At 39.1% G+C, this 105,830-nt stretch overlaps 2 protein-coding genes across 4 annotated transcripts; one reads left to right on the top strand and one right to left on the bottom strand.

Annotated features, from left to right (window-relative positions):
* Positions 1 to 28,000: 28,000 nt before the first annotated feature.
* Positions 28,001 to 46,010, top strand: KRR1 (KRR1 small subunit processome component homolog). Of its 2 annotated transcripts, XM_029205270.1 has the most exons (10): positions 28,001 to 28,112; positions 36,716 to 36,888; positions 38,227 to 38,361; positions 38,558 to 38,683; positions 38,771 to 38,854; positions 40,172 to 40,228; positions 41,901 to 42,071; positions 44,058 to 44,135; positions 44,245 to 44,338; positions 45,857 to 46,010. In XM_029205270.1, the coding sequence occupies exons 1-10, from the start codon at positions 28,028 to 28,030 to the stop codon at positions 45,997 to 45,999; spliced, it is 1,146 nt and encodes a 381-aa protein (XP_029061103.1). In that variant the 5' UTR covers positions 28,001 to 28,027; the 3' UTR covers positions 46,000 to 46,010. The 2 variants fall into 2 exon arrangements, with proteins under 2 accessions (XP_029061103.1, XP_029061104.1); XM_029205271.1 differs by lacking the exon at positions 40,172 to 40,228 and having other exon boundaries at positions 28,027 to 28,112.
* Positions 46,011 to 46,092: 82 nt separating this feature from the next.
* GLIPR1 (GLI pathogenesis related 1) lies at positions 46,093 to 83,656 on the bottom strand. Of its 2 annotated transcripts, none has more exons than XM_029205272.1 (7): positions 83,557 to 83,656; positions 64,637 to 64,910; positions 63,595 to 63,840; positions 54,331 to 54,443; positions 50,088 to 50,173; positions 47,217 to 47,243; positions 46,093 to 47,117 (listed from the first exon to the last, which is right to left on the bottom strand). In XM_029205272.1, exons 2-7 carry the CDS (start codon positions 64,808 to 64,810, stop codon positions 46,963 to 46,965), a joined length of 801 nt encoding a protein of 266 aa, XP_029061105.1. In that variant the 5' UTR covers positions 64,811 to 64,910; positions 83,557 to 83,656; the 3' UTR covers positions 46,093 to 46,962. The 2 variants fall into 2 exon arrangements, with proteins under 2 accessions (XP_029061105.1, XP_029061106.1); XM_029205273.1 differs by lacking the exon at positions 83,557 to 83,656 and adding an exon at positions 80,347 to 80,432.
* Between the last annotated feature and the right edge of the window lie 22,174 nt (positions 83,657 to 105,830).

The raw sequence follows: 105,830 nt of genomic DNA, 5'->3' as shown, positions 1-105,830 counted from the left end.
TATATATATATATATATATATATATATATATATACTTGCTTGTTTTGTATATTTTTCTTGAAGAAAAGAGTTTTTCCTTCCGTTATTAAATCATACTAATCAGATCTGTATAAATAACAGGGCAACGTTGCCTTCACCCAAAAAGCTCTGAACAGCAGGCTCTACCGTGGGTCCCCTTCAAGTGAATCACCAGTTTCCTCTCTTAATGCATGTCTTAAACTTGCTGAGTTCCTTTTCCTAATGTGTGTCATTGGTTTAAGCAATTTCTGTTCATTTCATTGAATTCTTGTCTGACTTTTCTGTTTTTCACTAACTAGAATAGAATGTCTTACAAGGCACAGAAACACTGGCAACTCTGTAAATAAAACAAAACAAGCAAACAAACAAAAAGCTGTGATTAGACCCTGACTCTGGTGTTTTGCATTCATGAATGAGGTTGCTAATATCTGTAGTAACATGGTCTTAAGAAACACCACAAATATTGCATCAGATTCATCCTTGTATACACTCTTCAGCTCCTCCCAACCCCCCTTCTTGTTATGTTTTTCTTAGTTTTGTTTAATGCGGTCTAAGATGTTCTTATAGTTGCTTTACAATGGTGTGTTAGTTTCGGCTTTATAACAAAGTGAATCAGTTATACATATACATATGTTCCCATATCTCTTCCCTCTTGCGTCTCCCTCCCTCCCACCCTCCCTATCCCACCCCTCTAGGTGGTCACAAAGCACTGAGCTGATCTCCCTGTGCTATGCGGCTACTTCCCACTAGCTATCTATTTTACGTTTGGTAGTGTATATATGTCCATGCCACTCTCTCACTTTGTCACAACTTACCCTTCCCCCTCCCCATATCATCAAGTCCATTCTCTAGTAGGTCTGTGTCTTTATTCCCGTCTTGCCCCTAGGTTCTTCATGACCATGCTTTTTTTCTTAGATTCCATATATATGTGTTAGCATATGGTATTTGTTTTTCTCTTTCTGACTTACTTCACTCTGTATGACAGTCTCTAGGTCCATCCACCTCACTACAAATAACTCAGTTTCATTTCCTTTCATGGCTGAGTAATATTCCATTGTATATATATGCCATATCTTCTTTATCCATTCATCTGTTTTTGGACACTTAGGTTGCTTCCATGTCCTGGCTATTGTAAATAGAGCTGCAATGAACATTGTGGTGCATGACTCTTTTTGAATTCTGGTTTTCTCAGGGTATATGCCCGGTAGTGGGATTGCTGGGTCATATGGTAGTTCTATTTTTTGTTTTTTAAGGAACCTCCATACTGTTCTCCATAATGGCTGTATCAATTTACATTCCCACCAACAGTGCAAGAGGGTTCCCTTTTCTCCACACCCTCTCCAGCATTTATTGTTTGTAGATTTGATGATGGCCATTCTGACCGGTGTGAGATGATATCTGCTTGTAGTTTTGATTTGCATTTCTCTAATGATTAATGACGTTGAGCATTCTTTCATGTGTTTGTTGGCAATCTGTATATCTTCTTTGGAAAAATGTCTATTTATGTCTTCTGCCCATTTTTGTATTGGGTTGTTTGTTTTTTTGATATTGAGCTGCATGACCTGCTTGTAAATTTTGGAGATTAATCCTTTGGCAGTTGCTTCATTTGCAAATATTTTCTCCCATTCTGAGGGTTGTCTTTTGGTCTTGTTTATGGTTTCCTTTGCTGTGCAAAAGCTTTTAAGTTTCATTAGGTCCCATTTGTTTATTTTTGTTTTTATTTCTATTTCTCTAGGAGGTGGGTCAAAAAGGATTTTGCTGTGATTTATGTCATAGAGTGTTCTGCCTATGTTTTCCTCTAAGAGTTTGATAGTGTCTGGCCTTACATTTAGGTCTTTAATCCATTTTGAGTTTATGTTTGTGTATGGTGTTAGGGAGTGTTCTAATTTCATACTTTTACATGTACCTGTCCAGTTTTCTCAGCACCAGTTATTGAAAAAACTGTCTTTTCTCCATTGTGTACCCTTGCCTCCTTAGTCATAGATTAGTTGACCATAGGTGCATGGGATTATCTCTGGGCTTTCAATCCTGTTCCATTGATCTATATTTCTGTTTTTGTGCCAGTACCATACTGTCTTGATTACTGTCGCTTTGTAGTATAGTCTGAAGTCAGGGAGCCTGATTCCTCTAGCTCTGTTTTTCTTTCTCAAGATTGCTTTGGCTATTCGGGGTCTTCTGCGTTTCCATACAAATTGTGAAATTTTTTGTTCTAGATCTGTGAAAAATGCCAGTGGTAGTTTGATAGCAATTGCATTGAATCTGTAGATTGCTTTGGTTAGTAGAGTCATTTTCACAATGTTGATTCTTCCAATCCAAGAACATGGTATATCTCTCCATCTATTTGTATCATCTTTAATTTCTTTCATCATTGTCTTATAATTTTCTGCATACAGGTCTTTTGTCTCCTTAGGCAGGTTTATTCTTAGGTATTTTATTCTTTTTGTTGCAATGATAAATGGGAGTGTTTTCTTAATTTCACTCTCAGATTTTTCATCATTAGCATTAGGAATGCTAGAGATTTCTGTGCATTAATTTTGTATCCTGCTACTTTACCAAATTCATTGATTAGCTCTAGTAGTTTTCTGGTAGCATCTTTAAGAGTCTCTATGTATAGTATGTCATCTGCAAACAGTGACAGCTTTACTTCTTCTTTTCTAATTTGGATCCCTTTTATTTCTTTTTCTTCTCTGATTGCTGTTGTTCTTATAGTTTTAAACGAATAGATTAGAAAATTTGTAGAAATGTTTGAGCCTTACGATGATGGAGATACTTTTGAGGTCAAAGGAACTTTCTACCTATTTAAGGAAACAATGATTCCTCAAATCAAAGTGTAGTTCTTTTAAAAACTTATTCAATTAAAGATGTCTTTACCAGTAACTACATATCACATGGGTGATAATAGAATGTCCCTTGCCTAATGAACAGTTGTTATTATTGGTTAAGCTGATTGAAATAAGAGAATTATGGCCAGCTGCAAAACACATTCACGAGGGGTGAGAGAAACTAGCAGCTGGTATTCCACTTGCTATAAATGTTTTTAATTAAAATTTACCTCCTGGTTTTCAATTTGTGTAATAGCTTGGATATTTAGTTGGCTACTATAGGAGTAAAGGGAATGTCTTTCCCTTCAAGAATGGCTTTTTAGCTCTTCTATTAACAATATCTATGAACAGTAATGGTAGTATCTTGCTGGATGATAAGAAAAAGAGCTGCATAATGAAACTCTCGTTCTTTTCTAATTCTGCACCCAAGAATTTCAAGGTTTTAGCTATTTGCTTTTAATACTTGCATTTCCAGATAAAGAGTCCCTGCTGTCCATCAGGAGTTCTTAGAAAGAGTGAGGATAGTGAATAGATATATCTTAGAAATACCTAAATGGGGCCTGCATTAGAAGTACGTGCACACACATGCACACACAGTCATTTTCTGAAATTCTGCCTTTTTGGCTTATAAGACTTTCCTCCCACTCTTGACAGTTCCCTTTCATCTCATCATCCATTCGCTCTCAAACAATGATACTTTCTAAGATCCAGTTCCCAGGTCATTTCTACTCTGCATGTTCCCCTCAGATATACTCAGCTTCTTTGTGGTATTAGCCATGGTCAATATATTAATGATGCAAAAATCTCATTGTCTAGCCCTGCCTTCTCTATTATGCACTAAGGATATATATCTTGAGTCTGCTAAGCACTTAATGGTCATTAGTTTCCCCACATCTGCTTCTCCTTCTGTTTTCTAATGTCGGTTAATGGTACCATTGCCCACTACATCACTATAGCCAAATGCCCTGAGGTTACTTGAGACTTGTCTTTTCCCCCCTCACATTCTTGATTATATCGGTCTCCAAGTTCTGATGATTTTGCTTCGTAAATATTTATCAGTTCTATTCCCTCCACCTTTATCTTCATTGCTACAAGTCTGACCACATCACTCCCCTGCCTAAAATTTTTCAATGGCTTTCCACCATCTCTAGGATAAAATGTGAAATTTTTCACATGGAATCCAAGGTTGTTCTCCATGACCCAGACTGTCTTTCCTACCATTCCCCACTTCATACTCCAGGCTGAATGGTACTGAATTCTTCTAGTCCCTCACTCATTAGCCTTCAAAAATATAGCTTAAGCATGATATTCTGATGAAGTCTTCCACAGAATCATCCTCTTCCTCTAAGAGCCCATGACTCTTGATCATGTACCTCTAGTGTTACATCTGTCAAAACATAATCATTTGTTTACATGTTTGTTTCTATGATTGGGCCATTCTTTGATCAAGAGAACTGTCATTTATTCTTGTGTTCCTGCAGTGAGTGGCACAAGGACAGTTACATATTTTATGATATAAAAAGAAAGGATTTTAAATAACAAAATTATATCAGTATTTTTAGGAGTCTTTACATTAAATAGACAATTGTGGAAATTAGAATTTTTTTAAAAACCTATTATTTTTAATGAGATAGACACTTTATCAGTGAAAGCAGGAGAAAATCTTGTCTGTCTCTTATTTACAAATGATATTCAACCAAAACCATTTATTCTCCCGGAAATAACGACGTGTTGGAAGCAATCCTTATTGGTTTACTTATTTTACTTCCAGTTACCTAAGACCTATGTTTCAAATATCTTCATAAGATGAACAGCTACTATAATGTATTATCAATACTTGTAGTATTACAATATAAATAGCCTTTCTAACACATTTATTTATGAAGAAACTTTGAGCCTTTTTTAGCTGAGAACCAGGATTTAGAGATGAACCTATAGGTCTGGACAGTTATTAATAAGCACGTGGTTGAGACTCTGCTTGTGTATACAAGTTATCTTAGTACTGTGGGAGAACTACAAAAAGTTTCACAAATGGAATGTTCTATGTAGTCTAAGTTTCCCTGTCTTTAAAAAGTTGTCAGCAATGCAGACCAACCTAGTATGGAACCCCTGTTGTTAAAAATAGATGGAAATGCGAGACAAAATATAACACAACCTACAGACAAGTCTGTGCACATACACTAATAAATACCTGATTTTTTTAAATTGAAACGGAAATTCTAAGTCATCAGACGAGAAAACTTACATCTAGTGTGACAGCCTTGGGATCGGATACCTCAGGGGATCCTAGCTGGCAGTTAGGATTGTTAGTGTCCACATTATGACATATAGTAAATTTGATCTTTTGTTGTGAACTGAGATACTGTAACTGAAAAAGCCTTGACACTTATATGGAACATTGGCAAGGCTGCTAGATGAGTGACAGGAAAGTTTGTACTAGCCTAAAGCTGAGTGGGAAAAAGGGTCTATTGGAAAAACTAAGAGCCTGTTTCAGACGCAAACATGGAAGCCAAATATATATTACTAGCTTTGTGTAGGATTCTTTAGGTTGAAGAATAATAATGATGTGATTCTGGACCAATGAACACCTTGAGGTAACCAGTAGAGATAAATATAAATCTTCTTGGAACCAACAGTTCAAAAACAGAATGCTCAAGACTCCCAGAGGAGAAAAAAATTCCTTAATTGAAAATGAGTCCACAATAGGAAAAAATTACTAACTATACAAGTAACATTTGTTATGAGGGAAAGTTAGTAGATAACCACCATTAAGAGGATTAACACCTTGTAAGAATTTGAACCACTAGAACAATCTAGAAAGGCAGTAAAATAAATATTTAATATATTTAAGAGATAAAAGAAGGACTAGAGACCAAAAGCAAAACATGAGATACTTAAAAGAGAGAGAAAAAAATAACTAAATAAAACTTATAAGAATGATACAGCTAAAAAGGGAAATAGTGAATTGGAAGACGTTTCTAAGGAACTGGTTTAGAATGAAGAATAGAGACACATAGAGATACCAAATATGAAAAAGTAGTTAAGAGAAATGGAGTACATAATGACAACCACAAAACTCTAATGGGAATTCCAGAAAGAGAAAAGAAGCAGTGGGGAAGAGATAATATTTAAGGAGAAAATAGAAGAAGAGGTTCAGTATTAATGAAAATATGAGTTTACAGACTGAAAACACACAGGTCTTAAGTTGAATAAAGAAAAATAATCCATATGTAGATACACTGTAGTGAAACTACAAAATTCTAATGATAAAGAGAAAAATTTAAAAGTAACCAGAGGAAAGAGCACAGATTAGCTACAGAGGAACAATTATTAGCCTGAGAGCCGTATTGCTATCAGCAACAATAAAGGCAGATCTTACATTTAGGTCTTTAATCCTATTTACAACAGGCAGGACATAGAAGCAACCTAAATGTCCATTGACAGATGAATGGATAAAGAAGATGTGGTACATATATACAGTGGAATATTACTCAACCATTAAAAGGAATAAAATTGGGTCATTTGTAGAGACGTGGATGGACCTAGAGAGTGTCATACAGAGTGAAGTAAGTCAGAAAGAGAAAAACAAATATCGTATATTAACGCATATATGTGGAATCTAGAAAAATGGTACAAATTAACTTACTTGCAAAGCAGAAATAGAGACACAGATGTAGAGAACAAATGTATGGACACCAAGGGAGGAAAGGGGAGTGGGATGAATTGGGAGATTGGGATTGACATATATATAAAATGGATAATTAATGAGAACCTGCTCTATAGCACAGGGAACTCTACTCAATGCTCTGTGGTAACCTAAATGGGAAGGAAATCCAAAAAAGAGGGGATATATGTATACATATAGCTGATTCACTTAGCTGTACAGCAGAAACTAACACAATGTTGTAAAGCAACTATATCCCAATTAAAAAAGAATAAAGGCAGAAAGGCAATTGAAAAATATCCATAAAATGCTGAAATATGTAAACCTAGAATTCTGTACCCAAGGGAGTTTCCTCAAGGGTGAGAATAAAATAAAGACACTATCTAAAAAGGCTAAGAGGTGGGGTTTAGCACTCACACACCCACACTGAAAGAATTACTCAGAGCTATACTTCAGTGAGAAAGGAATTGAATCTGTAATGTGAGTGTGGCAGTAGTGAGCAAAGAAATGGTAAACATGTAATTAAATCTAAATGGGTAATGACTTTAAAATAAACAAATATATATGTATGTTTGTGTGTGGTGTATTTGGATAATTGGAGGATATTATAAAACAATGTGTGATACCTCTATTCAACATTATATTGGATGTCCACTCCAGCATGGTGAGAAAAAGAAATAGAAGGTTAAGGATTGGAAAGAAAGAAACAAAACTACCATTATAAAGAGATTCCAATGCAGCCAAAAATAAATAAATAAATAAATTAACAAACAAATAAATTTAAATAAATAAAATAACACAATTGCTAGATACCTTGGAATACCTCTTTAAATATGCAGAAGTGTAGGAAATATTATGCAAAGACCTTAAAGAAGACTTAAGTGGGAAGATTATACCATGCTTATGGATAAAAAAATTCAATACATAAAGATGTCAGTCCCTTCCATTATTTTTAAATTCACTTCAATCACAATAACATCCCAATATGTGTGTGTGTGTGTGTGTGTGTGTGTGTGTCTGTAACTAGAGAACTGATTCTAAAACATTTAGTTTTTAGAATTAAAATGTGGCTAGCAGGAATAGCCCAGGCAAATTTTTTTTTAAGGATTAAGATGCAGAAAATCTCACTACTACATATTGTTATTTATATATTTTTAAAAAGTATAGTGTTAGTACAGAGATAGCCAAGTAAACCAGTGAAACAGACTTGAAAGCCCGTATGTGGAAATTTGATTTGTGACAGAGAAGGCATTGCAAAGCCACAGGAAAGGATAGTGGAATCAGTAGTCTTAGGACAAATGGTTTTCCATTTGGAAATAATACAATTTGATTCCCACTTTACATCACAGAGAAAAATCAATTCAAGGTGAATTAAGACCAAAATGTAAAAATAAAACCCTGAAAGCTATAGGAGAAAAAAATGAGAATATTTTATAATCATATTTTATAGAGAGAAAATTTTTAAACAAGACACAAAAATTGCAAATCATAAAGGAAGAGTGTTACAAATTAGATTGTATTAAAATTTAAATGTCTGTTCATCAAAGGATGCCACAAGAAAGTGAAAAGAAAAGCTGTATACTGGGAGAAGTTGTTTGCAATGCAATGTAATACTATTTTGTGACTGTCTGATTGGTAAAATGGTGATGAGGATGCATATTGAGAAAAAAAGCGTGCTGTAAAATATGTTCAGTACAATACTTACGTTCATTAAAATTGCAGTGAACAATACTGTATGATATTATGGGTGTATTTATATGTTATAAAAGTGTAAAGACATGCATGGAGAAGACACTTGCCAGCCTTAGGACAGTGATAATCATTGGGCGTGAAGGATTAGGAATTCCAAAAACCAATATGACAAAATGTTATTCTAGGTAGTGGCTAGTAGGTGACAATTTTATTTTTTCTGTACTTTTCTGTGTGTCTAAAACATTTCGTAATTAAACAAAATCTAAACAGACATTGACTTTTAAATGAAATATATTTATACACATGTGTGCATATATTTGATTAATCAGAGGATGTTTAAAAACTGTGTGATACTTCTATTCAACATTATACTGGATTTTTTAAAGAAAGAATGGAAAAAATTATTCTTATAAAAGAGTCTTATGCCTTATTCTGGACATATTACATACATTACCCAAGAGTTAAAGCTATATTTGGTAAAGAGCTTTGGTCGGTAGAAGAATAAGCAAACCGTGTTTTCAGCCTGGGTGCACGTCTGTGTCCCTGTGTAATGCTGTCTCTGAAGGTGATGAGGGTATGGAAAATGGTCAGAATGGAATTGAAAATTGGAGGTAGATATATCTAGTCTCCTAATAAATTGAATTACTGAAAATGTCAAAGGACACAGACAACTTATTGATATTAGCAAATTCAGCGTAAAGCAGAGAGTTATGAATGGCTGAGTTGAATTTATCTTTGGAGAGTTTTCAGTTTACTTTCTTCTTTTAAATGAGGATGCAGACGAGGGCGTGAGAACAGGGCTATTTCAGTATTTTTGTCTCTCTTGGTCACACCCTGCTGCCTCTCGTTTGGCAGTGAGGCTCCAGCCTTGCATGCTTGCTAAAGAGATGTTTGGCTGCTAAGCACTGATGGGCTTTTCCTATTCACTCCCCATAAGCCAGATTTAGGAATTCTTTCTTTGGGGGTGGCTGAACTGCCTCAAAGGTGCTGCTGGCAAAGCTGATTAAAGACGTGATCTGGCTGAATAAAAATTATGGCTGCAAGGTGCTCTGCCATTTGGCCCAAGACTCCCAAGCTCTGCCAGATCCCCTTCTCTGCAGCCCTTGTCTCTCTCCTATCACCTGGCAAAGAAAGCCACAAGCCCCTCTGGATTCCCCTACCAACCACCCCCCAATCCGTGTTTACTTCTGGGATAGCCCTTGCCACTTGGAACATAGCATGTGTCTTTGGAATTCTATGTTTATGATTTAGAGCTCCTTTAGGGCCAGTACTACATCTTAAAAAATATGCAGGTGGGGCTTCCCTGGTGGCGCAGTGGTTGGGAGTCCGCCTGCCGATGCAGGGGACACGGGTTTGTGCCCCGGTCCGGGAGGATCCCACGTGCCGCGGAGCGGCTGGGCCCGTGAGCCATGGCCGCTGGGCCTGCGCGTCAGGAGCCTGTGCTCCACAGCGGGAGAGGCCGCAGCAGTGAGAGGCCCGGGGGAAAAAAAAAAAAAAAAAAAAAAAAAAAAAAAAATGCAGGTGACTTGCTCATTGCAGACCTAGGATGTTTGAAGGCAAATATATCTGTTGAATGGATACAATAAAAAAGAAATTGTAGGATCATATATAAAAAAATGTCTTTGTCTATTCCAATTTGTGGTCCAGGAACACATACACACACACACACACACACACACGCGTGTGTGTGTATGTCTGAACATATTTTTGAAGCTGCTTTCTTTTTATATTAATGTCTCTGTTACATCTTCCCTAAATTGATATAGTATTCTATATTACTTTTTAAAAATATTCTAAATTGTGACAAAGTTTTGTTATTTCAGGGTGAATGTGAGTTTTGGAATTAGCTAAGAGCCACATAGAGTTCATTGGAATCAAAACATAGCAAAACCATCACATGGGATCACCCTGATCTGCCAAAATTCTATTTAAAATACACGAGTTTCTCCCTAGCCTTGGAGATAAATGTTTATCAAGAATATCTACTCCAATTGAGGAATGCTTCACTCTGGACCCCTTTACATGAAAGAGAAATTAACAATCTAGTTTAAGCTGTGCCTATTTGGGGTTAATTTAAACTTGTAACCAAACAAAATTAATGCAATTAAGAATGTATATAGAGTACCTAAGAATATGTCCTATGTCAACAAAGTGGCAGACATCAACTTTTTAACTAACCTGAAGTTCAGAAAATTGTAATTCAGTATCTTCAGGAATTTCTTTATTCTTCCTGTTCTGTAGTGACAGAATCTGAAATCATCATTTTATTGTCTCTTTGCAAGAGTTTCTGGCTAACCCCTGCGTGACTAGGGTAATCAGGGTCAACAGTTGAACTCACTCCTCTTAGTTTATATTTTCATCTACAATTTTAGATTGTGTTCATGAACAATGAATACCAACAAATATAGCCTAAAAACTTCATAGAAGGCCTGTGGCTAACCAAATAATTTTTCATGATTTTTGTTTAATTTTACCTTCAAGAGTTTCTGTTCAGGTTATTCTTATCTAAAGTATTAATCTGTTGTTAATTAGGTGCCTAGGTTCTGTGTGTGGTGTCAGCAGAAACCCAAAAATAGCTTACTGAGAGTTGATGCAATTTGTTTCTTGTTTTGTGTTTCTGTTCTTCCCTGCATGAGAACATTAGATTTTAATGAATAATTCAGTGGCTTAAAGTTAATTCCCACACCACTGCTATCCCACTTGAACAAACCAAACAATGCTAATAAATAAATAACAAAGAGAACCCAGGCAATTTGAGGTCTTTTCATAATGCTAATAATACTGTAGCTGAAAACAAGTTCTGGGAACTCAGAAATTAGTACACAGAGACATTGCGGGCTTGATGCTTTAATGATAGCTCTTGTATTTGGCCCTTCAAAAATGTAATGTGATAAAAAGTTGCCCATGGGAATTCCTCTTACCTTCTTTCCTAGCATTCATTCAGTTGATTATTTAACAAATGTTTGTTACACGCCTACTATGTGCCAGACACTATGTTTGACACTGGACAAAAATATTTTTTGCCTCCAAGGAGTTCCAATGACTTCAACAAGTGTAGTGGGCTTATATTTCATCTATTAAAAATATAACTGATGACCACATAAAGACTGATATACATTAAACACACACAAAGAAATTTTATATCAACTAAAATGAAATATAAACAAACCTTCAAAGTAAAGCTTCTATCCTGACAATTATAATAATAGATAATACTTGGAAATTTACCTGCATACAATATGGCTTTGCCAGTATGTCCTGCTATAACAAACTACCATAGACTGGGTGGCTCAGAAACAACAGGAATTTATTTATTGACGTTCTGGAAGCTGGAAGATCAAGAACAGGATGTCAACATGGGTGAGGTTCTGGTGAGGACCCTCTTCTAGGCTGCAGATGGCCATCTTCTTGTTGTATCCTCATTTGATGGAAAGAGGATTGAGAGAGCTCTCTGGGGTCCCTTTTACGAGGGCACTAATCCTACTCCTGAGGGCTTCACCCTAATGACCTAACTACCTCCCAAAGACCCACCTCCTAATACCATCACATTTAGGAGTGGGATTTCAACATATGAATTTTGGAGGGACACAAACATTCAGTTCACTGCACAATGTATACAATCTTAGGAGGTAATTGCTGTTATTACTCTTTTATACAAATGAGGAAACTGAGCATTGCTGAAGTTCCATTACTTGTCCAAAATCACACCACCAGTAAAAATTTAAGCAAGGATTTGAGCCAGGTAGTCTGAATCTAGAGCCTAGAGTGGAGATATTAATATTTTCAAAACACATTTTGTTTAATAAGACACAAGGAACTGCTCATATTCCTCAAATGTTTAAAGACCTGAGAAATGCCTTCTCCAGAGTGGAAACTTGTATTTAGTATGTCCCATAATATGCAACTTGTGGCAGCCTTGCATTTTTAAAAACACATATTTCAAGCTCAGACTCTTCCTCAAAACGGGGCACAACACCTCACCATTGAATTCAGAGTGGTCACAACTCTGAGCTTCTCAAAATTAAAAGTATTTTTATCTTCTTGTTGAGATAGGTTGGTGCTGGTAGCTTTGTTTCCATTCAGTTCAGATATTCCAATTTTTATTGACTAAAATCTCATACATAAAAGATAAAGTGCTATGAAAGAACCAAGATGATTTTACACCACCCAAACACATGCAAGCATGTTCTGATCAATTTCAGGCTCTTGCTAAGTACACCAGGCCACTCTGAAGTTTCTATATATGACCCTTCTGTATATAATCGGCATTATTAGTAGATGTTGGTAAGTTAGGATGATATTAATATGTGAGAAACAGAACCCAAAAGACATTTAAAATATCAGGTTTAGTGTAGACTGTCCAAGGCTGAGGCAGCATCTCTAAATGTCAGCAAAGAACTAACTTTGTTCTCTTTCTGCTCCATCAACCTTAGTGATGACTTTCATCTTCATGGTTTCATGATGGCTGCTATACTTCCAGCCATCACAGGCATGTTTCGAGCAGGAAAAATAGGGGAAAGTAAAGCAACAAGAAGCCGTCAGTCCCCAGGGACTTCCATCTACATCTCATAAGCCAGAATTGAGCTACATAGCTACTCTTAGGTGAGAGAAAGGTTGAGAGTTGAACATTTTTGTTTTCTAGCCTCAACAATGGAGAAAACAAGAGAGAAGGGTTGGAAAAGGTATTGGAAGAGCCATACGATGGCGTTGACTACAGAAGTCATTTGCATGTTTACCTCAGAAACAATGGAGAGCATAGGGATGTTTCTTTGTCTCTGTTTGTGTGTATGACTCATCACATATTTTGGTAAATGAAAGGTCTAAGAAGATAATTTGGGTTCTTGCTAATCCATTTGGTTACTTCAGGGAGAAAATGATAGGGTGCAACCTTTTGAGCTGGCACCTTTGGGGCATGTGACAGCTCACTATGAACCAGAAGAGAGTAGTGTCCCCACCCAGCTTGGTACATATACAGAAAAGGGGTCCTTTGGGAAACAGAAAGTAAAACCGTATGGGGTATCACAGGGACCTTATTCCCGGAACATTTCCACAAGAGGTTGTTGAGCATCTCAGGATTCTGAATTGGAGCTTCACAACTGCCACTCTAGGGATGACCAAAGACATAACTATTGTCTGTCCTTAGTCCCCAGGAAGTTCTCAAATTATCCTTTAAGAGAAAGACCTTGAGTATGCCATTGGGATTGAAGAGATTTGAATAGAATTCTAGCACCTTTTCACTGGAAGGAACCTTTAGAATTCATTTAGTCCAAGCCCTCTTACTTTCATCTGAGGAAATTGATTGAATCCCATGAAATTATTTGCACCAGGATACCCAGACGAGGGTAACTTTGGTGTCCTTTTCTACTCTACCAGTTGGAAGAAGTGGCAACACTTCCACAGTGTATATGCAACACTTAACTGCAAACATCTGTTTAGTACCCTTCACCTCTACACTGTAAACTCTCGTGCAGGCACAGACTATGTCCATCTTATTAAATGCAGTATTTTTCTAGGGGCTGGTACAACTTTGGGGATAAAGTAAATACTTGATGTATTTTTTATGGAGTCAGTAAATGGAAGACTAGATGGTCTGAAGGGGCTAAGCAACACCTGATAGAGGTTGAAATCTTTTTTTCCCAAACACCAGTATTTTCAAGGACATTGTGATTCAGATCATTAGCAGAAATGGGGTAAAGAGCCGATACAGTGTTAGACTAGGGAAGATTTTTCTACCTATTCCATTCCTGACCTTCCTCATCACCCACTTTCCCAGGACTGAGGAGCATTTAAGTACCTCCTGTTTGTGAATCTGTGAGTGAAGGGAAATAGAGAGATCTTCAGTAAAATGTTCCATTCTCTGAGAAGGTACTAGTTACCTGACAATGACACAGACCCAGGAATTCTGGGTAGAAATTGAGCCAAACATATACTTTTAAGTGCAGAGTTAAAGAGATTATAATAATGTCTGTCACGGTAAATCCTAAGGGATCGTCATTGATCTGTCTGGTGTGGTACAGAACGCATAACCAGTTCACGAACTCTTCTAGCTTATACCCTGTATCCAGCTGGAGCCCAGTGACAAAAACACCTCATTTTATTTTTGCCATATCCTTGGGGTCTGTTGTTTATCTTATGTTTTTAACGGCTTGCTTTTGGAAGATGGCAAAGTGTTTTTAAGGTTACAGAGGTAATCGTTCTAATTTCATCCCAAACAGAGATGCCATCTAGAATACTGAGAGCCAGAGAAAACTCAGAGTGCAGATTGCCTAGTCAGCAAGGCACGCGAGTCGTTGGAAATCTTTCAGTCATTTGTTACCCAAGTAAGAATGCGTTATAGGAAGACAAATCACTTGTTGCTATCTCACTTTTTTTTAGCTTACATTTATTTAAAATTTTTATTTTATATTGGAGTATAGTTGATTAACAGTGTGTTAGTTTCAGGTGTACAGCATAGTGATTCAGTTATACATATACATGTATCTATTCTTCTTCAAATTCTTTTTCCATTTAGATTATTACACAATACTGGGCAGAGTTCCTTTGCTATACAGTAGGTCCTTGTTGGTTATTTATTTATTGGCCACGCCACGTGGCTTGCAGGATCTTAGTTCCTTGACCAGGGATCGAACCCGCGCCCTCAGCAGTGGGCAGTGAAAGCATGGAGTCCTAACCACTGGACTGCCAGGGGATTCCCTGTTTATCTATTTTAAATATAGCAGTGTGTATATGTCAATCCCCAAATCCCAATCTATCCCTGCCCCCCACCCTTCCCCCCTGGTAACCGTAAGTTCATTCTCTAAGGCTGTGAGTCTATTTCTATTTTGTAAATAAGTTCATTTATATCATTTTCTTTTTAGATTCCACGTATAAGCAATATCATGGGATGTTTGTCTTTCTCTGTCTGACTTACTTCACTTAGTATGATAATCTCCAGGTCCATCCATGTTGCTGCAAATGGCATTATATCATTCTTTTTTAATGGCTGAGTAATATTCCATTATATATATATATATATATACCACATCTTCTTTATCCATTCATCTGTCGCTGGACATTTAGGTTGCTTCCATGTCTTGGCTATTGTAAATAGTGCTGCTATGAACATTGGGGTGCATGTATCCTTTTGAACCATGTTTTTCTCTGGATATACGCCCAGGAGTAGGATTGCTGAATCATATGGTAGCTCTGTTTTTAGTTTTTTTATCTCTAAATCTATTTACAAACCTTTATGTTCATGCAGGATGAAGCACTATGGAATTAGCAATCATACAGATTTTGAAAGATCAGAATGCTTATTTCAGTAATTCCTGAGAACAGATAAGTCTTTCCCTAGTAGTTAGAGAAGAAAAGGTTTGAATCTTCTTAAAGGCTATAGTTTCTGCCACTTAAAGAGATTATGCCATAAATTGAATATCATCATTTTGTTTCCTGTTAAGTTACAGTCTAAAACAAGTGGCTTTTAATGTTAAGCTGATTGTCCTAGTCATAATTTTTTCTCATTATCATTCATTTTAAAATACTGGTGGATCTCAGCTCTTGTATGTTCTCACCTTGCCAAATAAAGCTTATAATTTAAAAAATATAATAATCACCTCATTTGAATTTTTCAAATTTTGTATCAATAATTTCATTTTCACGTATTCCACAAATATGAGATAAACAAAAAAGTGACAAAAACTATTTATTTGTGTCATTTTTTCTCTTTAGGTAATAACCTTTAATCGAAGACACATTTTTCCAAAATATCTAGCCGGGTGTCTTTTTGGCAAGGATATATTGCTTATCCCATTAACATCATGGGACTTTACAGTGAGTTTCCTATGAACAGACATTTCAAGATTAGCTCTTCTGGTGTTAGACAGTAGTTTGTAAAAGGAGTCAAGTTTGCTGCTTTGTTTTTCTGTCCTTCCAACCCTTTTGCCTTAGCAAACTTTGATCACTACATGGTCGATTTAAAGCTTAATATTATTGTTTCCAAAATAGTGACTTGATAAGTTATAATAGTTACTCATATATTGCAAGTAATAGCGGCCAAATAAGAAATTTATCTTAGGTGAAAGCAGAGTTTGAAAAGTCACCATTTAAATAAAAAAAAACCTCAAATTGAATTCTAGCAATAGTGATCCTTCTAGTCCATTTGGGGTGCCATAACAATATACCATAGACCGAATGGTTCATAACAACAGTAATTGATTTCTCACAGTTGCGGACGTTGGGAGATTCAAGATCAAGGCGCTTGCAGATTCAGTGTCTGGTGAGAGCCGGCTTTTTTGGTTCAAAGACAGATGTCTTTTTGCTGTGTCCTCACATGGCAGAAGGGGACAGGGGAGCTTTCTCTGGCCTCTTTTAGAAGGGCACTAATCCCATCCACCTGGTTAGACCTAATCACGTCCCAAAGGCCTCACCTCTAATACCATCAACTTGGGGGTTAGTATTCAATGTATAAACTTGGGGGGTGGGGAACAGAAACATTCAGATCATAGCAGTGATCTTCACTTTTCCCAGATTTTATCTAAAGGCAAATACCCTCTTTGGGGAGGAACTACATTTAATTAGCTTCAACCACATGTAACCTCTGCATTAATTGCATTATGTATGTATTATATGTATGTGAGTAGTTAATTTTTATTACAAGCAATCATGTAAATATTATGTTCCCTACTTTACAATTGAGAAAATGGAAATATAGAAAACTTAAGTAACTTGACCAAGGTCACACTGCTAGTACGTTGCAGAGCTAGGATTCAAATGCAGGTACTGGTCTCTTTATCCAATATCTGCTCGTTCAACAAATATTTGTTAAGCACGTGCTTTGGGAGGGATATTGCGTGAAAGGCTGAAGAAGCAAAGAAAGTAAGTCAGAATCACTGCTTTCGAAGGAGTCACTGCTGATTTTAAAAGAATAAGGAAGTACCTGAGAGCAGACTCACAGGATGGCACAGAGAGCCATGTTATATATGAAAGAAGAGTGGTTTTTCCACTTGAATTCTCTCATGAAAAGTACCCTTCCTTTAGAAGAAAATCAGTAAGTTAAACCTTCCAGAAATTTAGGACTATCAAATATCTAGCTCCTTGTTTCTTTCCTAATTCAAACTTATTTTCCTTGAGCACAGAAGTGGCCATGGCTCAGATTGTGTTAATAGACCCGGCCTGGGCTTCACAGCACCTATTCCTTCAATGTTAGCACATCCCACCTTCACCTCCCCCAAAGTGATAAGGTAGCAGAAAAAACCCTTTCTTATCAGATCTGTTTCAGTGTGAGCCAAGCTACAGACGTGAAGTCTAAAATGGGAAGGCCCTAAATTGTGAGTGTGTCCCCACACCAAGAAACTGCTAATTAGGTTGCAGATAATTAAACTGTATTGCAAGCTTAGGGGGAACTCTTTCTTTATTTCTGTTTATTGCAGATACATGAGGAAGTGACTCTTGGAAAGATTATGATAATGCTATCACATTACCTCTCAGATGCATTACCATTGGCTGCAATAATCTTATTTTGTAGTTGTTGTTTGTCTTCTCCAATTAGGATGTCAGCACTATATGTGTCTCATTTAGCACTATGTACTCCATGCCCAGAACTGTACCAGATATACAACAGACAATAAATTTATTCAACACATATTTATTGAGTGAATGAATGCAGAAAGGAATAAATGCTCTATTATAACAGAACTTTTATGAGGCCAAAATCTATCCTCTAAAAAGGAATTACTCCCCTCCATTTTACCCAACTGAAACTTTTCTCATTTCATTTCTCTGAAAGAATATTCTATTTCCTTTAGCAAAGAGAGTATCAAGAGGTATATAACCCTATTTTAAATGGTGATAGGTGTTTCAAATATCTATCGCCAGGTAACAAACATCCTGAGAACAAAATGGCTTCCCAGTACCAAATATGTATTTTTTTGTTGTTGTTAGGTCCCTCTCAGCTTTATTTATTTATTTAAATTTATTTATTTATTTATTTAAGTTTTTGGCTGCGTTGGGTCTTTTTGCTGTGCGCGGGCTTTCTCTAGTTGCGGCGAGCGGGGACTACTCTTTGTTGCGGTGTGCAGGCTTCTCATTGCGGTGGCTTCTCTTGGTTGTGGGGCACAGGCTCTAGGCACGCGGGCTGCAGTAGTTGTGGCATGCGGGCTCAGTATTTGTGGCGTACTGGCTTAGTTGCTCCGCGGCATGTGGGATCTTCCCGGACCAGGGCTCGAACCCGTGTCCCCTGCATTGGCAGGCGGATTCTTAACCACTGCGCCACCAGGGAAGTCTCTATTTATTTATTTTGAAAATTTATTTATTTTTGGCTGCATTGGGTCTTGTTGTTGAGTGCGGGCTTTCTCTAGTTGTGGCGAGCGGGGGTCTACTCTTTGTTGTGGTGCACGGGCTTCTCATTACGGTGGCTTCTCTTGTTGCAGAGCACGGGCTCTAGGTGCATGGGCTTCGGTAGTTGTGGCACACAGGCTCAATAGCTGTGGCTCACGGGCTCTAGAGCGCAGGCTCAGTAGTTGTGGCACACAGGCTTCGTTGTTCCACGGCATGTGGGATCTTCCCAGACCAGGGATCGAACCCATGTTCCCTGCATTGGCAGGCGGATTCTTAACCACTGTGCCACCAGGGAAGTCCCCAAATATGTATTAATTCTCCTGTTTCTGCAGTCTGGGCTGGAGAGTTCTTTGGCTTCACATGGTGTCTACTGGAGCTGAAATGTTTAAGATTGCTTCTTCACTCCTCATGTCCACAATGTCAGATGTGATGTCTAGAACATCTGAGAGCTGGTTGGCATGTCTCTGTCTCTGTCTCTCCACTTGGCTAGCTTGAGCTTCCTCCTAGTGACTCCTTGCACTGCAGCTCTCTTCCAAGAGGGAGGAAGCAGAAGCTGCCATCCTCCTGAAGGCTTGACCTGGAATAAGCAGAATCATAGCCAGAGCAACCTACTGGTCTAAGTCAGTCCAGATTCAAGGGGAGGAGAAATAGGCTCAATCCCTTGGTGTGACGTGCATATACATGCATATACGAGGAATGGTGTGCATGTACAAGGAGAGAAGGCATCAATGGTGGCTATCCTTGGAGACTATATATCACAGTAATAAGGTGGTTCTTCCAGGGTTGTCTGCATGCCTGCCTGCCTTGGGACTGTTGTGACTGTGCACCAGTATGTACCAGGCAGGGATGGTGATCAAGCAGTGTGTGAGTTGGGCAGATATTGCACTCTTTTTGTTCCTAACTTGATACAGTTGACACGTTGACAGTGCTGTATTGCTTTGGTGTGGTGACAGCTCCGGCCAAGTCACTGCTGCCAGACATCTGCCCATCTGTCCTAAAATATGACTAATTACCATTATAATGATTCATCAGCTTTATTAAACACCTGTCTTCAGCAAAATCAAATGAGATTCGTAAAGACTTCCTCATTAGTCATCACAGCATCCCTGTTGAAAGTCTGAAGGAGGTAGGTGTATTCTCATTTTGGAAATGAAGGGGGTGCAACAAAATGAAGCTCCAGGAAGGTTAACCAAGATCATACAGCTGCTCAGATAGAAAGAAGGGAAGAGGCAAGGGGGGAGAGAGAGAGAGAGAGAGAAAGAATGTGTCCTCGGGGGAGAAAGGAAGGAGAGTCATCAAAATTATTCTTTTCTTTCCTCTTTAATGCTATATGGCAACCACCTAAGTATCTTAACGTACTAAAAGATTTCCAGAAGCAACAAACTTCTGGTATAATCAAAGATTGAGTTGTCCCCTCACCCCTGCCAAAATTATTGTAGTGAGATTTAACTTGTACCAGATTCAAATTTGTTTTCCTTCTTTCTCGCTATATGTCCTTGGAAAATACTGTCCCTCATGCATTGATAAGTATAAGTTTCAAAGCTTTGTTGTGCAGATTAAATGAGAAGACGTATAGTACATAAGGTCTGGTAAGTGGCTCGTAATCGGCACCCAATTATACATTTTTTGGTCTTAGGGATATTAATAGGTTAATTGAAATACAGAGGATTTTTAAAAGCCTTCTCTCTCTATTCTGTACCTAGCGATTTTAAAAAAAACAACAGAATTGATTAACAGTTACCTGGTCTACATGTTATTATATGCAACCGAGTTTGTACACTTAGACCTAAGTCTGTGTGACCTCGAACCAGTCAATTTATATCTCTGGGCATTAGAATCCTCGTCTGTGACCTCACAGACTGTACCAGATGATCTCTAAGGTTTTTTTCTGTGTCTCTGACATCTGTAGTTCCATGGAAAGAGAAAAAGCCTTTCAATTCTTTCCTCAAGCCATCATTTGTGACTATTTTGCCCTCTAGTGGTAAGAATCAAGGAAAATTATTCCTCCTGAGAAAAAGTTTCACGTCTGCACTCCATCAAAATGTGGTGTTTTGATGAATGCTTAGATTTGCTTCAATATCGTTCTAGTTATGTCATGTAAAAATCCCCCCCCCACCAAATTAGCAGCTGGAAACAATATTTATACAGTTTCTTTGAGGGTCAGGAATTCGTGAGCAGCTTAGTTGGGTGCTTCTGGCTCAGGGTCTCTCAGGAGGCTGCAGTCACTGGAGAGCTTGCCTACACTACAAGATGTGCTTCCAGTGCCTTTCAGGAGGCTGATGGCTGGAGGCATCAGCTCCTTACCATGTGGGTCTGTCCACGGGGCTGCTGAAGATACAGCAGCTGGCTTCCCCAGGGAGAGCACGAGAGAGAGAGAGAGAGAGAGAGAGAGAGAGAGAGAGAGAGAGAGAAAGAGAAAGCCAGAAGCTGCAATGTCTTTTACAGATTAATTTCAAATGTAACATACCATGGGTGAATGTACTAGAATTACATAGCTTCAACATAAGTAAATCTCAGAACAAACTATTCCACTAAAACAGCAAGTTGTACAAGTACATACAGCATTTATATGCGTAGAACTTTGTATATGTAGATACTTTATATACCTATAACTAATATAAAATACTTATATGATTATATAATTAAATATAAATTTATTAATGTATAATATATAAATGTCATATATAAAATATTTAAAGTCTACTTTATCTTGATTAAAAATTGTTTGTGTGTGTGTGTGTGTATATGTGTATGTGTAGTAGCAGTAGTAGCCATAGAAACAAAAATAGTCATGGAAGTGATAAACACCAAACTCAGTGTAGTGGTCACCTGTGGTGGAAAGGGGGAGGAATGAGATTAGGGAAGTGTATACACAGGGACCTTAACTGGCAATATTTTATGTCTTAAGTTTAATTATGACTACAAAGCATCTGTTATATTAGCCTATCTGCTTTTTTTAAGTCTGAAATAGTTTCTTAAAAAAATCAAATTATATAGTTATTGCTTCTAGAAAATAGAGAAATAGGACTGTGGAGAGAGTGACTTCATTTTGCATTTATGTAAGATTTTATTGTATAAACATTTATGTAAATCTGGAGCAAAAATGACAAAATAATAACATTTATTAATTATAGGTAGAGGGGTCTTGGACGACAACTGCATTGTTCCTTGCATTTTCCTTTTTTTTTCTTTTTTTTCAAAATTAAAAGAAAAAAATATAGTCATTTACCATAGGGAAATATGCTACATGGGAGAATAATCCTTTTATAGAAGTTTACACCAAGTCACCACAACTTCAGGAGATCAACCTTTCAGTATCACCACATGTACCTGGAGAAATATTAATCAACTTATTAGACCAATCAATGCATTTTTAAAACCTCACAGCAAATATAGAGAATTATTATCCTCCTCCCCCAATAAAATTTTAGCAAATAATTCCTCCACCTATATTGTGACTGAGTCTAAGTCATTCTTTAAGTGTGTGGCTTATTTTAATGAAATGGTGACAGGAGAATGAGGGAAGATGATGGCTAAAGCCTGACATTTTATTAATCCCTTGGTAACTTGCTCTCCGTATGGTAGTACACATTGTGTGTTTGCCCCTCTGGCCAGCATCCATTCCCCTTCCTTTAGCAGCAGCTCTCAATCTCCCCTTAGTGATCATTCCTTCCTGTTCCCAGCCCACATGGTTTATGATCCACCGCTGGCTGCAGCATGTGATCTGGGACTGGTAACTGAGAGTCTTCCTGGGACTTTTTATGGAACTCTTAGAAAGAAAGAAACTCCTCTTTGGTTGAGAATTTAATCCTGGAGCTGCTGGTAGACATTTTTTGCTTCAGAATAAAGACAACAGAGAAGAAGCAGAGCCAAAAGATAAGGGAGGGAAGGAGGGAGGGAGGGAGAGAGAGGTCTCAAGATCATGATTGAGAAAAAGCATGAATGTCTCCATGACATTGTTGAAGTCCTAGATCCAGTTCCCAGGTATGTAGGACAATAAATCCTCTTTTTCACTTGTTACTTTGAGTTTCTATGACCTGCAGTCAAAGGAAACTTGCACATACCTATATGCAAGTACTAAAGCATCCTAAAATTCTAACTGTAGAAGGTATGTGCCTATTTAAGGTAAAGGAGCCCCTCCAACCCCCTGCCTCTCCTGGGGAGCTCTAAGAGCAGGGAACTGGAGCGTGCATAAGATCTGATCCAGGCTTCTGAGACACTCCTCCCATGCTGCTTTAAGGCAAGGGTCCTTAACTCAATAACCTGATCCTCTGGGGGTTCTATGAAGAATGTGTGAACATCCCATCAAATTGTGGTGAAATGTTATGTGTACCCAAATATATGTGCTTTCTGGGGAAAGGGTTTATAGATTTCATCACATTAGTAAAGGGACTGGTAAACCAAAAGAGGTTATATCTCTGATAGATGATCAAAGGCAAAATATAGTGTTAAAGTCTGAGTTTCCATGACTCTAAGTGTGTCAGGTAGCTAGACTTTTTAATTAGAGAATTTGAAAGAATGAAGAAGCAATGTCACCATCTTATTAACACCATGAAATTACCTGTTTAAATAAAAACCCATTAAATGTTTAAAATACTTCATCTAAAAGTTCATTTCATTGTGGGCCATCTGTACTTTCCACTATCTGAAGGATGGAAGAGGCATATAGATTTAACAAATGACTAGAAATTGCATCCTAGAAAAGTTCAAATATCCCCCCAGTGTCATGTAAACAAATAAAAGATTGTAGTTTGCTTGTTCTATCTGCATAGAATAATAATTCTCAGCAGTATCAATTCATTCACATGCTACTGATTAGATCTTGAATATTCATGCATGCATTAAAAAGCCTTCTGTTGCTATGGTGGAACCTCATATCATGAAATGTGTTCCAGCTTTCCTTTAGGGAGAATATTATAACTGAACATTAAATCAAAAGCTGTCCTTATCAACAAGAACAATCTGGAAGAGAAAGAAGGAAGATTGCCCTGGAAACAGTTGGAGAGGCTAGATTGGATTCCCAGTGAAATATTGATGTTTTGTGGGGCTGGGGCCTGGAGAGACTAATACTCAAGCAGTAATGAGTGGTTTAGACCCCAAGCATCTACTGTATGTACAAGTCCCATTGTTCATTTGGGTAATAAGACAACAGAATCCCAGAAGGACAGGGGCAGAGTTGAGGGAAATGGAGCAGGATTGTCTATGGAGGATCCCAGCATAGTAATGAACAGCCATCTGGAGACTCTGGCTTTTGACACCAGGCAAGCTCTGCCCTAGGTAGGTAAAAAGAGTGGAAAATAACTTGGTTTTCATTGTGTGCCTGATTAGGAGCATAAAACCCTAACTGGCCCTTTGAGGTAGAATCATAGAAATTAAGAACACCTGTAGACCCGAGTGTTTCAACGTTTGCCTTATTGACATTTGGGGGTTGTGTAATTGTTGTCAGGGCTGCAAATTCTTGGACCTGGTGAACTATAAACTTGGAGTGGGGTCACCCCTCCATGTGATTCTGATGTTGGCTAAGGTTTGAGAAACAGTAATCTAACTCAACTCCTTCATTTCACAACGGAAGAAACAGAGGTTGAGTGAGTGCCTACTCAAGATGCAACAGCTGGTTAGCAGCCCAGGCAATACACCACAACTCCTTATGCAGAGAGTTTGCTAAACATGGCCTTGCAGGAAGAGGTGGAAATCCTGAAAATATTTCCCAGCACCCTGACACATGAAACATTCTGCTGCACAGCAGAAAACATTCCAAGACTGGATGAATATGTTTCTCTAATTTGGTCTCTCTCCTGGATTCCCAGGTTTCCTAGGTTTTCATGCAGAATACTTCACTTTTATTGACATTACTTTTTAAAAGATAGGGTAATAACATGATTAGTTTACAGCCGGGCTGCTTTACTGTGTTTTTTTCTTTTCAACTGTTATCATGAGGTCCCTTTTTAATATGCAATCACTTGGAGTTACAAGAGGCCTTATTTTACAGCCACAGTTATTAAACTATTGTTTTTCATGTTGATGGATAAATGTTGATTGAAGATTTTAAACCTGTCTGTGAGGTTGACTGGAATAGAAAGCAGCTTATCCATGTTAGAAAATAAAAATGTGTCAAAGCTTTGTATTTTAGAAACCCTTTCTTGATTGCTTATTTTTTAAAAATTAGCAAAAAAAACACCACCCCACAATAGATTACTGTGAAAAAATATTTTTGTCTCTGATAAGTGAGTATAGAAATGTTAAATGGAAAACAAATCACACTTATTTGCCTACTTTTTTTTGCTTTTTAAAGTAAGAAATAAATGCACACCCCTGACATTAAGCCACACATCCTGACTTCTCTGCCCATTACCCTCTGGGTTAATTTTGTGGGAATTAAGGTCTCTAATTCCAAAGGAGAGTTGTGAAGCCAATTTGCTTTTCATGGGAAAATGAATAAGCAGGGTAAGAACTGGTGAAAGGTATGATCTATAGGAAGATAGCTGTATGTGGGTCTAGGTTGCTTAACAGTCCAAGGAGGGGAGAAGTCAAAACCAAAATGGGTCTGCCTGCCGGAGAGACCTTCCTAGCCTGATTTGTGCCAAGAAACTCTAGAGGCAGCGATTTTGCTTTCCCCTTTTAGTGTTGTTTGTGCAATTTCTGGAAATAACCTTGCAGATCTGAGTACATATTTATATTCAGATTTCCAAGGAAGTTAAAATAAAATGATGTAAATTGTGACTGATTTACATTGTACTGCTATTTAAATTGCCATCCTTTGAAATGTCTCTATATGGAGAGGTAACATAGTCAACATTTTGGTGACCGTTTTTTCATAGACTTCCTTATGAGCACACAGGAGCACACACACATATGGACAGTTTTACATAAATAGATTCATATGCCTCCTGTTTTATCATGGACGTCTAGTTTTTTTAGTCTTTTTGCCTAGTTCCTTTTTCTTTTCTAATCACCTTCATCCTTAAGGTAGCCTTGAAAGCTTAATGTGTATCCTTCCAAATCTTTGTTCATTGTATAATCACATACACACACATAATTATTATTATGTCCAGAACATAGAACAGAACCAAGTATTTAAAACAGTGTCTGCGGCATTATAGATGCTCAATAAATATTTGTTAAATGAATGAATGGTTTGCTTCATAAAAGTGGGATAATTATATACATGTATATATAATTATTATAATTATTCTCTCTATATATAATTATCCCATCTTTCTGTATCTGGCTTTTATCCCTCAATGCCTCTAGGTAATCTCTCCATATAGATTTAATTAATTCTTATGAATGGCTACATAATATCTCACAGTTATGAAGGCAACACCAATTTATTTAACTATATCCCTAATTGATAGTCAAGATGATTTTACTTTTTTGCCACAGTAAAGAAATAATAGCTAACACCTACTGAGTGTGTACCACATGCAAAGCATTTTTTTGTAATCACTTTACGTGTATAAAGTCACTGAATTAAGGTTATTCTCTCCATTGCAGGAAACTGAACAGGAGTGGATAAGAAACTTTCCCAAGGCTGTATAGCTAGTAGATGGCAAACTAGTCAGTATGGCTCCAAAGTACCTTTCACAGAACTAGTTCTATACAAGGCAGTAATCAACACCATTGTACATACATCCTAATGGAATGGTGCTTTATTTCTAGTTGACAGTTTCCCAGGAGTGGAATTACTGTGGAACATTACCTGTATACTTTATATTGATAGTTGCTTTGCAAAAAGGCACTAACAGTTTACCTTTCTACCAACAGTATATGAGAGTCCTCTTTCCTTCAGCAGATTATCATTTAAAAAATATTTTATATATATAGGTATGTGTTTTTTACCAATGTAGTGGGTGAGAAGTGATATTTTATTGTTATGTCTCTGGGCTTTTCTGACAGTGAGGTAGAGTGTCATGTTCATCAGCCATTTGGATTTGCTCTACTATAAACTTCTATATTTGTCAGGGTTCTCCAGAGACACAGAATATAGAATTACTTAGGTGATTATGGAGGCATGGACAGTCCAAAATGTGGGCTTTTGGCAGGGTGGGCCAGCAGGCTGGAGACCCAGGGGAGTCAATACTGCAGCTCAAGTCCAAAAGCTATGAGGCAGAAAACCGAGCCCTCCTGCTAACATATTTGTGACAACTAATCCTTTTGGTATAGTAGCCTTTCTGGAGCTATTAAAGGTCAAACTGCTTGGACCTGAAGTCTAGCTCTCCACTTACTAGTGACTGAGTTCCTTAAAATAAGGATACCAAAAACCTGCCTCATAGGGTTTCTGGGAACACTGAAGCTGTTGCTTCTCACTTTATAACTTTCACCTGCTATTATTTGTTCTATTTTAGGTTTTAGGGATTTGTCCTTTTTAAAAAAATTTTTTTTTAATTTTAGCAAATTGCTAAGAATATAGGGATGAAATCACTGCCTGTCATTTAGAAGACACACAGGATAAAAGCAAAAACCTTTACATAATTATGTGTCTTGTGATTTTCTGTCCCTAAGTAATTGTTTATTTTATTCATGTATCTTATAAAAGAAAATCTTTTATAGAAGACACAAGAGGGTGATTTTCAGATAAACGTTCCCCATTTCACTAATGCAAGAAATTCAACCTATCAAACACTTTCCCTATTTGTGCTGCAGAAAAATTTTAAAACGGCAAGCAATAAGACCATTCATCAAAATAAGTCTTACCTTTATCGTGTGTAAGAACTTTTAGGTTCCGAGAAGTATAAAGATTTGTAGTAGAGATGAACCTCACATCTTGACGTCAGCTATATATGCAGTGTTGGGATACACAGGAGTTAGTCATTTGGGGAAATGTTAGGCTAGGTGAAAAACTTCAGAAGGGTCGCTTAGTTACTACACCTCTGGCTTAGAGAAATGCCACGATCCAAGAAAGTAACCATCAGAAGCAATGACTTTGAAAGCTTACTTTCCAAAAAAAAATCAACCTTAGAGAGGTTTTAACTTTGTTTTTGTTTTAAGGATTAGAAATAATGCAAATAAAGTGCCCGGCACAAAGCAGTCTCACAATAAATGGTAGTTATTACTGTCGCTTCTTGCCATCATGGACCGTATATTCTCATATCTGTACCACTTCCCAACGCCTAGCACATATTGGTCGATCATATAAATATTTATCGAATGAGTGAACGAGTGATATCAGTACGATTCAGGTTGCACTGAGGCTAAATGCGTTCCGCGTTAGACCCTGAGGCCAAGAGAAAATGATAGATAAAACCGTCTCCGACTCACCCCCAGTGCTAAACTACAATTCCCAGCATGCTTTGAAACTCCGTAGGTGCAGCGTCCGGGAAGAGAAGTCTCCGGCTCGCCATTGGCTCCGCGGGAGAAGCGTAGTAGTGTATGCAAATACGCGGGCTCTAGCTTAAGCACACACGGAGACTGCGCAGATCTCGTCTGAGTTTTGCGGAACTCACTTTGAGCACGGGGATTTTAGCCGGTAGGATTTAAGGAAGGGTTCACTTCCGGTAGCACCGGAAGCAGTTTGAAGATGGCGTCCTCCAAGCAGGACGGGCAAGCTACAGCGTCTAGGAAAAGTGAATTTCGTAGCCAGAAGCCGAAGCCGGAGAGCCGAGGTAAGGTTGTTTGAAAACCAAAGACTGGGGTTTGGGGGCTTTGAGTTGGAGTTTTTTCCTTTCGCTGGCTGGGAACGTGTAACGCCGCCTTGAAGTTAAGTACCTGTAATTGCTGAAGGTTGGGGTTGTTGGCCGGACTCGCAGGAACTACTGGCCTCTATGGCGCCGGCGCGTGTTCCTAACTAATTGCTTTTGCTGGAAGCCCCCAAAGTAGGGGTCTTGCTGGATGCGTCTTCTGTAAAAGAATGAGGAAGGCGCTTCGGGACCTTAAACTCGCGGCGGTGTCTGGAAATCGTTGGCAGAGTGAGGGGTGGGATGAGGTGGGAGTAGGAGGTCGTTATGCATATGAGTGAACGAGTGATTGATAATGAAGGACTGAGACAGACATAGTGATAGAAGGAGATACCAGGCGTGTTTTTAGTGCTAGTTTGTCAGCCAGTGAAGAAATTTTGGAACGTTTATTATTGTTCTTGTTTATCGGGTTGCTGAAGTATTGCCAACACAATTCCTGTTCTTTCAACTGCGTTAATTGCTCTCTTGCTTTGCAATCTTGTTTTCTCCATTAACTTCTGTATGACTGACAGAAAGAGAGGCCAGAGAAATAGCCCGGGGCCTGCTCAACCAGACTTACTGGAAGTGTTAAAAACCTTGAACTCTCATTCTATGGGCATAAGGGAGATATTAAACGTGATTCGTTGTTGTTTTAATTAAGTGTATGGCAGAGAGGACAGTATATATGCAGCTTAAGGAATAAAACCAACAGGTGAAAAGGAGCACACTCACATTAAGTAGAATAGAGCATTACCATTCCCCCAAAGCCCCCTACATGCCCTAAAGTAACCATTCTGAATCGTGTTGATTATTCTGTTTCCTTTCTTCATAATCTTGACCACCTATGCACAAAATGTTTTAATTTCGTCAGTTTTTGAATTTTATATGAATGAGAAAGGATTGTAGATATTCTTCTGTGTCTTGCTTCTTAGGCTAAACTTTGTTGTTATTATTCAATCAGGGCAATACTTGTAGCTGTGATTTATTCTTTTCCCTACTGTATGATGTTCCCTTGTATGAATACAGGCTAATTTATGTTTTCATTTTCTTTTTCTATCACACACCCACCCCCACCCCTCGCCACTTTCCCCCATTGGTGTCCATACGCTTGTCCTCTACATCTGTGTCTCTATTTTTGCTTTGCAAATAAGATCATCTATACCATATTTCTGGATTCCACATATATGCGTTAATATACGATATTTGTTTTTCTCTTTCTGACTTACTTCACTCTGTATGACAGTCTCTAGATCCATCCACGTCTCAACAAATGACCCAATTTCATTCCTTTTTATGGCTGAGTAATATTCCATTGTATATATGTACCACATCTTTATCCATTCATCTGTCGATGGGCATTTTGGTTGCTTCCATGACCTGGCTATTGTAAATGTTGCTGCAATGAACATTGGGGTGCATGTGTCTTTTTTTTTTTTAACATTCTATTTTTATACTAAATATAATATACAATTATAAACCCACTTTAAATCCACAAAAGCAATATAATTTAAACAACAACGTTTTACAGTCTCTTTTTTCTTCTTCAAACAAAGTCACAAAATTTATAATCATCCTCATCAGTTCACTCGGTCCCATGTAATTAATTTTTTTTCATCTTGGTCTTTGTTAGCACTTTTATGAATTCATCAGTTTTCTATTAGAGTTCTGAAAATGCTTATTCCTTCAGTTCAGCAGTATAGTCAGTTACCAGAAACCTGTACTTGTCAGAGTCTTTTCCATGAATTCCTTGAAGATGAAACCCTTTTACAGGAACATTTTTGCAAAAGCATCAGAGTACACCCAGAACTGTCTGTAAGTGACAAAAGACTTAAAAAATGACCACGGTTAAAGATTTGATGAAAGTTCATAATAATGCAATTGACAGGGAAATTTAGTTATTTCTGAGGTATACATTTTAAAATAATAACTAGAATTATGACCTATAACATTATACCAGAACATATAAGATTTTAGGAATTTCATGTAATGTCTGAAACATTTATATTAACACATTTCCATACAAATAACCCAAAGTAAGTTTAGTATTCGGTTTTTTTAAATTTAATTTTAATTTTTTATACAGCAGGTTCTTACTAGTAATCAGCTTTATACACATCAGTCCCAATTGCCCAGTTCATCACACCACCATCCCCACCCCCCGCGGCTTTCCCCCCTTGGTGTCCATACGTTTGTTCTCTACATCTGTGTCTCACCTTCTGCCCTGCAAACCAGTTCATCTGTACCATTTTTCTAGGTTCCACATACATGCGTTAATATACGATATTTGTTTTTCTCTTTCTGACTTACTCTGTATGATAGTCTCTAGATCCATCCACGTCTCAACAAATGACCCAATTTTGTTCCTTTTTATGGCTGAGTAATATCCCATTGAATATATGTACCACAACTTCTTTATCCATTTGTCTGTCGATGGGCATTTTGGTTGCTTCCATGACCTGGCTATTGTAAATAGTGCTGCAGTGAACATTGGGGTGCATGCATCTTTTTGAATTATGGTTTTCTCTGGGTATATGCCCGGTAGTGGAATTGCTGGATCATATGGTAATTCTATTTTTAGTTTTTTAAGGAACCTCCATACTGTTCTCCATAGTGACTCTATCAGTTTACATTCCCACCAACAGTGCAAGAGGGTTCTCTTTTCTCCACATCCTCTCCAGCATTTGTTGTTTGTAGATTTTCTGATGATGCCCATTCTAACTGGTGTGAGGTGATACCTCATTGTAGTTTTGATTTGCATTTCTCTAGTAATTAGTGATGTTGAGCAGCTTTTCATGTGCTTCTTGGCCATCTGTATGTCTTTGGAGAAAGGTCTATTTAGGTATTCTGCCCATTTTTGAATTGGGTTGTTTCTTTCTTTAATATTGAGCTGCATGAGCTCTTTATATATTTTGGAGATTAATCCTTTGTCCGTTGATTCATTTGTAAATATTTTCTCCCATTCTGGGGGTTGTCTTTTCATCTTGTTTATGGTTTCCTTTGCTGTGCAAAAGCTTTGAAGTTTCATTAGGTCCCATTTATTTTTGTTTTTATTTCCATTACTCTAGGAGGTGGATCAAAAAAGATCTTGCTGTGATTTATGTCAAGGAGTGTTCTTTCTTTGTTTTCCTCTAAGAGTTTTGTAGTGTCCAGTCTTACATTTAGGTCTCTAATCCATTTTGAGTTTACTTTTGTGTATGGTGTTAGGGAGTGTTCCAATTTCTTTTACATGTAGCTGTCCAGTTTTCCCAGCACCATTTATTAAAGAGACTGTCTTTTTTCCATTGTATATCCTTGCCTCCTTTGTCATAGATTAGTTGACCATAGGTGTGTGGGTTTAATTCTGAGCTTTCTATCTTGTTCCATTGATCTGTGTTTCTGTATTTGTGCCAGTACCATATTGTCTTGATTACTGTAGCTTTGTAGTATAGTCTGAAGTCAGGGAGTCTGATTCCTCCAGCTCTGTTTTTTTCCCTCAAGACTGCTTTGCCTATTCGGGGTCTTTTGTGTCTCCATACAAATTTTAAGATTTGTTGTTCTAGTTCCATAAAAAATGCCATTGGTAATTTGACAGGGATTGCATTGAATCTGTAGATTGCTTTGGGTAGTATAGTCATTTTCACAATATTGATTTTTCCAATCCAAGAACATGGTATATCTCTTCATCTGTTGGTATCATCTTTAATTTCTTTCATCAGTGTCTTATAGTTTTCTGCATAGAGGTCTTTTGTCTCCCTGGTACGTTTATTCCTAGGTATTTTATTCATTTTGTTGCAGTGATAAATGGGAGGGTTTCTTTAATTTCTCTTTCAGATTTTCCATCATTAGTGTATAAGAATGCAAGAGATTTCTGTGCATTAATTTTCTGTTTGAATAAAAAAAAATCCCACAAGAACTCAGAGGCAAAAAATATACAAATCAATTTTCACTGCAAAGTAAAGGACCTGTTTTGTTACAGTGGAGAATTACTGGACTGAATGTCAATATTATGACATAGTATGAGTGTGTTTCATGTTTGGTTATTGCAATCATTGTTGCTTTTGTTGTGGTCATCCATTTACAATGCTTGGTGTCAGTTTATTTTTCTCTTGTAAAAATAAAATACAGAGTGTGTGTGTGGAAAAAAAAAGAATATGTACAGGTGGCAAATAAACACATGAATAGATGTTTGACATCATTAGCTATTAGGGAAATGCACATGTAAGCTTCAAAGAGATATCACTGCATACCTATTGAAATGACTAAAATTAAAAAAAAATGACAACAGCAAATGCTGGAGAATATGTGGAGAAACTGGATCATTCATACATTGCTAATAGGACCTTAAAAATGATACAACCACTCTGGGAAAGCGTTTGGCAAATTCCTATAAAACTAAATGTGCAATTACCATATGACCCAGCAATTGCATTCTTGGACATTTATCCCAGACAGATGAAACTTATATTCACACAGCAACCTGTATGTGAATGTTCACAGAAGCTTTACTTGTAATAGCCTAGAACTAGAACAACCCAAATGTCCTTCAGTGGGTAAATTGTTAAACAAACTGGTTCATCCATACCATGGAATATTACTCAGCAATAAAAAGGAACAAGCCATTGGTACTTGCAACAACTTGGATGTATCTTCAGGTGTACTTGCAACAACTTGGATGTGTCTTCAGAACAAGCCATTGGTACTTGCAACAACTTGGATGTATTTTCTGAAGATACATCCAAGTTGTTTCAAGTACCAATGGCTTGTACTTGCAGTGAAAAAGCAGTGAAACTGCTTTTTGTCATAACTGTGGTGGTGATTACATGCATGAAACTAGTGATATCTGAATAATATCAAAGGATTGTGTCAACGTCAATATCCTGTACTATAGTTATGTGAGATTTTACCATTGGGGAGAACAGGGTGAACAATACAGGACTCCTCTGTATTTCTTAACTTCATGTGAATCTACAATGATCTTAAATGAAAATTTAATTTAAAAAGTAAATGGGGTCAAAATAAAAAATAAAACAAGGAAAAAAAATTTTGTATCCTGCAAATTTACCAAATTCATTGATTAGCTCTAGTAGTTTTCTGGTGGCATTTTTAGGATTCTCTATGTATAGTATCATGTCATCTGCAAACAGTGACAGTTTTACTTCTTCTTTTCCAATTTGTATTCCTTTTATTTCTTTTTCTTCTCTGATTGCTGTGGCTGGGACTTCCAAAACTATGTTGAATAATAGTGGTGAGAGTGGACATCCTTGTCTTTTTCCCGCTCTTAGAGGAAATGCTTTCAGTTTTTCACCATTGAGAATGATGTTTGCTGTGGGTTTGTCGTATATGGCCTTTATTATGTTGAGGTAGGTTCCCTCTATGCCCACTTTCTGGAGAGTTTTTATCATAAATGGGTTTTGAATTTTGTCAAAAGCTTTTTCTGCATCTATTGAGATGATCATATGGTTTTTAATTCTTCAGTTTGTTCATATGGTGTATCACATTGATTGAGTTGCATATATTGAAGAATCCTTGCATCCCTGGGATAAATCCCACTTGATCATGGTGTATGATCCTTTTAATGTGTTGTTGGATTCTGTTTGCTAGTATTTTGTTGAGGATTTTTGCATCTATATTCATGACTGATATTGGTCTGTAATTTTCTTTTTTTTTTTGTAGTATCTTTGTCTGGTTTTGGTATCAGGGTGATGATGGCCTCATAGAATGAGTTTGGGAGTGTTCCTTCCTCTGCAGTTTTTTGGAAGAGTTTGAGAAGGATAAGTGTTAGCTCTTCTCTAAATGTGTGATACAATTCACCTGTGATGAAGCCATTTGGTCCTGGACTTTTGTTTGTTGGAAGATTTTTAATCACAGTTTCAATTTCATTACTTGTGATTGGTCTGTTTATATTTTCTATTTCTTCGTGGTTCAGTCTTGGAAGGTTATACCTTTCTAAGAATTTGTCCATTTCTTCCAGGTTGTCCATTTTATTGGCATAGAGTTGCTTGTAGTAGTCTCTTAGGATGCCTTGCATTTCTGCGGTGTCTGTTGTAACTTCTCGTTTTTCCTTTCTAATTTTATTGATTTGAGTCCTCTCCCTCTTTTTCTTGTTGAGTCTGGCTAATGGTTTATCAATTTTGTTTATCTTCTCAAAGAACCAGTTTTTAGTTTTATTGATCTTTGCTATTGTTTTCTTTGTTTCTATTTCATTTATTTCTGCTCTGATCTTTATGATTTCTTTCCTTCTGCTAACTTTGGGTTTTGTTTGTTCTTCTTTCTCTAGTTCCTTTAGGTGTAACATTAGATTATTAGAGATTTTTCTTGTTTCTTGAGGTAAGCTTGTATAGCTATAAACTTCCCTCTTAGAACTGCTTTTGCTACATCCCGTAGGTTTTGGATCGTCGTGTTTTCATTGTCATTTTTCTGTAGATATTTTTTGATTTCCTCTTTGATTTCTTCAGTGATCTCTTGGTTATTTAGTAATGTATTGTTTAGCCTCCATGTGTTTGTGTTTTTTACGTTTTTTTCCCTGTAATTCATTTCTAATCTCATAGCGTTGTGGTCAGAAAAGATGCTTGATATGATTTCAGTTTCTTAAATTTACTAAGGCTTGATTTGTGACCCAAGATGTGATCTATCCTGGAGAATGTTCCGTGCTCACTTGAGAAGAAAGTGTAATCTGCTGTTTTTGGATGGAATGTCCTATAAATATCAATTAAATCTATCTGGTCTGCTGTGTTATTTAAAGCTTCTCTTTCCTTATTTATTTTGGATTATCTGTCTATTGGTGTGAGGTGTTAAAGTCCCCCACTAGTATTGTGTTACTGTCGATTTCCTATTTTAGAGTTGTTAGCAGTTGCCTTATGTATTGAGGTGCTCCTATGTTGGGTGCATATATATTTATAATTGTTATATCTTCTTCTTGGATTGATCCTCCAATCGTTATGTAGTGTCCTTCCTTGCCTCTTGTAACATTCTTTATTTTAAAGTCTATTTTATCTGATATGAGTATTGCTAATCCAGCTTTGTTTTGATTTCTATTTGCATGGAATATCTTTTTCCATCCCCTCACTTTAAGCCTGTATGTGTCCCTAGGTCTGAAGTGGGTCTCTTGTAGACAGCATATATATGGGTCTTGTTTTTGTATCCATTTAGCAAGCCTTTGTCTTTTGGTTGGAGCATTTAATCCATTCATGTTTGAGGTAATTATCGATATGTATGTTCCTATGACCATTTTTTAAATTGTTTTGGGTTCATTTTTGTAGGTCCTTTTCTTCTCTTGTGTTTCCCACTTGGAGAAGTTCCTTTAGCATTTGTTGTAGAGCTGGTTTGGTGGTGGTGAATTCTCTTAGCTTTTCCTTTTCTGTAAAGCTTTTGATTTCTCTGTTGAATCTGAATGAGATCCCTGCCGGGTAGAGTAATCTTGGTTGTAGGTTCTTCCCTTTCATCACTTTAAGTATATCATGCCACTCCCTTCTGGCTTGTAGAGTTTCTGCTGAGAAATCAGCTGTTAACCTTATGGGAGTTCCCTTGTATGTTATTTGTCGTTTTTCCCTTGCTGCTTTCAATAGTTTTTCTTTGTCTTTAATTTTTGCCAATCGGATTACTATGTGTCTTGCCATGTTTCTCCTTGGGTTTATCCTGTATGGGACTCGCTGCACTTCCTGGACTTCATCCCAGAGATTCACATTTAGTAGGTCTGGATAGAGCCCAAGAACTGCATTTCTAACAAACTCTCAGTTTATGCTGGTGCTTCAGGCCTATGGATCATATCTTTGAGTAGTACTGAATTAAAGTACAGCTGTTGGATTTAAGAGGTTCTTAAAATTCAGGACCAGGAGTTTTGATAAATGATATGGGAAATAATTTATAGCCCTTAGGAGGCATTTTGTTCTAGTGAGAGGAGACCTAGACTGAGCTTCATATTCCCTTACACAAGTCACTTAAAGTTTTTGAACTGAATATCTTTTATAAAATGGGAATAATAATACCAGTTCTTCCTACCTTTTGTAGTTGTGAGAGTATACAGAAATAACGCACGTGAAAGCTCTTTGGAAAACCTAAAACCCTGTACTAGTGAATATTAACTGAAAGCGTACACTGGGATCAAGCTTTTGATCCACACACATATATACACACATATATACACATATATACACACATGCACGTATATATATACACATAGGCTGCACTTCATTGAGTCTGAAAGGTTACTTATATTTAAAATAGTAATGTAAACAAAATGGTGTTTGGATCTTCAACTCTTAAGATAGTGTGGTGCAGTAGAAGTTTGTAAGTGTTGACTATGTACCAGGTGTATGCCAATAAGTGTGGATCGAAGAAGAGTCCCTGCCCTTAAGGAACTTTGTCTCCTGAGGTGACTGAAATATATACAATTTTAATACAGTATTTTGGTGATAATGACAGAGGCACGTTCTTGGACTGTTGAATAATATAAAAAGCAGGGGAAAAGGAAATGCGAGGAGAGTGTTGGGAAGCTTGTGAATGTATGCATACAAGTGTTCAAAAAGTGTCCAAAAGAAGTTAAATCTGATGTATAGATTTTTCCCCCTTTGTAGATGAATCAGAACTCCTCACTGTTCCTGATGGTTGGAAGGAGCCAGCTTTTTCCAAAGAGGACAATCCCAGAGGACTCTTGGAGGAGAGCAGTTTTGCAACTTTGTTTCCAAAATATAGAGAGGCTTACTTGAAAGAGTGCTGGCCGTTGGTACAGAAAGCCTTGAGTGAACATGTATGCATATCTTATGTATTTCTTTGAGATTTTGTTTTTGCTTATATCTTTTAAGTAACTGAATGTGTGCTGATGGATTTTTTTTTAAAGGTGCTACCATAGCTGGTTAATTTGATTCCTTTGATATTTTAAACAGACTAGATAATTATCCTTACAGTTCATTTGTTTTTAGTTTTGTGAATAATAGATTACTTGGAAAAATTCACATGCCTTTAAATATTTAGGGGATTCACAGATGGTCTGAAACTCACTTGTGAACTCCAAATTTCAGAATGTCTGCTACTATAATGGTTGCCACGAACCTGTACAGTTTGAGCCGAGGCATACTCCTGGCATTGTTTAACTTTCCTCTGCCGTGCCCCTAGAGCAGTGTATTTGATTTTATTTTTCAAACTGGATTGAGACCCCTTAGTGAATCAAGAAGTCAATTTAGTGGATATAATGAGCCTTTAGAAAAAAATACATCAATGTATCACATGTGGTAAGTATAAGTATCATTTAATGAAGCTTTTGGTTCACCTGTGTATGTACACTAGATTGATAGAAAATGTATTTCTCAGCTGTGGCACTGCTCTAGAGTCATTTGTGTGCATTAGGTATGAGGGTGGTTTAGCAAACTGCAGGCGTGTTTTACAGCTGTCTACATCGGAGATTAGACTCAATTTTGGGGGTTTTTTGGTAAACTTATAGACACCTAACCTTAGGTTTAATTGTTCGTCATTCACTATATTGAAATATTCTTCAGATTATGCTCACAAGTTAGAAAACAGCATTTTTATTTGCTTTGTTGAAATCTGATTCTTCCATTTGAAAGTTAATGCATAGTTTTAATCACTGTAGTAATCATAATCACTGCTTTTATTTTTAAACCTATGATAATTTGTTTTTACTTTGTATTTAGCTAATACAAACCAGCTAGAAAAAAGTTTGAAAGGGAAAGTCCATTCTCACTCTAGGGAGCAGATTAGAGATTAGAGCTGGATCCAGCCAAGGTAGGGAAATTATATAGCTTTACATTTTTACCTTAATTTTAGAATGTAGCCTCATTTTGATTGATATATATTTTTTAAACTAGAGATAATCTTTATTCCAATAAGTATAAATTATTCTAAAGCCAATTATAAATGTTTTCAATTGCCTGAGTTTTTTATATTCTTTGACGTCTAAAAGTAATCAATTATTTACATTAACTTTCTAGCTTCTTCAAGGAGAGAGTTAATGAATTTTGAGATAGCTTAATGGCAGACAAATTATTAATTTGGTTAGGATCGGCTCTGTAATTATCTAAAATTGAATTCATTTTCAGACAACTGCTTGTTTGCTCTTTTTGTATTGTAGCATGTTAATGCAACCCTGGACCTGATCGAGGGCAGCATGACTGTCTGTACAACAAAGAAGACATTTGATCCATATATCATCATTAGGGCCAGAGACCTAATAAAACTGTTAGCAAGGAGTGTTTCATTTGAACAGGTAAATTAAGAATTACAGAGACTTTGCTTTATTTGCCTCAACATTAGAGACAACATATAACACTGCGTCTCCTCCTGCACCATAAAGTTTTCATTCTTGTGCTTAACTGTCATTTTGTGCTTAAATTTCTTGGCTTGCAGAAGATATATACTTGTCAAGAATATTGATGGAGTTTTCTTTTTTATTTTCCCAAAAGGCAGTACGAATCCTTCAGGATGATGTTGCATGTGACATCATTAAAATAGGTTCTTTAGTAAGAAATAAAGAAAGATTTGTAAAAAGAAGACAACGGCTTATTGGTCCCAAAGGATCTACGTTGAAGGTACTTTTTATTAGTGAAAAAGTATGTCTTCCTCTTTTGTTAGTTTTTAAGTGTACTGAACTTCAACTTATTGCTCTTTTGATGTAGGCCTTGGAACTCTTAACAAACTGTTACATTATGGTACAGGGAAACACGGTTTCAGCCATTGGACCTTTTAGTGGCTTAAAAGAGGTGAGAACTATTTATTTTCTTCAGTTAATTTTCCACAGAGAATAAATGAAATAATAGTTCATTGCATAATATATTGTTTTATATATATATTTTTTAGAATATGCTTTGTTTGATTTTCCATTAGTAAATTCTTCATGTAATTTGAGGGAATTCATGTAATTTCCTGGACCCTAACATATTATGGCCAACCTTTGGTAACTGAAGAGAGATCCGTTTCTGAGTTAGGAGGTCTGCACATCATTACTCCCTCTACTCGAATTTTAAGTGGGCATTTAAGGTCTCAGTCTGTAGCAAACATAAGAAACACGAAGTAATTACATGCATTTTTTTTTTTTTTTTTTTGCGGTACGCGGGTCTCTCACTGTTGTGGCCTCTCCCGTTGCGGAGCACAGGCTCTGGACGCGCAGGCTCAGTGGCCATGGCTCACGGGCCCAGCCGCTCCGCGGCACGCGGGATCCTCCCGGACCGGGGCACGAACCTGTGGCCCCTGCATCGGCAGGCAGACTCTCAACCACTGCGCCACCAGGGAAGCCCCTACATGCATTTTAATGAGTGGAGAATTGAACAGATCTTGTTCTTTGCAGTAATGTATTCAGCCAGTAGAGGTCAGGCTCAGAAAACTTCCTTTAAGATATATTTTCTTTGAATGTTAATGTTTTTATGAACATCTTCTTTAGCTTGTCAGATGTTATGAGAAAATCTGTGGAGCAGATACTGTTTCTATTAACTCCTTTTGAGGCTTTTGTTATCTGTATCTGGCAGTGAGGTCTTACTTGCTTTCCAGGGCCTTTAACCTTAATTCTATTGGACCTCTTTCTCATAAGTTATCTGCTTTTTTCTCATGGGGCAATAATAACTTAAATATTTTGAATATTTCACAGTTTTGTAGAGTCTAAGTATATTATTTACTTCTTATGACAGATCCTTAAGGTAGTTTTATTTCCATATTACAAATGAAAAAGCTGGAATAGGAAAATTAAGTGCCTTTGTCATATGAAGTGGCAGTCCCACTGTTTGAGTGCATATATTCTAACTCTAAATCCAGCCCTCTTCCCCCTAAATTTTACAGCTCCAGAGTGTTGTGTTAATTCTGTGTATAGCTTTTTATCAGTAAAGTTGAGAGACTTCATTGTATCCAAGGGAGGTTGACTATTATGAAAGATCTAGAAGCCACTCAGAACAGTTGAAGGGACTACAGTATCCAATTTGGTAGCCATTGCCTGGTTCATAGGCTATTTTGTGATATATTAATCCTCGTCTACGTAGTTCACTAAAATCTTTATACATGACTGATTCATTTTTCTTTGCAAATTTCAGGTTCGAAAAGTAGTCCTAGACACTATGAAGAATATTCATCCAATTTATAACATTAAAGTGAGTGTTCACTGTATACTACTAAAAAGTTGTTTTTAGCTACAGAAACCTTTCCTGAAAGTAAATCTTTTATGAAAGCCTAATATACAAAACAGATAAAGCAGAGCTATTTTGGGTAAATTGGGGTAGAGTTCAGCCCACTCAACTCTATCCCAGTCCTATAGTTACTTCTTTGGAAGTTTAGATCTCTTTGGAGTACAGTTTGAAAGCTATTGAAGGGGACAGTGTAATGTAGTGATTCACTTCCAATACAAATAAAATAAGCTTCATAGGATTTGTAGTAGATGGTACCAATCCAGTTTTCTTAGGGTTTGAGCCCACATACTATATTTAAAGATGTGATCTTTTACAATTCTGCCTTTTTCTTTTTTTAATTAATTAATTTATTTAAAAAGATTTTTGTTTGGCTGTGTTGGGTCTTCGTTGCGGCACACAGGATCTTTCATTGTAGCACGCAGGATCCTTTGTTGCAGCGCACGGGCTTCTCTATGGTTGTGGCGTGCGGGTTTTCTATCTAGTGGCCGCCAGCTCCAGGGCGCATGGGCTCTCTAGTTGAGGCACCCGGTGGCATATGGGATGCCCAGTGGCATATGGGATCTTCCCTGACCAGGGATCGAACCCGTGTCCCCTGCATTGGAAGGTGGATTCTTTACCACTGGACCACTGGGGAAGTCCTGAATTCTGCCTTTTTCTATAAGTAAAGTCTGGAATATTTGAGATTGCATTAAAACCTATTTTGGAATTTAACACTCAAATTATAGGCTCTTCGAGAGAGGTCTGTTATATCCCTGTATGCATAAAGTTCTTGATTGTTCTTGGAAATGTAACCATGGTATAATGAGTTGTTTTATGATGGATATTTGTTAAACAATCCTTGAATTTAATGAAGTTGAAAAGTCACTCTTAGATTGGGGTGAAAAAACGATTTTGAGTTACATTGGGACATTAAAGATAAAGAGCTCATCTTGCATCTTATGCCTAGTTTGCATCCTCTGATGTTTCAGTGTCTATAAAATTCAGATGGAGTAGGGGAAGTGTGAAAACATTTCGTTTTGTTGATCATGAGAAACTTTTTTTCTTTCCGTCATATTTCAGGGTGCTACTGAAAGCTTCCTGCTTGTAGGAAACATCACTAATTAAGAACTCTCCCTGCTATTGTTAGGTTGAATTTTAAAGGTTTTAATGAAATAATGGTTGAAAAACTGAGTTAGTCTTATTTTTATCTCAGTTCATTTTAATAATTCTGTCTAAATTTCTAACGGTTTTCTGATGCTTGGTTAATTATGCATGTTTGAGATTATATATTTTTTGTTTCCAGAATTGGTTTAATCCTACTGAAGAGACTAAGAATTGTTCCTTTTAATTTTATTATTTATAGGAACAATGTTGATAATGTCTTAGGTTGTGAAACATATGACTGCTAAAATTAAAAATGTTTGGGACTTCCCTGGCAGTCCAGTGGTTAAGACTTTGCCTTCCAATGCAGGGGATGCAGGTTCGATCCCTGGTCGGGGAGCTAGGATCTCACATGCCTCGTGGCCAAAAAACCAAAAAGCATAAAACAGAAGCAATATTGTAACAAATTCAATAAAGACTTTAAAAATGGTCCACATCAAAAAAAAATTTTTTTAAATTAAAAGTTTACTTTGTTCATATATTGCCATGGTTGAAGACCTTAATGATTAAACGAGAGTTGGCGAAAGATTCTGAGTTAAGATCACAGAGTTGGGAAAGATTTTTGCCACAGTTCAAGCACAAAAATGTGAATAAACGCAAGGAACCAAAGAAGAAAACTGTTAAGAAGGAGTATACACCATTCCCACCACCACAGCCAGAAAGTCAGGTCAGTATTAAATGTTGAATTTCTTTACATGAGGGGGAAACCATTTTAATCTATTTTTGTCAGAAACTTTGAGGGTGGAATTTCTGTGTATGTACGTTTGGTTGTGTAGAGATATAAGAAACTGAAGGTAAGTGTGAATAGGCTTATTTTGAACTAATTGTATGGGGGTGGGGAGTGGAAGCTTCATACTGTGAGTGTAAACTCCGTCAAGGTAGGTGGTGTCAGTTGTGTATCTGTAGCCACTATAAATGTTCCATGGTTAAAAAAAATTCAACGATTTAGTCCACAGTGCTTTCTACTCTGCTTTAGCATCATTCATGTGACCATGTACTATAGGATTGCTCTGGATTTGAAATCTTAAGTCTAATATCTATCCTTTTTTTAAGACAGGAATGCCTCTAATTTTGTCAGCTGTCCTCTGGCATCACTCCCTTTCTAAAATTTCCTTTTCTCTCTTGCCCATCACTGTTTTCTTTCATAGTCCCTTTTCTTCTATCAATCACACCTGCCCAACAAAACTAAAACTTGGATCAATCCTAAAACTTGTTTCCCATAACATGGCTACTGAACATAGCTGAAGAAAGTCATATCTTTGGATTACATCCCTTAAAAATTCACGTTTCCAATCTCAGATAGGTCTTCAGTATTCTCTGGCAGCTCTGTGTCCTCTTAATTCTTTAGCCACCATCCTACTCCAGTAAAATAAAATGCAATGTCATCTTCTAGAAGTATTTGAGACTACAAGGCAAGAACTCTTTCAACTTCCTCTTATCTCACAATTTTTTTTTTCCATCTGCATCAATCCTTTCTTTTTCTGTTCTTTGAATTCTGTCGTCACCTGTCTTCTGAGGTGTCTTGCTTCATTATTCCCTTCCTTGGCTGTATGTTAAAGTCTTCCCTTTTACGAGTTCTTTGTGCTTAGCATGTAAACCCATCTCTTTCTGTGTACTATATCTTGTTTTCCCCATAGCCCTGTGTTTGTAGTTTTCCAGGAAGGTTTGATGAAAGGTCAAAGGTAAAAAAGGAATGATGATCATAGTAAAAATGGAAGTGTTGGATCTTGAGGTCTATTTTGGAAAACAAAGTGAAGCCAGAAGGAAAGTGTTAGTTGGGGGAAAGCGAATGATCCAGTTACTAAACCATGCTTCTGTAACACCTGATATATTTTGTATAGCCCTGTACTGTAAGTAGTTGTTTTATCGTTTTTTTTTATGACTGTAAGCTTCTTCAATCAGCGATGTCTCATTTGACTTACTCTGTCACTTACTTGCTATGTAATTATGGGCATAATTTATTTAACCCATCCATGCCTCAGTTTCTTTGTACAGAAAATAGGGATAATGATCATTCCTGTCTCAAAGAATTGTTAATGAGGATTAAGTGAGTTAGTAATTGTAGAGAGCTTAGTATTATAGAACATTGCCTTAGGTAGACCAATTAATTATATGTTGACTATCTACTTAATGAATTTGCTACTGCAAATTAGTACTTAATTAGTCTCCACATCCTGACAATTCTTGCTTTTCATTTTGTATGCTGCAACCTTTTTTTAAAAACAGCCTTTTCTCTCTTCTCCTTTCTTCTGTACCTTTCATAAAGCTACTTTGCTCTCTTCACTCTTCTCAGGAACCTTCAGTCATTTCTAAATCATATCCCGCTTCCCTTACCTGTCATTCGTGTTTCTTCATGCTTCCCCAAAACTGTCTTTCCAGTTTCCTCTCACACTTTTCTGAATCATTGATCTTCCACCCCACCTCAAGCAGTCTGTTGTGTATTCCATGAACACATCACCTACTTTCCTACCTACATGCTTTTGTGCATATATATTCCCCTCAGCTTAGAGGACATTTCCTTCTTTTTATGTTGCTATTTTTATAATCATAGTTTTGACCCCACTGTCTTTACCTCAAGGTCATTGTGAATTTCTTAGGAATTGACTTCTCATCTGCATTATTTATGATGTATTGTAAATACTGATTTCAACAGATTGATAAAGAATTGGCTACTGGTGAATACTTTCTGAAGGCAAGTCAAAAGAAGAGACAGAAAATGGAAGCAATAAAGGTAAGACCATGTCTAGCTTACAACACTAATTGCAAAGTTTATAGATACTTGAATTCTTATTTAACTACACAAGCATTTTTTAATGTAGTTTTTTTTATTAATGATGTAGGCTAAACAAGCAGAAGCTCTTAGTAGGAGACAAGAGGAAAGAAACAAAGCGTTTATTCCACCTAAAGAAAAACCAGTTGTGAAACCTAAGGAAGGTAAATGCTTGTTTTCCAACTCTTGGTATGCTGTAAGTCTGTTAGAGGAAAAGTAAACCCATAGTGGATTTGTCTGAAGCTCTTTGAGTGTTAAGAAATAACCATGCGTTTCATCAATTCTCTTAGCATTTCATTAATCACAAATCCTAGGGAAAAGCGGTGGTGACTGAGATAATTTATAATTTAGTAGCAGCTAACGCTTATTTAAGAGTATCCCAGATTGACAGTCCCTTCCTGACCTCTGTGCTGAGGAAGGACTCTGTTGTGAAAGATATAAACCAGAGCAGTGAATCTTCTGTAAAAATAAAACAGTAAGATCCCTGAGCGCTGCTATCATGCCCTTTAAAAAAAGCTTATCAAAAGTTGTACTTTCTTTACTTGTGTGATCTGTGGCTTAAAATTTGACTCCTGTACGGTTAACGTGGATTTCTCATCACTTGGGCTAAAAGACACCAACAAAATAGCAGGACGATCTTTCTTACTCAGGGGCTTTTAAAGACACTCAGAGAAAACACGCTGATGCCTTTTCTTCTCATTCCTAGCCTCATTTTGATCCGTCTTCTCCTCTTTCGCATTTTCTTTTCCACTATTTTCTTTTCCACTAGTAACACGTGTACTCCTCTGTAAGGTAACTCTCCAAAGTGGTCAGTGGCACAGTGAGGGGAGGGAGGTCACCCAGCAGCACTGCACATGACCTGTTGGTCAAAGCCAGATGTAACAGTACTAGTTAATTTATATCAGTGTTAACAGCTTTAAAAGTATTGTAGTCTACTATTCAGATCCTTGGTTATATAAAAGTTAAAAATATCATAAGCATTATACTTTCTAGTCTGTCCAATCTGTCAGTTATGTACTCTGAAGGTATTCAATAGCTAGTTTAATCTCAGTTTATTACTGATTAAAGTGTAGCTATTCCACTCTAGTGGAGGCTTTAAGTCTGCTCTCAAGTTGCTGGGTTGTTTGATGACATTTTATCTTGTGGTTCTTTATGTCCTGAGTGCTGTTCTTTAATAAGAAAAAAGTTGTGTTTTTTTTTCACTGCTTTTCTGTTTTGTTCACACTTTTTGTGTTCAATACATGGGGTTGGGTTCTGTTAGGAGGACCTCCAGATACTCTCAGATTATTGTCTTTATTACCAAAATCTTGTTAAATGAAATACTATTAGTCATTAATTGAATATTCGGAAAACTAAGTTTTTTAAGGAATACTCAAGTTCCAAAATATGGAAAAAAGAATCTTAAAACAATTTAAGGGAAAAAATGTAATTTTAATAGTTGAATCCAGTAATTGGTTCAAATAGTTAAGTTAAAGTATAATGCCATTTTCGTGTATATTTTCACTAAAGTACTTTGTTTTCCCCTCATTAGAAGAAATTTCTAACTTTCCTTTAAGCAAGTGTTTTATATCTTATAACATGATCTTTCAATTGTAACAGTACTCTGAAATTATTGTCTTATATATGTATTCTTTGTTTTATTTGGTATAATCTAAAGAATTACATGTATTGTTTTTATTTAGCTTCTCCTGAAACTAAAATTGATGTGGCCGCCATCAAGGAAAAGGTTAAGAAAGCGAAGAGTAAGAAACTGGGAGCCCTTACAGCTGAAGAAGTTAAGCTTAAAATGGAAGCAGATGAAAAGAAAAAGAAGAAAAAAAAGTAACATACATAAAACACAAACAAAAATCCCTGAGCTAGAATTTATTAAGCTATCTCCTTTTGTAAAGGATTTTGAGATACTAGGGCATTAGTTGCCTTATCCCTGAGAAGTAATACCCTGATCACTTTTTTCTGAGTTTGTTTTGTTCTTTACATAAACAGCAATTCTTTATATTGTATTCTCCATGTTTTGTGAAAATTTTTATACTAGAAGGTGGTATATATGTGTTTATATGCATTGCACCTAATCTATTCCAGGCACGTTTTATCTAGGCATGGTTTTAGGGGTAATTCTTAAGGTTATGTAAAGATTTTTGCAGTGTAGCTACTGTAATTATCCATCAAATCCAATGTCTGAGGCCATCGGTTAGTCTTTAAATATAATCATGTCCCAGCATTTGGTTTTGAGGAAAATAGATTTTTCAGTGCTCTAATGGCAACAAGTAAACATTTAGGTTTATCCCTTTTTATAATCTTATTTTACATTTTGTTCCAAGAGTAATCCATAATCCAAAAGTGCAAGGCCTTTTAAATTAATTCCCTTAATTACTATTCCAATATGAGTCTGAGGAAGTAGTAAACCAGAAAGACATCAAATTTGCAAGAGAACAGGGAAAACCAGATATTTGGAGTTGAAGCAGCAGGCAACAGGTTACATAGAAATGCTTTTACTGATGAGGACCAGGACTCGCCTAAATCTAGCTCACTGATTTTACATATTTAGAAGCTAAGGCACACAGGGGGTGGGTTACTCACTGAAAGTCACAGCTGTGGCAGCATGAAAACAATGCTTCTTCATAAAAAGTGGAAAGTAAAGATGAGTTTACCTTCTAATGTTAGGAAATTGAACCATTGAACCATTTCTTCTTTTTGAGTAAGGGTTTGCTGCAAATTAGAAATAACACCCAATTTTAATTTATTTTTTAAAGCCATGTACGAGTGAGGCTTTTTTCCCCCCTGGATTGTATTAGTTCAGAAGAACTAAATGAGGGTATTTGTGCTTGACCAAACTGATAATTATAACACTGAGTATTAGGATTGGTGGAGTAACAATGAGGAAAAGAGATGTGTATCTGTTACGTGGAAATATTGGCCAGTCTGGAAACACAACAGAGTAGTAACCTGTGAAACAAACATAAAATATCCTCTTAAATGTTATTCCTCATAATGCAGTAACATAGCTCAGCTAGATCTTATACAATTTAAGGTTTATATACATACGTGTCACTTTGTCTCGTTGTGGGTTAGCTATAAAATAAGAAAAAGAATTAAAAGAATAGATACGGTGAGGCTTTTGTTTTCTTTTTAAAAGCCAAGTCTCTTAATTATAACCATTGACTGTTGCAATCACTGTTGCAATCAACTTGTTTATATAACCTTTATATATAAACTTTTTATATACCACTACTATAAATGGAAAATCATTTTACATAATGTAACTGGCAGATAAAATAAATGCAATTAAAATAAAACAATTAAAAATAAGTATTAGTAATAATCAGTGTGAGCAATTTATTAAAATATTTTCCTGAAAGTTTCTCCTGAGAAGAATGATACTATCTATGGTCAGTAATGAAGAGACAGTGGCCTCTCTCATACATTCCAGTCTGTCATTAGTATATAAGTAGGGTATTTGGATATCAAAGTCATATTTACTCCTCTCCTTCCACTGAGCTTTATTAAGATTTTGACATTCAGAGCACTGGGAAGAGAATTCCACATCTGCCATGGCCTTCTTATACTTTTTAAATGGTCAGACACCTCTTTTACACTGGTTCTATGCCAGCTGCTGTTGCATTCCTATGGTGGAATCCATCAAGGAGCTGACCCTCTGGTACTCCTGAGCATCCCTGGTCATCATACCTGTGACCTGACTGGGCTTTGCTGTGGTGAATTGCGACGAAGCTTCCGCTTCTTTAACTTTTCCTGGCAGTTATATCCATGAAATCAAGGTATGATATGCTTGCTAGTTATATTTTTTCTTACATATATATTTTTAAAATGTTAAACATTCAACTTTTGAACATTGAAACAAATGTCATCCATGCACTAGCTAAAATCAGCTTGTGTACCATTGGTGTGCCCAGCACATTTTGCAAAACCGTCCTGATTTGGCCTCCATTGGTATTTATTGAACCTACCAGTATCTAGAAGACCACAAAGGGATTTTTTTTCCTCCAGTGTTTGCCACAATTTGTCAGAGACGAAATCTGATAAATAAAAGCTTTTATCCTCTAACTCTTACCCCCCTGCAAATTAGCGTGCGTTTTCCTTTGTCTCTCTCAAGAGCCCAGGGGCTTTTCCTTATTGGACTACAGCCTTAATTTTCTGAATTTTATCCCACAAGGTTAGAGACCATTTCAGGCTAGATCTCTAAGATTAAAAGCTAAAACTCTAGCAGTTTTCTTCTTGTTATCATTGTGCTGGTGGTGGTGTTACTGTCTAGATTTTTATAGAGAATGATTTTTTTAAGGAAATATGCAAATTAGCAATTATTTGCCTTCTAGACTAGGCACTTTGGTTACAAAGTTGAATTAGATAGGCATAATTCCTGCCTGTTTGGAATTCAGAGTCTAGTGGGAAAGACAGCTAACCAGTGGCAACAGTTAAATTACTTTTTACATAATTTAAAATTATTGTCTCAGTTTTCATCACAGATTCTAAAGAAGCATGAGTGAGTCTTGTTCATGAGCATAAAAACGTATCATCTAAAACTTGGGCACAAAGAAGACACCAAAATACCAAGAGTAAACTCAAGATCTGAGATTACAGGAAGGATGAATTTGGGGATAATAGATAATATTTACTGAGTGATACTGTATGCCAGGCACTTGGTCTAGATATAATTTTTTTCATTCGTTTCACGAAACCTGTGAAGAGGTGCCACCGTCTACATTTCATTAATGAGGAAACAGGTCCAGACACTTGCCCAGCGTCACAATGGTGGAACTGGAAATTGAACTCTAAAATCTGTGGTTTTAACTCTTATGTCATACTGCCTAACTTGGAAAAAAAAAAAGACATGCTTTCGTAGTGTTGGAGTAACATGAAAAATTCAGTTAACATTGGTGCTCTGAGAAGGGATTTGTTGCACTATGGCTACATGTTAGTGAGTTCTCTAAACAAAACAATTATGAGGGAAAGAATGGTTGAACTAGAGAGAAATGACTGGCTCAGAAAGCTGGTAGAAAAAGCGTCTCTGTAGCTGGAGTAAAAATGAGAACTCAGTGTTTACAAATCAGGAGGAAGGGAAAAGCAGTTGAAAAGAATTTTATAATTTTAAACCCAGAAAGGACCTTAGGAAACGTGTAAGCAATGCAACACTTTGGCCAAACAAAAATTTATGCAGTTAAACTCAGTCTACTCTACCCTCCTTCTGCTCCTAGCACCCCGCCCCAGCCCTGCAGCCCTGAGGGGTTCAGTTGGTTACAGATCTGGACACAAAAGTCCTAGAGGATTTGCACAACTGCAGTAGCTTGATTGAAGTTTTCCTTCACACCATGGCAAAAAGTAAAGAAAAAACATACTGAGATGGAAAGGAATGTGTCTGGGACAGGAACCAAAAATAGACTCTTGGCCAATTGTGTATTAATATTCCAAAGTTATGTAAAACATCCTTGGAAACGTAGCTTCATTGGCCTACACTGTTCCTCATTAAATGCTGTCTAACTAGTAAAAAGTGCCACGTTGCAGCTTTATTTCATTTATCTGATTCTAAAGATGAAAATGCAAGTCTTGAGTGCTTGGACAGGTAGTATCACACAATTCAGAATTCTTTTGGTTAACTTTGTTATACAAATTTTTGATCTTGCTGAAATTAGCAAATCTTGGGTCTACAGTTTCCCAGCATCAGAGTCGTTTGTTGTTTTTCTGATTAGCGCTAACTAAAGAATATTATTTGCTTCTTTAAATTTCTCTTGAACCATATATTCATTCCCAGGACAGTAAGCCACTGGTTTGATTGCTACCCTGATGCCACTTTCCCTGAAAATAGCTGTTAGGATAAAACAAATGTTTGCATTCTTAGCTCTGTAGAAAGTTACAAGAGTTTTGAACACATTGTATTATTGGTAGATTGCTCCTTTTACTCACCACAGAGATTGTCCAGACAGTTGTCGTTACTGGGGCAGGCACTGCATGTGGATCCTTTTTTATATGGCCGGGTTGGGTAATTGCCTCTGTGAAGTAGAGGAAAACTGTCCATTAGGAGAGTTTTTGGTTTCTTTTTTTTTTTTTTCCAATTGCAATTTATTATGGTCCTTGGCTAAATCCTAGGATGGAAGTCTGCAGATTCAGAGGGTTGGTAAGAGAAGAGGAAAGGGGGAAGCAGAAATGGAAGCCTGCTAATATTTGCAGAGTTCATACTAGGTGCCTGTGTTTAGGAACCTATGTCTTAATCATCTCAGTTAAGACAACTTGGGGAAGAAGTTATTTTTATTTCTATTTTACAGATAAGGAAACTAAACCTCTAAAAAACAAAGTAACTTGCCAAAAATCACAAGGTACACATGTCAGAGTCAGAACAAAACCTAGATTTGTCTGATTTCAGAGCAGTACTCCCTCTACTTGCCTATGTGATCACTGCCATCCAAAAAACTGTCCATCTTAGAAAAGCCATCATGACCCACATTTTTGTTCTCAGTCTAGCAAACCTCCATAGTTTTTATTGGATGGGAGCCATTTGGCTGGGGAAAGGGCTTTCCAAAAGAATATAACAAGAGGGCTTCCCTGGTGGCGCAGTGGTTGAGAGTCCGCCTGCCGATGCAGGGGACACGGGTTCGTGCCCCGGTCCGCGAAGATCCAACATGCTGCGGAGCGGCTGGGCCTGTGAGCCATGTCCGCTGAGCCTGTGCGTCCAGAGCCTGTGCTCCACAACGGGAGAGGCCACAACAGTGAGAAGCCCGTGTACCACCAAAAAAAAAAAAAAAAGAATATAACAAGAAATATGGGGGAGTTTCTAAAATGCAGTTTGTTTTCACATAAAAGATGTGATATGAATAATAGATATTACTGAATACTCTTCGTGTGCTAGGCACTGTTCTAAGCATCCTCGAATGAATCAATCTTCACAATAACCCCATGAGGAAGATACTGTAATTTTTTTAATGCCCATAGCTAGAGGCTGAGGCACAGAGTGTAAGTAATTGACCAAGATCACAGATGAGAAAATGAAATAATAGCCAAACATTTTATATCCCCATGAATATCTCTGGAGTAGTAATGACGCAAGGCTGTACATTTATTTCAGTGAGCCTGCCATTGCTCTAATCTTTTTTGGAAAGGAGTTCTTAACTTTTTCATGTCATGTACCCTCTGGCAGCCTGGTGGAGCGTATGGGCTCTTTCTCAAAATAGTTTAAAAATACCTAAAATAAAGTTCATAGGATTATAAAGGAAACAAGTTGAAATAGTTATTAACATGTTAAAAATATTTGTGATATACTAATATGTACTTCTCTATTAAGTATTAGGTAAGAGCTAGCAGGGAGTCTAATACAGTAATTTCAAGGTAGTGATAAAAACCATTTTGAGAGAGATGCAGCATCTAGAAAGTGATATGAACATATCTGTGATACAGATACAGGTAGTGCAGTACGGTCATAGCTGTTGCTGATAATGATTGGAGTGTTATCTTCATAAAGAAGCGTTACTTTCAATAGAAGTTACTGAAAAAGATGTAACTTTTTTCTAATCCAAGTTCATGGGCTCCTCTCCCTTAATACTATGCATTCATCTTCAGAGTTGAGACATTACTTTTTATTAAAACCTCATTTCCAACTAAAAAGATATGTTCAAATATCATTTGGCTCCAAATTAATTTAGGTTGTCTCAAATTTACCCTTATGCTTATGTTACCCTGTGGAAAATAGTCAAAGGAATATAGTAGAGATTCTGATAATTATAAAAGATATCCAAAATGGACATTAATCATTGGAGTATCTTTCATTGTTAAAAAGCACAGTACTCATTGAGTCGTTAAATTCTAGAATGTTTTTGATGCAGTCATTTATGCTGCTTCATACTTTAATTGTGCATTCCATACTTTAAAGAAGAGGGGAAAATTGCTACTTTAAAAACAAGCTAAAAACAAGGCAGTTGTGACTTCTAGGGAAATAGAATTCATCTTGGGAGAAACATGCTACTGGAAAGGCCTGACTTGTCTAGATAGGAATGATTAGGACAAAGATATCTACAGTCTCCCAAGGTAATAGAAATAAAGCAAAAATAAATGAGACCTAATCAAACTTACAAGCTTTTGCGCAGCAAAGGAGATCATAGACAAACGAAAAAACAAACTATGGACTGGGAGAAAATATTTGCAAATGATGCAACCGACGAAGGGAAGTTCATACAACTCAATAACAGCAACAACAAAAAAACCCCAAAAAATGGGCAGAAGATCTAAATTGACATTTCTCCAAAGAACACATGGAGATGGCCAACAGGCACATGAAAAGATGCTCAAGATCACTAATGATTAAAGAAATGCAAACCAGAACTGCAATGAGGTACCACCTCACACCAATCAGAATGGCCATCATTAAAAAGTCTACAAGTAATAAATGCTGGACAGGGTGTGGAGGAAGGGGAACCCTCCAACAGTGAGGGTTTACACTCCCTCACTGGGAATGTAAATTGGTGCAGCCACTATGGAAAACGGTATGGAGGGTACTCAAAAAACTAAAAATAGAGTTGCTATATTATCCAGCAATCCCACTCCTGGGCATATATCTGGACAGAACTATAATTCGAAAAGATACATGCACCCCAATGTTCACTGCAGCACTATATACAATAGCCAGGACATGGAAACAACCTAAATGTCCATCTATGATGAATGGATAAAGAAGATGGAAGATGTGGTGTGTGTATATATATATATATGGAATACTTCTCAGCCATAAAAGAATGAAATAATGCCATTTGCAGCAACATGGAGGGACCTAGAGATTATCAAAGTAAGTCAAGTAAGTCAGAAAGAGAAAGACAAATACCATATACTATCACTTGTATTTGGAATCTAAAACATGACACAAACTTACCTACAAAACAGAAACAGACTCAAAGAGAACAGACTTGTGGTTGCCAAGAGCCGGTGGGGATGTCAGGGAGGGATGGAGTGGGAGTTTGGGATTAGCAGATGCAAACTATTACATACGTGTATAGCTGAATCACTTTGCTGTACACCAGAAACTAATACAACACTGTAAATCAACTATACTTCAATAAAATAAAAACACAGAAAAACAAAGGGACCTAAAGTATTCTGCCCAATAAAGAAGTAGGAAGTTTTAGTTTCCTTGGTTGCCTGTCAGGGCCTCAGTTGTCTTATCTGCAAAACAGGGGTAATAGTAGAACTTAGACTTTTTATGAAGATTAAATAAGTTTAATATATGCGAAGCACTTAGAACTGTGCTTAGTACATAGTAAGCTTTATACAAATGTTATGGCATTGTTTTTAATTATTGTAATCTGTTTAAAACTTCAGTGCCATGGAAAATGCTCATATGTAATTTTAAGTAAAAAATAGAAAACGTGGGGCTTCCCTGGTGGCGCAGTGGTTGAGAGTCCGCCTGCCGATGCAGGGGACGCGGGTTCGTGCCCCGGTCCGGGAAGATCCCACATGCCGCGGAGCGGCTGGGCCCGTGAGCCATGGCCACTGAGCCTGCGCTCCGCAACGGGAGAGGTCACAACAGTGAGAGGCCCGCGTACCGCAAAAAAAAAAAAAAAAAAAAAAGAAAACGTGTATTTCCATCATCTCAGTTTTCTAAGTATGTGTACGACACATAAGCACACATATATAAGCTTAAAGGAAGTTGGAGGAGAATGTCGTGTGTCTTCCCATTTTCCAAAGGGAGAAAAATGATGTCTGTTTCAAAAACAAAACTGTCGAAAGTAAATGAAATAAGTTATATAAATTGAGAAATTCAATTCAGAGTGGGCTTTTGTTCTGCTTTGAAAAGTTTTTAGTAAGTTAATAAATATTAAATGGAATATTAATCTTCCCATCTTGTGGTGTTATTACAATATCCAATTAATCTACGTCCCTGAAAACATTTTAGTTTTCCTACTCTTAAAAATGTGTTTGTGTGTGTGTGTTTATGTAGTGTTTATAAAGGTGTACACACAGACACACACAAACACAAACGCACATACAAAGAAAAAGGTATCAGTGTAAATGGAGTAAATCTCTGGGCAGAGGAATTAAGGGTAACGTTAATTTTCTCTTTTACACTTTTTTTTATTACCCAGATTTATTTTCTATAATGAAGATAAATACTTTTAAAATAGTTTTTTTTTTCTTTTCCCAGAAAGAGGTTAATTTGGGCACTTACCCTGGTCCGTAGTTGCATATAAAATGTGCTCCATTGCGAAGACTTTCAAAGCCAGCAACTCGAGAACAAAACTGTACTGCACAGCCAACTTTGTGACTATCTGCCCAAACAACCTGAAAGAAAATACGGATTGTTAAGGAGAGAGACCCTAAAATGAACACGGGTATGATTAGGCCTTCCTAAACACAGGCATATTAACTCTACTTAGGTAAAGCAGCTACCGCCAGGGAAGTTTTAGGTAGTCAGAATTTGGTTGGAAATTGTGTGTGTGTGTGTGTATAATAAACATAAATAATAACTAAGCTAATTTTGACAGCTAGTGCAATGAAGAAATAAAACAGGCTAACAGGATAGAGAGTGGCTGCTGGGGAGAAAGAGGGCTGCTTTCACTTGGGTGTGCAGGGAAGGCGTCTCGAGTGTGAAGGCGGCATTTGAGGTGAGGCCTGAATGATGAAGAGGCAGTGCTCAAAACGTGCAGGAGACCAACTGATGGAGGAAGAGCATCCGTGCAGAGGGAGCCCTTGGGGCAAAGGCCCTGGCGTGGAGTCTGCTGGCGTGCAAGAGTGGCAGAAAGAAGGCAAGCAGAGGGCCTTCCCTGGTGGCGCAGTGGTTAAGGATCCGCCTGCCAATGTAGAGGACCTGGGTTCGAGCCCTGGTCCGGGAAGATCCCACATGCCGCGGAGCAACTGAGCCGGTGCACCGCAACTACTGAGCCTGCACGCTAGAGCCCGCAAGCCACAACTACGGAGCCCGTGTGCCACAACTACTGAAGCCCGTGCACCTAGAGCCTGTGAGCCACAACTACTGAGCCCACATGCCACGAGTACTGAAGCCCGCACGCCTAGAGCCTGTGAGCCACAACTACTGAAGCCCGCGCGCCTAGAGCCCGTGCTCCGCAACAAGAGAAGCCACCGCAAGGAGAAGCCCGCGCACCCCAACGAAGAGTAGCCCCTGCTCGCCACAACTAGAGAAAGCCCGCGTGCAGCAACGAAGACCCAACACAGCCAAAACTAAATAAACAAAGGCAAGCGGAGCTGGGATCCAGGAGTGGGGGAGAATCACAGGCAATGAGGTCAGAGAAAGAGGAGCAGCTCATGGGGAATCTTGTAGTGGAGGGAGGGAGAGTCCCTTTTTCAGGTCTTAGGAAGGTCACTTTGGCTGTTAAACTAGATGGACTGAGAAGAACAAGGGTGAAAAGAGCGAGGGAATTCGGGAGACTGCTTCACTGGTACTGGAAAGAGCAGATGGTGACTCTCACTTCGGTGATGGTAGTGGGGTTCCCAAGAATTGACCAGGTTCACGGTTCAGCTTAGGGGTAAAGGTGAAAGAATTTGCTTTTGGTTTAAGGGTGGGGTAAGAGGGAGAGAGAAAAATCAAGTTAATGTTTGGGTCTGAACAACATTTGCTGAGACGGGGAAAATGAGGGAAGGAGGAAGTGGGTGGGAACACAGACAAGGGGTTCTGTTCAGTTCCTGCTACTCTTGAGATGCCCATCAGACGACCATCTGCCGGTCAGAGGGCAGAGCATGGCTCGAGACACAAACCTGGAAGACGTGGGAATGGATTAGATCTTGTAAGCAAAGATAATAAACAACTAAATGAGAGCATGGGATAAAGAAAAAAAGAAAAACAGCCAGCAAAACATTGAAAGGGAGTGGCTAGTGGCATAGGAGGGAAAGCAAGAACAGGGCCAGCTTCCAGGAGAGGGATGTGCTGTCCCACTGGACCCCGTGATCAGAAGGGCCCCATACCTGGTTTAATTCAGTGCTGTCACGCATTTTAGCACTTTCAGTGGCACTTTTCCCATGATTTTTGAACAATGGGATCCACGTTTTCATTCTGCATTAGGCCACACAAATTACACAGCTCATCCTAACAGACTGTTTGCTGTAATAGAAGGCTGAAGAAAAAAGTATTTAAAGTATTTTAAAAATCTAGTATGTGGGGGCTTCCACTGGTGGTGCAGTTGTTGGGAGTCCGCCCGCCGATGCAGGAGACACGGGTTTGTGCCCCAGTCCGGGAGGATCCCACATGCCACGGAGCGGCTGGGCCCATGAGCCATGGCCGCTGAGTCTGCATGTCCGGAGCCTGTGCTCCGCAACGGGAGAGGCCACAACAGTGAGAGTCCTGCGTACCGCAAAAAAAAAAAAAACTAGTGTGGATTTAAGCCAGCAATTAAATGCACTGCTTTTTACAGTGATACAAAATAGAATTTTAAATTATTTTTACATATATATATATATATATATATATATATATATTTAGCAACTTTGTGACTAGTTGTACCAAATACAGGGAGATGAATGAGCTGGAGCCAGTGGGTGCCTTCACAAAATGTAGAGAAAAGCAGTCAAGAAACCATTAGGCTACGGTTTTGAGCTCTGTGAAGGGGAAGCAGAGGGAGCTCAGGGAGTTTACAGCAGGGATCCTGCTCTGAGTTAGTGAGGCCGAAGCTGAAAGTGAGCTGGTCTGGGAGGCCAGAGAAGATTCCCAGCAGAGGGCACACCTGTGTGAACCAACCCCGAGGTGGGAAAAGACTCACAGAACTGAGACAAGGCCGCTGTGTCTGCTGAAAAAGGTTAAATTTACTCAAAAAAAAAAAGAAAAAAAAATCAATTAAGAACAACTCTCTGGGGAGAGAGTGTAGAGTAGGGGAAGAGGGTTAGGATGGAGGCAGCTCCTCCAAGGCTCCTGGATGTTGTAGGAGGTGGGGGAGGAGCTAGGGAGGGCTGGGCAGTGTCGGTGTGGGGGGTGCTGGGACACTTTGCATTCTGTCCTCCTCCTTGTGTAACAGGGGAGGAGCTGGGGAGGCAGGTACCGGTCTCCCACAGAGGATCAGTGCTCTCCTTTGGTGAAAGACGGCCCTCCCTGGTTGACGTGGGGTGTCTCCCTTCCCATCTCACACCCTGGAATCCCCTGCAGGGAACTCCAGGTAACCAAGTAAATCAGGCCTCTATCTCCCTGAGAGCACCTGGTTTTATGGCCATTCATTCTCAGGTTTGATGCTTGTACTTTAATTTCCCAATCATTTTTGTATTTATTTTTAAATTTCTTCATTTCTATTCACTGCATCTCAAAGTGACTTCCTCTGGGGTGCTTTGTTTAAAATGCAGATTTCTGGGCCCATCTCAGTCCTACTGCACGAGTCACTGGAATTGTCCTTGAAATCTGTATTTTTTAAAAATTGAGATATAAGTGACATACAAAATTATATTAGTTGCAGGTGTACAATACTGAATCAGTGATTCAGTATTTGTATATATTGCAAAATGGCCACCACAATAGCTAGTTAACACCTATCACTACACATGGTTACAAGTTTTTTCTTGTGATGAGAACTTTAAGATATACTCTTAGCAATTTTCAAATACATAATACAGTATTGTTAACTCTAGTCACCATGCTGTACATTACATCCCCAGGACTTATTTATCTTATAACTGGAAGTTTGTACCTTTTGACCACGTTCACCCATTGCACTCATCCCCCACCTCTGGCAACCACCAATCTGTTTTCTAAGAGTTCGTTTTATTTTTTTAAGATTCCACACATACACGAGATCATATGGTATTTCTCTCTCTGTGTCTGACTTACTTCACTTAACATAATACCTGTAGATCTATCCACGCTAATGACAGGACTTCCTTAAGGAAAATGTAGTATATTTATATACACACACATACACACAGGCGCACACACACACATATTGGAACATTATTCAGCAAAAGTTTCTCTAGTTTAACAAGTTCCTCAGGGGATTCTTATGCATGCTAATGGGCCATGTTGGGAGTACGATCGCCTGAGTCAATCATTTTATATTCCGATCCTCTGGTCTCTGAGCAATTTCCTCCAGTGTTGTATCTCAAGTCTCAAGTACTCTTAATCTTTGGGTTCCTCCCACACACACTTAATGCTTTATGCTATTTCTTTTATTCTACTTTCTTTTACATTTCTGATCTCTTTTTTCCAAGACAGTGCAAACGTTAGCTACCATTCATCTTGTGTTTTACTTGGGCTCTCTTTAAATCAGGTTGTAATTAACATAGAGGCCATCCGTTTAAATCAGGTTATAATTAACATAGAGGCCATCCCTTTCAGGTTATGAATTTTGACAAAAGCATGTAGTTGCGCAGCCGCCACCATATTCAATATCTAGAACATTTCCCCAAAAGCTCCCTTGTGCCTCTTTGTGGTCAGCTCCCACCCCCAGCCCCTGGCAATCACTAATCTATTTTCTGTCCTTGTGGTTTCGCCTTTTCCAGAATGTTATATAAATGGAATCAGTTTAAATGTAGCTTTTTCAATCTGGCTGCTTTCACTAAGCATAAGCATTTGAGATTCACTCATGTTGTTGAATTCATTACTAGTCACTCTCCTTTTCATTGCCGAGTAATATTTATTGCATGGATGTATCAGTTTATCCATTCAAGTTGGCCTCTTTTTAATAGCTTCATGGGCATTCAGGTTCTGGGTTCAACTCTGTGGGCTCTGGGGTTACAAAGACCAAGTTTATATTTCAGCTCAGCCACCGTGTGACCTTGGCCTCAGCTTCCTCGTCTATTAAATGAGGGTAACACCACCTACTCCACAGGCTTATTTTGACATTCTAAATGGGCTAATAAGAAAGTGATTAGAACAGCTTATGGAACATAGCAAGCTCTCAGCAGATGTTCATGTTTTATTCTCTTATGACTAATTTTCTTCTGCTTTAAAACTTTTGAAACTTTTTTTTAATCAGGCAGATTCCTGTTGCATGTTTTCATTTTTTCATATGGTAAACAAAAATAATTTTAAAAAATTAAGAGCTACTCACTGAGAATTTTCCTAGTGGCCCGGTAGTGTTCAGCATGTTACATGCAATATGTTTAACCTCATAACAAATCAATAAATACATACTGCCCCAATTTTTCCTAGATGAGGGGTGGAACTTAATGCTACTTGACCACAAAGTGCTGTGAGGACAGTCCATGCCCTAAGCAAGATGCTTCCAGAGTGCTCTCCTTTTTAGCAGAATCAGGAAACTATACCTAACAAAAACATTGCATCTGGGGAACCCAACCCAGTGGGGTCAGGCATGTCTCTTCCTTCTAGCTAACAACCCCTATACACCATCTTCCCCTTTCAATTCTCAGTATGAGTCCATCTGACTCATTATCAGTAATATGCAACATGTACAAAATCAGCTAGACAAACTGAAACATCGCACACTTCCGTTCATTCTGGGAGGATGTAAAAATAAAAATTTCAACGGATGGGGATAAAAAGAAATGAGATCAATAGTGCCATCTAGTGGGCATTCTTAGCACTATCAAACCTGAGCTGCTGCCCACCCAGCTATTTTTTAAAAATATTTATTTAGTTATTTGGCTGCACTGGGTCTTAGTTGTGGCACGCGGGATCTTTTAGTCACGGCACATGGGATCTAGTTCCCTGGGCAGGTTAATTTCCAGCATGAATTTAAAATGGTCCCCTGCATTGGGAGCGTGGAGTCTTAGCCACTGGACCACCAGAGGAGTCCACCGCCCAGCTTTTTAAGTCAAACTATTCCCAAACTTTACAAAGATGAACTGTCGGCAACAAAATATCTAAGCTAAATAATCTTCCATATTAATACACCAGAATTCTTCCACAATTTAAATCTCTAGTGAAGACAGAACTAAAGCGTTGAGTTAACATGTCAGGAAATATCACACTTTAATGAAGTAATAATGCATCTGGGGGCTCCCCTGGTGGTGCAGTGGTTAAGAATACGTCTGCCAATGCAGGGGACATGGGTTCGATTTCTGGCCTGGGAAGATCCCACATGCCGCGGAGCAACTAAGCCCGTGCGCCACAGCTATAGCCTGCACGCCACAACTATTGAAGCCTGTGCGCCCCAACTACTGAGCCCACGCACCCCGACTACTGAAGCCCGTGCGCTCTAGGGCCCGCGTGCCGCAACTACTGAGCCCGGGTGCTGCAACTACTGAAGCTCACACACCTGGAGGCCGTGCTCTACAACAAGAGAAGCCACTGAAATGAGAAGCCTGTGCACCGCAGTGAAGAGTAGCCCCCGCTCGCCGCAACTAAAGAAAGCCCATGCACAGCAACGAAGACCCAATGCAGCCAAAAAGAAAATAAATAATGCATCTGAATCTACTGTCTTTACTCTGTAAAACCACTGCTCATTGGCCAAAATCTGAAAATAGCTTGCTTTTTATTAACAATTAAGATGAGGGTAAGTGGGAAGTTATAAATATCCACTTGAGGTAATTTCCAGCATGAATTTAAAATGGCAACTGAGTAATCCTGGACCTCCTAGCAAGATTTCTTGCAAGGATAAAAACAAGAAGTCTTCAAGCTGTCAGAGCCTTCTTCCAATTGATGGAAAAACAGCTCATGGAAGAAATCTAAACTTTGTTCAATGACTACTAAGTACTACTACTTTACTAGATAAGCAACATATCTTATATCTGAATCCCAACTCTTCCTCTTACTAGCTAAATGACACTGGGATAACAACTTCTTGACCCCTCTGGGCCTGTTTATTCATCTATGGATAATAGCATCTCTTAGAGGTGTGTGGTGAGAGCTGAATGAGATCTTAAATGTAGAGAACGAAGTACCACATTCACTTAAAAAGTAGTTGCTGGTGCTGTCTCTTCCCAGACCCAGAGGTCCCTGGACATCCTCTCCCTCATTTGAGTTGGGGGGTAGACTGTAGTGGTCTCTTAAAGAGAACAGGTTAGGATCACTCACTTTGGCTCTGCTACCTGTCTGAAAGGAACTGGATTTTAGGAAATGTTTTCTTATGTCCCAAATATTAGCCCTCTTTTTTTCCCCCTAGATGCAAGAGGAAGATTTACAAGTAAGCTCTGTTAATTTGGGGAGGGCCATCTCTGAGACCTCAGGCCTCTATGACATATAATGAAGTTTCCTCCTCTTGTTTTGACTTCCTGGAATGATGGACATGAAGTGTCTTTTAACTTGCAGGGTTTAGGAGACTGTTGTCAATTTAACAGTCTTTGGATCACTGTGTATTTGGTGGGTTAAGCTGCTTGCCATTCTTCTGAAATGCCAAGTTCATTTGTACACATTGTACATCTTCTACACCTTGTTAATTTTGCCTGGAGTTCTTTTTACATTCCTTTTCATTTGACAGACTCTCACTCAGTTTAAGAACCAACTTACATGTCTCTTGCTGTATGAACAAGTCCTGTGTCTCCATACCTCCCTTTGGCCAGGTCAGTTGCTCTGTCCCCATTGCTCCCATGGCACCTTGTCAGTTTCTCCGAGCTGCATAGCTATACGCTATAATACATCCACTTACACACGTCTCTTCCAAATAAAAGTCACCTCCTATGGGTCAGGGGCCATTCCCAGCTGTGTCCCTCATTCCCTGCCCCACAAGCCATTTCTCCTCCCTCTCACTTCTCTGCGATTATACTCCCAAGTAAAATCGTAGCACGTAAGCTATTATCTCAGGCTCTGTTTTTTCAGGAGTCTGGACTGAAACACATGACCTGTACCTTACAAAGTGCCTAGAATAGGGGAGAAGCTTAAACACTGAGAGTCAGCACCTTCAGACTGACAATTACTTCTGGAGATTAATACCATAGTGCATAATGGCACCAGATACCACTTGTAGGCACTCTGGATTTAGCTTCCTTGCCCTTTAGGATTTGTGGGAATCCAATGAAATTTACTTTCTGGTTTGTTAATATAAACCAAAATTGACGGCCTATTGGGCAAGTCTAGGGGAGACCTTATATTTCCAAGAAAGGGACCAAGACTACTGATGATTTCATAGCTCCTCCTTGATGACAATAACCTTAAGATGAAAATTTCACTGAAATCAACCCTTTCCCTCTCATCATAACAATTTCCTATAACTGTGCCAAACGTATTTCATCTATAACACCACCAGTGAGGTCAGTATCTTTATAAGGCTGAACTATATTGAGTTTTTCTACCAACATTTTGCTCTTTAAAAACACCTAATATTCCAAGTTAACTGGCTTGTTAGAAATGCTTTTGCCCTCAGACGTCATTTCAACAATTTTTTTCCACATTAAAACCAGTCAAACATAGGTTCACTACCTTTAGTTATGGGTTTGACAAGGACCGCCAGGAAATAAAATAAATAAAATGTGGCTAGTATAGGGAGGCAGTATATTAAGAAGATCACAGAAGACTTTTCCTAGGGATTTGTTTCCACCATGTTGCAAATGTGAGTTAGAGTTAGGAAGCCAAAAACAGCTTGAATTAAAAAAAAAAAAGAAAGAAAGAAAGAAAAAATCTCATCGAGAAGCTCTGAATGTGGCTACTGACACTAATACTGTAGATGTGGGTACAAGGTAGCTACAGGATTATTTGTACAAATTTATACGTTGACCTCTCCACCGGGTCTGGGACTTTTTTTTCCTCTTCATGTGGCACATCATAGATTCTTAGTCCGTGTCTGAAAGACTAAGAGGATATGGAAGCATCAGCTATTATTACCACAATGTTTTTCTTTTGGCCACACTGCGCAGCATGTGGATCTTCCCCGATCAGGGATCGAACCCATGCCCCCCTGCAGCGGAAGCACAGAGTCTTTACTACGGGACCACCAGGGAAGTCCCCTTCAATTCTTATTGATGCTTCTGTCTGAGAGGCTTATTTCTCCCAGTTTTATAGTCCCAGAACAATTGACTCAAATTTCCTAGAGAACTCGTACCTTGAATAAATCCATTTACTCATAAGGTCCTTTGATTGCTCACAAATGGCACAAAATACCATGGGAAACAGGTGTGATCAAAATTATTCAAAGGCTGTGCAGATTGGTGGGCCTCACATTTTACCTATGTCCATGTAACTACACTCTTCAAGTACTATCTCCTCTGGTATTGGAGTCTGTTCCATTTACTTATTTATTTATTATTATTATTATTATTTTTTGCGGTACGCGGGCCTCTCACTGTTGTGGCCTCTCCCGTTGCGGAGCACAGGCTCCGGACGCGCAGGCTCAGCGGCCATGGTTCACGGGCCCAGCCGCTCCGCGGCACGTGGAATCTTCCCGGACCGGAGCACGAACCCGTGTCCCCTGCATCAGCAGGTGGACTCGCAACCACTGCACCACCAGGGAAGCCCTCCATTTATTTATTTTTAAAGTAAGCCTGTAACCCCTACTCTCTCATATTTACAGGGACACTAGCTTACTCTATATTTTTCTTAACACCAGGTTCCAGCTTTCTTCTCACCCTTGAAATGACGGCTTCCAGAAAATATAAGGCAGATACTTACCTGAGTATAATGGCCACAGACCTTGTCACATTTCTGAGTCTTGAAGTCATAGTATTGAATTTCGTTGTACCAGTCTGTGATGGCTGAAGACACAGAAAAGAGGTACAGAGACCCAGTCCAGAGGTTTTCTCCCAGTGAAGTGAAATTTGGGTGCAGCTTGTGGGGTAGCTTCAGCTGTATGTTGTGTGCAAACTGACAGTTCCTTGCCCATGCTTTTGCAATTTGGGCTAGTACTGGGTCCCAAGTCTGCAGAAATAAATATGAAACACTAGGAGGGTCAAGAATGGAGCCTGTTACCCAACGCTGTAACCACAGTGAGCAAAGTGGGAATTTGCATGGGAGGTGAGGCACGATGTCCAGAATGGAGAAGGACCACGAACATGTAGGTCCTCCATATGTGGAGGATCATATTGTGGTCTTCAAGTTTTGACTAGCATTAGTGGGAGACATGATAATCTAGTTTCGAGGAATTTAGAATCAAAGTGAGTGACACAGAACAACATTTCACTGAAGGTCTATTATGTTGCAAAATAACATGCTGGTTTCACATATTTTCTGTAATTTCATACCTACAATAGCCCCTATCGTAAGAAGCTCAGAAAGGTTAAAAACCAGGCCAAAGCCACAGACCTAGGATTCAAACCCAAGCCTGACTGAATCAAAATCCTAGCCTTTCCCCCAGACGCCCTGCAGCCTCCCTGAGACAGTACTCTGCCGGCAACAAAAAAAAGTCAACTTAGAGACAAAAAACGAAACCAAAAAAACCTCACAAAAATTAACAGGCAAAAAAGAGACATAAATTGCACCTGAGGACGTGTGCAAAGGACGTGTCCAAAAAGAGAAGTAAAACATACTTGCTTTATAACAAGAATTGAGTAGGCAGAGAGAAACTGGGTTCGTTTTGATCGCAGGTGGTGAATTTAAAGCACACCTTCATCACCGCGAGAGCACTGGTCAGGATTACCAAGGATTCACCACCAAAATCAATCCACATTAGTTGTTTTTGACTGACTTTTGCCACAAGCACTCATGTTTTTCTTACCATGTATAGCATATCACTGGCTTTTGGAGTCACTTCTGATCGGAACTTGTTGTGCATTCGAACACAGTCTTTGATGAAATCTTCATTTTCGATATCTGGCAAAGTATTTGCTGGAGAGGAAGAACTGGAGACCACAGAGAGCATCCAGGCTGTCACAGCAAGTGTGACTCGCATGCTCAGACTGTCTGGCGTGGAGACCCGGAGGCTGGAATCCAGAGGCACTGCAGGTCCCGAGGGTTGGTGAGCCGGTTTTACAAAGCACAGTCGACTTCAGCTTTGAGAAAACGGAAAGCAGAACATGAGTTCATCACAAGTGTGAAGAAAAGTGTTTCTCCATATATGGTTTGCAGCTCGTTTTGTGCCCTTAACCCTGTCTTTTCGGTGGTTCTCAGTGACACAGCACCTATTGCAACATGGATTTTTACGAGGCTACATCAGACTTTCTTTTGAGTTAGGGGATGTTTCCAAAGGAAGTTCTGGAATCTCCAGAAATAATAGTCCCAATTTTTACTGAGGTTCTGGTGGTTAAACAAAAACATCTCTTATTTCAATAAAGGTCTTGCCAAATACTTTTTAAAAACATTTTTTTTGGAGTCACATCAGCACACCGTGGTTAGAATATCTGGTTAACATCATCGCTCGACCTAGAATTCATTCACAATGGTGAATGTGATGGGGTTAAGTCGATTTTGTCCATTCCCCTCCCCCAAATGAAAAAAACAGTTACGTGGACTTTTGGAGGCAGCTGGCTACTGCTGCCAATGGATTCCTAATTTTGCAGCCTTTGCTAAACCTCTGTCTGCTCTTCTCCTAGATCACAACACAGAGCCTATTTCCTGGCCCTTCAGAGGCATTATCAATCTCCTTTGAAGCTTTAATATTAGCTTTGTCCACATTCCAAATTCTTGGCTTACCTAATTTTGACAGACCTGTTCATCTATACTGCCATGAAAATAATGGGACTGCTGCAGGCACTCTAGGACAATCTTCTGCTTCTCAAGATACATCCCTGTAGCGTGTTTCTCATGCCAGTTAGCTCCTGCGGCATTAGGTGTGCCCCATGCTTCTGTGCAGTGGCTGCAGCTGCCGCCTTGATTGACAAAGCCAGTGTGCATGTTAGGCTCCCCTGTTCATCTCTATGTTCCCCAGGCGGTGTCAGCTATTCTACAAGTTCAAAGGATACAGCAACTCTCTACACGGTGACAGGCCACTTATGAGCTGACTTTCTCATCATCTTACATCGTTGTAACCGTTTGAATCCAGCCACTTTACTACCCCTCCCTGATAGACAGCCCCGCTGTATCACACATGATTGCCTTGCAGCCGTAGAAATGGTCTCAAAGCCACGAGAGGTTCTCTCAGACACCCCTTTAGGTAACCCAGCCTGACTTCTATTTTGTGATGGCTCCCGTCAATGAAGTTTCTTGGGAAACATAACTGGTTATGCTGCAGTTTCCCCTCGTGGGACGCCTGCTGCTCATTCTGATGCCACAGGAAAATCAGCCCTAGCTGCTGAGCTCATAGCTCTTACTAGAGCTTGTACCTTAGCAGAAGGGAAAACTGCCGATATTTACAGATTCCAGATGTGCTGTTGGAGTCTGCCTTGCTGTTGGCACAATTTGCAGATCCCGTGGCCTCTTAACTTCTGCAGGTAATCTTATTGCTAATGACCATATAGCAGCTGCCTTATTACAAGATATTCACCTCCCTTCTAAAACTGCTGTTGTTCATTGTTCAGCACATACCAAGGAAATGCTGTATCTTTAGGAAATGATCAGGCTGACAGAGTTGCTAAAATCCAGCTCAAAATGGACACCCTTGTTCCTTCTCTACCGAATTTTTAAACTTACTTTTATTCTTGACTGATTTTATCAACTGTTAAGCAAATGCCCCGCAGTCTGAAAGAGGCAAATGGGTGCAAAAGGGTGCTAAACAATTACCAGATGGATACATCAGGCCAAATGGACTTCCTATAGCACCCTTTCCTTTAACCTCTTGGCTTATATCCCATCAAGTGGGATATATGTGCAGATGGGGGAGAATTAAGGAAATACAAGACAATTGGTTTTGCCCTGGCATCCATAAAATTTCTGACCAAAGTATTTCCCTGTGTACTACTTGTAAATCTCCCCAAATTTCTGGGAAATACCTGGGATACCCCAAGAAATCCTCCAAGGCCCACATTCCCCTTTGTGGCACTCCAAATGAATTTTATAGATTTCCTCCCGCTTTAGGCTATTCTCACTGTTTGGCTGTTGTCTACATGTTTCGTGGATGGACTGAATCCTATTGGACTAGACGTGCCTCAACCACAACAGTGGTAAAGACATTAATAACTGAGGTTATTCCTCACTTTGGCATTCCTTTATGGATTGAATCAGATCAAGGAACTCATTTTACAACATAAAGCACTTGCTTGCAAAAACTCCGGCGTACTCATTACAATTTCAGACCCCATATCATCCTTAACCCTCAGGGAAAGTGGAACGTAAAAAATCTAGACATAAAAAAACTTTAGGAAAGGTCTGTCAAGAAACTGGACTTAAATGGCCAGAAGCTTTGCCCTTGGCCCTTATAAAGATCCAGAATACTCCAAATAGGAGACATGGACTGACCCCTTTCAAAATGGTCTTTGGATACCCAATGTCCATTGGCATTTCTAAACCTTCCATTCCTGGGTTAAGTGAAGATTATGGGAATTTAGGTGAACAACCTGATGATATGACTAGCCAGATACAACAACAAATGTCCATGAAGAAGGTAAAAGGGGCTTGGCTTCCATCAACTGATAAGCCTCGCCATCCTTTTGACCAGGAGACCAAGTGTACATCAAGGTCTTTAGAAGAAAACATGTGCTGTCACCTCCCTGGGAAGGGCCTAATGAGGTACTGCCAACCACCTACACTGTCGTCAAAAGGAAAATCCTCCTGGATCCATGCAAGCCATGCCAACATAGGCCCAGAACATCCCTCTCAAGACAAGTGGGAGACAGATCCCCCAGGTGACTTTTAAAGATTTCCAGGGCCAATTCCCAGGCCCCAGAAGCAGCCAGCATCATGAAGTAGACAGCTTTTCCCAAGATCACAGATCAAGAAGCCTCACTTTCACCTATCTCCCTTTCCCCACTTTTAAGACTCCCTATACACACACATTAAAAACCAAAACAAAACACTTTTTCTTATTAACAAATCCTTTCTCTGCATTTATTAATCATTTATTAGAAGGCTAGCTGGAGAGCACTTGTCTCTATCTTATTTCTCCTCTAAGTCTCCACTCTGGGCTCGTTTTCAACCTGTGTTTTGTTCTTACTAACCCTCCCTTACCCCCTTATGCTAATTTACCAAACCCTGGCCACGCTAACTCAGCCTGAGTGTTGATTATGTCAACATCTGGATAGTGCAAAAGAGCCTGAACGAGTCTGGGTTCCTGCTGATGTGGACGTGGTGGGCTAAGTGCGTAAGATGGATGAGCGGCAGGGTATGATATCCGTGACAAGAAAATCATCACTCTGCATTTTCTTTTTTTTGTGATACGCGGGCCTCTCACTGTTGTGGCCTCTCCCGTTGCGGAGCACAGGCTCCGGATGCACAGGCTCAGCGGCCATCGCTCACGGGCCCAGCCGCTCCGCGGCATGAGGGATCTTCCCAGACTGGGGCACGAACCCGTGTCCTCTGCATCGGCAGGCGGACTCTCAACCACTGCGCCACCAGGGAAGCCCTCTGCATCTTCTTTTAGTGAGTCATTTGGGCCCCAGAAAAAAATCTGTAGAAGCCCACAGACTGTCCCTTACCCAGATGAATAGGTGAAAATTTTTCCCTTTGCATTAAAAGCAAACATGACACTGGACCTTTCTTGGGTGACATACCAGGACAGTATGGCAAATCAAATTCTGTGGTTTGATTCCATAGGTGACATCTTTAAACCTCTCAAGGAAATTGCAAATGACTCTAGCACCACCATTTTGGGAACAAATGTCTGCCAAATCACCACATGTCCCGGATGTCTCAGAAGTCGCCCTTGTACAATTCAGGATATTGCAGCTGCCCCCATGATCAAGCTGCCCCAAACCACAAACTATACACGGGTGGATCAAAAATCTGGACTTACTTTGGTTAGGTGACAGAAATAAGCTTTACAGCTGCCAAAACCAGACAACAGACCTCCTATATCAGCTATTTTGCAATCTGTTTCACTCTCACATGTCGACAGGAGCGCATGGAGAATGGAGGCGTTTGGACACTACACCACTGGCAAAAGTCATGGAATACCCCTGGGAATTACAGCTTCCATTCTAACCTTGTCTGTAAACCACTCTAGTCTTTTTATTTTATGTGACAACCAAATGTATAAAGCGTTCCTGACTAAATGGTCAGGACCATGTGGATTTGGATACCAGTCTCCTTCTGTCACCAAATACTCCACCCTAAATGCCAGCCAAATTACAAACATGAGTTCCTTTGTTCATTAAGTTGTGCCACATAAACATGCTTGCCGAGAAATCACAGGCAATCTGCTGCGTATCCCAGTCCCAATGTCTTTTCAGCACTGAGGGTCTTATTGCCAAGCTTTAAAGATTATGAATTGGAAAAAGAAATCTCTCTGCAGTAATGGAAGAAGAGTTCAATATTGCTATGCAAACCCTGAAAATACTCCAATCAGAAGTTAATAGCTTAGGGCTTCCCTGGTGGCGCAGTGGTTGAGAGTCCGCCTGCCGGTGCAGGGGACACGGGTTCGGGCCCTGGTCTGGGAGGATCCCACATGCCGTGGAGCGGCTGGGCCCGTGAGCCACAGCTACTGAGCCTGCGCTTCTGGAGCCTGTGCTCCGCAGCAAGAGAGGCCACGACAGTGAGAGGCCCGCGCACGGCGATGAAGTGTGGACCCCGCTCGCCGCAACTAGAGAAAGCCCTCGCACAGAAACGAAGACCCAACACAGCCATAAATAAATAAATAGATAGACAGATAAAACACACACACACACAAACCAAACTGCTTGAAGACGGGAAATGAAATTTAAAAAAAGGGGGAGGTATTAATATCTAATGGCAACTCTTAAAAAGTAAAGAGAGAAAGATAAATACCGTATGCTAACACATATATATGGAATTTAAGAAAAAAAATGTCATGAAGAACCTAGGGGTAAGACAGAAATAAAGACACAGACCTACTAGAGAATGGACTTGAGGATATGGGGAGGGAGAAGGGTAAGCTGTGATAAAGTAAGAGAGTGGCATGGACATATATACACTACCAAATGTAAAATAGATAGGTAGTGGGAAGCAGCCGCATAGCACAGGGAGATCAGCTCGGTGCTTTGTGACCGCCTGGAGGGGTGGGATAGGGAGACGCAAGAGGGAAGACATATGGGGACATATGTATAACTGATTCACTTTGTTATAAAGCAGAAACTAACACACCATTGTAAAGCAATTATACTCCAATAAAGATGCAAAAAAAAAAGTAAAGAAACATTACAGAAACCTAAGGTGGAATTATTGTTGCCACTAAGATAAGATAGAAGGCCCGCTGCAAGAATGGGCTATCACCATAGCTAACTATAGTATAATATAAACTAGGTGTGGTAGACAGGAAAGAACCTGGCAAGGCCTGGTGGGTCAGTCTTCTTTGAGTCCCACTATCTCTAGATGTCCCAGCAAACACTTGTCTACCAAGCATTAACTCTTCTCATCTTCTTGTAGATTATCTTGCTTCCCCTAGAAGTCCCAAACCTCCACCTCCTTTCTCCTTGGTCCAGGACATATATACCTCATCTTGCCTTACTACCTTTGTAATTTCTCATGCTTATGTGAATTCCCCATGTGTACATGTTAAACTTGATTTTCTCCTCTTAATCTGCTTTTTGCCATTTTAGTTATATGACCAGCCAAAAAGAATCAAGAGGAGAAGGGGGTAACTTTCCCCTCCCCACAGATGCACGTGTGTAATATATGTGTGTGGAAGGGGGTGAGAAAGAGGGGGGCAAAGAGAGAACAGTACAAAGAATACTGGTCTCAATTTCAGATTTCAGGTTAAGCTCTGCTGCTAACTAGCTGTAAAGCCTCGGATGAATTATCCAACTCTCTAATCCTCAGCGGCCTGTTCACTGAATGAGACTAAGGACCTTTTCTGTTATACCTGCTTAATCAGAGAGGGTTTGGGAGGATCAAATGAGCCAGCTAACATATTAATTCAACACAACTAACTTCCTGCTCTGTGTACTCAAGTTAGTAATACAAGATAAAAACATAGTCACTGCCTTCAACAAGCCCACAGTGGTAAGAGCTGTGAGCTGGTGGTGACAAAGACAGGGAGAGTTGAAGACCAGGGTAGAGAACAAGGGCTAAGGACTCACAGGTGAGGATGCTTAACCCATTCTGGGAAAAGTAGAGAAGGCTTCCTACATATAGCAGTGAGGTCTTCACTGAGCTGGGTTGGTGTTGATCAAATGAAAAAGGGATGGAGAGATGAAGGAAATTGGGGGGATAGGAACTGGATTTCTAGTTGTGAAGTTGGAAACATGATGTCATGGCAAGAATAGAGAAGAGCCAGTTCACACTCTCTCTATAAAGATGACTTCAAGTATTGCTTATGTCTGGTAGGAAACATGGTACCTGGCCTCATGGAATTTAGAATCCAAATGCTGCTTTTATGCCAATCAGGAAGAGCTGTAAGACTCAGATTCTGCCAGTGATTTGGATTTTATCACAAAGCTGCTGGGAAGTTACAGGAGAGATTTTTAGCTATAGGGCTATAGGTGGAGTGTAATCTGGTTTTAGAAAACACCAGTGTTTTAGAAAATCAAGAGATATGGAGAATGGAATGGGGTGGGGGAGGTATTAATATCTAATGGCAACTCTTAAAAAATAAAGAAACATTACAGAAACCTAAGGTGGAATTATTGTTGCCACACACATGCACAAAAAATCACCTCACAAGGTACTCATATATTATAATTTCAATATGTCCAGGCTGCCTAATTTATATAAGCATTCCTTTCCATTATATTGACCTAGGGTAAGCATCTCCTTGTGTGGGGTTCAGAGGCAACCTTTTGATCAAGGGAGTGACAATCAACAGTTAGACCTTCCTCCAGCTTGAGTTGGTAACCAGGCCTGAAGCCTGCTTTCCATCTTGTTCTGGGTCTCTGAACTAGATTGCCTGGGTTTTGAACACAAGAACAAGAGAGGTGAGAACTTGCAAGCAAGGAAATTCAGTGATGTTTTGTGGTTGCTTGAGCAAAGCACATTGTACATGTACAACTCCCAAGAATGAGCAATATTATCTTGGTGATGAAATAAACTAATTACTTTTCTCTAATTTCCAAAAATAAGCAAAATGGAGTCTGCTATTACTGAGACCATTTTTTACATGATTATGCAGAGCAATTTAGCTCCTCAAAGGTACAACCCTCAAACTTCTTAATTCATACTACATTCCCACAACAAAAGCCCAAAGAAGTCATTTGCTCAGAACAACAGGAACTTTTGCTGTTTCAACAGGCTCACAACTTTGCCAAGTCTTTCCTTTTCTTATTTTGGGTCTTCACCATGATCTCCTTGAAAAGTATGTGTGTATTAAGAAAGATTTGTTTTCAGGGTTTATCTCTGAATAGTGGCACTTTTTTATTCCTTTCTGTGTTGTTTACATTTTTTGTTTTTTTACAATAAGCATATACTATCTTTTATAATTAGAAAATAAGCTGAAAATTTTATTTCAGAGAACCATGGGATCTGTGTAATTGTTAAAAAAAGAAACCACAGGCCCAAAATGGAGTCACTTATGTTGAGCTCACGAAGACTTAATACCTAACCTAATTGCAGTTAGAACCTCCCCCAGAAATGTACTCTTAATTGCTCAGTCTGGAATTTTCTGGTCAGTGCCAATGAGGTCATCTGCCACATAGCCCCTTTTCCATCAGCCAAAAGAAGATGAGCTTTCCATTTTATACAGCTCCTCTGAGCTTGTTAGATGGGTTGCTGCCCAATTCATGAATTCTTGGATTAATCCAGTTAGACCTTCACATTTACTCAGTTGAATTTTTGTTACTTAACAGATTTGGTGGCAGTGACAGTGGGATCCAAAGTTATCTTCTGATGGCATTTAGGGACAAAGAGAAACACAGGTGTGGTACCCCATACAACCTTTGAGTTCACTGTCTTTCCTGTTATTTTCGAGGGCCACTGGTTAAGTTCCTTTTGGTTTTAAAGCTCCACTCCCTTTGTATGGAGCTCCCCATCTAACTGGCTTTCTGCAATTCCCTATTTGGTTGGAAACTCTGACCTTGGTTTTGTCTCCCAATCCCCAGATTCCATGGTGGTTACTGGCCAGAGTTGACTGGGTCCAACTTAAAAACCAAACTGAGTCTGAGGTTGGACTGGGTCGCACTTGAACTGGACTAAGTCCAGCAAAGTCTAGTTGATAATGGGAGAAACTTGAGAGTCACAAAAAGCTGCAAAAATGCTTGGCATGCATTGAGCATTTAAGAACTGTTACAGCACTCACCACTTAACCTGAAAACTCCCATGTTAGGGTAAGTTGGTCACAGAATGGGTTAGATTGACACTAGGTCACCCGCCAACCTCTAAAAAATGTCTGTGCGAGAAGGTACACTGTGAAACATCACACAATTTCCAACTCAGCAGCACACTTTTTAGATGTTAGTTTGATGCTGAGAGACCCAAAAGTTTAACTAACTAAATCAAAAATGGGTTCCTTAAAATCCAAAGAGTTAAGTGCACTACCTTATGGCACACCTACCTATTGTATAGGTAAGAACTATTTGTCGTGGAAGCTCCAAGAATTTGGCTTGGTAACCATGAGGTTGGGGGTCAAACAGTTTGGCGGCTGGACAGAGATGTGGGTTAATCTCCATTTTCAGCCCAGGTCCTACCAAATTGCTGCCAGCTCTTGGGGAGTTACAACGGCCACGACAGACCATTCAGATTAGACAAGATCATTTAAAAAGTGCACTTGAAAGTAAGGGTTCCCAAATTAAGCAAGCAGAATGGGATACCTATTTTAATTAGTACACAGAGGAATCCAAAAGGCTTCAAAATTCCAAAATAGCTTCATGGGGGAAAAAAAAAAAAGATTGTTGCAGAAGACAAATGAAGATTCAAAGACAGGAGATCATAAGTAAAAGCTCACCAAACCATTAGCTTTACAGGTACAACAGCTTCAGGGCCAAGCACCTAAAATACCTGCCCCCCCCCACAGGGCACATTCCTAGGAGCCCTGTCATTAAAACACTGGCCTAGGGGCTGTTGTTTTAGTTGTAATCAACTGGGACACTAGAAAAGAGGTTGCCCTTCAAGGGTCTATGATGATTTGTCAACATCAATTCAAATGCCTTCATAATCCACCCCTAAAGGTATGCCCCCTTATAGGCCCCTTCCAGAACTGATGGGACTCCAAGACTCCAAAGGATTCCCTGGGAAAGTGCTATGCTATTTTCTTAAATAGCCAAGGGAAGTTAAAATTAAAATGAATAAGAAACCAGTCTGCAGAGGGGATTCCTGGAAAAACTGGCAGAAGCCAGTTGAAGGGTGAGAAATCTTACCACAATCTCCTGAATCTCTGTCATGCTCAGCTGAGAGAGAAAAGTAAAATTTCACGTTGTCCCTTTCTTTCCAAATCCAGACCTATTGGTTATTGACGCTTCCTCTCCCAGGGACAACTATTGCATTCTTACTTGTCTAGTTTTGTGTCCTAAGAGCCTGGCTTGGCGTTCCGCCTGCCTGGGACAAGCAGGCTATGGGTTCTCTAGCTATCTATGGGAGTGCCTCTAGATCTTGGGAAGGGGGTAACTTGCACACTAAGATGCCTTTTGGGTCTGTGGAGTTATTTAATACCTGCCAGAAATATTTATTGTCTGTTCCAGCTGAAACCTGGCAAGATATTTGAAAACATTTAATAACTTTATTTTTATTTTTGTTTAACATCTTCATTGGAGTATAATTGTTTTACATTGTTGTGTTAGTTTCTGTTGTATAACAAAGTGAATCAGCTGTATGCATATGTATATCCCATATCCCCTCCCTCTGCGCCTCCCTCCCACCCTCCTTATCCCACCCCTCTCGGTGGTGGAAAAGCACCGAGCTGATCTCCCTGTGCTATGCAGTTTCTTCCCACTGGCTATCTTACATTTGATAGAGTATATATGTCAATGTTACTCTCACTTCGTCCCAGCTTACCCTTCCCCCTCCCCGTGTCAAGTCCATTCTCTAGGGGTCTGCCTTTATTCCTCTCCTGCCCCTAAGTTCATCAGAACCTTTTTTTTTTTAGATTCCATATATATGTGTTAGCATACGGTATTTGTTTTTCTCTGAAAGGATTTAATAACTTTATGATCAGAAATTTGGCCAAATTGGAAACTGATATTCAGAGCCTAAAGGGATTTTTTTTAAGCCTCCTCCTGTAAGCTAAAGTGAAACCACGTCCCCAGAGAGAAAGAAGAACTATTTAAAACCCTCATAAAAGGATTTTGGGTGGATCAACCTCTGGTGTCATTTAAGTTACAACCCAATTGCTTAAAGACAGTTGCTCTTAATTCCTTATCTCTAAACTCCTTGTAAAACTAGAAATGCAGTTTTGGAGACAGTTCAAAGTTCACTTATTCCTTTACCAATCCCAAACCACCCCCATCCCTCAGAGGTCTGTAAATATTAGCCTTGGGAAACCAAAGTCCTTCTTGGAGGAACTTGCATTCCTTCCCTGTGCTTTGAGATATAAATATTCTATAAACTTAATGGAAGTAATTCTTGTTAGAAGGAAAACAAAAGGGGAAAAGGTAATTTGAAACTTGGGCAAATAGAAAAATCTTTTAAGTGCTTCTCCACAGATATATATTGAAAGGCTTTAACCAGGTAAACTTAACTTACTCCATCTACCAGAAAAACTTAGATTCAACTTTTATAACTAATGAGCTTTACATGATTGTACCTATCTCATGGCTGAAATTTCAGAACAAGTCCATAAGGTCTTTGCATCTGTATGTTCATGTGTGTTTATATAGATAGATGTGAGATATATATCTAACACTGGATGGTATTGCTAAGATTAATTTATAGACGAGCTCTAATTGGCTTAAAAAGCACTTATATAAATTAACAGAAACTAAGCTAACGTGATCTAGGATTACATTGTGTTTATATAGGTATATAAGTGTTTTGGAAATTATGTGAAATTCCTGAAAATCTGATATGTCCTGATATAATATTATCAGTCCTAATGCCAGTTATCATCTATTGGGCTGCATCCCTCAGGCCTGCAAGTCCTGTACTTGCCCAGCCTCAAGATCAAAGAAAGAGCTCAGAGATGTTACCCAGTCCAAGCTTGTACTGCTCACCCTCTGGCCAGCTAATAAATCAAGAGACTAGTTGTCTAAGAGCCCATCACCGGATGAATGGATAAAGAAGATGTGGCACATATATACAATGGAATATTACTCAGCCATAAAAAGAAACGAAATTGAGCTATTTGTAATGAGGTGGATAGACTTAAGAGTCTGTCATACAGAGTGAAGTAAGTCAGAAAGAGAAAGACAAATTCCGTATGCTAACACATATATATGGAATTTAAGAAAAAGAAAATGTCATGAAGAACCTAGGGGTAAGACAGGAATAAAGACACAGACCTACTAGAGAACAGACTTGAGGATATGGGGAGGGGGGAGGGTGAGCTGTGACAAAGCGAAGAGAGAGGCATGGACATATATACACTACCAAACGTAAGGTAGATAGCTAGTGGGAAGCAGCCGCATAGCACAGGGAGATCAGCTCGGTGCTTTGTGACCACCTAGAGGGGTGGGATAGGGAGGGTGGGAGGGAGGGAGACGCAAGAGGGAAGAGATATGGGAACATATGTATATGTATAACTGATTCACTTTGTTATAAAGCAGAAACTAACACACTATTGTAAAGCAATTATACCCCAATAAAGATGTTTAAAAAAAAAAAAGAAAAGTTGTTGGGCTTCACTGGTGGCGCAGTGGTTGAGAGTCCACCTGCTGATGCAAGGGACACGGGTTCGTGCCCCGGCCTGGGAAGATGCCGCGGAGCGGCTGGGCCCGTGAGCCATGGCCGAGCCTGCGCTTCCGGAGCCTGTGCTCCGCTGCGGGAGAGGCCACAACAGTGAGAGGCACGCGTACTGCAAAAAAAAAAAAAAAGAGAGACAAGTTGTTGGGACAAGCAATAGTGGCTTTATTTGGAAAGCCACCAGACCAAGATGTTGGGCTCGTGTCCCAAAGAACCATCTTGCCTGAGTTAAAATTCAGGCTTCTTTTATACTAAAAGTGGAGGGAGTGAAGACCAGCATTTCCTGGTTCCCATCAGCCTCTGGGGGAGTTGTGTTAATTTCTTCCCTCCGGCTGTCATTCACAGGTGGGCCTGGTCAGGATGTTTTCTGTGAGCTAAACAAAGGTATTTTAACTTAATGCTCATTACCTGGGAGGCAGAGTTCCCCCGGAGATGGACCCTTATGTATAACTTAAGCTGACGGACAACATCCCTTTAGCGATTAACTTGAAATACAAAAGGTTCTTCCCTATTACAGTACCCTACTGTCAATATCCCTTCCACAATCTTGTGGGGAAAGGGATGAAGACTTCCCTGGCTTTCTGCTGAATGGAGGTGATGAATATTCCTTAGAATCTTTAGTCAGGCCTCTTTTTTTTTTTTTTTTTTGCAATACGCGGGCCTCTCCCGTTGAGGAGCACAGGCTCCGGTCGCGCAGGCCCAGAGGCCATGGCTCACGGGCCCAGCCGCTTCGCAGCATGTGGGATCCTCCCGGACCGGGGCACGAACCCGTGTCCCCTGCATCGGCAGGTGGACTCTCAACCTCTGCGCCACCAGGGAAGCCCTAGTCAGGCCTCCTTCATCTGCAACTATTTGAACCTGATGAAACCCCTTAGCACTTTGTTGTCTAATTTGTAATTGAACTTGGAGTTTTTGTTCCAGTTCCCAATACATATAATAAATTCCCGTGCTATTTATTTGGACATAAGTAGGTAGGTTGACTCTTCTCCAGCTACAATGAAACTACCATCTACTTCAGCTGGATAGGCAGACCTGTTGGGGGCAAACTCATGAAGAGATTAGTATACTGCCCAAAGTTTTAATGTAATTGGCAACTGCTGGGTCTCTTAGAGTATTTATAGATTCTCTCGCCTGGGCAGACACCTGGAAATGGCCTACCATACAATATTTCAAAGGAGATTAATTTAAACCTGCTTCCGGGTGCCACCGATCTGTATCAGGGCGACTGGCAAGGCCTTATCCCAGGTTAAATTAGTCTTGACATATTTTAGAGATGTTCCTTTTTAAAAGTATGATTCACTTTCTTGGTTTTTCCTGTTGACTGTGGTCTGCAGGATGAAAGTAGTTTTAATGCCTCAACCCAAATCCGGGGATAATTTCCCTTAGGAGGGCTTTAACCACTTCAGAGACTTCTGTCCAGGTGGGATATGCTTCCATCCATCCTGAAAAAGTATCCATAAACACTAGCAGGTTATCAGGAATTTCCTGCAGTTCAGGGTATTTGAGTAAAGTCTATTTTCCTGTCCTCGGTGTGGCAGGTTCCTGTTTTGAGTCCCCATCTAGGGAGGTCTGAGGGCAGTCTTTTTATAATTGTTAGACTGTGATGTCAAGCTGTTCTGGTGGAACGCTTCAGGGTGAAGTCCATCAGAAAGTTAATCAGCTCATTCCCCGCTGTCAATTTTTAAATGGGGCTCCTGTGGGGAATTAGACGCCTCAAGTCCAAGGGAGCCCCTGGACTTCTTTGTTCATGTTCCTCTCTTTCTACTATCTGAGAGAGTCTTTTACTGTTTTTCTTATGTTTTGGCCTAGGGCAATCTGTTTTCCAATGTTCTTTCTGCTTACAGGAAGCACATGTTTCTTCTCCAATAGTGGCTTACCTCTCTTCAAGAAACTAGCCTTCTGGGAATCCAATACTGCTGCCAAAAAAGTGGCGTTTTGTTTGCATCTTCTTTTTTCTGTTCACCCTGCTGAACACTTTAAAAGCAACATCCACCAATTGAGAAGGATTTATTCCAAATGCACCATCTAATTCTTGCAATTTCTCCTGGTATCTGAAGCACTTTGCCCTCCCCGCGCCCCCCAAAAAGGGGCAAGTTTACCATTCTTTTATTTTCAGGGGCCTCACAATCTGCATTAAGATGATGTCAGTAGGTCTGATAAATCCTTTCCAAAAACTCAGAGGTCTTCATTTGTGTTTTTGCTGAGTTTCTTGAATTTTGTTCAAACTCTTTTGCTTTGGTTCCCTCTTTCAAAGCCCTGCCAAGATGCACTAATAAGTAGTGCTCTAATAAGGGCATTCTTCCCTCATTGGGGCTCCAAGTTGGCTCAGCTGTGGGTGCTGTCAGTTGGCCTTCAGGTGTAGAGGACCCTCCCTATAAATGAGTGTTGCAATCTTTCCAGTTAAACAAGTCTGAGAAACCCAGCTGGCTGGTCATTTGCGTTTAGCCCTCATGTAAGGTAACAGAATGGAAAGTGCCTTGCCCTGGGAGTGGCTCCTGGCCCAAACTGGGTGCCCTGTTGGGTCTTAGATGGCGATACCTGGCCAAGTCCCTGTGCCCCAGAAACTAAACACGGGATTTTTTTCTTTTTTTTAAGTTTACTGAAGTATAGTTGATTTACAATTTTGTGTTAATTTCTGCCGTACATCTAAGTGATTCAGTTATGTATAACTTTTTTTCATATTCTTTTCCATTATGGTTAATTGCAGGATATTGACTGTTGTTCCCTTTGCTGTACAGTAGGACCCTGTTTATCCTTTCTATATATGATAGTTTGCATCTGCTAATCTCAAACTCCAAATCTATCCCTCCTCCACACCCCCTCCCTTGGCAACTACAAGTCAGTTCTCTATGTCAACACAGGATTTTCTAATTGATCCTTAGAAGGGGGGAAGTCATGAGCTCAGTCAGTGGAGTTAGGTTTGAAGCAACATATTCTCACTCTCATTCCCTTCCTTTTATTTTCCCTGATGTAATAGCACAAATACTTGAACATAAAGGATTTCATCATTCTTCCCCGCTTCTGTACAAAATTGCTACAGTCATTCAAAAGCCACTGTAAAACCATAAATAGCAGTTGATCATCTCTAACCATTAAAGGGATGCCTTTTTGCTTTGGCATCAACCAGCTGGGATTACAATGCAATTGAAAAGAAAATTGGTTACTGCTGTGACACACAGTTTAAGATAATTACTAAAAGTATTAGTGATATCATTTACCAGGATATTCCAGGACTTTAGAAGTTCCATATAATTTCCAGAATGCGTATATTAAGTGTTTACCCATGATATAATCTAAGACGTTTTATCACCATTTATTTGACAGTGCTTCCCACGTAATTTAACATACCAAGTAAGCCTAGTTAGTTTAATATTCCTCTCTCTGAGATTGAAAGAATCCAAATAATTTGAGGTGTTCCAGGGACCCTTTGGAAAATCTCAAAAGTTAACTAGAGGTCAAGTGAGCTTCATTTAGAATTTGATCTTTGGGAAGCTTGTCAAAAATATCAAAAATTTTAACCAGTGATAATAAAAGATCTCAATGGCAAATACAGATCACTTAAAGAAACTCAGTTACCATAAGTTCAATATTTCAAGAAACCTTTGTCCTCTTAGAGAACCAAATTCAGGTTTTGTACCACTTTACCTCTAAAATTCTATTTCTTAAGTTCAGTATTACCTTAGCCAATCCTGACAATGCACAAAACTCTTTCAGCATTCCTCCTCCACAAGCGTTCCACAACTTTCTGTATCCTTATTCATCTGTTCCTTTCTTTTCCATTTAGAAACAACCAGCTCTAGGACAGAACCGCCTTTTTCCCTTTAACAAAATGTATTGTCATGCTGAAACCATGCACGTCAGACTGGAACTTGAACCCAGACTGGAACTTGAACCCAAGCGGCCAGGACTCGAATCCAGCCAAAACCCAGTCTTCCAACTGAGATCACACACCTGGTTTCAGGACTTAATGAAACATCAGGTTCTTGATGTCTCATCGCAAAAAGAATTCAGTGAGAAACAAAGTGATAGGTAAGAAGTGGATTTATTTAGAGAGAAACACACTCCACAGAGTGTGGGCCACCACAGAAGGGGAGAAAGGCACCAGGGTATGGAGTTGTCAGTTTTTATAAGGGTGGGTAATTTCATAGGCTAATGTGCGGGAGGAATATTCCAGCTATTTTGGGGAAGGGGTGGGGATTTCCAGAAATTGGGCCACCGCTCACTTTTTGACCTTTAGGGTCAGGCTTAGAACTGTCATGGTGCCTGTGGGTGTATCATTTAGCTCGCTGATGTGTTACAATGAGCCAAACTGAGGCTCAAGGTCTCGTGGAAGTCAACTTGTCTGCCATCCTGGACCCATTTGTTTCTAATCAGTTTATGTCATGTTCTCGGGCTATGTCATTCTTCCAAAGGTTGTGCTCTGTCCTCTTCCCTCCTGCTTCAATTCCTCATTCCTTCTTTGCTGAAGACAAACATCCTACATTTTTTCATACTGAAATGTTTCCCTTATAATTCTTAACCTTAAAACCTTAATCTCTAGTGAAAACCAAGATGCAAGTAATTGTAAACTGTCATACCAGCATTTCCTGATTGATAAACTTATGTTCTAATATTTTGTCCTATTTGAAATGACCCAGATAGTCAATGAATTCTCTTTTAACTTAAAGTTACAAAAATCTGGAGAGACTATTATACATAGACATTCCCAAAACATAATTATTCCTAGAGTTCACCTAAAACTTTTATCTCATTTACCTCTATTTACTTAAAAGCTTTGTCGTATTGTTATTTTTCTTGCTGACAAACTTTGTAACAGAAATAATAAGGTCTTATTTGATTTCTAGTAAACCTGGGTACAATAAAAGTATTATACTTAATGTTGATAACCCTAAAGATAAGTCTGTATTAATCAAACCAACAAGCTCAAGCTAACTTTAATACTAGATTATTAATTCAATACCGAATATTTCCTAGATCACATGAACCCAAAATTTATTCTGGCCAGTTTTATATTTTGAGCATTTATATAAGCACTTAATTTCCTTTAAGTCAATCAAGCAGAGCTCTTTTACAAATTAATATCGGTAATGCCACACATCTATAACACACCTACAAACACAGACCTCATAGCTCCCATTCCAAAATTTCAGCCATGAATCAGATACAACAACGTAAAACTCAGTTACAAAATAGATTGGATTCAAATTGGGTTTCTGGCAGATGAGAAATCAAGCTCACCTGTTTAGATGGCTCAGCCCTTTTTACTAATATTTATGAAAAAGACAAGTCTATTTCTATTTGTAGCTTTTGCTGATTTTAGGAACCAAGTGGAAACTTTTTCTTCCTGGAAATGTCCCACTCTTCAACAAGGAAAGGTGGTTTTTTTTTTTTCCTGTTCTTTTCCTCCATTTGACATCAGTAAAAGTTTTAAATATCACAAAGCTGATTTGGGTGTGAGACAGGAGACAGATGGGCCCTCAGGGCAAATAGATTTCGATACTCCCAGACTAGAATAACAGGACAATTGAGAGCAGAAGCTGGGCCCTGCCCAGATAGAAGATAAGACACCACATATTCTTCATTTTCAAAGTCAGGAAACCTCCCCGACTACACATGTGCAGAAAGGCTCCCTGGTGGTCAAAAGGGGAGTGATGCCAAGTTGCCAAACCTACCCTTAGGCCTCTTCGGTAGAATCCATCTTGGCTAAGAGCTGCGCGTGCACACATGGGAAAATCCTGAGCTATACCAAATACAGACTTTGAACCAGGCAAATCAAAATGACTGGCCAAAGGAAACCTGGAAGAAATGCCCCATAAAAGTGATTCAAATTGCCATGAGGGAGGGTGCGATTCTGAGCCCGCCCGTGTGTCTATCCACATGTACTGTACTTCTTTTTTCTCCTAATAAATACTTTATTTGTTTCACTACTTTCCGTCTTTGTGGGAATTCTTTTTCTTTAAAGCGATAGGGCCAGGGCTTTGTCACTGACCCCTGGTCTAGTGGCTAGGATTTGGTACTCTCATTGCTGTGTCCCAACCTCAATCACTGGCCGGGAACCGAAACCCTGCTTCAAGCCGCTGCAGGCCGAGGCCACCCAAGATCAGGTGTAAATGGAGAAACAGTACTAAACAAAATGAAAAACCCAAAGGGCAAACAGAAAATCCTAAATAAACCCTCAAGTTTAGTCGTGGGGTTTTAAACATACCAATGACACAGGAGACCATAAACAACATAATTAACACAGCAACATTAGCAGTACATGGTGCACAGGGTCCCAAGATAACCCTGCCTACACCCCTTTGTGGAGATCCTAACAGGTACTGTGGTCACACACTGTTACAATAAAATAGCATCTTCCTCTCACCCGTGAGTTCACAGCTATAATCAGATCACTTATCCAAAATGCGCCACAGAGGACTTTGTTTAGGGATAGTTGAAACATTCCCCCTTTTTTTTTTTTGCGGTGCGCGGGCCTCTCACTGTTGTGGCCTCTCCCGTTGCGGAGCACAGGCTCCGGACGCGCAGGCTCAGCTGCCATGGCTCACGGGCCCAGCCGCTCTGCGGCATGTGGGATCTTCCCGGACCGGAGCACGAACGCGTGTACCCTGCATCGGCAGGCGGACTCTCAACCACTGCGCCACCAGGGAAGCCCCATTCCCCATTTTTAAAAACAGAAATTCAAGACAAACAAAACACAAACTGCACACACAAATGCTAGTATCCAAATAAATGAACCAGTTCACAAATCCGGTAAAAGTCCAAAAACTCTTTCTCTCGCCCGCCAACAGGTACCCTACTCAAATACAAAACAGATTCGCTTATTCCGGAGAAAAAGCCCCAGATAGAGAGGAAATAAAGTTTCCAGCTGTACACACTGGACGGACTTACCCTGCTGCATGGAGCCTGTCAGCTGCCTCCAAGTGTTGATTCCTTGTTCCAAATGCCAAGCACTGGGGCAGCCGATGCTGCTTTGGGGAATTTTTTTTTTTAATATCTTTATTGGAGTATAATTGCTTTACAATGTTGTGTTAGTTTCTGGCTTTGAGGAATTTTGAAGGAAAGATCCTCAGGACAAGTGATCCCGCAGCTGCTAGGGCCTTACCCGAAAATTCCCCAATCAGGCCGGCTAGCCAAGAGTAGCAAGGATCCTGGCTGGCTGTGCCACAACTTGTTTCGTAGTCCAAACTTGTACTGCTCGCCACGTGACAGGCCAATAAATCAAGAGAGGAATTGTTAGGGCAAGGAATGCCGACTTTATCTGGGAAGTTGGCTGACCAAGCAGATGACGATCTCCTACCTCAAACAACCATCTTGCCTGAGTTAGAATTCAAGCTTCTTTTATACTAAAAGGGGAGGAAGTAAGTCCCGTATTTCCTGGTTCCCATCAGCCTCTGGGGGGGGGGGGGTTGTGTTAATTTCTTCCCTCCGGCTGTCATTCACAGGTGGGCCTGGTCAGGATGTTTTCTGTGAGCTAAACAAAGGTATTTTAGCTTAATGCTCATTACCTGGGAGGCAGAGTTCCCCGGGAGATGGACCCTTATGTATAATTTAAGCTTACAGGCAACATCCTTTTAGTGATTAACTTGAAATAGAATACAAAGTTTTTTCCCTCTTACAGAGTCAGCGACAGAGACGTCAATGGTTTAGTGGGTAGGGGGGGATTCTTCCGTGTCTGAAGCAAGGTCCTGGAGCAACACCCCACTGTGTGTGGCAGACAGCAGGCAGGACATGGCAGTAGTCCTTGCTACGGGGCGGTGGATAAGGGGCGGGGGCACTGGGGCAAAGGGGAGAAGTTAACCAGTTATAGAGGGAATTGACCTCAGGTTAGCTCTTTGGTTACCAGGGAAAACAGCAGAGGAGCGTGCCCTTAACTGTCTTTCCCTTTGTGTTGTTTTGTTTTTTTTTGCGGTACGCGGGCCTCTCACTGTTGTGGCCTCTCCCGTTGCGGAGCACAGGCTCTGGACGCGCAGGCTCAGCGGCCATGGCTCACGGGCCCAGCCGCTCCGCAGCATGTGGGATTTTCCCGGACCGGGGAACGAACCCGTGTCCCCTGCCTCGGCAGGTGGACTCTCAACCACTGCGCCACCAGGGAAGCCCTGTCTGTCCCTTTGATAAGCTATCCCTAATCTTTAGAACAATCAGTAGCTGGGGTCTGGGACAAGTATCTAGGCATATACTGATTAGGATCTATGATTAAGAGGAGGGCTTGCCTGGTGGCTTGAGCCTTGGGTACACATGTCACAGCTAAAGAAGTCTACACCTGACATCTGCTCTGGTACAAATGCTGGAGACCTTCAGATCACATTGATTAGGAGGAGAAGTAGCTGATATCAGTGTAGACTGCTTCCTCTTGAGACAACGGAGTTTTCTTCTCAAGCAGAGCCAACCATATCAAGTTAGATTAGTAACACACACCTCACTGTCTCTTGCTCACAACTGCCTAAAATAAGACCACAAAGCTTTGCAAAATCGCCCTGCAATAAACCCTTACTTTGCTCCAAACACCTGCTGTCAGAGTTTGGCTTATCTGCGCTGCAGGCACACCAGCCCATTGCTTGGTTACAATCTCCACCTATGATCTTTCCCATCTCAGTACATTACAGCCCAGTCTTCCAAATTCTCAGGCCAACATCTAGGAGTCACCCTTGAAATATGTCCAGAATTCAACCACTCCTCACCATTCCCCTTTTACCAATCTATCTTCACCTCTCACCTGGATTATCACAATGACCTCCTAAGCAGTCTTCTCGCTTCCTCCCCTGTCCCCTACATTATATTCTCCTCCCAGCATTCAGAATTATCCTTTTACAGTATGTCAGTTATGTCAATCCTCCGATCACTTGGAGATGAGCAACATGAGGAAATAGCCTCAGCGTTTTTTCCATTTTTGCTGGATGGGTGGCATCAGACACGTACAGCTTCTGGGGTTTGCAGTTTAAGAGTAGCTTTCTAGAATTGCTGACAGCCAGCAGTTGTAGAAACGTCCTGTTGCTGGCATTTCTTACATAGCATCAGCGGTGATGATGGTTTTCTTATCAACCAGACCTGGGCATTGCTTTAGGAAGCTGAGTCTGGGGATTGTTTCTCCAGCCCCCTCAATCATTCTGTCAGCTACCTTATTTGTTTTAATAAATGATTTTTCTGCTTAATTTTGCCAGAGTGGCTTCTTTTGTTTGCAGCTAAGAATCCTAACTTCTTTTTTTTTTTTTTTTGTCACACCCAGTGGCTTGCGGGATCTTAGTTCCCCAACCAGGGATTGAACCTGGGCCCTTGGCAGTGAAAGTGCAGTCCTAACCACTGGACCACCAGGGAAGTCCCAAGAATCCTGACTTTTTGAGGAGGAAAAAACAAATCTATCAGCCCACCTCAGGAGACCCTCCCCACCTTTTAACATTTTGGTGTACTTCTTTCAGTGTTTTACGTTCATATATATACATTCACATACATATGTATGTTTTCAATATCTATATAATACACATGCAGAAATTTGTTAAATGAGGGCATAATTTTATGCAATTTAGTATCTTGCTTTTTTCTCTACTTACCACCATTTCATAAGTATGTTTTTTGTTATTATGACTTTTCACAAACATTTTGAGGGCTGCACAATGTTTCCTCAAACCGCTATGAGTGCCTCATAACTTACATAGCAAATTATTGTTGGATATTCAGATTCTTTCCAATTTTTCTTTATTATAAATAATGCTGCTGTGGATATCTTTATATATAAGGCATATATCGTAGGATTGATTCCTAGAAATAGAATTACTGAGTAACAAGGTATGAGTGTTATAAAGATTTCAGATACAGAATGTCCAATTACCCTCGCAGAACTTGTACTAATTTATACTTCCATCATCATCATATGGACATTGAGACCATATATTATCTTTAACATCAGAACTATGTGTATATATGTACCTGTTTGTGCATATTGTCAAAGAGAACCAGAGCCAGACACTAGTTAAAGCAGTAAAGATAGATTTAATTCAGAAACTATTGCAATAGGGGAAATTCTTTTTTTCCTTTTGTTTTAATTTACCCTTTATTATTGGAAGTGGAACAATTTTTTTTTTTTAACATATACTTGTATCTTTTCTTTGTCAAAATCTTTTCCCATTTAGGTTGTTACATAACACTGAGCAGAGTTCCCTGTGCTATACTGTAGGTCCTTGTTGGTTATCCATTTTAAATATAGCAGTGTGTACTTGTCAATCCCAAACTCCCTAACTATCCCTTCCTCCCACCCTTCCCCCCGGTAACCATAAGTTCATTCTCTAAGCCTGTGAGTCTGTTTCTGTTTTGTAAATAAGTTCATTTGCATCATTTTAAGATTCTCCATATAAGTGATATCATACAGTATTTGTCTTTCTCTACCGACATTTCACTCAGTATGACAATCTCTAGATCCATCCATGTTGCTGCAAATGGCATTATTTCATTCTTTTTAATGGCTGAGTAATATTCCGTTTTATATACGTACCACATCTTCTTTATCCGTGCATCTGTTGATGGACATTTAGGTTGCTTCCCTGAACACACTTCAGTTTAGAACTGAGCTCAATTCAGGATACAAGGCAGCCAAGATTGATAGCCAAGGAACAGAGTTGGGGAGGAAAGATTTGGTGGATGGAAAATTACTAGTAGCAGGCCAGAGTAATCAGGTGGCAAGGGTGGGGGAGGAGATATTTGATGAGCTATTTAGAGTGATCAGATCTGAAGAGTGGGGGAGATTTTCTCTAAACTGATTTGGCAGGATTCTTGCTAAAACTGGGCTATGCACATTTGGCAAGGATGGGGATAAGAATGCAAACTCAAAGCCTAGTCAGGAACAGGGCTTAGAGAGGTCTGACTAAAGAGTTTGGTCAGGGAGAGTGTCTTATCTATATGCGTATTTGAGTGCTTCCCCTTTTCTCTCCCTTTCTATGCCGGATTTTAGTTTATCATCTCCTAACTTTAGCTGACTTTGAGGCATATTTTGTCCAATGAGGAGGCCACAGTGGAATTTCTAAAATTTGCCTTTGATCTGTTGTACGATATGGCAAAAGAAACAGCACCCAAACAACGTTATAAGCACTGGGATCAATTCTGCTCATACTTAAACAGAGTGGTCACTTTTAAAAGTATGAATTCAAAGATAATGTTAACATGAGAATTGAGTAACGTAAGATTTCTAAACTCTTAAACATAGCTGCACTTGTCTTTCTATAAATATTTCTAAACACTTTCTTTAGCATAGATATGTTTCAGAGGAAAACATTTACTGAGGGTTCACCTCCTCTTGTTGCATTTCTTAATTTCATAAGAGTCCAAATTTGAGTTAACTCAATTTCAGCATAAAAGTCTGCCTGGTGCTTCCTTTTCCGTTTCACTATGGAGTAACGCTGTTCTGATTTCGTAAGGCAAGAGAGAAGTTTTTGCCGTGTACTCCGTCAAGTTCCTTCGGGGCCTCTCTGCTGGGGTGACCTCAGAGAATGACTCATATGCTTCAGTGTTTATACTACTGGCCTCAGCAGCTGAGCTAAGATCTCTGTACAAACTGCAAATTGTGTGCAAGAAAATCAGCTGCCACGTGGAGAGGCTGAGGGGGCTGGTGTGCAGTTACCTTAGCACTGCGCCTTCGCTTTCTGCCTTTAGCTTCTGCCCTGCCCAAGACTGGGGAAGCCTACTAATCGCATGCTGGACTACTCCACTTACTCCAAGAGGCAGGTATCTTCTGCCAGTTTGCTATGGTCCATTCACAAGACAGAGATCCATGACATGGCATAGCATGACCCAGCCTGTTCTCAGTTAATGTTTACTTCATTATGGTCCTGGAAAGTATGTATTATACAGCTACATCTGGGGGCCAACATTAAGTAAGTTGCTCACGTTCACACAGTTAGTAAATGAAAGAAGTGAATTAAACTTAAGGTTATCTCTCTTCTTTACACCAATGACTCACACACCTTGGTGTGCATTAGAATGTCCACACTGTAACAACCCATCACTGCTTTTAATCAGCTCTTCCCAATGTTTTAATCAACAGAATTTTATTTCTCACATTTCTGGAGACTGAGACGTCCCACCATCTGTGTGCCAGCTGGTTCGGCTCTTGGTGAGGCCCTCTTCCTGGCTTGCGGAAGGTCACCTTCTCACTCTGTCCTCACATGGTGAAGAGGGAGAGGGAGAGGAAGAGGGGGAGAGAGAGAGAAAAGACACTGATCCCATCATGGGCGCTCCACTTTCATGACCTCATCTTCCCAAAAGCCCCACCTCCTAATACCATCACACTGGGGGTTAGGGCTTCAACATATGAATTTGGAGGGGACACAAACATTCAGTCAATACACCCTCTAATTTGGAATCCCCACCTCAAATCATAGAAAGTAAACAGAAGCTTACTTGGATATTGGATAAGATGTGCTCTAGAGGTAAAGCACTTTCAAGAGCTCAGTCTTTAAATCTGTGCTGTCTAGTGTTATAACCACTAGCCACATGGGCTAATGAGCACTTGAAATGTGGCTAGTCTAAATTGAGAGGTATTTGAAATGTAAAATATACATCGGATTTGAAAGAATTTGTATGAAACAAAGGGTATAAAACATCACCTTAATACTTTTAATATTGATTATGTGCTGAAATGATAATATTTTGAATTTGTTGGACTAGATAAGATCTAGTATTAAAATTAATTTCACCTGCTTCTTTTTACTTTTTTAAGTAGCTACAAGAAAATTTAAAATAACACGTGTGGCTTGCATTATATTTCTTTAGACAGTGATGTTTTAAGTAAATAACCCATGACGATCAGTATGAATATACTGACTAACACAAACGTATGGACTGATACAGTTAAGGAATATTAGGAACTTTGTGTATAAAACTGTACTTATAAGAATATTTCATTTTTTATAATTCTCCAAACTATATAGTAAATTCTAGTTTCTTATCAATATGAGATTAAAATTAGAAAGAACTTAGTGACAAGCCTAGTCCACCTCATTATCAGAAGGTTTTATAGATTCTGTCCTAACATATTCTTGCATAACAATTAAAATATAGCATCGTCATTATCCAAGTATTCATATTCAAGTCACCACAGTTACAAGGTGGCACAGGTCTAGAGTGGCATGGACATATATACACTACCAAACGTAAAATAGATAGCTAGTGGGAAGCAGCCACATAGCACAGGGAGATCAGCTCAGTGCTTTGTGACCACCTAGAGGGGTGGGGTAGGGAGGGTGGGAGGGAGACGCAAGAGGGAAGAGATATGGGAACACATGTATATGTATAACTGATTCACTTTGTTATAAAGCAGAAACTAACACACCATTGTAAAGCAATTATACTCCAATAAAGATGTTAAAAAAAAAAGACACACACAAATTTGTTAATAAACTTATATACAATTACTTCCAATTCAAACATTCCTATTCCCTTATCACTAACACCTAATCTTTGCACTTTCATTTTTTAAAAGAAAACCCCATTTAAATAATTTTATTTTGAATTTTTGATCCTCATTTAATGTATGTTTTCTTTAAACAGTCTTTTTCTGATACAGTACCAGTTATCATAAGATAATTATGATGGCCACGTTTTCAAAATCATTATAAATTCAAACACGATATAAATGTACTTTCCAAATCAATAAATATCCAGAAATGAATAAATATTAATAGATCAATGCTTGTGTTTATGAAGTGCTTACATTATACTGAATAACACTGCTAGATTTAGTCATTCCTGAATTAAACTTGTTAGGCATTCTAAATATAAACTGAGGGTTTACAGGTAGGAATACAAGATATAAATGGTCAAAGAGATAATGTAGCCAATACAATCTTGTAGCATTGAGACTTATCCAATGTTAACACTATTCAACTAGCTACACATTTTAGTCTAGTTAACTTCTCACTTCTGAGAAGGAAATTATTTTGAACTTGCTCTACCCTAAGGAAATGGTGGTTTCAACAGCAATTTAGCTGTTTCCTTTGAACTTTTATTTTTTTCAGTTTCGTTACTAAAATCTTCTAAAGCATGTTTTGTCAGGTGTGGTTCTGGGCGACTACACTCTGTTTTTATTACAAGCCTTATAGGATTATTTGATTTCTTAAAGTATGCATATGTATATCTTTAATATAAATAAAATTTAAGAAACAAAAATGTTTTTAAAAGCTTATTATCATTGTTGTGAGTAAAATACTGTCCTTTGTCTCTGACCCAGAAGTCTTGCATTTTCTCTAAGTATCCTTGACTAACTTGTTAACTTGCTGGCAGGATACAGTCTCAGACCTTTCACAGTTTTTGACAGGAAGCCATTTCAAATATTTTTCTTTATTCTTATGTTGGTTTTGGAAGTGGACTCATTCAAGAATTTGCTCATTCCATCTAAATTGTTGAATCTATTGACAAAAAGTTATTCATTATGTTCACTTATCATTCTTTTAATTTCTCTAGACCTCTAGTAGTGTCCCTTGTTTATTCCTGATACTGGTGATTTTTGTTTTCTGTCTCTTTTTTTTTCCTCAGTCAGCCTTTCTCATTGTAGGTAGGCTCAGCCAGGATGCCATGAGGCTGACAGTTGTAAGGAGAGTTAAAAGCTTCTGCCAATGTCAGTGCTAGGAAAGCTGAACCAGGCCGAAAGAAAGGATTGCGAAATTTAGCCGGTCAAATCAGAAACCAAGACAGGAAATTTGTCAGTGTGCAGGGTCTGAGGTCATTTGATGATAGTCCTTTTGTGAGGCACACACCTGTCACCGATGAGACTGTAACTGACAACTTTGCAAATAGGTGTGGAAATGGAGAAGGTCACACTTTGATTTAAAACAGAAAGAAAACAAAAACCAGAACTAAAACATATACTATTTGTTATTTAAAGTAAGATGCCAGCTGCTTGTGTTGAGCTGCTAAGATGTGCCAGTACTAAATCACTGATAAACATGATTGACTTCATTAAGCTTGCATGAGCAATTAGGCCAGGGGAAGCAGGCCATTAACACAGCGGTTTTGTTTTGAGGTTGTTTTTGAAGTGGGGGAGGGTTGCACAAAAACTCATCTACCGTGGCTTAACTACAATGGGCTATACTTTTTCTAAAATAATAGTTAAGTCCAAAGGTGGGGAGTCCAGGGCTGGTGCAGTGGCAACATGATGTCAATGTTTCTATCTCTTCCTATTTTTCTGCTTAATCATCTTTAGCATGTGGCTTTTCCACTCATGCTTCTTATCTCATGGTCACAAGACAGGTGCTCCATCTACAGCTTCACATCCACATTCTAAGTATGAAGAAGAAAAAGAAAGGAAGGGATGGTGCCTATATCAGACTGGGGATACGATGGAGATAGCTAGTTTCTGCTTTGTGTAGGAGGCTGAAAGATAAAACTACTTTAACAGAAGTTATTCAGAGAGATATCAGCATCCCCAGTCAAGGCAGCCATTATGGATTGCATTGAGCCCCTTCAGAAGATATGTGGAAACCCTGAACCTCAGAATGACATTTAGAAATGGGGTCCTTACAGATGTAATCAAGTTAAGATGAGGTTGTTAGGATGGACTGTAATCCAATACGACTAATGTCCTTATAAGAAGTGGAGAAGAGATACAGAGAAGAGAATTCCATGTGAAGACACAGAGGCAAAGAGAGAGAAGACCACGTGAAGACGGAGGCAGAGACTGGAATCATGCTGTCACAAGGTAAGGAATGCCTTGGGCTACTAGCAGCTGGGAGAGGGAATGAAGCTTAATCTCTTTGAGGCTTCAATGGGAGGACAGCCCAACCTACACTTTAATTTTGAACTTCTGACCTCCAAAAATGTGAGAGAATAAATTTCTCTTGTTTTAAGCCACCCAATTTGTGGTAGGTTGTTACCCTAGCCCTAGGAAACTAACATAGCATTCAACCCAGATTTGAGGGATGTTAATTCTTTTTTATTTTTTAAAAAATTTATTTCTTTATTTTTGGCTGCATTGGGTCTTCGTCGCCGCGCTCAGGCTTTTCTCTAGTTGCGGTGAGCAGGGGTTACTCTTCTTTGTGGTGCGTGGGCTTCTCATTGCGGTGGCTTCTCTTGTTGTGGAGCATGGGCTCTAGGCACGTGGGCTTCAGTAGTTGTGGCACACAGGCTCAGTAGTTGTGGCTCACAGGCTCTAGAGTGCAGGCTCAGTAGTTGTGGTGCACGGGCTTAGTTGCTCCGTGGCATGTGGGATCTTCCCGGACCAGGGCTCAAACCTGTGTCCCCTGCATTGGCAGGCAGATTCTTAACCACTGCGCCACCAGGGAAGACCGGATGTTAATTCTTGAGTTCCAGAACTTGAGAGGACAATAATAAGATAGAACCTGCTTAGATGAAAGTTTTCTTGGGTGTCATCCTGGGAGGGTAGCAACATAAACATGATTATACCCCTCTAAGGGAATCAGAAGTAGAAATAGTAAAGAAATAAATAAACACAGAGTACTGAGATTTTAGAATAGGACAAAGTTTTTAAGTTATTATATTTATAAAAATACTATTTTTGCCTTGCTTTTAAGTTATATAAATAGTTCAATAGAACACCTCATTCTAAAGCTGCAATTATAATCTATTTTTTAAGGAGAGGTAAATATTTAATACATGTTTAATAAAATTAATGTTCATAATTTTTATTAGAATATAAATAATAAATTTAGCATTAAAATAGGTACAGAATGTTTATGCAAAAGTCCCTTTGACATTAAATGAACTATTAAATGAGACCATTAACCTTTATTTAAGTCCTAATAATTATGCATAAATTATAAAACTATTAAGCTGGACTCAAATATATACATACACATATTACCTGGTTATAATACAGTAATGTATCATGACAGCAGGAGTTGAGGAAAAAGCAAGGAATGAGGGAAAGAAGGCCTCAGGGAAGAAATAGAAAAAAGAGTGGAAGAAGAGGAGCCAAGAGACAGAACAAAAATAGTGTCCCTTAGAGGAAAGTAACTAAGAAATGAGTGACAGTACAGAAATACATTAAATAAATATGGAACTAATATCTTGAATTGGAAAACTACATTGAGAAGTGTCAGTTTCACTAATGTATAATATAAATTGAATACAATCACAATTATAATAATCCCAATGAAAGATACTAATGATTTGACAAAATAATCCCAATTCAGAAGATTGGGAATAGCAAAAAAATTTTGAAAAAGGAAAGGATAAGGAGAGATTCCTCTGAGAAAGATGAGAAAATGTACTAGATTACTATAATAATAATAATAAGAATCTTACCAGTGTAAGAATGAACAAATTGGCCTCAAACTTCTCAAATTCATTCTAGTCCTTTTACTCCACCCCAAGCAGGACTATTAAACTTCATTAATCATTTGCAAATATTTTCTCCCATTCTGAGGGCTGTCTTTTCATCTTGTTTATGGTTTCCTTTACTGTGCAATAGCTTTTAAGTTTAATTAGGTCTCATTTGTTTATTTTCATTTTTATTCTCATTACTCTAGGAGGTGGGTCAAAAAAGATCTTGCTGCTATTTATGTCAAACAGTGTTCTGCCTAAGTTTTCCTCTAAGGGTTTTATAGTGTCTGGCCTTACATTTAGGTTTTTAATCCTTTTGAGTTTATTTTTGTGTATGGTTTTAGGGAATGTTCTAATTTCATTCTTTTACATGTAGCTGTCCAGTTTTCCCAGCACCACTTATTGAAGAGGCTGTCTTTGCTCTATCATATATTCTGGCCTCCTTTGTCATAGATTAGGTGACCATAGGTGTGTGGGTTTATCTCTGGGCTTTCTATCCTGTACCATTGGTTATATTTCTGTTTTTGTGCCAGTACCATACTATCTTGACTACTGTACCTTTGTAGTATAGTCTGAAGTCAGGAAGCCTGATTCCTCCAGCTCTTTTTTTTTTTTCCCTCAAGATTGCTTTTGCCATTTGAGGTCTTTTGTGTTTCCATACAAATTGTAAAAGTTTTTGTTCTAGTTCTGTGAGAAATACCATTGGTAATTTGATAGGGATTGCATTGAATCTGTAGATTGCTTTGGGTAGTATAGTCATTTTCACAATATTGATTCTTCCAATCCAAGAACATGGTATATCTCTCCAACTGTTTGCAAATGAAGCAACTGACAAAGGACTAATTTCCAAAATATACAAACAGCTCATGCAGCTCAATATCAAAAAAACAAACAACCCAATAAAAAAATGGGCAGAAGACCTAAATAGACATTTCTCCAAAGAAGACATACAGATGGCCAACAAACACATGAAAGAATGCTCAACATCACTAATCATTAGAGAAATGCAAATCAAAACTACAGTGAGGTATCACCTCACACTGGTCAGAATGGCCATCATCAAAAAATCTACAAACAATAAATGCTGGAGAGGGTGAGAAGAAAACGCAACCCTCTTGCACTGTTGGTGGGGATGTAAATTGATACAGCCACTATGGAGAACAGTATGGAGCTTCCTTAAAAAACTAAAAATAGAAATACCATATGACCCAGCAATCCCACTACTGGGCATATACCCTGAGAAACCATAATTCAAAAAGAGTCATGTACCACAATGTTCATTGCAGCTCTATTTACAATAGCCAGGACATGGAAGCAACCTAAGTGTCCATCGACAGATGAATGGATAAAGAAGATGTGGCACATATATACAATGGAATATTACTCAGCCATAAAAAGAAACAAAATTGAGTTATTTGTAGTGAGGTGGATGGACCTAGAGTCTGTCATACAGAGTGGAGTAAGTCAGAAAGAGAAAAACAAATACCATATGCTAACACACATATATGGAATCTAAAAAAAAAAAGTTTATGAAGAACCTAGGGCCAGGCAGGACAGGAATAAAGACGTAGACATAGAGAATGGACTTGCAGACATGGGGAGGGGGAAGGGTAAGCTGGGACAAAGTGAGAGAGTGGCATGGACTTATATACACTACCAAATGTAAAATAGATAGCTAGTGGGAAGCAGCCACATGGCACAGGGTGATCAGCTCAGTGCCTTGCGACCACTTAGAGTGGTGGGATAGGGAGGGTGGGAGGGAGATGCAAGAGGGAGGAGATATGGGGATATATGTGTATGTATATCTGGTTCACTTTGTTATAAAGCAGAAACTAACACACCATTGTAAAGCAATTATACTCCAATAAAGGTGTTAAAAAAATTTAAAAAACAAACAACCCCATCAAAAAATGGGCAGAAGACCTAAACAGACATTTCTCCAAAGAAGACATACAGATGGCCAACAAACAACATGAAGAAGATGCTCAACATCACTAATTATCGGAGAAATGTAAATCAAGACTACAATGAAGTATCACCTCACACCAGTCAGAATGGCCATCATCAAAAAATCTACAAACAATAAATGTTGGAGAGGATGTGGAGAAAAGGGAACCCTCTTACACTGTTGGTGGGAATGTCAATTGATACAGCCACTATGGAGAACAGTATGGAGGTGCCTTAAAAAACTAAAAATAGAAATAACATGTGACCCAGCAATACCACTACTGGGCATATACCCAAAGAAAACCATAATTCAAAAAGACACATGCACCCCAATGTTCACTGCAGCACTATTTACAATAGCCAGGACATGGAAACAACCTAAATGTCCATTAACAGAAGAATGGATAAAGAAGATGTGGTACATATATACAATGGAATATTACTCGGCCATAAAAAGGAACAAAAGTAGGTCATTTGTAGAGACATGGATGGACCTAGAGATTGTCATACTGAGTAATATTGTCATACTGGAGTAAGTAGGAAATAGGAAAACAAATATTGTATATTAATGTATATATGTGGAATCTGAAAAAATTGGTATAGATGATCTCATTTACAAAGCAGAAATAGAGACACTGACATAGAGAACAAACATATGAATACCAAGGGGGAAAGGGGGATGGGGTAAATTGGGAGATTGGGATTCACATATATACACTATTGATACCATGTATAAAATAGATAACCAATGAGAACCTACTATATAGCACAGGGAACTCTACTCAATGCTCTGTGGTGATCTAAATGGGAAGGAAATCCAAAAAAGAGGGGATATATGTATATGTATAGCTGATTCACTTTGCTGTACAGTAGAAATTAATACAACATTGTAAAGCAACTATACTCCAATAAAAATTAGAAAAAAATAAACTTCATTAGTCATGTGTCATTGCACTGGCTGGGCCATGTTATTTGGAATGGAGCATTCAAAGGAAAAAAAATTAATAATAAACATGGGTGTGATCTCTTCACTATTTTTCTTCCATGCTTGGGCACATCTCCTTCTGGAGTCTGTAGTACTTCTGTCTTTACTCACTTAAGATATGCCTGGGATACACATGTACTTAATTCATTTGCTCTGTTTCCTCTGGTATGGCTTTCAGTTCTACTCAATGCTAAATCCTGAGATCCAGGGATAGGTATTGGGGAGAGACAGTGCACAGGCCATAGTTGGACATAGCTTAATCAAGCTCACTATGGTTCTTCAGTGGGAGCTTGGGGACAAAATCTTTGCTAACAGTAAAGAGTTACATTGCCTTCCATAATTCTCACTCAGCTAGAGAGTGTGTGTTGAGGAATGGAGGGAAGTGAGATAGCCATGATACTACTAGGTCTCTTGGTTAACAGCATCTCAGTTGTATTATGCTTCTCCAGAGAAACACAACCAACAGGACATATATAGATATGTAGAAAGGGATCCATTATGAGGGATAGGCTTATATGATTACAGAGGTTGAGAAGTCTCATGATTTGCCATCCGCAAGCTGGAGACCAAGGAAAGCTGGCAATACAGTCTTAGTTCAAACCTGATGGCCTGAGAACTAGGGGACCCAATGGTATTAAGTCCGAATCTGAGTCTGAAGGCCTAAGCACCTGGAGTGTTGATGTCTGAGGGAGGGAGAGGATGGAAGACCCCGCTCAAGCAGAAAGCTAATTTACCTTTCCTCTAACATTTTGTTCTATTGGAGCCCTCAGCAAATTGGATAATGCTCACCCACATTGGTGACGGGATCTTTTTTACTCAGTCTACTGATTCAAATGCTCATATCTTCTGGACATACCCTCAAAGACATACCCAGAAATAATGTTTCACCTGCTATCTGGGCATCCCTTAGCCCAGTCAAGTTGACACATACAATTAACCATCACCTCAGTATAATCCATTTCTTACCATCAACCTAACTAGACATATCAGTGGAATAAAATAAAAAATTCAAAAATAAATGCAAGTGTTTATAAGAATTTAATATATGGTAGCATTTTATCAAACTATATTCTCTTGAAAACAGACCAGATATGTGAGAAAGTACTTAATGATAAGAAGGGTGAAAAGCTCTTCATATTCTAAACACACTTTATTTATTTATTTTTATTTTTTTATGATAGGTGTTATTTTTTAAAAATTTTTATTGGAGTATAGTTGCTTTACAATGTTGTGTTATTTTCTACTTCTACACACACTTTAGAGATTCCTAATTCACATTTAGCCTATCAAAATCTCTGAGAATTCTTGTAGTATCTAGTAAAGAAGTCTGTTTAACTTTTTAAATTCAGCATTTTCAACTGCAGAAATTTCGAATTCAAAATTGTTTTTGGCCAGAATTGCAGTGCAAATTTGTTTTGGTCTCGGTATGTGCCTAACGTATCTGGGGATTAACTGACTATTCAAGAAGTGATTTCAAAGCAACAATCGATTTGGCAAAAACTGCAGTGGCACATTGCTGCAATTAACTGTAGTAACTATGGTGTTTCTGGTTTCTGCATACAGAACCCTCCCATCTATTACCTCTGTGTAGCCAGGGTTTGGCTGTCTATCATGATGCCCTGTTCCTCCATCTCCATGTACTGGAATATGCACAGAGCCTAGATTGGGCCAATCAGAGTCTTGCTTGGTCTCTCTCTGCATTCTCTGGGTATGGTGATTGGTTCAGGAATGAGAACATGGTCCAAGCTAAGCCAATCAGTACTTCTTGAGTTTTGGGCTGGAGCTGGTAAGGCAGATTGCCCCTCTTTCTTTGTGAGATATAAGAATATAGGCCTGGGGTTATTGACAGTGAGATTTAAAACAGCACCATAGACAAATATAAAGACAAGTAACACTGTAGACAGATATTGCTACCCACGTGATATAGCATGGTTATCATCCTTAAATATAGTCTTATTTATCAATAAGAAAATGATAAAAGCTCCAACTGAGGACTGGGTAAGAAATCCAGACAAACAATAGAAAAACTGAAATGGTCAATAAGCCTAAGGGAAAAAAAAAATACTACCTCAGTAGTATTAAAAAAATAAATTAAAATATGAAGATAGCATTTGTAATCAATCAGATTTACAGACAGTAAAAACAATGATAGCATTCTACATTGGACAAGAGGTGGAAAACAGGTAATCTCAGCCACTAATTATAGGAGTATAAGTTGTTAACATTTTGTGAACCGTTACTGTGGTAAAACAAATCAAATATCTTCAGCATTTGTATGTCTCGATATCCCAGTTAATTTATCCCAAGGAAATAATTGGACAAGTGCTCAGATATGTGTGTTTGTGGCAGGGCTTGATCTCAAAATATTAATCTAATTGTTTCTCTGTATTTTCTCTCACATCTATCTCAAGGGATAATTTTACGTCCCAAACTCACACCAAAGACTCAAAGAAATTACCAACCTCAGTGCTAGATCTAAGCAGGGCTGGTCCCTAGGCTTTTTTACCTTCGTAGGCCCTCCGTCATAAAAAATATTGAAAATTATATTTTATAACTGTGTTGGTATAAAGGTGAATATAATCTAGGCTGGATGTGTCATTATATGTTTATTATTATTATCATATCAATTTTCTTCTGATTTTAAAATAAATTAAAATTAAAATATTTTCATGGGTCCCTGAAAGTGTAATTGGCCCTAGGCCCTTGCCTACTGTGCCTACTGACTAAGTCAGCCCTAGATATAAGCCCTGGGTTAGAGAGGGGAACAGCCAGGGTGCCAACTCAAAACAAAACAGAGTTAAGGGAAGATCTGGAGGAGATCAGTGAGCAAAGCAGAAGGGACTTAGGACCCGTTGTCCCTGCTCTCTTTTCCTATCAACTGATCACTTGTAGAAAACTTACAATTGAACAGTCCTGGACTTTGTTATCCCCTCTTTACAGGACTTATGTGGAGATGAGGCATAAAGGAAGAAATTTCTCCCATGTCCCCATCAAGTTAGAACTGAACTCAAGTAGTAGGGAATCTCCTTTGGAGCAGGGAAATCAATAGCCTCTGTTGTTTGTGTAACAGCACAAACATCCAAATAAACATCCAATAAAAGGAGGCAGGTGATGTAGAGAGCATTCACGTAGTAGACATTTTTGCAGCCATTAAAAAGTATTTAGATATATCTTATTAATATGAGACAAGAACACGTGGTACATTGAGACTTGTCTCCCAATAGGGGCATTATCAGGCAGTAAGCCTAGTCTCACCAGTGGGAAAATAGGATGGGCCTGAGAACCGTTCTCTTGGGGTATATCTCACTTTACAAGGTCCACTAATGGCCTGCTATGTCACTGTTGACCCAAAGTGAGTCAGGATTTGTTCTCCCTTAAATTGTGATCCCAGAATCCCCAGCCATTGTCCCCAACTATGGACATTTGATCTCCTGGTATTATCAATAGTTCTTCCGACTATCTAAAGGGGTTAGCTGTCCATAACCCTACTGTCTGAAAACTTTCTAAGTTTAGATTGTCCATGTTCACAAAGCTTCTGCAGTTCTAACTCTTGACCAAGATCCAGAAACAGAAACTCTTCATGGGCTCCCATTTTACTGTTTTTTTCTTTATTATATCTCTGATTCATAAAAAATAAGTTTTCTTTTTTATTCTGATTCATGGCCTCTAAACCAATTATCATTGCACCATGTTATGCCAAGACTATACTTTTTATATAGGATTTAGAAACCATCTACAAAAGCAATGTTATTTTGCTTTATGCACAAAATGTAGTCATTTATATAATGCAAGCCACTTTCTAATCCTCGCCATTATATTTAGGAACTTGGGCATACATTTCAATACCTTGATGGATTCTAAAACATGGTATCTGCTTTGCATTTCTGTTCATGGTCTGGCTGGCTATTTTGTCAGGGAATTTTCCCCCTGGGTTCTTAGGGGAAAAATCTCAACACTGATTAAATAACCTGTTATTCCCACTTCTATTTCCAAATTACACTATTGCACTAGGAATTGACACATTCACAATGTTCACTCATTATTGCCCATACAGGGATTGCCTTTTGTCCAAGTCCATAGCAATAGACTCAGAGTTATTGAATCAGTGCTGGAGTCTTCTCTCAAATCCTTCCTTAGGGGTTGCGGACATACAGAGTAAGAATGCTTAGGGCACATTCTCTTCTTCTCTACTTCTTTAAAATGCCAATTTACTGTTGCCTGATTCTCTATCTGCATCTTTCCTTTGCCCTATTGGAGGAGATATATTTGAGAAATACTCCAAATGGTGAACAGCAAATATGGTATGACCAAACTCTCTCCTCTCTTCATTCCAACCTATGTTCCAAACTCCATGGAGTTTCCCTTCCCCTAGGTAGGGAGACTCTGTGAGCATGATATCTGCCTTAGTTATGAGAGACAGGGCTGATCCAGCCTATTACTCTTATTAATGAAATCCTAGTAGTCACATTTGTATAACAAGTCACAGATTACTGGAATTCTAATGTTTCTATCTTGGAGACATATAACTGAATCTCTGCTCTTAATATAATGACTGTAATAACAATTGCCTAAAAACTTACCTGGGTAATTATGAGTTACATCTTTCATCTCTATCCCCTCATTGTCAACTCCAACTCTTAGAAACAATTCAACTGGTGATCTACCTTTATCATCCTTCAACGTGAATTGAAACACATTCTTTTAATCTGGAACATTACTTAATGCTCTATCACTCCTCCTATTTTGGCTAGTAATTGCTTAAAGTGCCCATGTAAATTTTTACTTATTCCTCCGCTTTGTGTTTGATATGAATTGTTGAGAGGATTACTTCACCATTGTATTTCCTTGTCCTTCCTTCCTCTTTTTTTTTTTTTTTTTTTTTTATATTTTTGGCCATGTCATGCAGCATGTGGGATAGTTTTCTGACCAGGGCAAACCTGGGCCTCTGCAGTGAAAGTGCCAAATCCTAGCCACTAGGCCACCAGGAAACTCCCTGTCCTTCCTTTCTTATACTGTTTGTGCTATAAAATGCTACTTCCTGATCTGATGATATCTAAGTTTGGGTCTGTATTTGTGGATAGTCTTGTCTTTTAGCCTTTTTTGTCTTTGTCAAGGCCTCAGTCACAAAGTCAAAACCAAAAATACCAGAGAAAACCTACTTATAACTTGTTGCTCCCATGGGTGATAAACCATGTAAACTTGGGACCTGTTTACTGACTGAAATATAAACATGTCTTTGGCTGTTTAGAAGCTGGACAATCCCAAGGAAGAAGAGCAATTTCTGGAGATGTGTCCATTGAAACATAGCTTACAGCCTTGAGCACACCCATCTCAGGAAACTAACACTGCCAAAGCTTACACGAACATATATATCTTATCTCAATCACGAGCAGACTTCTCCTCTGAATGTGACTGATGGGCATCAACATGACTAATCTGTAGTTTTAGATAAAGCTCATGGCTTTTTCTTTTTAAGTCCAGCATCCAAACGAGGTTATTTTAAAGTCTGGATCCCTGTATCCCACTTGCCAAAACAAGTGGTTAGACCACTGGTCATTGACTGAGTCATTATATGTATACATAAATATATCTGTCTATCACTATCTATCTATCTATCTATCCATCTCATCTAGCTATCTCAGAAGGGGTTTATGCTAGCCACACTGCATATATCTCTGTCCATTTTGCTGATATACCCCATCTTTTTTTCTTTTACTAGAAATTTTCAGTTAGCTGGTATTCTTTCAGACACAAATCCTCTCCATTAACCAAGCATTGCCATCCATAAACTAAGTTCCCTCACATTTTTTTTTTTTTTTCTGAATACAGAAACTCACACGGTGTAGTATAAGCCTTCAATGTCAGAAGTAAATCCTCTCACAAGGACAGTCTTGGTCCCTGGAAAGTGACTTCCTCTTATTTGTAGACAAGTTTCTGAATATATCATTTCCATTTAATCAATTCGCTTTGATGAGCTGCTTGTGGGTTTTTTTGTTGTTATTTAAATGCTTTTCTGACAATGCCCAGGTTCTTCTTGGAATCTTTGATCTTAAAATTATTGGAATCCCTCATTAGTAGCTTACATGACAACATGGGGGTTAATCCATGTATAATTTATAGTCAGCCATGTGTATCCATGGCTCTGCATCAGTGGATTCAACCAAACATGGACCATGTAGTACTGTATTATTTATTACTGAAAAATATCCACAGATACGTGGACCAGGGCAGTTCAAACCTGTGTTATACACGGGTCAACTGTAGTCTTGAGTGTGCTCTGTAGAATGTCTATGATTGTACTTCAAAGGGAAAACGGTGAGTAGCTGGATCAAGGATGGTTTGGTCTCAAAGCCCAATGTTCTTTCCTGTAGCACTTTCCCTGCTTTCAGCCAGAGGTACAATTTCCTATTGTGCCCCAAGGAAGTCTGTATTGTTAAGACTTTCCTGTGTCTTTCAGCTTTGACTACTCCAAGGTTTCCATTCAATGAACCCTTCCTTACTCTCTCCTAATGCAGCAGTAGAGTTACCTACTCACTCATACCATCCATAGACTCTGGTATTCCTCATAATAGAATTTGTTACTGATTTGTTAGTCTAACACCTTTTACTCTTTCACCACTGCATCCTTCTCTCTCCTCACTATTGATGTATGGTCCTTGCCCTAGGATCTGTGTTATATGGTACACTGAGACAAGTACTGTATCCAGAAATCCATGAAAGCTCTGTTACTGATCCAAGCAGGACCAGAGGACATGAATAAGCTACATGAGCGGGCAACTTAGACGTCCATTTCACTCACCACAGTTACACCAAAACCCCTCTCTCAACTCACACCTATGACTATATTGAGTGGGGGGTCTTGTATCTCTAGGTAAAGGTAAGGAAAAAAGCCAAATCTTAGCTTATCAATTGGTTGACTTGGCACGTGAGTGCAAGCTGAAAATGTACAATGGCTACGTTACAGCCATACTCAGGGGTGGCCTTGAAAGACAGTGGTAAGGGAAGATCTTGAAGGTGGAGTTCTGAGTGGTTTACCTGGTCACCACTTTGTATGGAAACATGAGTGGCCTGAGATGGGAATTAATATGGATACATGGACAGTAGAAAATGCCTGACCAGAGGTTAGGGGTTTAGAAGAAAAAGGATTGAAAGATCACAAATAAGAGGGTCTGGGGCAAAGGAATGTGAATGGAGATATGGGAGTGGAGTGGGAATGGTGTGTGAGACTTTTTACAGGTTAATGCCCACCAAAGGCATTGAATAACCAAGTAGACAAATTGGCTCAATCAGTTGACATTAGCCAGGCTTTGTTTATTGTGCACCCAGAATTAGCACGATGGACAAATAAAAGGCATGTATGCCACACATTGGTTCAAATGCACAGACTTTCACTTATCAATGCTGACCTAGGTATCTCTCTACGTATGATCTACCAACAGTGGAGATGAATGTTGTGTCCCCATCATGGCACTATTGTTTGAGGAGACCAATTGGCACTTGGTGGCAAGTTGACTACATTGGATTCCTTCCATTCTGGAAAAGCCAGTGGTTCATTCTCATTGGAACAGACACCCATTCTGACATTTTTTCTGGGTATGGGTTTGACTTTCCTGCTCTCAGAGTCTTAGCCAGTGCCACCACATGTGTGGACTTCCAGAGTGCCTGATCCACAGGAAGAGAATACCACACAAGCTAGCATCCCATCAGAGGTCTCACTTCACAATGGAGGATTTTCAGGAGGGGGACACTGACTATGGAATCCACTGATTATTTGACATATCACTCCATGCAAAAACTTCTGGCCTGATAAAGCATTGGGATGGTCTTTTGAAGGTGCAGCTAACATGCCAGGTTAGAGGCAATATTCTGCAAGGATATGCTGCCAATAGGAAGACTACGTGGGACCAGGAATTAGGGGGTGGAAGCTAGAGCGGCCCTATTACCCTCACTCCCAAGGACCCATTGGGTGACTTTGTGCTCTTCAGGCTTTGGGCTCCTTTAAACTATAAGTTATAGCTGGCTAGTTTTTTTCGTTTATTTTCATTGTACAGGTTTGTCACCACACTACACTGTCCCAACTTGAGTGAGTCAGAAGGTTAGTGATTATAGTTTTCTCTAATGATAAGGTCTATAAAGTCTGTTTAATGAGGGGAATATCATTAGTACTCCTCAGATTTTAAATATTTTTATTTTATTATTATCATTTTGGCTGTGTTGTGCGGCATGCGGGATCTTAGTTTCCTGACCAGGGATTGAATGCATGCCCCCTGCATTGGGAATGTAGCATCTTAACCACTGGACCGCCAGGGAAGTCCTAGATTTTAGATATTTTTAGGTGCCCATAATCATATTTCCTTCACTCAGGTGGTACTTTGAATTTAAGTGGGCATGTGCTTTTGGCAATTTCCTCTTTCAAGACAAAACTGTTGAATTTCTGCTAAGGAAGGCAAAGAAAGGTACTGTCCAGTGCCCCCTCACTCCATCCCAGTCCCCTGCAGCTGACTAACCTGGTTTCCCGGCAACATTGTGTTGAATGATCTAGAAGACAGTTCATGGTTATAATAAATAATTGCAGGTCCTACCACCTCTAGAGTCATCAAGCCCTGTGACTGTAGTTCCTCCCCCCATTGCTGTGTGTTGTTCCTTTTAAACGTTCTCCTCTTCCCCAGACTCCCTTTGTGTAGGGTCTATTACCACACAGCACTGTAGTCCATTGCTAAGGGAAACTGAGGAACCTATAGCAAAACCAACTATCTTCACTTTTATCTGGTTTTAAGGAATAACAAACATGATCTTTGACCATTTAAATGGAGGACTCAAGATAGCATTGGATCACTAACATTTTGTCAATATTTATTGACAAAGTATACTGATTCTTTCACACTATTTTTTCCAGCCCTTAGCTAAATCAAAGGCAAATAGAAAACCAACATGGTACCACATGGTATCATCTCTGTCCCCTTTATTA

This window comes from Monodon monoceros, unplaced genomic scaffold (genome assembly GCF_005190385.1).
Source record: "Monodon monoceros isolate NGI ecotype Baffin Bay Population unplaced genomic scaffold, NGI_Narwhal_1 Super_Scaffold_6, whole genome shotgun sequence".
Taxonomy (NCBI): Eukaryota; Metazoa; Chordata; class Mammalia; order Artiodactyla; family Monodontidae; genus Monodon; species Monodon monoceros.
This window is presented reverse-complemented; position numbering and strand designations above follow the sequence as displayed.

Coding starts and splice junctions, on each gene's coding strand:
- KRR1 (XM_029205270.1), top strand. CDS start 28,028: ATGGCGTCCTCCAAGCAGGACGGGCAAGCTACAGCGTCTAGGAAAAGT. Junction 38,684..38,770: donor CCAAAGGATCTACGTTGAAG/GTACTTTTTATT, acceptor CTTTTGATGTAG/GCCTTGGAACTCTTAACAAA. Junction 40,229..41,900: donor ATCCAATTTATAACATTAAA/GTGAGTGTTCAC, acceptor CCATGGTTGAAG/ACCTTAATGATTAAACGAGA.
- GLIPR1 (XM_029205272.1), bottom strand. CDS start 64,810: ATGCGAGTCACACTTGCTGTGACAGCCTGGATGCTCTCTGTGGTCTCC. Junction 47,244..50,087: donor CTGTCTGGACAATCTCTGTG/GTGAGTAAAAGG, acceptor CTTATTTTATAG/CTAACCCACAACGAGACAAA. Junction 47,118..47,216: donor ACAACGAGACAAAGTGACAC/GTATGTATATAA, acceptor TTTGTTTCACAG/GTTACTACTCTGTTGTGTTT.